General features: G+C 42.8%; 3 protein-coding genes across 6 annotated transcripts; all 3 read left to right on the top strand.

Annotated features, from left to right (window-relative positions):
• The first annotated feature begins 1,208 nt into the window (after positions 1–1,208).
• Positions 1,209–8,094, top strand: LOC118563785 (sterol 26-hydroxylase, mitochondrial-like). The gene is made up of 9 exons (XM_036139708.1): positions 1,209–1,427; positions 1,859–2,040; positions 3,621–3,820; positions 3,901–4,098; positions 5,708–5,871; positions 6,037–6,203; positions 6,282–6,363; positions 6,520–6,720; positions 7,939–8,094. Exons 1-9 carry the CDS (start codon positions 1,209–1,211, stop codon positions 8,053–8,055), a joined length of 1,530 nt encoding a protein of 509 aa, XP_035995601.1. The 3' UTR covers positions 8,056–8,094.
• A 4,817-nt stretch (positions 8,095–12,911) lies between these two features.
• LOC118563784 (sterol 26-hydroxylase, mitochondrial-like) lies at positions 12,912–22,883 on the top strand. The gene is made up of 9 exons (XM_036139707.1): positions 12,912–13,231; positions 13,663–13,844; positions 15,942–16,141; positions 16,213–16,410; positions 17,104–17,267; positions 19,755–19,921; positions 20,021–20,102; positions 20,270–20,470; positions 21,319–22,883. Exons 1-9 carry the CDS (start codon positions 12,989–12,991, stop codon positions 21,433–21,435), a joined length of 1,554 nt encoding a protein of 517 aa, XP_035995600.1. The 5' UTR covers positions 12,912–12,988; the 3' UTR covers positions 21,436–22,883.
• A 1,217-nt stretch (positions 22,884–24,100) lies between these two features.
• Positions 24,101–101,496, top strand: LOC118563783 (tensin-2-like). 4 transcript variants are annotated; one of them, XM_036139703.1, is made up of 3 exons: positions 24,101–24,378; positions 87,703–87,817; positions 101,349–101,495. In XM_036139703.1, the coding sequence occupies exons 1-3, from the start codon at positions 24,268–24,270 to the stop codon at positions 101,453–101,455; spliced, it is 333 nt and encodes a 110-aa protein (XP_035995596.1). In that variant the 5' UTR covers positions 24,101–24,267; the 3' UTR covers positions 101,456–101,495. The 4 variants fall into 4 exon arrangements, with proteins under 4 accessions (XP_035995596.1, XP_035995599.1, XP_035995597.1 ...); XM_036139706.1 differs by lacking the exon at positions 24,101–24,378 and adding an exon at positions 46,894–47,137 and having other exon boundaries at positions 101,349–101,496; XM_036139704.1 differs by lacking the exon at positions 24,101–24,378 and adding an exon at positions 50,192–50,421 and having other exon boundaries at positions 101,349–101,496.
• Positions 101,497–118,638: the final 17,142 nt, after the last annotated feature.

The raw sequence follows: 118,638 nt of genomic DNA, 5'->3' as shown, positions 1-118,638 counted from the left end.
TATATTCCATAAAGAGTTTGGGCATTTTAAATAATGTTTTATTCAATTTATTTTAAAAGTGTAAGAACAACTGCTAGGTGGCATTTCACTGATGATGTTCAGAAAACCAGGACACGTCTGTAAAATGTTCAGAATATGTGAAGCCCAGGAGGGCAATAAAACGTTTTAAATTAAAGGAAGGCAAAACAGACCTGTTTAATTTTTAGATCTTGCTATGTTTGAGACCTTTTAGCAGTTCTCTGAGGTCCGTTGTTAGAAGAAACCTGGAAGATATTCTGGACAACAGTTCAAACTTCTGCGGCTTTTTGTTAGGCAATGATAGTAAAGATGAAACAAGGTCTTTGGTTTCATCGTCAACCTTCATCAGTGACTTCTTGTCATCACACGTCCGAGTGTGACGGGTCGGCTGCAGCTGGACTTTAACTGCACGTTTCTTCTAGACCCGGAGTTTAACCTTTACCACCCAAAGCCACTCTGTCTCGTCTGTCATTCTGTCCAGAGCCACAAAGTTATGCTTTAGAACATTTTTAAATTTGTTCTTAATACTTTCCTTTGAACAATGCTTTGTTTTATGATTAAATAATAATAAAAAAAACTATTTCTAGATTTTAGAAGAAAGAAAGCTAACTTTTTTTATTATCTTGAAATTTAAATTGAATCTATGGAAAATATCCACAGTTTTTCTCCAAATTAAAAAGATGCTGATTGCACCACTAGATGTATAAATACAGAGCAGGTAGTTTTCTGTTTAAAAATGTTGCTCCATTAGTTATTTATCATTGAGACCAGTGAGGTCTGCTGAACAAACACTCTTTGTTGTTGTCAGGTCCAAACATAAAGGAGACCGGTCCTTTTCGGAACCTCAGAACCTGCCTAGACCCGTTTCATTCCCTGGCTTTTAAGTCTAAGTAAATGTCTCCATGAGGTCTAGTCTTTTATTCATGATGAAATACATTTGACTTGATGTCAGATGTTGCTTTGGTGGTTTGTGGAAACTGCTTTCAGTGAACATTTGGAGGAAAGTTAGAGAAACACATTAATATACATAAAGCTCAGTTTCTCTGAGCCTCCATAGAGGGTTCCTATTGTAGTTGCTTCTCCTGGTTGTTAGTGGAGAGCTGAGCCAGATGGTTGAGCAGCGTGGCTCCTCCCCCTCCACCCCCATGGATGTAGTTAGAGCAGTCTGTGTTTACCACTGAGCAGCTGTCATGGCTGCCTGGCTGTCACGGAGAGCCCTGTCTGGCAGCCGGCAGCTGCTGCGGTTCCCCGTTTCTGAAGGCCACGTCTGCTCCAGAGGGGTGGCAAGGACCTCCTCTCTCCTGCAGGACAAGCAGAGGACAGTGGAGGACCTCCCTCGTGTCAGCGCCCTGGAGATGCTTTACAGGATCCTATTCCAGGGTTACTACCATTGTCTGCATGAGCTGCAGGTAGGTCAGAGCGAGATGCACGGCTCTATCAGCAGCTCTATCACAACATGAGCCGTGCAGTTTTCTGGTAGCTTTAAGATCATCACGCTTTCAATAAATCTTTATATTTAGTAAAAACTGACAGTCCTGTAGACAAATGTGACTGTTTATGTAATGGCCAGGGTGTGTTTTATGGTTGTACTTTACTTGCACTGAAAATGCATCATAAAATAAATGTTAGACTGAAAACACAACCTTTGATCCCACAGATAAGCGTTAGTGAGAACCGAGTTTCAGGGAAGCTTGGCTGCAAATCTGCATTTCTTTCCTTCCCACTGCAAAGAGGATTTTTCTTCGTTCACATTACAGCTGCAGCAGTTTGCAGTTTTCATTGCCGAAGTGTTAAAAGCTGCATAGGAACAGGTTTCTTTCACATTCTGTCCTCTGTTAAGGTCTATGAGAAGCAGCTGTATGGACCCATCTACATAAATGGACGTAAGGCGGTGTCTGTGACCACCGCTCAGCTGCTGGAGGAGCTGGTGAGGCAGGATGACAAGTTTCCCACCAGAGGAGACGTGTCTCTGTGGACGGAGTACCGCGAGATGAGAGGATTAGGCTACGGCCCGTTGACAGAGTAAAGCAGAAAAACACAGATGCACACAGCAACGCTTCACCTCCATGTGTTTGCAGAGAGTTTGACAACAATCCTTGTTCTAATCGCGTAACGGTTTCATGGAAATGAGTAGATTTTGACCTCCTGGCAGCATTTCATGCACACTGATTTATTTGTTTTTGCTTTTTTTTTGTTTGTTTTTTTAATGACAACTGGATGAAAAAGTTTACATTTGTCGTAGGTTTTCTGTAATCCATACAGGGTCCCAATCACACATACTGACTTAAATATACAAACACTCCCACACTTTGGATAGTCCAGTTGTACCGTCATGCTTTACAGCTGGGTCAGGTCGAACAGAGTTAAAATAAAACAGCCCAATCTCTGTCTTGTCCAACCAGATAACCTTTCTCCTGAAGGCATCTGGCTTGTCCATGCAGGCAGCTGTTATTTAAGATGTTTCTTTTGCAGCAGAGGCTTATTCTTCTTCATCTTGTTCAACATGTTCTCAGTCTGTGGTAATGGAAAAAAAATACCTCACTCTGAACAGTGATATTGGTGTTGTAGTAGTTTCCAGTTCAACTTCCAAACCAATTTCTTTTGTAGTGGAAGTGACCCCCCAAGAGGTGAGGTCTGAGTTTATGTTAAACAGAGTTTCTGTTCATGTGGAGCCTTGTGTGGAAAAACATATTCTACTTGGAAAAGGTTCAGATGAGGTGTCACTAAATCTTAACCATCCTCTACGGAGACTCTGGCTGAAACACGTCTTCCCCTAGTTGGATGATTACCAAAGCGGAGATAGTACTGCTTGAACTGTATGCTGCATGTGTTTTAATCAACCTGCAGTCGTCAAAGTAATGGCAAAAAGAGAACGGGCCCCAAGATACGGCCCTGAGGTACCCCACATCCAAGTGGAAACAGGTAGCAAATGAGAAAAACAGACAATTTAATTAGATTAGATAAGATTCAACTTTATTGTCATTACACAGGTACAGGTACAAGGAAACAAAATGAAGTTTAGGTCTAACCAGAAGTGCAATAGCAGCAAGTGCAGGATAAACAACGGTTCCATAAGTACAGCACATGGGTTTTTACTGAATAAATATAGAGATGAATACTATTATAAACAGAATTTTACTGATAGATTTGTCCTATGAGTATAATATATAGATAACTAGTATTGTGAACTAAATTTACAGCTGGATATGTACCGAATATAGTATACAGGTGGATATTACTATGAGTAGAGGTTTACAAATATGTAAAACAGAGATTTAATGACAGAAAAGATGGGAAGTACTATCGACTTCAGAAAAAAAACACGTATCAGACGAAGGAAAAACAATCAGAAGCAAGGGAAGTGCAATTTCAAACCATAACCAAATGCAAGGTGATAAAAAACAGAATATAAATTGCTAAACAGTATAGAAAAGGAACTCTGCAGCAAAAGGATAAAATCTAAACTAACTGTAGATTGTTTTCAGAACAGGAGGATATCAATCCAAAAGCCTAAGTGAGCTTTAAACCAAACATTTTCTCACCTTCCTGAAAGCCTTTTAAACATTTTCTCACAAAACCTCAACATGGATTTTTGTTCTCAGGGAAGGAGAACGCTGGTACAACCTCAGGGCGGTTCTCAACAAGCGGATGCTCCATCCCAGGGATTCTGCTCAGTACTCAGGGGTGATCAACGATGTGGTTTCAGACTTCGTAAAAAGGATCAAACATCTACGTGGAGCCAGTCCAACAGGGGATCTCGTCACTGACGTTTCCAATAAGTTTTACCTATTTTCATTGGAAGGTGTGTGCTAGAGGTATTCCCAAGGAATGAAACTCTGAGAACAGATTTTCGTTGTTCTTGATGTAGTTTTTGCCTCGCAGGCATTGCGTCCATACTGTTTGAGACGAGGCTCGGCTGTCTGACAGGGGAGATTCCTGCTGGGACCCAGAAATTCATTAACTCCATCTCTCAGATGTTCTCCAGCAACATAGCTGTGGCTATATTTCCGAAATGGAGCCGCAATCTGCTCCCCTACTGGAAGCGCTACATCACCAGCTGGGATGGCATCTTCGGTTTTGGTGAGTTGCTGAAGCTTTTTTACCCCAAAGTGCCTTTGGGTGATTTCGTGCTTTGTGAAAACACCAAAACCTGAGGCTGCTGTTGCATCAAAAACTAACATTAAACTGGACTGTAACTTATTTAGACATGCCAATACTTCTTAAAAGAATCCCCTGATCTTCAGCTTGGTTTTACAACATTCTCCAAAATGCAGCTATTTGGAAAAGCCTCTCATTCTTTAAAACCTCTATGGTTGACCCTCCATGTGTGTTAAGTTTTTGGGTGCTATCCATTATTGGAAGGCCCTGTAACTGAACATGATACAAAATGTTATGCTTCACACAAATATGTCTTCAAAGTTGTGTTCCAGTTTATTTTTACCTGACAAATAAACTGTAAAAGTATGTCAGCTGTAAGTCAAAGAGCTTTGGAATTAATGAACACAGCTGGAGTGTTTATAATAAGACCATGTCTGAAGCCATATATCACAGCAGATCTCATTGCCCCCCCCATCCACTTTAACTGATTTTACTGCTTTCACCTTCACTGTTCCCCTCACTTCTCCTGACTTTTACATACCTCCATCTCTCTAAGCCAGGGGTCAGCAACCTTTACAGCCCACAGAGCCATTTTTGCCCTCGGTCCAGCTAAACAGGATTTGTTTAGAGCCACAAAAGTTACACATCTCTTTGAAACAAGAGCTTGTTTTTGTAGTATACTATAGGAAATTATTTTACATTTTTTAATTAAAGATCAACTTTTAAACCAACAGTATTTTTATATGTAGGTTTAATGCATTTTCTTATATTGGACATTTGATTTTTATAGCAAATAGCATCAAAATGATGAAAAAGAAAGTCGTTTGCAACGTATTGACAAAAAGATACTTAATTTAGCTATAGTAAAATATTCTATACAGCATTAGTTATTTTCTCTCTGGAAATATTGTGCATATATTGCAGAACTAAATGCATCCTAAAGCTAGCAATTTTTAAATTAACTTTACATTTATAAACTTTACCTTACTTTAACTGAACATCACAATGTCGTCTGCTAACATCATAATCCATAGAGACTCCTATAACACATATTATACAGCAACTAATCATCTCTGCTTTTGGATCTCTGACCTAATCTTGAACCCATCCTTTACTTGTACCACACACCTCACCGCTGTCTCACTGTACATGTGTGATCAGTGTGAACCTTTGCAATCTTTTAGCAATTTACTGCAGACCATGTGATCAGTCCTTTTACTAAAGTTTTGCACATTGATCTTTTCAAGCTATTTATAAAATTTTTCATTTTGAAATAGAGCCAAATCTTTCAACTGCCATTTTCAGTACTCCTAAGACTAGGATTTACCAAAAATACTAGTAATACTGTGACCCAATTGAACCCATTTTTGAAGAAAATTGTCACGCTACATGAGTTATGGAGAGCATTTTAAAACAGCAAGGCAGTCAAAACAGAACAAAACTGTTGGGTTGTGATAAATATCGACCAGGTTCTTTACCTTGAAACAAGACGTGTTCTCTAATTGTAGACTTCAGTAGTAACAAAAATACTCTTGAAACAGAAACTATACATATTTAATCTAACATTATCTGACTTCCGTTGTTTTTCAAGCTAAAACTTTGATCGACAATAAGCTGGAGGACATTGAGCAGCGAGTGGAAAACAGCCAGAATGTGGAGAGTGAATATCTAACATACCTCCTGTCAAACACCAAGATAAGCACCAAAGATGTCTACGCCAGCGTCACGGAGCTTCTCTTAGCCGGAGTGGACACGGTACTCAACCCATCCCTAAATAATTAAAGCTTTTACTTTGACAGACCCTTTTGTGTTCCAGTTAGATTCTGATTTATGTGCACAGTATCTGCAAACTGTGGTGGTATTAAAGCTTCTACTTATGTATGTTAACTATGTTGACTACTTTATGTCTTTAATTTAAAGACCTCCAACACCCTCACGTGGGCTTTGTACCAGCTGTCCAAAAACCCAGAAGTCCAGGACAGACTTTATGAAGAAGTTTCCACGCTGGTACCGGCAGACCGAATCCCCTCTGCTGCTGAAGTCACTCGAATGCCGTTTTTACGAGCTGTGATCAAGGAAACTCTTAGGTGAGACTGCCTGGAGATTCTGTGGTGTTAGCAGGGTAATCAAAAACAACCAGTTTATAATCTTTTTGACTTCAACAGGATGTACCCTGTGGTTTCTATAAATTCAAGGATCATCAATGAAAAGCCTATTTCTGTTGGTGGATATCATTTTCCAAAGAAGGTGGGTCTGATGTTTTATTTTATAATCCAATATAGTACATCTTTTACATATTTTCTGTGTACCTTTTGCATTCAGGTGCTAACAGCATAAAAGTTAAGTGAAGTTCAGAACAATAAAAAACTGAATTGTAATATTAATTTCTGTTGTTTTCTTCAGACTTGCTTCACACTCTGCCACTACGCCATCAGTCATGATGAGAACATCTTCCCAGAACCGTTCAGATTCAAGCCGGAGAGGTGGCTCCGTGACGGCCGCCAGAGGCCGAACCCCTTTGGCTCCATCCCGTTTGGCCACGGAGTTCGAGGCTGCGTTGGCCGCAGGATTGCAGAACTTGAGATGTATTTAGTTCTGTTCCGGGTAAGTGAAGAAAAACAAACAATACAACATGGAGATAATGAAGTTTATAAGGTGTTTACTCCAAAAGGAAAGGATTGAGATTTAGAATATGCATCATAACAAACAGTCTAGTCCTAACCTGACACCCTGTGGAACACCATAACTAACTCTGGTTTATGTGAATCATGCTTTAAGGGAAATGTTCTGAAGAATAAGACTTGCATCAGTCCAAATCTTGATTTCTTCTTCTCTACTTCTAAGTCTTTGTTATACATTGCTGTGGCTGATCACTCTGCAGATACTCAGTTAGTTAGTTGAGTAACTTTTTGAAACAAATGTAAGTAGTAAGTGGGAGTAGTAGTTTTACTTCACCGTACCTTTTACTTTTACGTAATATTAATATGGAGTATCCCTACTTTTACTTGAGTATCTTTTCTGGATAATCCAGCCAGTGCGACTTATTTCATTAAATGAAATAAGTCACACCTCCGATTTCTGTTAAAGTGAGACCTCTTGTTTCAACACCATCTTTCCTGTTCTAATGTTATTCTCCATCTAATGAGCCATTTGGGGGTATAGTGAACATACATTAAGCTGTAGATATTGTCACTGGAAGTACTTTACTCTGTTCTAACATATATATACACATTACCTACATAGTTTATCCCATGCCTTAATTTATTTTGTAATTGTTATATATTTCTATAAAGCTTTTCTGTTTTAGTCCTTAAAATACCAGAATTTGCACGTAGCTTCTGTCCTTTGTCTGATTACGCCATATTTAAATATTAAATCAGATGTTATACTTAAGGAGCCTTTTTGTGAGATCCTTTTTTCCTCTTACTTGGGTCCTCAGCCAGCAGGGAAGTCGGCAACAATATAAAAAATTTAGACGGTGCATCAAGCTGGACTCCCTGCTAATGTTTCTGAGTTTTACTGCTAGTCATATTGGTCTTTTCAGATCTGAAGGTAACTCCCTTCATTTTATTTTTACTGGGACATTTTAATGCATTAGTTAAAATTCTTAAACTTTTAATAAATTGTTTATGTCATTTGTATATCATTTTGTGGATCTTGGTTTGTTTTAAAGTGTTTTATAAATAAAGGTGATATGGTATAAAAAAAATGTAAATTAATAGAAACGAATGCTTGAAATATACCTGTCAATGTCTAAAGATTTTTAACCTTCTCTGATATTCTAATTTATCAAGATGTGTGTGTATTTTTGGTATTTTTCAGCTTATTCGGGAGTTTGAAATCAAACCCAACCCTCCCATGGACGAGCTAAAGATCCTCAGTCGGTCTGTTTTGGTTCCTAACAAGCAACTGGACCTGCACTTTGTGGACAGAGGATGAGGATGTCAAAATTAGGCCAATAAAGAACTGTTTGTGTGTTTTAATTTAAACTTCTTTATGGCAAAGTGTCTGAAAGCCATGGAAGAATGAGGCCTGTGAAACAAACTAAAAGCTAAATAAACCTTATAGAGAGGATAACCGAGACGCAGATAGATCTGAATACCTCAGTGATGCAGCTTAGCTGGGATGCATTTCCATCCTGTTATTTAGCATTTTCTAGTGCAGCAAGAAGGTCCTGGGTTCAAGTCCTACCTTTGCCCTGAGTCTCTCTGCATGGAGTTTGCATGTTCTCCCTGTGCAATACATGGGTTCTCTCCAGGTACTCCGGCTTCCTCCTACAGTCCAAAAATCCCCCCCATGCGACCCCAACAGGGATAGACGTGTTAGAAGATGGATGGCTGATTGCATCCTTGACCTCTTCCTGTCTAACGAGTCCGCCAACACACATAAAGACGTCTGCAGATGTTTGTCTGAACCTCCACCATGTTGATGTGTTTACGTCACATGAGTTGTCTGCGCATGCCCGGTGCTGTTTGTGTGTTTCTGTGGTTGTGTCACAGCGCCACCAATGGGCCCGGCATACCTACTACAGCGTTTTCAGTAGTGCTGCATCCTCTTGTGTGGATCAAAACTTTTTTCTTAATCGTTTATGAAAATTTACCGTATTCATCATCATGTGGACGTGGCCATAGATCCAATGGAAAAGATGATTCAGAGAGCCTGAGGAGATTTTTTTGGGGTCTTTTTAGAGCACTTTTAGAGTGTTTTTTTTTTATATATAACTTGTCACACCTTTTTGGAATTATACATTTTTTCTGATCTTTTGTATTTTTTTTCCTATATTTTTTAAATAAATATATACACAAAACCTCTATTCTAGTTTTTTATTTTTTATTTTATTTGTTAAGTGTCCTTCATTTAGATACATTTCGGGTCCCTGACTGGGATGATCAATAAAAGGCAAATTCTGAGATTTTATGGATGTTTAACTCCCTCCCAGAGTCAAAGAAAAATTAAGAATAAGCAATAGAAAATTAAGAAAGAAATAACAATCTAAGGAACACAACAAAAACATCCAAAATGAACACAAAAGAAAATCAACACCATAAGACCTGGAGGTGAGGGCACTTTTATTCTTAAATTTATGTACAACATTGCACATTTTGTTTTCTATGACAGACTAATATTACGCCAATATTTCATTGGAATTTATTGGTTGGATGTTCATGGATTTCTTTGGACAGGTCTGGTCCAAGATTTAGTAAGAAACTATTATATTTATTGTCTATTTCCTCTCTGTTGTAAGTTTTAGCATCATTATCAATAAAAGAAGATATTCTGCCTTGCTTTTGCTGTTCTTCATTTTGTGATTCAGGATATGTCAACTTGTGTTAATTTAATCTCATAGTTTCTTATAATTTTCCTTTGTGCAAAATGTTAAGATATCTATCGATCCATTTTCTGATCCGCTTAATCCCTATGTTAAGATATTTATTAACTTATTTTTATATATTTTATATTTAATTCCAGCTACTTTGGTTTGTTGTCTTAAAGTTTTTGTAGAGACCATTTTTATTTCATAATCCAAGGACAGCTGATGTAGTTGTTTCTTTTATGAGACATCTTTCTTGGACAATGTTTATCAAATGATTTCATTAATATTTTTTCAAATGCTTCATATAAACTATTTATATTGTTTTGCTGATAAATTGGGTACCAGTTAGATGACATTAAATTGCTCTTTAAGGTTTTTATTGGTTCTTCTTTTTTGACTATCTCTCTCTCTCTCTCTCTCTCTCTCTCTCTCTCTCTCTCTCTCTCTCTCTCTATATATATATATATATATATATATATATATATATATATATATATATATATATATATATATATATATATATATAAACAGGCTGATGGCAAGTGATATCAGTGATCCTATCGTTTGTGAGGATATTGTCCCATTGCACCGTTGAGTGAATCGGTCTAAAACTAGATCATGGTCCACCTCCTTGTCCAGCAAGAGGCTAACAATTAGAATCGTCTGCAAATTTAATTATAAAAATCATTTGTATTTGTTCAGCTCCTCCAAATTCTCAATAAATAGCATCTTAGCTTCTTCTGGTGTTTCATTCAGTTTATAAATACTTTACAGTCTGATGTCCAGGCGTTTTGGATTTTACTCACTGTTCTGGTAATGTCACCATTTTGTTTGGTGTTCGCTTAGACAGATGTTGGACCCTTTAAACATTTTTCCTTGTTGGAGCAGAGTGTTTATGTTCTTTCAACTGACGACCTCAGGATGAGGGCAAGTTTGTTCTTGTTGGGCAATCAGCCATAATAATAAACGTGAGACTGGAAGTAGTCTGTTTGCAATCTTTCCTCAGCTTGTGCAGGAGACAAGCTGACCTGAAAGACGCCACTCTGCAAGCCGTGCAGAGGCCCTCACAGAAAGCCTGAGGAAACCTTTTGATCCCAGGCCTGGATTCACAAGGAGTGAGACCAGCCGGTTGCTGCCGGCCCTGGCCTGGAGAGCTAGCTTCACCCTGGAGTCTTTAATCCCAGCCGGATACACCAAAGCCAACTGAACGGAGACATAAGCAGAGGTTTGGCAGAAATACCGGGGACAGTTAAAATGGTTAAATGGTTTACTTTTATTGCGCTTTTACTGTTTTTTTTAAAGGTTTGATTGAGGTTAAGACCTGGAGCTTACAGGTTAACTCTACTCGCTAGTGACCTTTGAAATAATGCTATGCTGATGTGTTTTGGTTTGTGTTTTACGGTAATGACAAACTTTATTTCCATAAGGGTTTTCAACACTGATTGGACATTAATGTTTGTGTTTTCCGGACTGCTAATTACACCAAGATATAGCTTATAAAATCCATCATGATTTCATTAGCCTTTATAAGCCTCCCTAATGACTTACTACTAACCCTGGTAAACGTAATTTCGGTTTGTTTAAACATAATGTTTAATTGTCAGACAGTGCAATGCACATTAGAACAATATTAATAGGGAACATTAATGCTGATTTGTTGTATATGTATGTGTCTGGCTAGAAAAATTATCAGACAGCATGGGATTAATTTCCACTGTTATGCTGAAGACACTCAGCTATATTTATCCATAAATCCTGATGAATACAATCAATTACTTCGACTGCAGTCATGTCTTGATGACATTAAAACCTGGATGACTTTAAATTTCCTGCTTTTAAATTATGACAAGACAGAAGTTGTCATCTTTGGACCAGAGTCCTCAAATAATAAACCTTATAATCAATCACTTAATCTGAATACCATTAAATTGGCCTCTTCTAATAAAATAAAAAACCTTGGTGTTATTTTCAACCAAGACATGTCATTTAAATCTCATATTAAACAGGTTTCCAGGATTTTCTTTTTTTCACCTCAAGAATATCGTCAAAATTAGAAATATTGTGTCTAGGAGTGATGCTGAAAAACTAGTCCATGCATTTGTTACTTCAAGGCTGGACCATTGTAATTCTTTATGGACCCAGACGTGAACCTCCAAAAGCATCTAAAGACAATACAAAGTCGACCTTCTATCACCTGAAGAACATTTCCAGGATTAAAGGACTGATGTCTCAGCAGGATTTTGAAAAACTAATCAATGCGTTTATCTTTTGTCGAACTGATTACTACAACGGTGTTTTCACAGGTCTGCTTAAAAAGTGGATCAGACAGCTGTAGCTGATCCAGAACGCTGCTGCCCGCGTCCTCACCAAGACTAAGAAAGTAGAGAACATGGACCCGGTTCTGAAGTCCTTCCATGGCTCCCTGTATCTCAGAGAATAGACTTTAAAATACTTCTGGTTGTTTATAAATCCCTGAATGGTTTAGCACCTAAATACACCACAGACTTATTATCAGTGCATCAACCCTCCAGACCACTAAGGTCTTCTGGCTCTAAGGAGCGATGCTAAAAAACTAGTCCATGCATTTGTTACTTCAAGGCTGGACTATCGCACTTCTTTACTATCAGGAAGTCCACAAAATGCAGTTTAAAGCCTTCAGCTGATCCAGAATGCTCCAGCATTTTCCTTAGAAAGGAAACTTTTGGATCAATCTGTCTGGATGATATGAGATGACGTGTTGCTAATTGGCACCATATAAATAAAATTAAAATGAACTGAACAGAAGTTTGTCTCCAGTATTCCTCCTGGGCGACAGGTGGCATGCCTCAATGTCACTGGTATCTGGGATGATTCCCTTTGACTGCAGGAAAGCAGCAACCTGTTGCTCAGGTTGAAGTTCCAGGGGACTCTGATCATACAAAAGAACATACAAGGAATATCAAATATTCTCTAATATTAATTTTATAGGCAAAGATTGAAGTTTACGCTGAAACATTTCTGAGCTCAGGAAATGTAAGATTTGACCCAAAGTTGATTTCTAAGCTCTAAACAAGCTAACCTAAGGCTAATTTAGACCTGATAGAAATCGCTGCATGTCATCAATGGTCTGTTTTTGTGATCAGAATGTTTGGTATTTCATGTGCAGCCGCAGAAGTTATGTAATTCAGCCTGAGGGAGGAAAAACTCACAGGCTTTCACATGGTGGGCTGTTCCCAAAAATGGCAAAACAAGCTTCTTTGTTTGGAGCAGATCAGCTTATAAGGATTTTTCACAATCATTCGTGTTGGACTGGTTGCGTACCCACTTATTTATTTTCCTCTATATGTGAACATATTAATCAAAGGGCAGCTGCTTGTTAAACTTTCCTTTTACTAACAGAAAACAAAGGATTTTCTGAAAGCTTACAACCACAAACCTCTTTCTTTGTTGCTCTGTGTCCTTGTTGTTTCTTCACATCTGGGCTGGATGGGTTAAATAATCTGCACGGCTTGGCCCCTCCCTGCTCCCTGAGCAACTTGGATGTAACAGGAGCCGTGTGTTTTCCATTCGGCTCCTGCAATGGCTGCGTGCTTGTCGCGAAGATCGCTGTCAGGGAAATCCATCTGGCTGTCGCCCTCGAGCCCCACTTTAAAAAGCCATGTGTGCAGCAGGAAGGTGGGCAGGGGCCCCTCTGCTCCCGGGGCCCTCTCCGCCCTGCAGGACAAGCCTCGGACGGTGGAGGACCTCCCTCGCGTCAGCTTCTTGGAGATGGTGTACAGGATGGTGTTTCAGGGTTACCACAACCGTCTGCACGAGCTGCAGGTACGTCAGGCTGTGATCACCTGATCCGTCTTGAGTGTTCAGCAGCTCCAAAACATGCAATGTTTTCCAGTCAGGTTGCAGGCAAATCTAACCCTAAAAGCACGGTTCTGAGCGTTTCTTTTCTTGCCTTCTGTCTCCAGTCACCATGAATGCAAAAACTGTTGCACAGGTAACGTCACCTTTGTTTCCAGCTAGAGGACGGACCAGTTTGTGTGAGGTGAACTGAGTGCTAAAAGCTGAGGTACCGGTTCACCGGCTAAACAAACGTGTAATGTCCGTCAATCTCACAGCAACGTGAGCCTGACTGAAGCAGTTCTGCTTTTACTGACGTGCCGTTGCAAGAGAGAAAGTTGCAAACTTTACTTTTTTTTTTTTTTTTTTATAATCGTTGCATGTGATCAGGTTTCCCTTTCATTTTTATCCCCTGTCAGCTCTATGAGAAGCAGCTGTATGGACCCATCTACCGAAGCGGACTCCAGTCGGTGTCGGTGAACTCCCCTCAGCTGCTGGAGGAACTCATGAGGAAGGATGAGAAGTTTCCCTCCAGAGGAGACATGACTCTGTGGACCGAGTACCGCGATATGAGAGGATTTGGCTACGGGCCCTTCACAGAGTAAAGAAACTAAATCCTGATCCACGCAGCAATGCTTCACTTTTATTTTCCTGTCACTAGTTGGGGAAAAAAGCTAAAACACTAATACTTAGAGAAGAGCTTTCCAGAAATAAAGGTCATATGTGTGTATTGATTGAAATAGGCTGATAAAACATGTTGCTGCCATTGTAAACAAGGTTCAGGCCTGTTGGTGTAGTCTGACGCTCTAAGCCCACAAGCATGGATGTTTATGCAAATCTAGGATTTCTTGCCTTTCCTGTCCACATGCAAACTGAGATTTCTGTAACACAACCTGAATTTAACAAAAAAAAATAATTCAGAGTTGATCTTTTTTAAAACTCAGCTGGTAGTGTACATGTGGACTACAGTATATATCCTGATATTATTCAAATTGATGATACTTAGGCCCATTTTGCACGTCTACTCTGGCTTTTTATGATGATAATCTGTGTCGCAGATGTTTTTTTTTCCAGTTATTTCATAATATTTTAATCTAGTCCCAGAGGTAGGTAGAGCAACCCCAGAGTAGCACTTCTTCAACATATCTTTACTGAAAAAATAAATAAATAGCCATCCAAGAAATGACTCAAGCAGAAGTAAAAAGTATTTTGTCAGTAAATTCTAACATCTGATCTAATATTTAAAAAAATATATAATCATTATGTAGTCAGACAAAAATCTACAGTTATGTGCCATTCTGGTCTTATAAAGACAAACTAAATGCTGCAGTTAGTGGCTCTGTTGCCTTGCACACAAAGGTCCTGGGTTAAAATCCTGGGGTCATTTTGCATGCAGTTTGAACGTTCTCCTACTCCGACCAGCCAGACTGAGTTTACATTCAACACACAGCTTGTCAGTCTGGGCAGGCCTAGACTCTCCGGGCTAAACTTCCCATACCAATCACAGCAAAGGAGTTAATAACGAATCACTCTTAGTACCAGAATTACCCAAAATGTAGCGGTAAGATGGCGGCTGCAATGGAGCGATGTTTTGATAGTACTCATGAATACTCCTTGTATCCTCAGATTTTCTTTGACTAAAATCCTTTGAATACTCCAGCTTTCCCCAACAGTCCAGAACATCACTGTTTCTCTAGTTGACTCGACATACTCTTAGGCGTATGTTTTTTTTTTTCTTTAAAAAAGTTGTTCAACTAACTTTAACTGAGTAAATGAGAACTTTTTGGTTGGGAAGGAAAGGAGAAGCGTGTCAAAAACTCAACAAACCACAAACACTGGAACATTGGGGAAACCTTTAGGCTAGCCTTGCTCAGGACCTTCTTTTAAATGCTGGTGTAGTCAGTGTTGACATTATCGCCACCTGCAGGTAGAGGACAGGAAATACCGCATTTTTTATTTAAATTTCACAGATTGCATGATTTGAAAACAAAATCAAACAACCATTTAAACTTAAAAATCCCAACCCACTGGTTATCATAGTTATTGCTGCCTTTTCTTGGACACAGGGGGGAGGTGGATTTAACAGGATCCTCCAAAGCTACATGTTAGAGTGAAAATATGTCAAACTGTGCAAATGTTAATGTGTTTATGGCATTTTATCTGGAACACATGACATTACAATTAACAGCATTTCTACTTTGAAAGAAAAGTATGTTTAAAGTTTGTGCACACTGCAGTCACAGGGGTTTTGACTGAAGACAGGAAGTCTTGGGAGAGTGGCAAACAAACTGGTTGAAAGACAAAAATGCTGTATAACTGATTTATACATTATATGTGTGGAGAACAAGTGGCAAACAATTTTTTAGAGTTTCAAAATCTGTGGCGTGCAGAAATCGTCACAATTTAAGCTGAACAATCTGTGAAAAAGTCTCCAAAACTTACAAGACATAAACTGAAATTCTGTAAAAACTAATGGCTATTAATACATCAGTTTGACCAGATAAAAGTCTTCTTTCACTGAGATGTCTGCTTTAAATCGGGTTCTGCTGTGAAATGCAGAACCCCCAGTCAGGGTTGTTTTTTTTACCTTGAGATGTATTGCAACCATTTTGATCCACACCAACCAATAAACCATGACTTTATCAGCGTCAGACTAAATTTTCTCCCCTTTCTTCTCAACTTGTGTTTCTGCTCTCAGGGAAGGAGAACGCTGGTACAAACTGAGGGCGGTTCTCAACAAGCGGATGCTCCATCCCAGGGATTCTGCTCAGTACTCTGGAGTGATCAACGACGTGGTTTCAGACTTCGTAAAAAGGATCAACCATCTACGTGAAGCCAGCCCAACAGGGGATCTCGTCACTGACATTTCCAACAAGCTGTATCTGTTTTCACTGGAAGGTATGCAGAAAGCATCGTTCCTAGGAACCAAAACTCAGAGGATGGTTTGTTGAATTATTTTCGTCATCCAGGTATTGCCTCCATACTGTTTGAGACAAGGCTGGGCTGTCTGGAAGAGGAGATCCCTGCTGGCACCCAAGAATTCATCAACTCCATCGCTCAGATGTTCTCCTACAGCATGGCTGTGGTGATGAGTCCCAAGTGGAGCCGCAGCCTGCTGCCGTTCTGGGGACGCTACATCGCCGGCTGGGAAGGCATCTTTGGCTTTGGTGAGTTGGAGATACCTTAAAGCAGTGCTCTCAAACTCCGGTCCCCAAGCGCCAGTGTCCTGCAGCCTTTAGATGCATTTCTGACTCCAACATTAGCTTTATTAGCAGAGATCTGCAGAGCTTCCCTGTATGCTAGTGAGGTGCTATAGCCAATTGATTCAGGCGTGCAGGATAGGGGACACAGTTGCAGGACCCTGTCCCTAAACAATTTGAGTTGGAGACCACTGACTTAAAGAAGCAAACCTTGCTGGTACACACTGTTTTGGTGAAAACACAATCAACGGAGGTTTGGTGTAATATCAAGAAGCAGTAAAATCCAACAGGGCCGTTAGCTAAGTTGAATCTGACATATGGGAGATGACGAACCTCGATCAATCAGAACTAACAAATGACCTGTGGATCGTTATTATTTATTGCAGACAAACGTCATATTTCCGTTCATAGATCCACAGAGGGGAAATCTGTTTCTGCGTTTAACCCATCCTTTAGTGAGCTCTGTGCTGCCGACACCGAGTGGTGCCAGGAGAGCAATCGGTGGTCAAGGGTCTTGCTCAGGGGCCCAGAGTGACAGACTGAGTTTCGAACTGGCAACCATTGGGGCCTCTCCAAAGTGCCTGGCTCTCTAACTACTAGGCTACCACTCCCATGCTGGTTAAATGAATAATACCAAATTTTATTTTGTGCCTACTCTAGCTAAAACGTTAATCGACAAGAAGATGGAGGACATTCAGCAGCGGGTGGACAATAACCAGGATGTGGAGGGTGAATATCTAACGTACCTCCTGTCAAACACCCAGATGAGCACTAAAGACGTCTACGGCAGCATCGCTGAGCTTCTCTTAGCCGGAGTGGACACGGTAATCAACTCATTCTATAGTTAACAACAGAAAAAGTAATAAAGACCTCAGAAATGTTCTCAGTGTAAATTAACATAAAGTTCTCCCCAGATGTTGGCAACAACCCAAGTAATTCACACATATTAAGAAATTAGATCACAGATGAAGCTCTGGTTGTGAAGTTTAAACAACACGGGGAGATACTAGTGAAGACAGAGAGATGTATTATATGGGATAGGGCTGGACGGTAATTAAATTCAATCAATAATTCAATAACAATATATATTGATCGATAGACGTATATCGATGCTAGAAAAAAGGGTCAATAAAAAGTTCAATAGAATAACAGTTTTCCTTCCTTATGCATTCTAGCCTATCATGTAGGTCAATATTACAGTCATTACATCCTCCCCACCAATCAGAACTCAGACCCAGGAACGCTCCGTCACCAAGCTACGCCCCTTCAAAGAGCACATGTTCTTTTTTCTTTTTTAAAACTTGCAGTTTTGGTAAAAAGTTGGTTGAATAAAGGGTTGAGTTTGAATTCAGTGTTTGTGTATTCTGTATCTAAAAATAGGTCACAGCATAAAATGGCCAGGGGTGCACTTAAAATATATGTTTTGAATTTGTTAATAATTATCAAAATCGATACAATATAATTTCTATTTTGTCAATATCTTTTTTTCTATATCGTCCAGCCCTAATATGGGAAAAGCTATCTGGAAAACAGACACAATCATGTCTCAGGTGTGATTTTCACCCGTTCTTTCACACAAACTCTCCTCAGATCATGAAGGTTCTGGAGGTAATTGTTATTCACTCTGAGCTTTATTCTTTCCACTAATTTCCAATTGAATACAAAGTCCAGTGATTGGCCCATTCTAGCAGTTTTACTTTCTTTGAAACCAGTTAAAAGTTTCCATGTCTGTGTGTTTGGGATCATCTTCTTGATAGGAAATCCAAACCTCCTTCCACCTTCAGATGAACCATCCTTAAAAAGAACATCCTGGCACATTTTTCCATTAATCCTTCCTTCAGTATGAAGTCTGTCAGCACCTTAAGACTTTTAACGGCAAGAAAGAAGACTTTTTAATCAATCCGGTTCAATTGAATTGACTTATGATGTTGTGCTGGAAACTGGTGCCGTGGTTTCTAAACTGAATTGACTTGTACAGATGTTCCCTCCTGCAGGCTTCATATCTTTGGATGCTGTTTCTTGGGTGATGAGCAGAACTGGCCTCCTCTAACCAAACTATTTTCTCCCAGTATTCCACTGACTTGTCTAAACCTTATTTAGCTAACTTTAAACAATCTTCAATATGCTTTTTCTTTAGCAGTTAGTCTGGGGGTGAGTGCATTATATGTTGTTTTCATGGGAAAGGTTGTAACTGTTTAGTTTATTAGGTTACACAACATAGAAACTGATGTTTGCAAGTCTTTATGAAGCTCTCTGCCAGTGCTCACGGGTGCTAGAACCACTCTTGTAAATATTCTGCAGACTTCTGTCAGACAACTCACTTGGGATACCTTTTAGATATTTCTGCGTCTGGATAATGATGCCAATGCCGCTTACTAGAAATGCAGCTGCAACTATTGCCATTAGTATGTTTTGCATCACTTTTTCTTTGTGAAAGTGTCTTTGCTTTTAATTCTCTGAGGAAACGTTAGTAAAGACAGTTTTTTTTGCAGGCCCTCTGTAAATATTTAACCTACTGATATAGATTTGCACATAGCAGCAGAAATGCTTCTTAAGTACTGACTCATCTCTGCTGGTTTCTTGGTCTTCTATGACTAGCTGCACATCATTTCCAGTTGAGTAACAGACCTGATTTCAGCTCCAGAGCTATATATATATATATATATATATATATATATATATATATATATATATATATATATATATATAAAAGCTCATTTAGACATGAGTAATTGATACGTCTATTCGTAGACATCAATTTGAACAATGTATCTGGTCTAGCTTTATACAAAGTTAAACTGGTCTAAAAACAGGCTAACCTTTGGGTTACAACTAAAAAAAGTTTGTAAATTCCACTGAAAAGTAGAAAAAGAAACTCAAAGCTTGATTTGATTTAGTATTTTAAACCATTAGCCATTTTGTTTTGTGTGTGTGATGTTGCAGGAAGCATCCCAAATAATATGTTGTACTGATGGAAACACGCATTTCAATTTAAAGTGTTGTTAACACCAACATGATGTGGACATTCAGACATTTTTCTGACATATTCTTAACATGAACTCATGCATTTGATGTTTTCTGTTTCAAATATTTACCCAGAACTTCACCAGTAGACCAATTTGTCTTGATTACTTGGGTTGCTGTTGAGATCTGATGTGAATCTTAATTAGAGAAATTTAATCGGAAAATGTTGACGTGTTCGATACGTATTCTACCCACTGCAGATGGTGGATTTGGATCCGTTTTGAATTTCATGGTATTTGGTTCTAAGGTCCTTCCTAATTGTAAATGTTTATGTCCTTATTTCAAAGACCTCCAACACCCTCACATGGGCTTTGTACCAGCTGTCAAGGAACCCAGACATCCAGGACAGACTTTATGAAGAAGTTTCCACGTTGGTACCAGCGGACCGAATCCCCTCCGCTGCTGAAGTCACTCGGATGCCGTTTTTACGAGCTGTGATCAAGGAAACTCTTAGGTGAGACTGCGTGGAGACGCTTTGGTGTTTGTGACAAAAATTAATCTTGATGATGATTGCACATTTATAATCTGTCTTATTTAAACTCTTTTTAAACAGGATGTACCCCGTGGTTCCTATGAATGCAAGGATTATATCAGAAAAACCCTTTTCTGTTGGTGGATATCAGTTTCCAAAGAAAGTGGGTCAGATTTATTGTGGTAATCCAATATAACATGTTTTGCAAGTATTTTCTGTGAACACCTTTAACACCGCGTTAGCAGCATCTCTGGTGTTTACTATTCTCTGGGAAGTTGAACCTGACCATGCTGACGTTATTTAACCTTTTAACTTTTATTTTGTGTCCAGACTGCATTCACGTTCTGCCACTATGCCATCAGTCATGATGAGAGCGTCTTTCCTGAGTCGTTCAGATTCAAGCCGGAGAGGTGGCTCCGTGACGGCCGCCCGAGGCCGAACCCCTTTGGCTCCATCCCGTTTGGCTACGGAGTTCGAGGCTGCGTTGGCCGCAGGATTGCAGAACTTGAGATGTATTTAGTTCTGTTCCGGGTAAGATAAGGAACATTTAATACCTTAACCCTGTGCTAAATTAAGAAACAATCCAAAGCTGGAACCCCAGTGATAAATAATATTTTAACACAAATCCCGAATAGAGCTGGGTGTCATTTGCATAGGATTAGATACTCGAGTTCTGATACTGCCTGATGGTCATAAGATCCTCTCAACCCAAAACATTGAGAATGAATCAGGATGACCTGCATGACAAACTTATATACTAAGGCTTTATCAAAATCTCTAGAAACTGCTGGAATTCAAGCAGGAAAAAACCCTCAGAAGTCAAAGGTTATGGCACTGTGAGTCACTAAAGCACCAAACCTCACAGAGACACAAGTAACAAACCCAAACGCCAAAGTCTCAGATCAGGACCCTGCAACTGTAAATAGGTCAACATAAATAGGTCATTATACATCATTCCTGATCTGAGTTCTGACTTTCAGTACCAAACTTAACATCTGGAGCTAATAATACTCTCCTGGATACTGTGAATCGCACTCTGTCTATTTCCCCTGCATTGTTTACATTGTTTTACATTGGTTACATGTCAATTGTTTACATAAATCGCTGCTGCATCTTTATCCTGAAATTTAGTGCAATTACTGTGATTTTTTTCAAGCTGTATGCAAATGAAATTTCGTTCTGTACGCACTTTGTGCATACAAATGACAAATAAAGCTGTCTAAGTCTAAGTCTAAGTCTAAGTCTACCACTGCCACCAGGACCCCTGAGACAAACAGCACCAGCCACCGCCCCCATCATCCAGTCCATGTCTAATGTTACATGACATAAATAAAATAGAGCTTTGTTGTCTTTACTGACTTTCTGCTTTTTGTCTTCAGCTTATTCAGCGGTTTGAAGTCAAACCGGACCCGACAACCGGGGAGCTGAAAAGCATCAATCGTACCGTTCTGGTTCCAGACAAACAGCTGGACCTGCATTTTGTGGACAGAGTATGAAGAAACTGGCACTTGACGGACTCTTACGCACCGGGTCGACTGAGCTACACGGACTCTGTCATCAGAAAAATGCAAAAGCTGCAGAACAAAACTGTTTTTTTTTTTCATTTAGTATTATAACGCACCTGAGCAGAACCGTCACATTTACTGGTTTTACTATCATCTGTTTCATGTAACGAGCTTCTGTGGACGACCAATCACGTAGGCTTTTATATGATTTATGAATAAAATGTTTTATTAATAATAGTTTTATTTAGCGGAATGCTAAATAAACAATGTTTAAAAGCCGCGTTTATGGTTTCCATCTTGCTACACAAGCTTCCTCACAGCTGCAGCTTGACAGCGATGGAAGCTGAGATAGAGGTGAAGCCACATCAGAGGAGATCTTTACGCTGATAGGAGCTCTGTTTTTATCCCAGTGAGCTCAGGAGACTAAAATATGTGGAACTGATTTTGAAGATTACTGCGGACCTGTCTGGTTTTACATAACCAGCCAGCTGTGCACCATCAGATCAGGAAGGAAATGGGACTCCTCACTATCACAGGTAGATCTCATGACGTCTTTCTAAGAGGCTGCAAGCCGGAAAGTGGGATTTCTTTGAATGGGTTATCTCATTCCCATACAGAAGCAGAATAAATGCTGCGGGTATGGAGGGGGTAGATCTCGATCCATAGATGCTAGCAGACTCAGACCTGAATTTAACCAATCACACCCATATCCAGTGAATGGCTCGTTACCAGGCCTCTGCAGAGCTAACTTACCTGCTGATGAGGGAAAGCTGCCATTGATTGATGCATCTAAAAGTTGCAGGATAGTTGCTCTCGAGGATTGGAGTTGGGTACCCCTGTTCTTGATCTTTCCCCTTTTCAACACACCTGACTGAAATGAACATGCGGTTAGCAGGCCCCTGTAGGACATGGTGACAGTCTGTGGAGATAATTCAACTATTTAATTCAGGTGTTATAGGAAGACTGGAACTGGACATCTCTGCGGGACTCTGGACCAAACCAACTGTGTTCAGCTGTCTGCAGGAGAAAATAGTCCGTTAGGGGGGAAGTCACACATGCAGATACGTCTTCAGGTAATACAGCAGACCTGAGAGATCCATCATCCAACCACTGATTAAACAGAGCGACTGCACCAAAATCCACTTCGAGGGCCGGCTTCCTGTAACATGAAGATGTATACCTGGTCCAGGACCCTTGAATCACCTCAGCAGCATTCGGTCATCTTCTGCAAAGTCAAACGTCTATAAGGACGGACACGTCTTAAAGCTGCAGGACATCAGCCAACAAGGACTGAAATATGAGGGCCCTAATCTGGTGTGTATCACGCTTGCAGCTAACAGTCTTCTGAGATTCACTCTGTTGTAGCTAAAAATCACATTTTCTGTCAAACTGTTTTATATTTCTTATCATTTTTTAATTAAATAAATGGGAACAAAATGTGTCTTTGTGAGAGGCTTTTAAAACCTGGTCTTTTTGGGTTGTCTTTTGAGCCGTGTGGAGTGAGTCAGAGTCAAGGAACTGAAAACCAGAACATCTTTTTCAAAGTTTCAGAACACCTGGAGAACTAGTCATCCATAAAAAATGTAAAATACTCCAAATAATATGCTGTTCGGGAAGAAAACGTGAAGAAATGAAGCGCGGCTCAAGGTTTAAAGAAGTAAAAAAGAAAAAAAAGGAGAAAGTGTTAAACGTAGCAGAAATAAAATTATCGTCACTTTATTAGGTAAATCTTGCCAGTACCGGGTTGGACCTTTTCACTTCAGAAGTACCTGAATTCTTCACGCCATGGATTCAGGTGTCAGAAATTTATACCGTATTCATATGATAGCTGCAGATTTTTGGACTAAACATCAATGCAGGAAGCAGCCATCAGAAGATGGTCCAAAGTGGTCATAAAGGGATGAGAAATTCTCAGGTAGGCTGTGTGATTAAAGCACTCCATCCTGTTGAGAGAAGGAAGGATGGATCCATGCTTTCATCTTGTTTCCACCAGATTCTGACCCACCTGAGTGTTGCAGCTGAAATCAAGTCTTATTGGACTAGAAGACATTTTTCCAAAGTCATTAGATACATGTGGTTGTATTTACTATGTAATTAAAGAAAATGTAAAACGTGTTTATTAAAATATAAATATTTTGTGTTGTTCCTAATATTTTACATTACAAGAAGATTTGAAATTGTCCATAATCATTTTGATTACGGCCCCCAGCCTCCATCTTTGATTGCAGCTGGGGGCCACACAAAATGAGTCCAGGGACCGGAAAGGGCCCGCGGACCGCACATTGGACAGCCCTGGTGTATTCTCTTGCTCTGCTTCAAAATAGACAGCAGGAGGCGGCATTGCTGCGTGAAACGCAGTTGAACTTCAGCGGTTCCGTTTTCGTCTGGAGTCCAAATGTTCGGACTGAACGTCCAGGAGTCCAAACAGATGCATTTGAAATTAAAAACAGGAGAAAACAAACAATAGTTTTCTTTTACAGCTGGCAGACAAAAAAAACCTGGAGCTTTCTGAGCCGACATGTAGTCACAGCGTCTCCAACATGTGCGCTTCACCTCTGACTGGCGGCACGGGGAGCCAATCAGAGCGCAGCATGCCAGGGGAGGCGTAAAGGTGAGTGTTGGTTGAAGCGTCAGACAGCAGACTACCTGCCGGATCTTCTCCCCAGCGGCCGGAGAAGAAACGTCCCAGCAGGAGCGATTGGGTTAAAGAGCGCAGGGATGCCGGGGAGGTTCTGCAGAGACGCGGAGGGTTGACCCGGAATGAAGTCCTGATTCCTGCGCCCGGAGCTGCAGCAGCAGGGAGCTGGGAGTGAGCCCTGGTGGATGGGTCTGTGGAACTGTGCTCGGATGGGATGCACGGTGAGCTTCATCTGCTGCGAAGAGGACTTTCTGCAAATGCCCCTTTACCGGCATGAGGATGAGGAGAAGAAAGAGGTGAGCAGAGAAAGATGGTCGATTGATCTCGGTTCTGCGCAAAAGTTTCTGGGAAAACTCGTTTCCTCCCAAGCTGCCAGACTGTCTTATTGTCTGTTAAGGTGTTTTCCATCAGTAGTTTCCTCTGAAGCTCTTTTAAAGTTCAGCGTTTCCGGTACCTGGCCCTTTAAAGGAGACAGAGCCGTGAGCCTTTAGGTCCACCATGCTTCAACACCACCTGACCTCAAATAGCTGAAAGATCTCCTCAGACTGTCAGCATGTTCTGCTCCAGCAGGGGAACATCTAAAACATGCAGAACTCTGGTCCCTAAGGACAGGAGTTACTCACCTGTGATCCAGACTGCGTCCATGTCTCTGGGTCTGGTTCTGTTGGGGAACCAGGTGAACCGTTCACCTTAACGAAGGCCTGGGGGGCAGCTAAAAGCATCCCACCTCCTTCATGTTCCTCAGCCTCTGAGGCAGATCATGAGGTCCACCTGTGCTGGAGTTTGGTGCTCAGCTGATCCCAGCCGACTGGTGGTGTAAAAGCAGACAAACATGGAGAACAGGGCTGTTTTTGTCCTCCCATCAGCGTAAATCTGGGATCCTCCACATGTTTTGCTCCTCTGAGGTCTGGCTGCTATCAGCACCTTCCGTCCTACGTAAAGACGGCGGTGCTTTGATGTTCCCTGTGATGTGGCTTCAGCTTGATCTCCGCTTACATCACTGTGGCTGTGATGAAAGTTTTACAGGGACGGGTGATGAAGAGGATTCATAACGACCCAATCACACCTTTTCCCCTTTAATCTGCAGTAAGTTTCAACAAACAAACTGTAGAATGAAAGTAAGTGAAGCCAAATTTAGTTCAGACTCGGTTAAATTATCTTTTTTTTTCCATGGACAGCTGCTTTCCTGTATCTGTTTGCTTTTTTTTTTGCCCATCGATGTTTCCACAGTTCAGATCTGCCCTGAACCAAACCATCGGGTCTCATCGGAGCCTCAAAATCCCTAAAAGAATCTGGTGTCTCATTATATTTGGTGGGAATGCTGTTCTAGCCCAGCGCTGCTGTGTTTCAGCTTGTTTCTTCTTGCTGAAATTCTTGTTTTGGTCTTTTTTTGATTTTAAGCATTTCCATGTTTAATGTGGAAACAGAAATATGTGCATGTTTGCGTGACAAATAAGATCCGGCTATATGAACAACCACAGATTTATACAAAAACACCATGAATAGAAGCTACAGAGTGAGGAAGATGAGCTCATCTTTAAAAACGTTAACTTTGATTAAAATGTCTGTGTTTTAAAAAAGTGTTTGAGAAGGCAAGAACACCACAGCCAGTAACTACTGGATTAATGCAAAGCACTATGCACACATTATCCCAATAAGAATTTTTATCTCCCATGGATTGTAAATAAGGTAATAATAATAATTTGCATGCATGTGTACGTCACATTAGATATGCTTCAGATAAAATCCTCAGATTTTTATTTCACAACTCCAACTTCATGCAGACACGCCGGCTTCAGGTTTATTTTAGGGAGCGATTTTAAGATTTTTACCAACTCCGAGAGCTCCTCATGGACAGGCGGCAGGTTTTCTTGGTGGGCCTCTGCGTCCATATGTCCCTGGCGGGTCCCTGGGGTCCAGGGATCGGGGCCGGCTGATGGTGAGCTGAACATGAAAGGAGACGGTGCGTTTTCAGTCCCTGACCCGGGTCTAGATCGCTCTGTCATTGGAGACGCAGAACTTATCTCTCTGTCTGCTTTTGATTGATTTATCGTTTTTAATGCATTGTTGGCTCTTTGGTTGTTATTGGCTCATTGTTAAGCTCTTTGTCTTTTAACAATATGTCTCTTAAAAGGCGTTAAAGTAAAAGTTTTACTTTAATTTACTCACTAATAGTTGCTGAAGACAGGATTTTTTATGTTTTTGTATAGATTACAGAATCTTACAAACGAGTGGGGTGGCGTAGGTGGGTTAGATGCAGAGGACACATTTCATTGGAATGTAAATGTTGCAATGACAATAAAACTTACTATTATTGTTATTAAAAACGAAATTTCCAACAATGTTCAGCTTTGAGGTTGTAATTTCTGCTCTGGTTCTGACTGGCATTGTTATCCTGATGCACCCTAAAAATGTCCCCATATTACTGTATATCAGGGAGCTGTGCAGTGGTGATGTAAAACATGGCAGCGGTGAAAGGAAGCAGCTGAAAGTCTCATTTTTCTCTGCACAGGCGGGTCTCGATTTCCTCCTGAGGGTTCAACTGCAGTACAGTCATGTTTAAAAATAGTTCTGCTCAAACTCTCTAATCCGGTCTGCAGTTTTCTGCAAAGTTCTGCTTATTTTTAGCCTTTAGAGCAGCGGTCACCAACCTTTTTGAAACTGAGAGCTACGTCATTGTTGTTTTGTCACACGAAGGGCTACCGGTACTGACCTTTGAACTAGGAGAGTCAGAGTTCACCCTAACTTTATGTAAAATAAACATATTTTTCATGCTTTGGTATAGATATTGTCACTTATTTAAATCTATATAAATACAAGTATGATTAAACAAGAAGCGTGACAGACTAAAATAAAGTTTTAGGTGCAGCTCTCTGGTGGATTGTGCTGTATTTAGAAAAGGCTTGTGGGCCCCACATGTGGTCCTGGTGGGGGGTGGGGGGGCTTCTTGGTGCCCGCGGGCCCCATGTTGGTGACCCCTACTTTAGATGAATGATGATGAGTTTGCAGAGACGTAACAGAGGATAACCTTTTTACTTCCAAATAAAATATTTGGACAAGGATGAAATCTCCCCAAACCTTGTTTGGTCTGATGACACCAAACCTGAATCTTTGGCCTACAGTTCCATAATGAGGTTTGTTTGGCTACATAAACGTCACTTAACATCCAAAAGACGTCGTACCCACGATGAAACGTGGTGGTGGCAGCATCATGCTTCAGACTGATCTGGGATTAAATTGTGAAAAGTTTAATCGGTTTTGACCCAAAATCTCAATCCTCAAACTTTTGAGGGATTTTTAAATGTTGAGCAACTTTAACACCTGATGATGAATTAAGTTTTATTCTATTCCATCTCTCCAAAGAAGATAAATCAATTAAAATGAAATATGAGTTTTAGAAAAAAACATTACTAGCAATTTTGTAAAAAAGAAAACCTCAGATCATTTCTATCCAATCACTGGAAAAATCCTTGTTGGCGTTAGATCAATTACTATTATTAGATCGATTACTATTACTATTAGATCAACCAAACCTCTTCTTCTGATTGCTCGGCAACTTTTTGCGTGTTTCTTTTGGTATTTTGATGATTTGTCTCCAAGTCCTTCAGGTCGGAACGCCTCTTTCCCATCACCCTAATCTGTAGCTTCCTCCACCGTTCAATATGACGTCAGATCAGAAGAAAAGTGGGAATGAAACTGAAAGACCTGAACCAGGGGCATATATAATTGGATTTAAATGCTGATCAGGAGAAATTGCTCTTACTTATTTAGCATTCAGCTTTTCCTCTCGTTTAGTAACACCCATGTTTCAATATTGCAAATATAACACGGTGCATTTTGCAGATGGACACAGTCTGATGTTTACAGCAATGCACAGTGTTTTTGTTGACTATTGCATTGGTCAGGGAGGCTCTTAGGGAGCCGGCGTGCCTTTGTCCCTGCCTGAGGTGTCTGGTGGCACAGACTAACAGCTGGCACTGAGGCCTGCAGCAGTCCTGACGCCACGCAGGGAGGAGCGAATGCCGGCAGAGCTGGACTTTAAGTGGCGCTGAAGTGTTGAAGCAGAACTCGGTCCTGGTGAATGTAAACTGCAGCAGGTTTAAGGTTATTTAGGTCAAACTGGGTTTGTAGTGGTTCCATATTAAAATGGAGGTAAAAGCTGTTTCCCTCTGCTTTACTGTGGACCCAACAGAAAGTCAGTTCCTGGGCTGTTGATAGATGCTCACACTGACATATTGTTTACCGTTTCCTCCTCCTTCCTGTCAGGCAGGCCTCCTCCGTATTAAACGTTAGCGGGCCGCTCCCGGCTGAAAATAGCAGATAGAAATCCTGGTGTCAGATGTTGAGCAGCTGAATAAAACCCAGCAGTCGATCAGAGGAGCTGCTGCTTTAAATCCACAAGTTTCTCTCAAGTCTGCTGAGAATTATTCTGGTTTTTATTGATTTATTTGTCTAAAAGTGGGTGTTGGCAGAATAACCTCTGCCGGTTTTGGAGTTTGTTGTTGATACTTTACTCCATATTCTAATATCTGGTTAAATTCTTTAAAATGTGATGATTAAAACACCTCCTGCTTAATATATTTTATTTCAGCAGCAGAAAAGTCAGAATTAACATAAAAAAGGCTGTCATTTTTATGACGCCTTTATTAAACATGCAGAACATATAAAATGCATATTTAAGTTGTTATAAATAAGGTGTTTTTGAGCCACCAAGGCCGGAATATAACAGTAAATTAAAATCACACCATCAGAGCTGATTTCCTCATCTATCTGTTTTCTAATAGATGTTTTCTTCTGCTGCAGTTTTGGTTGTTTTGTGTCAGAGTTTTTTATATTTTGGCTGTGAAAGTCAGTCATCTGTCACTTGAGTCTTTATGCCCACCGTGTATAAATTCCTGCCTGCTTCCACATGGTTTCTGTTTATTTTCTGTGATCTGCTGTAAATAACTGTGGTTCTGATCCATGACGGTATCTACCAGCACGCAGAGTTACTAAAACTAGGATCACAATCTCCACTAAAGCCTGTTTTAATACAAACTCATCAGAAAGTGATGTGCAGTTACAGTGAAGTTTGTGAAATCCTCAGTAATACCTGTGCTGCTCCTCCTCTGGGTGTAAATATGATGGTAAGGATGAGACGAGCTGGGGACATGGCGGAGAGGCGGACTCTGATCAGATTTCTTTCTGCTTTGGACTTCTTACAGATCAGGCAACTAAAAAAACTTGCAGGTTAATTTCACTTGTGCAGAAACCAAAACCAGCGTACAGCTCCTAAATGCAGCTTCTCTGAGGAATGCTGGATTTGCACATAACTGAGTTTTGTGCTGCGTGTAAAATCTGTGTCTCTGCTAGAAGATAAAATCCTCTGGCTTCTTCTCTTTATTTTCTGTCTCTTTATCATTCTCTCTGCTTTCACATCCTCCGCTCTCTTGTAGGCAGCGCTGCATGGATGCTGTGTACGGTTAACTAGGGATGTGCCGACATGGAAATTTGGGCCGGCGTCTAGTCACAGCTTGGTGCCGGTATTGGCTGGAAGTTATAGAGGTTGGCAAGATGTACGGTACCTCATCAATGTCTGCAGCTAACCCTCTGTTAAAGTCAAGTTGGAAGGCTTGTCTGGGAAAATGTGTACAATCCTGAACACGCAGGACTTTGCACCCAGTCTGCAGAAATCTGCCTCGTTGCAAAGCTCTGCTACAGACTGCAACAAGTGTCCGGCTGTAGGAGTCCAGACTATTAAACGACGTCCTGAAGCTCTGAATGAACTCGTTCCGTGACGTTGTTGACGTCCCTTCCCTTCTATTCTGCGTTCCCACATCCAGACAGACCTCTGAGCTAAATGGCTGCTAGAGATCCGTGAAATGCCAGAAAACAGAGTTTCACTCTCCTTTTTATTGTTGTGCTTTCCCCCTGAAGCCTCGCTGACACAATAAATGGTTTCCGCTTAAAAGCTGTTTTTTCCATGTTTCCTGGCCTGACGCGTGCCGCCGTCATTGCTGTTGTTCTTTTGGGCCTGCAGGTCAGTTTGGAGCAGCAAACGGGTCACACACACTGAGCTATATAATACACTGGAGTGCTGATTTTGCCGAAAAACTGAAGTCACTGGCCGCCATCTTGCTCCTCACTACTCTCACAGAATCCCATAGGATTTGGTTGCAACAACAAGCAGTTTTCTGGCTGTGTGAAAACGTTTCACAGGTAATTCTACAGTCAGTGGATGTACTAACACTATCAAGTACTAGGAAATTATGTGCTGAAATATTTTACATGTTATTCATATTAAATATATATATGTATATATAAGTATGTATTTATGTATATATATATGTATACACATATGTAAATATATGTTTTTGTATATTGTTATTTATATATTTATAAATGTTAAACATATATATTTAAATGAATAAAATGCAAAATATTTCAGCACATGACTTTCTCAGTACTTGATATTTTTAGAACATAACATAAAACTATATGGCATTTGACATTTTAAAAGTTTTAAGCTCCCCCTGAACATGAGAAAATCTTCGTTATTCGATGCTGTAGCGCACATATTCCCTAGTTACTGGGGGGAAATAGGGAGTACCAATATGGCGGCTGGTGGCTTCAAAGCGACTCGTTCAAACAGACGGTGATTAGCACTCCAGTGTATAATATAGCTCAGTGGTCACACAGAGGTCAAAAAGGGGCAGCATTTTAAAAGTAATGGGAACGATCACACAAAAAAGATCAGAATAGAGCTTCAAGACGTGCAGTAGTCTAAGAGCAACGAGCTTCTGCAGGAAGTGGAGCGGTTCCAACTGAGCATTAAATGCCCGGGGTGAGAATCTGCTCAACATCTGAGGCTGTGGTTCCAAGGACGGAAAACAACCGTCCAACTGGGATGTGGACAAGTCACCTCTGGTTCTGAGGTCTGGATCATGGTGGAAAAAAACAAGATGTTGCTCCTCCTCAATGTGGGGAATGAGCTGAGAAGGTGAACAGGAAAGCTTCTGGGAAGCTCTCTGTAGGTGTTACTGGGAGAAGACCATAGAGCAGATCTAGAACTTGTGTAGCGGTTCCTTCCTGCTCTCTGGATCCTCTCCTGGATCCGTTACCTCCGCAACCCAACCTCAGATGAGCTGAAGACAAAGGAGGGGTATTACTAAAAGCCTAAATGATGCACCCAGGGGTGGATAAAACTGGAATAACTCTGCAGAACAGCCAGAAAAAGCTGAAACAATGACGTTTTCCACACTTTTAAACATTTCGTCCTTCAGGTAAACGTGTTCATGGGTTCCAGTCAGGAACCGGGGTATTCGGACTAGGGCTGGACAATAATTCAATAACGATATATATCGATCGATAGACGTATGGTTCAATATAAAAAAACAGGTGTCAATAAAAAGTTCAATAAAAAAACAGTGCTTTTTAGCCTATCGTGTAGGTTAATTCTACAGTCATTGTATCCTCCTAACCAATCACAAACCCAGGAAACTCCATCAGCCTTCAGAGAGTTGAGAGAGCAACGTGTTCTTTTTCTCATTTTTAACACTTACAGATTTCGTAAAAAATTGGTTGAAAAAAGGGTTGTGTTTGAATCCATTTATTTAAAAATAGGTAAGCAAGCAACAGCAAAAATGGCCAGGGCAGCATTTAAAATGCATATATTTAATTTCTTAGATAATTATCGATATCGATCAATATGATTTCTAATTTATCAATATGCTTTTTTTGCATATCGTCCAGCCCTAATTCGGACCCTGACCCCAGTAATGCGGCTCGCTCTCCTCTCCTCTCCATTCACGCGGCTTTGACCGAGGCTTCTGTCGCTGCTGAACTCTCACCAAAGTGTGAGACGGCAGTCAGGTCTGGAGCGCCGGGGAGGGCGGGGGGGTCCCTGGACTTGAAGATTTTTGATAAAGGCGTGCCGCGGACTGGGCGCTGCATTCCAGCGGATGCTTTAACAGCTGGGACACAGTGCGTCCTCTGTGCAGCGGCCCTGGGGAAGGCCTATCGTTTGCCTCCGAGCTGCCGGCGCTGACCCGCACACGGGCCGCAGAACAACGCCGCCTCTGTGTGTCCGCCTGTGGAGAGGTGGGCCGTGTGTTGCCTCACCACGTTTAACCTCTGTCAGCTTCCCTTTTAATGGCCGCGCACGCAGGAATTTCCCCTCCTGTGGACATTGGTGCGGTTGTGTTTGAGAGCTGCAGGGTGGAAGGTGATGGAGAGACACGTCGCCTGCATGGAAACCTCCAGAAACGTTTCAGAGTCAAAGTTTTTACTGGTTGCTGAGGCGTAAAACGTTTACACTGCAAAAACAGAACTAAAAATAAGATAAAAGTATAAGATAATCTGCCAATGGAATAAGACTTTTGCACTTAAAATTGGAAGAACTTATCTCCATCAACTTATTTCAAGTGCATTATATCTAATTATCTTATTTTAGGGGTAAAAATACTCCTTCCATTGGCAGATAATCTTATTTACCTGCTTAAATCAAGGAGAAATACACTCATTTCAAGAAAATTGTACTTATTTCTAGATGTTTATGTTTTTTATTTATTTAAATTTTTTATTCTATTCATTGTGTTCAAACAAAACAAGCAAACATAAAAACAAACACTATAAAGTTCTAAATGAAAGGGAGCAGAAAGAGGAATAATCTTATGTTATCTGCCCTCTTTATTTACTATTAATATGTTTTTATATGCTTTAAACATTGTAAAATACTACAGTCTACTAATTCATTATATTTCAACAATTTTAAATGAAGAAATAGTGGATTTGTTGCCTCTCTATAGGGTTTTCCAGTTATTATTCTCTTTTTTGTAAAATGAAAGTTAATTGAATATGTGTTTTACATGCATTTCCCCAAACTTCTACATTATAGGTCAGATATGGAACCATTATATAAAATATGTAATGCTTTCTTATCTAGTGAATCCTTTACTTTGTGTAATATTGTATTTGCATTTGATAGTTTTATTTTGGTGTATTTTGTATGTGATTTCCAGATGTGAAAAGCAAATAAGTTTATTTATCCAAGGAGTCACAGTATTCCTAAAACTTTCAAATTTTTTTTATGATGAGCAGCCAGTTTATTGTTGAGCAGTCAGATTTAAGTCCAGACTTTGACTAGGCCGTAACAAACTCATCAACTGGTTCAGACCAAAGCAAACAAATTGCAGGAGTAAAAATTATATATATAAAAAAAGCCAAGATATTTGGCTTTTTTTAAAAACAGGAATACTTATTGTTTTTTTAGGTTTAGTCAAATGTTTTTCTTTATTTTTTGCTGTTGTTGTGGTTGTTGTTGCCTGTATTTGTATTTGAGATTCAATAAAGGAACAAGCTGAATTCATAAAAAAAATAAATTATATAACGGCAATTCACAGTTCCATCAGATCCTCCAGGTTGGTGAGAAAGTTTCCTCTCTAAGGAAACCCAGCAGGTTGCATCAAGTCTCTCCAAGCAGCATTCACTCCTCCTGAAAGAGCGTAGAGCCACAGTGGACAGTCGTCTGCATTGTTGATGGCTTTGCAGCAATCCCTCATACTGAGCATGCATGAAGCGACAGTGGAGAGGAAAACTCCCTTTTAACAGGGAGGAGAACCTCCAGCAGAACCAGAACCAGGCTCAGTGTGAACGCTCATCTGCCTCCACCCACTGGGGCTTAGAGAAGACAGAGCAGAGACACAGAAAGCTCAGAAGCTCACATTGACCCAGGAGTACTTTCTATGTTAGATGGTAATAGTGGATGATCTTTCTCTCCTGGATGATATCACAGCTAACAGAACGCCAGAGGTTTATGTAAAAATGTGATTTTTTTTTTTAAACTTTTTAAACATTTTACTTTTAAAATATTTCCTTTTTTTGACAGAGTTGGGACCTTTTTAAGGTCCGAACTGTTTTCTCTGCGAAGTAAAGGCCCCAAACGGCAGCTCAGGCTGGGAAGCCGCTCGTCGTTTTAGACGTGATGAATTTGTTAATCTCTGGCCAGCAGCAAAGCGTTGACTTGAAGGGTTTGTATTTGCTTTCAGGGTCCAGCTCTGCTTTGGCGTTCATCAGCTCTGAGAATCCGATGAACGGATATTTCTTTTGCTGAATCGTTGATGCATAACATCGTGCACAAAGCCGCTGGAATAAGAAGATAAAGGGAGAGAAAAGAGCTTCATTGAGCTGCTGAAAGTGACTCTAATTCAGTTGGCCGAGCACCACGGACAGGATGAGGGCCGGGATGATGGATTAAGGCACGGGGTGACTGTATTTTCCCTTCAGTCACAGTTATGGCTGCTTTTTAAAATGTAAATCAGAAGTTTCCATCAGCCTGGGACCTTGTAGCATCACTTCTACATAATGCGCTGTTTGGCCCTTCACCAGCCCGGCTTCCATGGCTTTGTGCTCCTCTGAAAGTGGCCTTTATTCCTCAGTTTTGTTGATTTTTCTCCATGTGTGGGAGGGATTTTCTTGTCTTCTCTCTGATACTTGGCAGGGCGATGAAGCATTTGCTCTTGGCAACGTTGAAAAGCCCCCGCTAAAGACTCTCTCTGGGGGCTTTTGTAGCCTTTCAGAGCACTTCCGAGTGATGGACAGGCAGCTCAGCTCTCCCAGATTTCATCCCTTTTTCCCCCCGAAAACATCCTTTTGTTGTTTTTTTTTCCCCCCCTGGCTCCCGTTTTTCTTCTTCCTGGAGGACTTTTTGAGAAAAAGCCGGACGCCACGGGGCTGTGAGGGTAATTGCTGTCACGGTGGAGCAGAAGTTAGGGCCGGGCTCCCACGTTGCCCAATCATGTTTTCATCATCGGGAGAAGCTTTTTTTTTTTTTTTTCGGGGACGTAATAAATCTCCCCGCTGACATGCCGCGTTTACCCTGAATGCACGCAGGAGAAAAGACCCCGGGATTTATTTTTTCCTGTCTTTAGCGCCGAGCCTTGTAACAAGCCGGGGCAGATCGCTGTTGCTGCTTCGCCCTCGCCGTTGTTCCCCCAGAGGACGGGTTTGCACACCGACACATTCCGATGCCGAGGAATCTCGGAGGTATTCCCGCAGGAATGTGGCTCTTTGGGTGGACTGTGAGGGACATAAGGAAATGGGTCCATGAAGGGGCTGAAGGTGCAGGATAACACGTGTCCAGCGTGACGGAGTCGCCTTCAGCGCTCCGCAGAAACTCCAGATGAATATAACCAGAGAAAAGGCGACGCATTTACCCCCCTCCTGATCCCCGACCCCACCCTGTGCGTCTTTAATTACATCATGCTCCTGGACACAATGCGACATGTGCTGCACGTGTCTTAAACTCCCATCATGCACATGGTTAGCTTGGCTTGCCGTGACCCCCGCGCGCGCGCTGCGGCTGAAAAAAAAAAACGGGTCTCAGATGATTGGAATCTGTACATAATTCTGCTGCATCTGTTTTTCATTCGTTAGCGGCTCCGTAATGTTCCTGGGGGGTTTAATGTTGCTCATAAATTCATGATGTTGTCGATCGACACTTTGCTGCGAATCAAAGTTGTGTCAGAAAATCTAAAGTTTTGGATCCATAAATTCTTAACGCCTCCCTTCAGGGGCCTCCACAGCAGATCCTCTGACTCCATCTCATCCTGTTCCTACCTTCCCTCCTCCAGTAGACAGACTATCTGGTGCAGCATCATCTGTCTGGCATCCATCCCTCCGACTATCTCATCCTTACCTCCCTGAATTAGTCTCAACCCGAGCTGTCCCTCAGATTCTGGCTCTTTCCTCTCCCTGTCCATGTTGCTTACTCTGAACATCTGAACATCTCCAGCTCTGCCTCCTGTTCTTCAGGTAGTTCCTCTGTCTGCAGACCCTCCAGGACTCAGCTCTCCTTCTCTTGCAGATCATCCCTGATGCTTCTCTCCATCCACTCCGCCCTGCCTGAACTCACTTCTTGGCCCATCTTCTCATCTTTGTTCTGGACGGTTGTCATCAGATTTATGAACTCATCCACTTTCCTCTACTTCTTGCAGCTTTGCTGTCCCACCGCACTCATTTTTTACGTGTTCATTTGAAATGTTCTTGAAAGATTGTGGTCAAAGGTCACGGTTATTTTTGATTAATGAGGTGATCACCATTTTTCCTTGAACCTCATAGACCAACGGTCAGAAACCTTTACAATCCTAAGAGCCATTTTTTACGTTCTGTACAGCTAAACAGAATTAATCTAGAACCACAAAAGTAAGATGACTCTTAAAAAATGACGTCATCTTCTCATCTTCTCAGTACTTTCAATGATTTCTTGTTGAGGTGACACAGTGTAGCTTTTCTCTACTTTGATTTTTGTTCCAAACCAACATTGGGTTTTCAATCGCTGGACATTTCGGATAACATAGAGACTTGAAACGGGTTTCATGGGCAAGCGCTGGTTCTGTTGAAAATAACCAAATGTTTTAGCATGCCGGGACATCAATCAATCAATCAATCAATCAATCAATCAATCAATCAATCAATCTTATTTGTACCTTTAAGTAAATTTGGTTAATCAGAATCAGAAATACTTTAATAATCCCAGAGGGAAATTGCTGAAAATCACCAACCTATGAAGCATCAACTCTAACTGCTTGGATCATTATGGATTTTTAATACAGAGCAGGTTTTCAGGTTTTCTGTTGGGTTTTTTCTGATGTGAGACAAAAAAAGGCCACACTCCAAAGGTTAGCAACCATTTTGGATGATTGTCTGACAGCTTAAGGTCCTTTTGGTTTAATTTAATGTAATCTAATCTGGATGTCACCCATTGATGAACATTTATATGTGAATTGGTCTCATTTTAGACTCATTTCCATCTGTTTTCTTATGGTGAGTTGATATTAAACATTACTGTAACACACCTGTAGGAACTCCTCATTGCACATTAAAATATTAACGAGCATAATGCAGCTTAAAACGGGTAATGATTGAAAGTTAGAAAGTGCAGAACACGGTGGATTGTGATTGTGGCTCTGTCGTGATTTTTCATATCGGATGAGCTAAACGTCTTCGTTTTTTTTAACTTTAATCAAACTTCATTGCACATCAGAGTAGCCTGAGAACATGATCCGCTGCCTCCTGCATGCCTTTCAGCCTTGGCAGCTGGCACGACTCTGAAAATAGCCTGAATGGCTCCGTGTCGCTCTATTGTGTGAGTATCGGCTCTCGCTGGAGGCTGTTTGGGTATGCGAGTAATATTGCAGTTGTTGACATGAGATGGCCTGATTCACTCATCGTTTCATAACCAAGTACAGTACGGTTCCACTTCAGAGCCAGAACCTGAGAAAGCATTCAGCAACCGCAGCTCGATCTTTGCTGTAAACAGTTCTTTTGCTCTCCTAATGACTCATTTTCATATTTCTAAGCATGAATAACTTTAATTTGGATTGTAAACGGTGTCTGATGCTGCAGGAAGCTTTGCCGATGGTCTGATCTCGCGTGTCGGATAAAAAACGGCGGACCCAGCAGTCGTATATTTAGCCAAGGTGTTGGAATGAGCAGAGCGAGTTGCTTTAATAGCCGCATTATCTCAGAGCGGCTTGTCACGCGCCATCACTGTTACACATGCCTTTCTCCCGCGTTTTCACTTTTCCTGCACATTCCTGAGATCTTTGTCATTCGGTGCAATTGTGTTTTACTGCCGCTAATCTGCGACCCAGCCGAGCCTTTAAGCACATGTGCAGTCTTAAAATTAGACACTGAGGTTGGTGCTTGGCCCGTTGCTGTTTTTTATGGAGTAATTGAGTGGCTGAGTGTGAGGGCAGCTCTATAAAAAGAGATCTCCAAATAGTTTTAATCAGGAAATAAAGAGCATTTTGAACTTTTTTTTTTGTATTAAATCCAAGATAAAGCTTGACTAATAGGAGTTTTGGCTTCTCCAGAAACCTCCGTATGCTAGGAATGACTGCATCCTTGGTGCTTCTTGGGTTTAAGATGAGAAATGTTGCAGCTCATCAGGTTAACTGATCATCAGGAATGTGAGCGTCTCCATGAGAGCAGGGAGGTTGACTGTTTTGCTCCTGGGTGCACAGCTGTGTGTGCATGACGACTTTTAAGAATGAGCCTGCACCGTTTTAGAAAATCCTACCGTATTTTCCGGATTATAAGGTGCATTTAAAATCCTTAAATTTTCTCAAAAATGTATGGTGTCCCTTATGGATGATTTCTGTACTTGTTGTGCTTACTGACTGATTTTATGTGGTACTATGCGCTCCAAAATCTGTCAAAATGTGTAAGTACGACTTTGGATATCAACGAAGCCGCTCTGCTCACTGGATATTCGGAGCATTACGGTACACCGTGTCACTACCTGATCGGACCCATAGACAGCGCCTACTTAACCTGCTGGTGGGCCCCGTGTCTAAGGGGTCTGACAGGCCCTCCCATAAAAACCTTTCCCATTTACTGCATCACAAACTGTGATGATGGCAGCAAACTATCAGTGTTATAATTTAAATCATTTAATAAACCAACCAATTAAACAGAAACTGCAAAGAAAACCATAAACAGTTTAAAGTAGAAGCTCTCCACATTCCCTGAGATCTATGTACGAGATTCAACGGTTGTGTAAAGACACACCATTTAAAACAAAACAGCTAAAATTATATCTTTTTTTTTTTTTTATGGCACTAGCGGTCCTTTTATCTAAAGTATGCTGATAGACTAGGGGGACAGAGAGGGGGAAGATAAGCGACAAATAATATATATATATATATATATATATATATATATATATATATATATATATATATATATATATATATATATATATAATGTCTATGGAACCCACCATCTTGTGAAAGGCATGTTGGGAATTCATCAGAAACCTGTTACTTTCAGTATCTCAGAGAAGTGAAAAATCATAGGTGCTATATAATGTCTATGATGGGCCCCGTAACAGAACCCCTGAGCTGTCTACCAAACTGCCTGACTGTAATGTCTAAACTAGTAGTGCATTCATGTAAGGCAGCCCACGCCCAGAGTACACACTACCAACAATAAACCTAGTAAGTTAATTCAATATAACATTGAAGTTTATTTTGGCTATATGTTAGAAACAGGGCAGTGTAGTCCAATTACTATGTCCTCCCGAAAGAGACTCTCCTGCGTGTACATGGAGGGGCGGAGTGATATTACACACTGGGGAAGAATATTTACTTATAATTCGGTGTGGCATATGGTACGAAAAATACTGTTTCCAGATCAGAAGTTCAGCTGAGAATGGAGTTTATGTACAGAGTCTCTCCTGCATTAAAAAAGTATGCAGACGTGTATCTTAGAGGGAGCTTATGGTTCTTGTTTCTTGGTTACATGGCGTTTAAAATGTAAGTAAAAACATTGATGGAAAGAAAATATTGCAAAGACAAAATCAGTAGTGATATTTGCATATTTTCGTCTTTCCTCTCCTCCTGCTGTTTTGGGCGAAATGTCATTAGTGTCCGGTGTGAGCATCTGCTGCCCTGAGGCATGATGGGGGATTATCATGAGAACATCTCCACATTTTAGCCATTTCAGCTCAACGTCAGACTATCAATCCTTAGAGAAATGACCAAAAACACAAGAGCTCCATCTGACTCTACAGGCATCAGCTAGCAGGTTTAAGGTTAAAGGTCATGACCTTGACCTAGCATGGCTGCTTGGAATGGTTGAAGGAGAAAACCTTTTCTTTCTTAAAACAAGATGGCAGCAGGACTTGATGTTAGGGTTGATTTTTACTATACCAAAATCCGATTAATCTCCTCCTTTTCATTTCACAAAAATAAATTATTTGCTAGTGGTTTTACACAATGAGCTTCAAGGACAGGCTTCACTTCACTTCCAACTAACTTAAAAAAAAATAAGTAAATGAGTAAATTAAAGTGTCCTATGGTTTAAAAAAAAGTTTCCTCTTTACAACATTATTGACAAAACATTTTCCTAACCATATATTCAGTATTACTGCTATTCTCTTCATGGAAGCCCATTGAGTGCATTTACACAATAAAATCCAGATTTTCCAAAAATTTAAAAAAAAGATGTATTTGAATTAATCGATTTATAGCCTAGTCCTACTTTATGTCATGATCTAAAGCTCCTTGTTTGGGGAAAAGCAAACTCAACATATCGACACAAACACCTCACACTAACTGCTAAACACAGTAGTGGAGGGCTGATGATTCTGGCTTGTTTTCTAGAGTCATGTGAGTCCATTGGTCCAACAGCTACAGCTTGGTCCATACTGGGTCCTCAGCAGAACCACGATCCCAAACAAAGCACCTGATCTACAACAGAGCTGGTAAAAAAGAAGTTGTTGTAATGGCCTAGTCAAAGTTCAGGGCTCAACCTGATAGAAATGCTTTGATCGGACCTTCAGAGAGGAAGTAAACGTCTACGAACCTCAATGAGCTGAGTCAGCGGTGGAGAGAGAACTGGATCAGAATCGCTGCTAAAGTTTGTTGTAAAAGTTGCTGGATCCAGGGGTGTACTTATTTTTTTATGGTGCTATGTGCAAAGTAATGCCGCTGTCTAAAGAGCGAGCAGCTCTGGGTTATAGCACGGTGAGAGGAAAATACTTCTGCATGCAAAGACCAGAAGAGTCCAGATAAATCTCAGGTTAAATATCCAGTCAACGAGCATCAGTCTGAGGATCCACGTCTTCAGCCTGAGCCGAACTTTGAGGTATTTTCTGACTCCTGATGGACGGATGCACAGAAAATGACCACATTTTCTTTATCTCTCTGTGAACTCCAGCTCTGTTCTCCCAGCAGCCTTTGCTTCAACACAAGTCCGGTCAGGTCTGGAAGTCCACATGTCACCTCTTTATGGCTCCTGCTGTCAGAGGCCGGCCCCACGTTTGAACTCCTTTGATCTGCTGGAGGAAAAAGAAAAAAAAACACGTGAGGCTGTTTGTTTGGTGTCTGGGTGGGACTCTGCTACTCGGTCCCCGGTCAGACTGAAACCCGGGAAAACATTCCTGCTTTCAGACAGCAGCCCAGACAACCACAGGCGGCTTTATCAGCGTTTCAAAGAGGCTTTAAGGTGGATTTTATTGATCCTGTACTTTTCAACCAGCAGATGGGGACATTGCTATTTTATCTTTGTCACATGGAAGCACAGCAGTGGTTATTTGTTTTGGGGAAAAATTAGTAACTGTGGAACCTTGGAAACGGCTTCGGTAGATCTGATTTCATTCACTAGGCCAGATGTGCAGCAATGCATCACATGTTCCAGCTAAGTAAAGACGGGACTAAAAACTGTGACGTCCAAGGAAAAAAAAAACACGTCTTCATATTTTATTACGCAATTATTGCCCCCTTTGAAAATGTCTTCTGATTTAGCTTTTCTAAATCACATTTATAACATTTCATGTCATTATTGGATGGAAAGAACCTGAAGAGATGCACAAAGCAGTTTTTAGATCATCACTTCATCTAATAATGGAAATAAGGTATCAAAGCCAACCTGTCGCCCCCACCACCTCCACCCAGTTAAATCATAAACGTAATTGGTCCCGGTTCTTGGTTCAGATCCACATGCAGACTAGATTGTTGCTGAAGTTTCTCCAGGAGCTCTTTAGCGATTCATCCAGGAGGTCCCAGAGGAGCCCAGAACGACATCTTAAGCTCTGCAGGTCTCCCTGTCTTGGTTAAAGTTAATAAGAAAGAGAGGCTGGGCAGAAGGAGAAGGTCCGAGGTCTCAGTTGGGTTCTGCTGCAAGGCAAAGATCCAAAGAATCAGGATATCCACTTCATAATGGCCTTAAAACCCATTAAAGCCAAAAAGTGAAGGTGTTGGAGTGGCCTAGTCAAAGTCTGGGCTTCACTGCAAAAACGGTCCTAAAAACAACTAAAATGTCCTTAAAGTTAGTGTATTTATCCTTGATTTGAGCAGGTAAATAAGATTATCTGCCAATTAAATTAGTATTTTGATCCCTAAAATAAGATAATTAGACATCCTGCACTTAAAATAAGATGATTGAGATGAGTTGTTCCTATTTTAAGTGCAAAAATCTTATTTCATTGGCAAATCATCTTATTTACCTGCTCAAATCTGGGGCAAATACACTAATTTTAAGAAGATTTGACTTATTTCTAGTTCCATTTTTGCAGTGTTGAATCTAATTGGGATGCTGTTGCGTGATGTTTTACAGGTCGTTCCTGCTGTAAAAACCCCCAATTTGTCTGAATGCATCCAGTTCTGCAAAGAGAAGGTCAAAGTTCCTGTACACTGATGTTAAAGACTCATCACCAATTATCAGAAACACTTGATGGCATCTGCTGCTGACAAGTGAGATTTCGAGAGTAGCCTAATTACTTTTTAAAGCATTTCTTCCCTTAATAAATTATTGTCTGATGATCTGTTCCGAAGTGATGAAGTCGGACCAAAGCCGAAGCAGAAGAACTCTGTAAGGGCGTGAATACTATGAAATAAATAGCCTTGAAATGTATTAGTTGGAGTGTGAAATGTCTGCACACAGAGCCTTTTTCCTTCGGTCTCAGTGATTGATTGAAACGCCTTAAACAGCTTCTGCACGGCGGCGGCGCAACAAGGTCCGGATGAGTTAATTCAATTAGAGCGGACAAAAGGCCAGCGGCAGCTGGAACATCCGGGTGAAACGTGAAGCCATGCCACGGACACACACACACACATACACACACACACACACACACACACACACACACACACACACACACACACAGTCTCGCGGCCAGTCGAGCGTGATTTACATGTGCATAGCTGCCGGCCATCGCCATGGGCTACGGTGGCTGCTGGGAAGAAATGCGGCTCTAGTGTTTGGTGGGTTTATCTTTTCTGAGGCAGGCGGGCGGGTTTCCTCAGCACCGCCACACACAGACAGACAACATGCACATGTTTATCCATCGCTACACCTGAAGGAAACCAATCATTAACTGCGCTCAGGTCTCCACGATCTTAATATTCATCTCTGTTTTCAACAGGAACCAGATGGTAAATAAAAGCAACGCTGAGACGGAGCGCTGCAGTGAAAGTTCTGCTCAAAGCAGCTCCCTGGGTTCATGTGCAGACTTCATGTGTGGGAAAAGTAGAGATTAAGAAAAGTTATTTATCTCCAGACTTTTTCCCCTGATCATTTAGGATTCTAGAAGAGATGGAAATTATATCAGAGTTCATCTGTCATCATCAAATGTAGCTATGATCCATCAAGAATCACGAGTCTTTATTGTCATCATGAAACTATAATGACATGTTTGGTGAGACACCGGCTCAGAATTCACACACGAGCCACAGACACAAACCAAGACCTAATGGTTAAGTTGAATGCACCGACACCTCCTGAGAAGCTAAAGAGGGCAAATAGTCCTCCGCGTCTGATAAGAATTAAACGTTTCAGTCAAAAAAGACAGACGATGTCAAATACTATGGAGTTACATGAATGTATCAGACAAACATTTAAGTCAGTTAGTTGTTAGGAGGGTCGGTGGGATCAGTGGCAATACGTCTGGCCCGTTTCTGGATTTATACAGCAATAAACCGTGTCTATATCTTGTAGACGGTATCCCACAATCCCCTGTGCTGTCCTCACCACCCGTGCTAAATCCTTCCTCTCCTGTACCGTGCAGCTCCCATACTTCACTGTCATGCTGAGGCACACAATGCTTTCCATCGTAGCTCCATAAAAGTTTAACAGCAGAGTAGAAAGTCCAGTCCATTTCACTTTTCTGAGAAAGAAGAGCCATTGTAGGGCCTTCTTCACCAGGTGGGAGGTGTTCTAAGTCCAGGAGAGATCGGAGGAGATGTGAATACCCAGGAACTTTATGTTGGAGAACCTCCTTCAGCATCTGGAGAACCTCCTTCAGCATCTGGAGAACCTCCTTCAGCAGTAGTAACGCTCAGTGGTTGTTTTCTGTATGTTGTTTAGGAGAAATCTTGGCCAACTTTCTTCCAAAGTTACTGCAGTTCATGAATTTTTGCAGACCTCACTTTCTCTCCAGCTCTGTGAAGGTCCGTCAGGTGGTTCAGTCAGGTTGTGATGTGGACTTTGACTAGGCCATTGCAGCTGGCTTTGTTTTTCAGCCGTTCTGCTGCAGATCAGCTGGCAGGTTTGGGATCACGATTCTGTTGATGACCAAGTTTGGACCAGGCTTCAGGTGTTGGACAGACGGAGCTCCTGGGTTTCTGGTCTTTTCCCTGAGCTTCCTGCTCCGAGCTTGGACTGAACCTGCTGGACGTCCTGAGAAGGTTGACAGCTGCTGAGATGTTCTCCTCCTGGGAATAATCTTCCTCTCTGCAGGATGATGGACTTCAGATGGTTTGGAGATGATTGTTGAACCCTTCCCAGGTTGATGGGCAGCAGCAGTTGCTTCGCTAAGATCATTGCTGTTGACTTTCTACCTGGCATTGTGGTGACACCTTCATTCAGAAATTGGAAGGTTCAGGGAAGATTGGCATCTGTACTAAATCTTTTCCACTTCGGTCTACACTGCAAAAACGGATCTAAAAATAAGTAAAATTTTCTTAAAGTTAGTGTATTTGTCCTTGATTTGAGCAGGTAAATAAGATTATCTGCCAGTGGAATGAGTATTTTGACCCCTAAAATAAGATAATTAGACATCCTGCACTTGAAATAAGATGACAGAGATGGATTGTTCCTATTTTAAGTGCACAAATCTTATTCCATTGGCAAATCATCTTATGTACCTGTTCAAATCAAGGACAAATACACTCATTTTAAGAACATTTTACTTATTTTTAGTTCCGTTTTTGCAGTGTACTGGATTTCTCGGCCAGAATTCCTACTTTCACACAGATGTTAATCCATCTAATGACGTTTGAACAACTCCTGGTTGATATCTCCTTTCTTAAATCTGCAGTTTTTCATGGGACTGTAGGGTTTGGATCTTATCGTGTGGTTCTCTGTGATAAATTAGCCCTGAGCTGTGAGAACCAGTGGGAGCGCAGCTTTAGATGTAATCATTTTATGCGTGTGATTCACAGACTTCAGGACTAATTTAGTCCACTTATCAGACTTGATAACAGCAGCTGTGGTCACAATGTGAACAGCCGTTTTAAATTTTAACCACAAAATCTCCCACATTTATAACATTTGCAGTAAATCTGGATTTTCACCTGCGAGTTAAAACACTCAGACGTTTACTGGTTGTGGTGAAATGACCAGCAGGGGGCAGTAGGAGCTCAAATCCTTCTGGTTCTGTAAAATCAAGATGACCTGCGTTAAAGTTTTGGTGATCTTTGTGCAGATGGTCACGTGTTTGAGGACAAGCGGGAGATCCGATCTGACCCCAACCCAAACCTCTGCTTGGTCTGGGACACACGCTGGGGTGAGGAGCAGTCAAAGATCTCACTCACAGGTTTGCACCCCCCCGGCCTCCGTGTAAAGCCTGTGCACACAATGCTGACTTTGATCTGTCAGAGGGGCTTTCTGCAGGCTTTCTGAGGAATGAGACCTATATGGTTTCAGTTGTTTACAGTACAGAGACGGTTAGGATCCGTTTCACATGCATGGGCAGAAACTCATCTATAGCCTGTTTTTTTTTCTTCTTGTTTAAAATCCTCATTAGTTTTCATGTCTGTCTGCTTTTTATCATCTCAGTGATTAGGGTATATTTAACACGTCAGACTGTGCTTAACCCCAATTTACCTTCAGATGTGTGCCGCTGGTGTGACTTGGAGAATGTGGCTCTGGTGTAAGGCGCTTTGAGCGGTCGGTATGACTAGAAAGGCGCTGTATAAACAGCGCGGTTGTATCCCACCTCCCCCCCTTATGTGAAGAAAACATGGCCAACTTGTACCGTTTTTCTCCAGCAGCAAAGTAAACATCTCCTTTGTGTTTTAAAAACCTTGTAAAAATCACATTGGGAGTAAAAAAAGCAAACTGTGGGGATGTTAATGTCCCGTGCAATCCTTGCAGCTCGACGTCTGCATGCTCGCCTTTTTAACCCCCCCCCACACACTCATGCATGGGTGGCAGTGGATCAGTCAGGTCTGACATGGTTTCCATTAAGGCTGTGTCCAACAGCCCTTGACTCAGAGAGGATGCCTTCGACCTCCTGACCTCCCTGTGCCGCATGTTGCTTCATCTGTCTGGAACAACCAGGCAGAGACTTTAGGTTATTAGTTTATTTGCATAAAATAAACTAAATCTAGATGCTTGATGGTTTGATGACAGAGTAAAAGTTTGTTTCTGTCATTGTTCTGTTGGAAAAGTTGCCACAAAGAAAATGTCGTTAAAAATAATTTGTTTTAGGACGAAAGTTGTTCTAAACTACGTTGGCCTGTTTCCACAACAATCATCCAGACTTCAATTAGTTGAGAAAACACAACAGGTGCTGCTAATTGCTAATTGCTAATTGACTCTCTTCCTGTTGGGTGCACCATTTAGCCAAAACATTATGACCACTGACAGGTGAAGTCAAACACATTTAGTTGGCTGGAAGCCTATAATGTTTATAACTAACACTGGTTAAAAAAGCTTCGACACTAGTTTACCACCTGCTTTTCACTTAGTTTTTAATGTTTTTTTGTTTTTTGGAGAATGTGGCTCTGGTTTAAGGCACCTTGAGTGGTCGGAAATTTTCAACCGCTATCTTTGAGACGATTCTCCATCTGATGAATCTTCAGAGATTCATATCCACTCAGAAAGCCGTCTCATTCTCTGGTTTCATAGTCGACTTTGTCCGCTGTTGAAGCTTTCGTTCTCTTTTTAACAACTGATGATGTTTGACCTGCTGCCGTCCAACCAGGTCATCATGAGCGGCTGGACGTTATTGGTTTTTACAGGTTTTATAAAAGCAGCAGCGTGATGGAGTGAAATAACCCAGAAGCGCTGAGAAAACAATCAGACCCTGGTAGTTCCCACTTTCCATGCGGTGATCTTTTGACACCGGCTTTCCACGGCGTTCACGTGTTTCCTCCTCGGCTGGCTAACAATGCAGCTCAGGAAGTGTGTCAGGATAAGAGCCAGACTGCTGGGCTCTCTTTGGTCAGTACGTCCCAACGCTTCCAGGGTCTGGAGGAGACCTGTTCTCTAAAGCAGCTTTGGGTCTGTGAAAGGGAAGAACTGCTGCCGGGGGTCTTCAGAGGAGCCTCAGCGATGTCCCGCTGGCTGGTGAGTCTGCTTCAACACGTCACTCAGAGGCTGTGAACCTCTCTGCTGGGTCAAACCCAACCCAACAACATCAAACGTGATGCTTTTGCCTGTTTTGAGCTCAGCAGATTTGTGAAACTATTACTTATCCTTCCTAACTCACTTCTTAGCGTTTTAAAAGAGTGAAGAGTTCATCTCTGGATGGTTCCCTTATGGTCTGAGGCTCAATCAGCTCCAGGTTGGCCCCCGTATGGATGTTGGATTGTGTCATTTTAGCGACTGAGATTGTTTTCCTCTCGGTTTGCCTCATAATGTGTGACGGGGGTTGAAATAAAAAAGAAGTGGTTATGTTGGCGACAGCTTTCTGTAGACGTCGTTCACAACGTTTTAAAGTTCTGGGATCAGCGGTTTTACACACAAAGTGATGGTGTAAACATCTCACTGGGTTCCCCGAGGATCACAGAACAAACAGGATATTGGGATGAATGCAGAAACCATGGAACATTTTTTTTTCATCTGCTGTTGAAAGAAAAAACAAACTTCTCCAGTTCACAGAATGAAAAACAACTTTGGATTGATGGCAGGAGAGACGGGACTGATGACTGGTGCTGATTCTGATGATTTATTGGGTTTTATTTCGCCTATTATGGCCGATGTGTTTAAAAATGGAGCAGCTGAGCCATTGCCCCCCTCCGGTTGGGCAGGATTTCTAACCACCTGCAGACAAATGTTCCTGTTTGCTCCGTCACTGAAAGCATGACTGGCCTCTACCCTCCTGATCTCCAGGGAACAATGACCCAAATCGTTATGACCTCTGGTCTAATGTCGCTGAACACACAGCAAACCTGGTGTGACCCGACTGAGACACACCCACTGTTGCTTTATTAAAGGCAGGAACACAACAGAGACGCCTCTTTGTCTCTGCCAGCATTGGATCAGTAAATATTGCAGATCTACTGTCCTGGTAGAAATGTTTTCCCCCGCCCCGATCTTTTCCTCCTTTCTTCATCTTTGGGCCATAAACCTTTAAATGTTTTGTTGGTATTTAACGTGGCAAAGCAACACAAAGTGGATAATTGTGAGGTAGAAGGAAAAGGATACAAAATTTATAACAATTCTTACAAATAGAAATCTGAAAAGTGTGTTGTACATTTAGTGAAATAAAATCCGTAATTTAGTCCGTAGTCTAGCTGTTCTGTTTCTGGCCTGAGATTATTTAGAGAACGTTGGAAAGCAATCAGCATAATGGAGACCAAGGAACCCAGCAGATGTGTCAGGGAGGAGGTTTTGGTCCAGTTTAAAGCAGGGCCAGGTTCTACAACAACATCCCACACTGCAAAAACGGATCTATAAATAACTAAAATGTTCTTAAAGTTAGTGTATTTGTCCTTGATTTGAGCAGGTAAATAAGATTATCTGCCAATAGAATGAGTATTTTCACCCATAAAATAAGATAATTAGACTGCATTTGAAATAAGATCATGGAGATGAATTGTTCCTATTTTAAGTGCAAAAATCTAACTCCATTGGCAAATCAGTTTATTTACCTGCTCAAATCAAGGACAAATACACTCATTTTAAGAACATTTTACTTATTTTTAGTTCCGTTTTTGCAGTGCAGGGTTTGAACATCTCCCAGAGCTCTGATCAGTCCATCATCTGGACCTGGAGAGAAAATGGACCACCTGGAGACTTACCAGAGACGCAGCCAGGAAGACCATGGTGGCTCTGAAAGAGCTGCGGAAATCCACACCTCAGGTGGGACCATCTATCAACAGGAAAAATATTATTTCTACACTCCACGCATCTGATCTTTTATGGAAAACTGATAACAAGAAAGCCAGAAGAAGTCCAGTTTACCACCTGCCACATTGAAGAAGATGTTCTGATCAGAGCCTTCATGAAAAACACTTTGTGTGGTGTAAAACCGACTTTGCCCAATTCCCTGCATGCACCATCCCCTTAGTGAGGCATGGTGGTGGCAGCATCATGCTGTGGGAGACTTTTCTTCAACAGATTCATGGAACCTGGTTGGAGTTGGTGGGAAGATGGATGGAGATAAGTCCAGGAGAATCCTGGAGGTAAAGCTGTTAGAGGCTGTAGAAGACCTGAAGCTAGGGTGGAGGTTCACCTTTCAGCAGGACAACCACCCTGAACATGCAGCCACAAATATTATGGGATGGTTGAGATTAGAGCTGTGTTAGAATGGCCTAGTCAAAGTCCAGACCTATACTGAACTGGAAATCTGTAGCAAGACTTAAACTCTGATGTCTCCAGATGTTCACCATCCTATCTGACTGAGTTTGACCTTCAGTCTGTAGATCTAAACCTGATGAGACCTCCAGCTGGACCTGCAGCCACTGGAGGTTCTACTGAGGTTCTACCGACTCAGGATGCGCTGGAGGGTCGGTTCTGTCAGACTTCAGTAAAACCAGCTCGCTTTGATCCGCCTGAAATGGGAGCCAGATTACATCTCTGCGTTGTTCTTTCAAACATGTTTGAGTTAATTTCCTGAAACGCATCAAAACATTAGCCAATCGGTCCTGGATTGGGCTAATGAGAAGTGACCCGGAGAGGTTCTGTGTTATTTGGGACGTCTGTTACTCTCTTATCTCTGATCCGGCTCAGACCGCCTCCATTCATGTCTGGTTTTACTCACATTTGGACCCAACTCGCCTCCTTTTTCTCCTCTGAAGCCCAGAGCCGCTCCCGGTTCATCAGACGTATTTATGGCTTTTAAGTAAAATGCTCCTCTGCCTCCCTGCATCCCCCCCCCCCCCCCCCATCTTGTCTTTATTAAACTGCAGACCCCCCCCCCCCCCACCTTTCCCCATCACTTTAAGTGCCTTGCTCCATATTAGACGGCTCTGCCCGACCCAACCCTCCCCGCCCACGTCTGTCCTTCCTCCCTCCTAATCTTGTTCCTCTCCATCCGTTGAAGACCCGGCAGCATCCAGAGGACGGAGGGACAGGTTGTTGGATGGAGGGATGCTGGAGGGGAAAACGTCTGCATGGATTGATGTGCCTTTACTTTAACCGGGGGGGGGGGGGGAAATAAAAAAGTCTTGATGGTTTTCTTTGCCAGTGCGACCGCTGGAGCGTTTGCGGGTCTGAAGACGAGCGTTGAAGGACGGGGACACTGAGGGAGGGATGAGATGGGGGGGGTGAGACGGTCACAGACGTGAGGAGGATTTGAGCAGAGGATGGGGGGACTTCACTGGTGCCTCGACGCGATCTTCAGTTGGGCTAAATTTTTCTTCTTCTGCATCTTCCCGTTTTGGAGACTCAGGGGAAGCAGGAACAAGGTACAGTTCTTCAAATCAGCGTGTGAGTGTCTGTCAGTGTGACAGAGATCATGGTGAGGTAGATGGACCGCTGCATCATAACCTGCTGGTGGGAAGAGCCTGCAGAGAGAGAGAGAGCTTTGCTGTTCAGCTTCTGGTGTTTTTTGTTCTTCAGTCTGAGCACAAGTGCATGAAGTAAATTGGAGAAACGTCTCTATTTCAGAGAGCTGAGACAACATTAAAGCAGAAAAATGTTCAGCAGCTTTTAAGAACATCACAGGGATTTCACATGTGTTTGTATCACTTCATTTTCTCTGTTCTGCTCGGGTTCTTGGTTGGACCATAAAACATCTGGTAGAAGCTCCTTCAGCAGCACCTCTGCAGCTTTTCTGTCTGACTTTCTGAGTCTCACATCGCCGTGGAGGACTTTTGGTACCATTCTTCTGAAGGTACTAACTCTCTGAAGGTCCCACCACAACATTTGAATCAGGTTGAGGTCTGGACTTTGACTAGGCCACCAAAGCACCATTTTCAGCCAGTCTGTTGTAGATCTGCTGCTGGATTTGGGTTCTTTGTTCTGCTAATGACCCAGTTTGGACCAAGCTGCAGCTGTAGGACAGAGGGACCCTACAATGCTTTGGTCTACAGAGGAGATCATGGTCCACTCACTGTCTGCTAGGTGTCCAGGTCCTGTGGGTGTAAAACAAGCCCGGATCATCAACCCTCCACCACTATGCTTGGTAGTTGGTACGGGGTGTTTGGGTTTCTCCACAGTTAACATTATGGTCCAGCATCTCTGCTTTGGTCCCATCTGTCTCAGAGGACATTGTCCCTGAAACTCAAGCTCTTCATCAAGGTCCCTTAACAACTAATAAAGACCTAAATATCTGAACAACCCAATTCATGTTGTCATAGTCCTTTTAGACAAAACAGGCTGTTTTTTTCGGTGTCCTGTTGTGACCCTGACCTTTAATCTGCTAACTGAGGGCTGTAGAGTCTGAGGTGGAGCTCCTAGGATTCTGGTCATTTTTTTGAGCTTCCCGCTCTGACCTTGGGCTGAACCTGCTGGGACGTCCACTCCTGGGAAGGTTGGCAGCGGCTGAGATGTTCTCCTCCTCCTACTGATATACATCCAATGTGTTCATGGACTCAGTTTACTTATACATAGCACCAGTTAACAAGCATGAGCTCTGCAGATGTTACTATAATAATAAAAAAAAAAAAATCCAAGATATATCAGACTGTAGCAGAATGCTAACATCTACATAAGAAAAGTATTTTACATGGTTTGATTTTGCATATTTCATCTGTGAAATGTCATCTCTGCCAGGATAAAGATGTAAGATAAGATAAGATAGGCTTTATTGATCTCACATTGGAGAAATTCACTTGTCACATCGGCTCATTAATCAATAATCAAAAGAAGGTGCCAAAAGCAGGAAAAAGTGCATCAGGTATATACAGTGTGTCCATATATATACAGTGGATCAAAAAAAAGAATAAAAATTACAAAAAGGAAATAAAGCAGAGATTTAGGATGTCTTATGTACATCCACGGTGACTATATACATATGTATTGACGTACATTAAAGTGGTAATAACAGCAGAAGTCACTTCTTTTCAGGGTTATTAAATAGAATTGCACGTTGGTTATAGAAATCATAAATCACAGTATAGACAGTTTTAAAAGTTTATGTGATGGTAATCTAACCAAAGACGGATTTATGAGAAGTCAGATCTTCATTTTAGAAATGTGCAATGTCCTCCATCCCGTTTCCGATGGAGACCCGTTTTCCCTCCTCGGCTGTTCAGATCCGATTAAAGGGCAAATTCTAAACTGTAGTCACATTGAGATTATCTATACATAAGAACCGATTTTACACGAAGGTCCCATTTATTTCAGGTGTCATAGTGTCTCTTAGATAGCTGGTTTCTGTTCCTCGGTTGTTTCATTGCCTCACCGCTGCAGGGATGAGATGTTCTGAACAGGAGCGGAACAGAAACAAAGTGGATTTAAGGCATTTAAGATTGGTTGTAGAGCTCAGGGAACGGTGTTGGTGGTCAGCTGATCCTTTTATCAGACCAACAGGCAGAAGAAGGTGTTAGGATTGAAAGGTTTAGGCCAGGAACCACAGCTGAGTGGCTTCTCTGTGGAGTATGGTGGTGGGGGTGTTATGGTTCTGCCACAGGACCAGAACCAACAATGCAGATTACCTGAAGGCAGCTATCAAAGCAACCTGGGCTTTCTGAACACCTCAGCAGAACCACAGGCTGATCTCCTCCATGCTACGCCGCATTGATGCTAAAGGAGCCCAGAGCCGGTACTGAGAGCAGCTCTTTTTTTGTTGTTTTGATATAATAATCTAATTTCCTGAGACTCTGAATGTTGGGGTGGCCAGAATCACCAGAACTACGTGACATATTTCAGTGTGTGTGTGACGGATCTATGCTGCTGCTGCTGCTTCCAGGGGGCGGCGTTGAGCTCTGGGCGGCCGGTCCGTGTTCGTCTGCGCTGCAGAACAGAGGAAAAAAACGTGCATGCACATGTGAGCGTCGTGCAGAGAGGGCGCGGGGTCGGCATTGTTTTCAGCAGATGGAGTCACAGAGCTGGGAATGGGTGTGTTCATGGAGGGGCGGACTGGATCTGTTCTTCCTCTTTATGTCAACAAGTGCCCCCCCCCCCCCCCACACACACACCTCCATGTGACGGCACACCTCTCTGCCGTTCCTCCTCTCCCTGTCTGTCTGCTTATCTACCAGCTCTACGTCTATCTTGCAGATCACTTTCATTAAACTCTATATTCTACTCCTTCCTCTCCTCATGTTTCTGCTCCTTTTGTCTGATAAACTCCCTCCTATCTGTTGCCGTCTTTGCTCGTCTTTGATGCCTTTCGTCTGTTTACTCGCGGTTTCTTGCTTCAAGGACTCTGTTCTGGCGCTGGCTGAGCTCCCTAATTGTTAAAGCGTCTTTCAGCGGGAGGGAGGACAGACGTGGTCAAGGTTAAAGACGCAGTGACACAATAGCTCTGAGGGGTCTGATTAGCCTTGGAAATACACCCACTCTTCCTTTTTTATAGATTACAACCTTCCTCTGCTCGCAGCTCTGCAGCCCCTCTTCAGGCCCTGGACTGATTGTAAACAGTCGCAGTTTGATGGGTGACCACCAGAGGGTGCTGCAGGCACAGCGGGATGCAGACGGTGTTTTCAGTCCACTTCTTGCACCTGGCTTCTTCTGAACAGGGAAGTCTCAGTGAGTCTGGCTTACAGCTGAGGGAAACCCCCGAATTCACTTTGTCGGGAAATCACAGCATCAAATCTGTGCCGTAAAAGGACCTACTGTTAAGGATTTCCTTGAACTGTAAAGGATATGAGGGCAGTACTTGGTCTGGGCTCCTTTTGCATGAGTTCCTGCATCTGGCATGGAGGCGATCAGCATGTGGTTCTGCTGAGGTGTTCAGGAAGCTCAGGTTGCTTTGATAGCTACCTTTAGGTCATTGGTTATGGTGTCTCTCATCTACCTGCTGACAGCAGCCCATAGGTGCTGTCACACAGACGCTACGGTGATTAAAGCAGCTTTTGGTATTGTAGGCAGTGTGGGATGGTGCCAAGTCCTGCTGGGAAAGGAAATCAGTGTCTCCATAAAGGTGGTCAGCAGAATGAGGCATGAAGGGCTCTAAAACTTCATGATAGACTTCTTCTTTCTTCCACTTCTTTTTTTTCTTCCACTGAACTTTCCGTAGAAATTGAGTGTCTTTGCTCTCTTTCATCCTCTCTACCTGAAGACGGGCTCAGAGTTTGGCTCCATTATAAAAACCCTTTATAATAGCTCCTAGCTCCTGTTCCTTAAAATTTTACTGGGTCACCAGTCAGAACTCTACCGTGGAGAGGAAAGGAGCTTCGAACTGCTGTGCCAAATTCAGACAGCCTTTAACTACGACGTCATTATGTTACGGAAACGCTCATGGATGATTCTAGTCAAATCCAGGCCTACAGCCTTCTGAAAATGAACTGCAAAGCGCACAATCTCTTCTCTTCTGACATTTTCGTTTATTTCTGTAAGAGTGAGACTTATATGTCATGTCACGCAAAGGATTGTGGGATATATTGAGGCTTCTTGGCGCCGGTAAGGGACGTTGCTGGGTTTTTAGGCAAAACTAGCTGCAAAAGGGAGTATTCCCGCTAATTTTCCTACCTCCTTCCTTACTGACTGCACTATTCGGACAGGACTTATCATGGCAACCGCTGACACATTTCCACCTTGGCTAAAGAGTCCTTGCTCTATAAAGGGTATCCTCTATCTGCCTAACTGTTTCTCTTTTAGATGAAGCCACGGAAGGTGCTACTGCTGCCATTACCTTTTTAGTTTTCTCTAACATAGAAAGTACTCCTGGCTCAATGTGAGCTTCTGTGCTTTCTGTGTCTCTGCTCTGTCTTCTCTAAGCCCCAGTGGGTGGAGGCAGATGAGCGTTCACACTGAGGCTGGTTCTGGTTCTGCTGGAGGTTCTCCTCCCTGTTAAAGGGGAGTTTTCCTCTCCACTGTCGCTTCATGCATGCTCAGTATGAGGGATTGCTGCAAAGCCATCAACAATGCAGACGACTGTCCACTGTGGCTCTACGCTCTTTCAGGAGGAGTGAATGCTGCAGGTCAACCACCCAGAAAACAAATCTGAATAAAAACTGAACTGCTTTGTTTAACCAGGATCAATAAGAATGGATGCGCTTGACTTAGAATCTGTCTGGATGATTGAATTGACTTCATATTTTGTAAAGTGCCGTGTTGTAAAGTGGTGCGTAATAAATGTACTGAATTGAATTAATAATCTTGGAGTCTGGGAACCTCCATCTTCTTCAGCAGGGAGTTTTTGGCCATCAGTGACCGTCAGCCCTTCACCATCACCGTGTAGATCATAACATGATCCTAGCATAACAATTCTCTTTAAATCTTTTGCTTCCTGTTTTCATTCTTATCAGCTGTAATCTGGAAAAAAACATCCCTCTGTGTGGATTCCTGACAGGAAATCTGTCCTCATACTCTGATGCACATCTGATATTCTGAAAGTCTGTCAAAGATTAAAACACTTTCTTGTTTTTACGCCTTTAAGATACACAGATAAAGATGAAAGTCAAACAAAATCAGATCTGTGGCCTCAGGACTTCTTGCTTTCGTCACAGCTCTATGTCCTGCCTTAAATCAGAATACTGCAATGTGATTGGAGATGAACTTTGAATCCTTCCCAGCAGTTGCTGCTCTGAGGTCATTGCTGATGTTCTTAAAACACACCTGTATGATTCAGAGCAGCAAACTGCCTAAACTCCTCACTCTGATGATCAGTGTGAAAAATGTGTGAAAAACCAGACGAGACAACGGACTATTAAGTTTTCATGGAGTTGATCACACTGCACTGCAAAAAGAGAACTGAAAATAAGTAAAATTTTCTTAGAATGAATGTATTTGCTCTTGATTTGAGCAGGTAAATAAGATTATTTGTCAATGGAATGAGTATTTTTACCCCTACAGTAAGAATTTTAGATATAAAGCATTTGAAATAAGATGATGGAGATGAACTGTTCCTATTTTAAGTGCAAAAATCTTATTTCATTGGCAAATAGTCCCATTTACCTGCTCAAATCAAGGAAAAATACTTTCATTTCAAGAAGAATTTTAGTTTTATTTTTATTTTTGGCAGTGTGAGGACTCTTTGACACCTGGATGCTACTTTTTCATTCTTGCTTCTAGTTAAAAAAACAACAACAAGCTGGAATTTTTTTGTTTTTGTTCACTGGAAGTTGAACTGCATTCAATACAGAATCTCGTATTGAAAGATACCAGGTTTGCAAAAGTGTATACTTTCTTTTTAAGACGGCCGGACTTAAGGTCGCATTTAAGAGCAGCTCCAGATGGAGTCCGGTGGTACAAATAATTACCAGGGCGATGGGTTTTCTGCAGAATCTTATAAGGAGATAAGGAAACATTGCATGATGGCTCAATAGACACTTATCTTGCAGGATGCATTTGTGAACTTTTCTATCTGTTGGCGGTTAGGATCAGTAGTAAACGCTTTCCCATTAACGGCCTCCTCCAGCGAGAGGGTGTCTCTGTCAGAGTGGCGTTCAGGAAATGCCAGCAGATTAATGCTGAGGGCCACCGGCTGCTGGTGTTTGTGTGTCCCTGGGTGCGGCTGGGTTTGTGTATTTGAACAGTGTGCGAGGAGGACGTAAAGCCGTACACAGCAGAGGGCGGTTTATTGAAATATGTGCTTGTAGTGAATCTGACGACTGAAATCGTGTGTTTGTTTGTTGGAAGATTTGGGGCGGACTACGGACTACTTGTTTTTGTTACGTCACTGGGAGCTTATTCCACATCTAAACACCTGGCTTGTTGGGACCGGTTCTGAACCACCGCCGGGTTCTCCGCTCGACCTCAGGTTGGATGGAGATCATCTGTGAACATCAGTTTTTAAGTCAGACCACAAAATCTGAGTTGGATTTAGGACTGGACTTTGACTAGGCCCATCTATCCCATGAATCTGCTTTGATCTAAACCACGTGTCAAACTTAAGGCCCGGGGGCCGAATCATGTCAGTTAAGGCAATTTATCCGGCCCTCAAGAGCCAAAAAAGGCACATCATGTCATAAAGTAGAGCCATATATCCTTATACATTGTATAAAATGGATAAAACTGTGCCTATAGGAACTTTTTTTTTAACTGTGTAGTAACAGCCTCCTGCCACTAGATGTCAGTTTTCCCAGTACACAATAAAAGAACCCAAAAATGTCCAAAAAGGGAAAAAGTGAGGCAGAATGATCAGTTTAAAGTGTAACTCACCCCAATATCAACTTTATTTGCAGATAAACGGTATATATTGGTCCTAAGGGTTCTACTTTTACTATTACTGTGCATTTTTTATATTTATATGTGAACTGAAAGAATCAAGAATAAAAATTCTTGATTTTTTTTAAATTAAATTTTGAAATCAAATGCATCATATATCCAAGTACAACCAGCCCTTGCAATGACTTCATGATGCCAAAGTGGCCCAATGTAGAAATGAGTTTGACACCCCTGATCTAAACCATCCTATAATATCTCAGGCTGCATGTTAAGGGAGGTTTTCCCGCTGAAAGAAGAACCTCCACCCCAGTTTCATGTATTCTGCAGCCTGCAGCAGGTTTTCCTCCAGGATTGTCCTGGATTTAGCTCCATCCATCCTCCCATCAGCTCCGACTATCTTCCCACAGCATGATTCTGTCACCACCATGTTTCATAATGAGGATGGGATTGTCTCCACTGATGCTTTTTGTATGTGGGACAGAAAATTGCATTATTGTTTCATCTGAGCAGAGCATCTTCCACATCTCTCCTACATGACTTCTTATGACTTTGGATCTTTGTCCTTTGCTTTGGGGGTCAGGTTGTTATGTAGACTGATTCTCCCACCTGAGCTCTTGTTATTGCTGTTGGTCCTCCAGAGTAACCATGGGTGTCTTACCTGCTTCTCTCATTAATGCTCTGCTTACTGTGCTTAGGTGGACATCCGTAGTTTGGTAGGTTTGTGCTGTGATGTGAAATAGCTCAAATACTTGTCAGGCAGTATTAACCAGTAGTGTTTTAGGAGGAACTGTTAAGGTAAACACACGTTCATCATCTCTATAATTATTTTTATTAACTAAATGCTGTATTTGAGCTGTTGCAGGTTTATTTTAGATTCATCGTTTAATCTTGCTTAAATAAGAGACAGAGACTGGGAAGTGATGGTCCTCTGTAAGTTCATCAAGGTGCCAAGTCTTTTTGGGGAGAACATGTTCAGTCCTTTGCTTCCTTTGTACATCAATGCATCTTTCCACCCCCCCCCCCCCAATTGTTATAGATGATGGATGAATGGAGAGTGAACAGAATCTGCTTCCAAAGTTTTGGGAAAGAACGGAAGACAAAAAGCCTTAAAAACTGTGACAACATAGTTTTGGGTTTTTATTGGCTGGCAACCAGAATAAAATAACAAAATAATATGGAGCTCTGCATGTCATGAGTTTTCCCCCCTCTATTTTCTATCGTACAAACAGTTGAAGGTGTTTCTACATAGTTAGGATATTCTGAGGGAGTGAAACACAACCTCCCTGATCACTCAACCAGAACCAATTCCACTTCCCCTCCTTACATTGCCCAGTTGCCTAAACAACTAGATAATTATAAAGAATAAAAACATAAATCAACATTTGTACCCATATACTTGGACCATATATGCTCATATACATGCCTACACATACAAATTCAGAAAATATTAGTTTAAATAAAATGGACTAATTTAGATTCTGGACCTGAATTGGACCAATTTGTCCTTTTGTTGAAGTTCCTGGAGATTAAATTTAACGTAACTTGGTGCAATATCACTAAAGTGAGATAAACTGCAAATGAAACTTCAATCTTTCTCTTGCAACAAATGTTATTACCCCCAAATCTGAAATATTGGTACCGGGTTTCTTCATCAGATTTCTGATTTTCATCAACAAAAACAAATTCAAGTATTTTCTTTTAATGTTATGAATATTTGCACTTCAAACCAGAATGGAGGGACAGAATGATGTATTTCCTGCTGTCGGGGGAAATGTGTGCATATTCATCTCAAGGGTAAAACGGAGGTGGAGTTTATGAAATATTAAAAAGGGCTCTGCAACACGGGGGGGGGCAGAGGAAGGGGTCGTGGATGCTGGGGGGGGGGGGGGTGAACATGGAGAGGAGGACGGATCCGGCAATGAATGAAATTAAAAGCGGTGAGACTTGGAGGGCTGAAGAGGGAGGGAGACACGGGATGGGAGACGGAGAGGAGGTGCAAGAGAGATGGATAATAAGTGGACTACCCCCTCCCCCCTGCTCCCGTGGAGAGGTAGGGGCAGCCTGAACCCCCCCCCCCAGATAGAAAAGAAAAGCTTTGTGAAACTTTCCCCCCTCAGAGGGAAGGAGAGGCTCAGAGGAGAGGCAGTCAGGATTTAATTTGGTGAGGAAGTCGGACCGAGCGGACCGGGGAGAAGAGCTCGGAGGACAGTTTGTGTCCAGCAGGGTCATGACTTCCCAGCGTCTGGCGGCTCGTCTCCTGCTCGGATTAGTCCTGAGGAAACTGTAGCAGCCGCAGCATCCCTCCGGTCCGCCACCATGCCCTCCGTCTCCCTCAGCCTGCCCACGGCTCTGGCAGGACCGGCTCGGACCTGGGTCTGCCTGTCCTGCATGTTCTGGGTGAGAACTTTTTTTTTTTTTTTTTTTTAAAAGATGTGCATCAGAGCGTTTTATCCACGACCTTCTGCGCGTCCCGAGCATCTCTGCCGAGTTTGTTGTGGCGGAATGGGAAGCATGCGGGGGGACGTGCGCTGGCTGACAGTCCTCCTCTGCTGCGCGTCGTGGAAGCCTGATCACAAGTGGAGGCGGTCAGGAAATGCGTTGGGTGGTCCGTGCTGTCGGGGGTTGGGTGGAGGGTTAGGACCCCGGCTGTGTGGGGCCTTGGCACGGTGACACATTTAAATGAGCTGCTGGAAGTTCCTCAGCGTCCCTAAACCTCAACGTGACGGGTGGAAAGTTTGTCAAAAGGGCAAAAAAAAAGGGTTTTGATTGAATTTTATGTGAAATGCAATCATCTCTGACATTGAGAATCTGCTCCTGGGATGTTTCTGATTAATTTTTCTAAGAATTTGTGAGGAAAAAAAATCAGATTTCTTCATGTTGGGGTATTTATCTGCCTGGAAAGGCTTTAAAGTTTGGACTAGTTGGTCCTTTTGAAGTTCCTGGAGATTAGATTTAACGTAAAGTGAGAGAAACTGCAAATAAAACCCCTCAATCTTTCTCTTTCAACAAATGTTTTTTACCCCAAACCTGAAATATTGGTACCGGGTTTCTTCATCAGATTTCTGATTTTCATCAACAAAAACAAATTCAAATTTTTGTTTTTATGAATATTTGCACTTCAAACCAGAACGGAGGGACTGAGTGATATATTTAAGGCTTTAAGGTTCTCCAGAACCAGGGTTCTTTAACAGGTAACTTGCATGTTCTCTGAAGTTTGCATGTGTGCTACCAACACGTCTGAGTTGATCCGGACACGCTCTTCCTCCCCTTCCTCCTCCTCCTCCATGCGTCCTGCTCTGGTTGGCACTCGGCTCTACTCCTGCCTCCTGCTGCATAATTCACTCTGCCGCCCGTTCCCGCTCACAGCCGGGGGGGGGAAGCTCTGATCCGGCCCGTGATGAGCTGTGTTTGGACTGCGGTTCTGACATTCTGTCTTTAAACATTAGGTCTGTGCTGATATGAAGCAACGTCCCTGCTGCACGCTAATCCCCCGCTTTCAGAGCCCGACAGAGGATGAAAGCGGCCGGTTCTGAATGGACCCTTCTCATCCGTCCTCCCTGATTGGGCCGCGCTCCCCCTGGGACACGGCAGCACCGCCGGCGCTCGGCGAGGAGGCTGGATAATCTTACTGAGCTCTTCATCAGTTAATTACCATTCTTCCTTTTGAGGGATGCTAGGCGAGGTGAGGGGAGGGGGGCCGGCTCGTAAAAGAAGCTGAAAGCCCCCCAGCTAAGCTGTGGGTCACTGATTGACTGGATCAGAGCGCTGCGTGACAAAGCGGGCTCACTTAAAGGGGCGAGGTTCAATCTGAGCCCCCCGTGTTAATGGCAGATCTTTGTTTGGTGCTAAAACCTCTTTAATTTGGGCTCACCTTCCGTCCTCCTTACAGACAGGATTTGGGGTGAAGAGAAACCACAAACGCTCCAACAACAAACTTTAAACGCCTCAGAATTTAAAATGACCGGCTTCTCTGTGGCTCTGGGATCATTTTATCTAATTTAAACAGAAAGTTTAAAAGTCTGTGGAAGCTCTCATGTCTTTAGCCTCTTCGCTTCCTTTCCAAACACTATTTAACACTTTAGCAGTGACTGATCTGGGTTGGGAGTTTACAAGTTGTTCTGGACCTGGAGGATTTGGATACAATTCAATTCATTTCAGTTTTATTTATATAGCACCAATTCATGAAACATGTCATCTCAAGGCACTTTTCAAAATCAAATTCAATCAGATTTTACAGATTGGTCAAAAAATATCCTATCTTAGGGAACAGTTTGGTGGATTTCGCGTGCTAAACATTTAGATTTAGAATAATTTTTTCAGGATTATAATTACTTCCTACCAGCTGCAAGACATCTTCAGCTCATATTTTCAGTTAGTTTTAACTACAATAGATTTTAAATCATTGACATCTGTGGAAAAAGGGAAGAAAATCTTTCATTTAAAATCATCTTTTAGGGTCTTAAACCTTTTATGTTCCGAGATGAGCTGCACTTTTATATCGAGTCACAATCTTCATGCCAATTTCCCTGACTCCTCCCCCCCTAACACCCCCAAAGGACCTCCCAAGGTTTCCTAAATCTTCATTAGGACCGTAAAACACTTAAAAAGGGCAATTAAACTTCCATGACCTCCTCAGCCAGTCTAACAGGACCGGGGGATCTGGTCCTCTGGTCCCTGTGATCCGGAGGGAGGCGTCCTCCCAGATCTGGTCCTCTGGATAGGTAAAACATATTCTAGAGCCCTGAAACCAACCTTTACATCAAGCATTTTAAAACGGAGGGTTCATTGTTGATCGTCTTTGCAGAAAAAAGCTCCGATGTTTCACCCTTTAGGAGTGCTTGGTGACTTGGCAGCTGGGAGGGCGAGCGCTGCGGCTGACGCCTTCATGAAGCGGCCGTATAACGGACAGATGGAGGTCATACCGGCAGGAAGGGCTTAGAACCCCATCCAGGAAACGGACCGCCTTAAAGAACCAGACAGGATCCGCTCCTTAACCGTGAGCTTCAGAAGACAGGATGGTCCTGGATAAAAGGAGATTCGTCCTTTTTTTAGCGGGAAGAAAATCCCGAGGGAAGTCCCGGGAAATGGCAGAAAACGTCTGGAAGGACGCAGGAAATGAACAGAAGATGCTTTAGGCAAAGATCAGAGTAAAGTAAACATGGAGGCGCTGCAAGTAAACCTTCAGGAGAGAGCCTCCCCCCCCCCTCCCCAAAACACGGTGAATAATTAATGAAAGGTTTACGGATATTTTATCCGGTTTCTCAGAGACGATCCCAAAATAAATCAAACCCACTTTTTGCTCAGGTGGAGTTTTTGAAGGCCGCGTTGACGCCGGTGACATTCAGGAGCGGCGGGTTATCGTTTCACCTCGACGTCAGCTCAGATTTGTGCCAAGGGACTAAAAAACGGTGGTGGTCAGGTGGATTTGATCTCACAAGGTGCTCTTGGTAACCAAAGGCATCCGTGTTAAAAAGCTAAAGGGTAAAAACTCCTGATGCCCACGTGGATCCGCTCCATCAGAGTTCAGACGCTGCTGAGGGTACGATTGAATTCATGCTGATGTTTGGGTCCAGGTGATTGTTTACTCAGAAACTAAAAACGCTGCAAAGATCAGGACTGTGATCTTTTGCATAAACATGACTAAAAATAAGTAAAGTTTTCTTGAAATTAGTGTATTTGTCCTTGATTTGAGCAGCAAGTTTCAATGATCTGCCAATAGAATAAGATTTCTGTGCTTAAAATAGGAGAAGCTCATCTCTATCATCTTATCTCAAGTGTAGTTTATCTAATTATCTTGTTTTAGGTGTAAAAATACTCATTCCATTGGCATATCATCTTATTTACCTGCTCAAATTAAGGACAAATGCACTAATTTCAAGACATTTTTACTTCTTTTTACATCAGTTTTTGCAGTGTGCCGTCCTAAACATGAACCGTAGCGATGTCCAGCCTTATCAGGACCTTTTTCTACCTGCCGCCTCATGGCTCCTTTCCCACACACTCTAATCTCCTTTTAATCCTCCTTCCTTTCTTTTCCTCTGGAGTTATTTTGATCCCAGTCTCTCTCACTGACCCGGGCTCCTATATAAGACGAGGGACGGCCCATTTGAAGCGTCAGTAGCTTCAGTATCTTGGTTCTCCTCTGTAGCAGACTTTCTCCGCGCGGTTCGTCCCTAAACGCCGATGGAGCGCTGGTGAACTGGGGTGTCGCTGTGATGCGTCGTCTCTGTGCCGCTGACTGCGTGCGTTCCCTCCCTGCTGTGTTTTGAGCTGTGTGAAGCAACAGAATAAGGGGAGGTTAACACTTGCTCCGTTGATTTATGCAACTTGTTGAGCTTTGTCTGGTACTCCCACCCACCACTCTCTCTCCTGAGCAGACTCCAGGCCTTGTGCACGCTCCGCTGGCCACATTTGCCTCAGCCCTCCCACGGCCCGAGGGTTTAGTAATTCAGAATTAGACTGTGCGTCAGTTCCACCTTTATTCTGTCAGAAAATGTCACTTTTAGTCATCTTAGCCCTGTTCTTAATGTAATATTGACGTTTTCTTGCTCTTGGCTGAGCAGATTTGAAGGTTGTGTCTCATTGTTCACCGGAAGATGAAGAAAACTGATTTAATGTTCAATTGATCATATTAAGTCGGGTAGTGTTGTCATTTTATAGTTTGTTGTGTAAGAAGAGCCTTTGGAGCCTGATGGACCCTATTCCCACAACTCAACGTTGTTGTTTTATTGTCCTCTGAAAACCAGATCCCGTACTTGACCCTTTGACCTCCTCCAAGGTCCATTGACTATATTTCTTTGTCCTGAACATACTTGACTGACCCTTAAACCTCCATATATGAATGCCGCTGGAAGGCCCGATGTGCTCAGAGAGTAACGTTGCCTGTCTACCCATTTATCACTGTGGCCTACATGATAAAATCACTAGATAAGCCAGATTTCACAAATGCATGGCAGAAAATTCTGTAGCTGGAGCATTGCTGCTCTCACATAGCATGCAAACTGCACACTTGCTGCAGAAAAGACTCGCCTGCAAGGACCCAGTCACAGCATTTCCTAATTAAATCCTGTTCCTGGATGTTCAGTTGATCATTAAATGTGAATAATTACACATTTAATGACATCACAGAAAGTAAGGCAGCGGGTGTCGACGTATTGGAATGCTGTGAATCCCACGCTGGTGATGTTTACACACAAACTATTCAGAATGAGAGGAATACTTTAAACTGTGAAAAGACTTGATGTTTCTCAAGATGCACTTTATGTTCTCATGATCAAACTCACAAAATTCTTGTTTTTTAATACGCTAACGTCCGTGGCAAGAAAAGACGCTGTGTGGCAACCGGGTGTGTGTATATTCAGGTGGTTTATTTTTACAATTGAAACCAAAAATGAAAAAAACAAAACATCATTTATTGAACCAAAATGAGAAATCTGATATTAAACTGCTAAATGAAAATGGAAAACATGGATAAAGAGCGCTCACTTTGGATTTATTTTATCTCTTGTTTTTTGAGACAAGTGCGTACGCGTTGTGGTGAGGCGTTTGTGCATATACTTTTCATTTTTACTCACAGAAAATGATGTATACACAAACCCTGCAGTTTTACATTTTATATTTCTAAAACATTTTTTCTTAAACTACAAAATCCAGCACCTAAAGCACAAATAAGTCATTTTTACCCAGAAATAATAATCTTAAAAGTGTGGCATGCATTTGTATGCAGCCCCGCTGGATCAGTACTTTTTAGAACCACCGGCTCTTTTGGGTTTTGTCTCTAATAGCTTTTTAACATCTATAGGCTGTAACTTCTGCTCATTAATCTTCACAAAGCAGCTCAACCTCAGTCAGATGGAATAGAGAACATATGCAGCTTTCAAGCTGACACTTGGACTTTGACTAGGCCATTCTAACACATGGCCTAACACATTCTGGCTGAATGTTTAGGGTTGTTGTCCTGCTGAAGAACAACCTCTACCCCAGATTTCTCAACTCTGACCGTCTTCACTGTCACTGCTGAAGAAAATCGTCCCCACAGCAACATGCTGCCACCACCGTACTTTTTAATGGGATAGTTTGTTCAGGACAATGTATACACAGCAGTCTGCATGTAGGCCAAAAAGTTAAAGTTTGCTATTCTCTGACCAGAGCAGCTTCTTCCACGTGTTTCCTATGACTCGAGGCAAACTGCAAACAGGACTCCTTCTGGCTTTCTTTAAACTTTGTCTTTCATCAGATCATTCTTCTCATAACCCAGCCAGAAAAATAACTATTTCCAGCATAATTTGACAAAGATAATCTCATTTAAATCAGTGATAAAGAGTCTTGTTTACAAAGAAGCTAAACAGTGTTTCTTTTGGAGAATTTAGCTGCCTGTGTGTACTGGCTGCTTTGGAAATGTTTTCACCTGGTAATAATTACGAGACAAACAGCAGGAAACTCACGGTGGGGTCTGGTGGGGGCCCAGACATCAAACACATGGAATACAATCTTTCACTGAGCCTTTTAAAGGATAGTGAAGCAGGAATCGTAACCATGTTGGAATAGCAGTGTCTGTTTTATTGTGGACTTTATATTTGAATTACATACTTGTGATTTATGAGGTTCCCTTTGGGAAATCGTTAAGGAGAGATTTACTTTTAGCATATTTAAAGCCCTGATCAAGTCTATCAAGGATTAGGACAGGTCCACAATCTGCCAAGGCAGAGAGCTCATAGGATTGTCTGTTCTGTGCATCACAGATCTATGCTATTGCTCAGACACGTCAGCTTTGTTTGGTTTCTTGTCCTTCAGCCCAATATATTAAAAATGGAATAAAAACATCCCTTATTGTCCCTCAGTAGGGAAATTCACGTGTTTCAGCTGCAAAGTGAAGTGGAAGCATGCAAGATCACACAAAGGTAAAAAAAAATATATATGCAAACAAAAAACGAGGCCGTACAGTAAGGGCAAATTTCCAACATAAGAAAAAAAATACTGTACAGTTAAAGTAGCATCCTCAAGGAATTAAAACATGCTTTAAGTGTGATTCAAAGAAAACGTGCATGTCTGTTTGTCTATACAAGAATAATGAAAATACAAAAACAGCAGGGATGTCAACACTTATTGGGTTTGTTGGGAGTGTAGTTGGTTGTAACGTCTATTAGGGAGGAAGGATCTGTGAAAACGCTCCTTTGTGCACCTTGGATGTCTGTCACTGTAGGATAAATTAACTTATATGCTGAAAAGACGACATGATTAGTGGTAAGCCATGCAAAATGTGTTAATATTTTGTTATTATTGACAATTTAAAATAGAATTAACATTAAAACTGTATTCAGTTACTGGTCTATTAAAAAGCTAGAATTTTTTTAAAGTTTATTTATCATATTTTCTCTGCAGAAGGCAGTTGAAGTACTGTAGGGATATTTCCGTAACCAAAGAGCATAAACCTTTAAATGTTGTTGGACCTTGGACTTTACAACTGTGCAAGGTATGCTGTTTTAAAGCTTTTTATATTCGCTGCACACAGAAGGAAACTCTGCTCCAGCAGCTGTAAGCGTCCCAGCGGCTAATGCTATGTAAGTAAACATACTGGAGCCTGCAGAATGACCCGGTTAGACTGTTTAAACTGTTTAACCTGCTTTTTAGGTTTATTAGACTGCCGCTGTCTGAGAGTCTGTTTACTTCCTGATTGATAATCAGTTGTTTGTTTCCTCTGCTTTATAGTGCAATATGCCAGACTATCACAATAAGAGCCTTAACAACGCTAAAATGCAGACGTTCAGAATGTGTTGGTGAGACCGCGGTGAAGTGAAGGTACTTTAAGTCTTAAATATGCAGATCCATTTATTAAACTCAGCTCTACTTCAAGAACGTTGGCAAACTGGGATTAAATTATTATTTTTTGTGCAGCTAAAAATATCAGGATATGAAATATTGACTCTACCGGCCACCTGAAGCTGACAGTTTATGTGAATTACGTTTTTTTACAGACTTCCTGCAAACCTTCACCTCAGGTTTAGCTTATGTTTGTGTATATACGCTCGTCTTTTTGGTACATTGTAATGATTTAAAGTTGTGTTCAAAATACAAAAACAGCAGATTACACCTGACATTTTCATAGTCTGCTGAAAAAGATGAACCATTTATACTCAGTGAATATACTGTAATAAATGTTTTAACCACAGCAAAGGCAGTATTCTTTTTAAATATTCCTCTCGACCAGAAAGGTTGTTTCTGGTTGGAAATGAAATGGGCATCCCAAAAAAAAGACAATATAGTGCAGGTATTGATGAAAAAATAATTATTTACAGTTTAACACAATTGTCAGACTGAACATCATTTATACCCTTCTCAATTTTCATTTGAAAATATTTCAAAGGTTTTACAGCAAACGTGGCTTTCCTCTAAGAGCTGGGCATCTTTGTAGATGTTTCCTCTGGTTATTTGATGATTAATCTTTGGTCTTTGAGGTTGGAAGGACACCTTGTCATCACCCTCATCTTTAGCAGCACGTTAAAGTCTCTATCAGATTGATCTCAGGACTCTGACTGGGCCGCTGCACAGCGTTAATAGTACTTCCAGTCTAAAGAAACATGTTGGACAAATCAACCATCACTTTAAACCAAAGGCGGTCTAATATAATAATAATAATAATAATATGATAATATCATTTTGAGCTTTAACTATTTTTATGGGACCAGTTTGCTGTGTCTTTGTGGCTCCAGTTTTTCTAGTAAAGAAAATGCTTTTGGACTTTCCCTTGTAGTTTGGTACTTGGGGAAATAATCCGTCTGTATAACTGCTGCCACCAAAATGAAAATATATTTCTAAGCTTTAAATGAATGTTGTTCACTGCTCTGTTTTGCCTTAACCCTATTATGTATCATAATTTTTCTTACAACTTTTATTAGTTTTGAGTCTTTTTTCCCCCCAAAATAGTTATATTTCTATCCATGTCCAACAAAAACAGTTTTTCTATGATGATTTACCCAGTGAGGAGGAGGAACACAGGAAAAAGGTTGTGTGAGTGTGCTGTAGCTTGGAGACCTAAAGAACAGGCACCCTGCAGAGGGATTTAAAAGCTTAAGCTCAGTCTGCCTGTAAGGACAAAAAGTGTAATTTGACTCACTACAATTCATGCAGTGTTCAGGTATAAGTAACTTCTGCTCCTGTTCTGACCAGCATTGAGACAACCACCGTTCTCCCTATTTCTCCAAACACCCATGTCAGCACAATACTTGGTTTTAGTGTCTGAAGAGTCAAATGTTGCATCAATCAATCTCTAAGTTCATCTGCAGTGATTTTTTAACACATGTTTGAACCCTGTCTCTATGAACTCCTTCTAACATATGTGGAAGAGGTTGATATTCTTGGACAGCATCTGCGGTCAAATTATATCGTCTTCATTTAGCTCAGACACTGAGGAAAAGGACTCTGCTGCAGCTAATTATTGGTAGGAGAGAGAATATTTCTACCAGGTAAACTTTGCTCACCTCGATGGTCTGGCTGTTGACTCTGTTCGAGCCCACGCTCTTACCTGTAGAAAGAACGCTGAGCCATGAGTCGCTCCTTCCCTTAAATTTAAGGTTCCTGTTTTTTGTTTTCATAAAATTGAGGCAAATTGTGTTTCAAACAGAAGTTTTTTTTCCAGTGTTTGAGTAATGAACTTATCCTCCTCAGAGCTCATCTACATTTCCTGCAGAGATGATCTTTGTTGCAAAGGTCTTCTCGGTGTCCAATTTCAGTCACGAAGTAGCAGCAGCTCTTCCATTTCCCAAATTCCTGGCACAATTTCTTTTAGTAAAAGAACGTCATCTTCCATATATGATAGTGCCTTCATGTTTTAGTAAAAAATATATAATAATAGACTTTTTTTGCTTTGAAAGCCAATGGTGAGGCCCATTTTGATGTATTTGCTTCATACTTCAAAGATTTTACAGTTTTCTATCCCTAAAATATGATGATCTGGGCTAGAACGCTGACTGAAGGAGCCGGTTAGTTACTGCTGGGTAGGTCAAGACCAGTGGTCACCAATATTCTGTCTGAGATTCACACAGCCATTTTTTTATGTGGTTACACATGGACTTACACAACATAATTCATTTAAAGGTCTTTAAAAACATACTTTAACTGTTGGTAATTGAACGCCTCGATGCCAAAATATTGAAGGTGTTGGTTCCATTAAAGAAGAAGCCAAAACTTACTCATCGCTCACCTCTGAAACAAGCTGTAGGGTTTAAAAAACATTTATTGTTGAAGTTTTGCCTTATATGGACATGCTTAAACTTGTCATGTGTCCAGCAGAGCTGTTATAAGGATAGAAAAGCCTTACATGTACTTGTGGAGTCAGATTATTGAGGCTCTTTGCTGCCAAAGCAGAATTTTAGTGGCCAAGTTAAACTCCTGCAAACTGTAGTGAGACATGATCAGAGATGGAGCTTGTGTTTTTGCTCAGATAAAGACTAAGAGGTGGGAGTTTTCGTCCCAAAAGCTCACTTTGTTAGCCGGCCAATCTGGGTTGTTTGAGGAAGCGGAGCTCGTCTTGGCCCGGTTGGTCGGATCTGTCAGCAGACGGGCCTCCACTGACGAAGGCGACAGAAATCGTGATTGGCACGACAAACCTGACCTCTGGATGTGATTGTGGACCTCCTGCAGTCACGCATTTATTCAGCTGCGGAACCAAAGAGTCCAAAGAGGTTGTGTTAAGGGCATCATGCTGTGCTGCCGCTGCATTCCTCCGTGTGAAAGAGAGAGGATTTTAAAATTATTCTAATTCACGTCCTGAGCTGATTGATGCTGTTGTCAACGCCGCGCGGAAACCGTCTGGTTTCCTTTGGCTGGTGAACTTTAAGTATCACAGATTAAACCCTTTTTTTTATCCTTTTAAATCAACATTTTTTGGCACAGCTGTCCGTTTTTATTTGGAGCTTGTATCATTTATTTTCCTTGGGTGCTTATTACAGTACTTGGCTTTCTGTTTTCTTTAAACAGAAAGCTTATCTCGGGTGATTTGGGGGATTTTCTCTGAAAACAAATGAAACCGAAGTTTAATATCCTGCTTTATGGGGATTTATCATAAGACTTTTAAACACATAGCTGATTCCAGGCCAGGAGTTAATAATGCCTTCATGTTACATGAGTACTAGGAGGAAAACAAGAGGGGGAAACTAGTTTGTGTTAAAAATATGAATAAGCAGGAGGCTAAATAACGGCCGCTGCTGTTAATTATTTCTCTCAATCGGCTCATTTATCTGCAGGTTTCTGAGCTACATGTGTCGCCCCATAAAGGCACAATAACAGCAGATATTTCTGAAGACGTGTGATGTGCAGATATTATAAAGTCCAAGGTCTGGATGATGGACTAAATCAGAGAGGGGACTTTCTGCATTATGTTGTTGTATTTAACAGTTTTTCCAACCCCCTGAAGCGAGTGGTTCTGTCAGCAACCCTAAAGGCACAATGTGGGCAACTGAAATGATTGACCAACTGAAAAAAATCACAGCGAGAAAAGTGCTCGTCTGATCTGGAATCAGTGAACTATTCCCCAAGTTGACTTTGAGCCCCAACCGGGACACACGAGCAAGTAGGCGGCCTCTGTATCTTAGAGAGGAACACGCCTGAGAAGGGGCGCAAAGAAGCGAGTCGTCGAGTTATGGCAGAACCCTGACGCCTGCAGTGGAGAGAGTTAGCACCATCAGGGAAAGGGAGAAAGGGAACTGCCCTGGTAGGAAAACCTGAGAAATGGAGATGGACCGCTGCAATCGGCACATGAAATCAGCCGTCCATCTGATCTATGGACTTAAACCAGGACCCTGTGGTAATAGCCTGAAGAACCCCTGATGTTGTCAGCATGTGAAAGGGCAGCACCTTCAGGTACTGATGAAGTCCCCTAAAATCAAAAAACGGGATGAAACCAGCCTTTCTTCTTTGGTGCAACAAAGTACCTGGAATAGTGGACCTCGGGTTGCTGCAGAGGATCCACTGCCTGGATTGCACCTTTGGCCAGGAGGGCAGAACGCTCCTGCTCTGGTGCTCGGGCTTTCATTGGGTCAATGATTACAGTCATGTTGACCTGGTATAAGATGTGAGGCCGCCGGAGGAGCTGTAGTCTGTAACCATGAATCAAAGGGGCAATTACAGCGTGAGCAGCCCAGTAGCTGAGCTAACGATGGGAAAAATATCCCACCTTTGGCCAGGTGACATCACCTTCTATAGTGGGGGCGCCGACCAGAGTCTGCAGCCCGGGTCTGACTGGCTGGGGGGGCGGGGGGCAGACTGACTGAAAGTCCCTACTTGGTACACCCAGGTTATAGACGACACCAGACCTACCAAAACCCTGAGGCGGCGGCTCTGTGGTGGCATCAGCCATCGTCTGTGGTTTGGTCTGTTGGAGCAGCAGCTGGATAAACTTGTTAGGAAGATTCTGCAGATATTTACGTATTCAAGCTTACTTTATGAGCGATAGAAATTTATACGAAAAAGAAAATGCTGCCACTGCTGCAGTAGATATTTTCTTCTCGCGTTGCATCGAGGACGCGGCATCACAGGATGCTAATTAAGCTAAGCAGAACGGACATTGCAGTGTTTTTTACTGTTACCGGTAAATTAAACGTGATCCCACACTTTTAAAACTTTCTTTTCTCCCCTCACGTCTCCCTCCACAGTTAACAACTGCACTCTGCGCCCACGTATCAACAGTGTAGGCTGTCATCAGCGGACATGAGAGCGACGGGCAACGCAGATAAGCAGCTGGCTGAAACGGAGCGCTAAACGGCTAAAGAGACGCAGAGGCGTTTGGCTGGAGGAGTTTTAGTAATCGAGTCGAATCTTTCGAGGAATCGTTTCAGCCATTGTTATAATTGCGTTGAATTTCCTTTTTTATTAAATTAGACTAAATTGGATTGTAATTAGAAGGACTTGGCTTTAAGATTGATCTAATTTTATTATTCTAATGAAACGGACTCTCCCCATTTTGAAGGAATTAAGTTGAAATGAATTACAGCCTAGTTGATTTGAACTGTACATAACTTGAGTGAACAGGACAGAATCGACTTCAGTGTGGTGGTAATTTTTTTTTAATAAAACATGTTGGTTAGAATTGACCCTGCAATGTGGATTCTCGTCGCCTTGCAGTAAAAGTGTGACGCCATCATTGTTTGGTGGCCCGATGCTCTGGGGAAGCTGCCTGACTCTGGTCTGAGTGAGTAATTTCCTCCTGGGATCCACCTCCTCTGCCATGAAGTGCAGCGGGGGCAGGAGGAGGGCAGGAAGGAGGGACTTGAACGCCCCCCCCCCCCCACCCCTGAAATGAAAAGCAGGTGACTTTTCAATGTGGGGAAATCTGGTTAGTAACTGGAGAGCAGCAGAGAAGGGAGGAAGGAGAAGCCTGAAAGAAGCAGCGGCTCTCTGGTTTCTTGTGTTTAGCTCTAATTGTTCCTTGGTGCTCTTGTTCTGCCTACAGAACCGGCTTCACAGAGACTTCATTCTTTACTCCGTGGATGTTCTGAAAGCTTCAGGGAAGAGTTGGCTAATTGGAGCAGGCTTTCTCCCTGAGCTGAAAGGTCGAGGAAGAGTTCACTGTGAAGACGTTTTGTTTCACCTAAATTTACCAAACAAGCCTGTCGGTGTTCAGCAGCTTTAGGTCTGAGTCCAGTCAGATATTAAGAGTAGGGGTTCATCTTTAAAGAATGTCAGAATTAAGACTGAAACATTTGAAACATATCAGATGTTTTTGAGATTCAGGCGTCTCACTGCCTCAGATGCAAAGGAGTCTCTGGTTTGCTTTGTAGCTACTTTTCTTTTTTTAATCCGGAGACGGTTAGAGGAAAACTCTCTGGAGACGTCTGTGATGGAATCAGGGGAAGATGGGTTCAGGGTGGAGGTGTTTTTAGGAAATGGAGTCCAGAGAGTAGCAGAGGGGTAGACACTGGCGTAGGTTTTCAGCTGCAGTGAAGCAGAGTTTGAGGTTTCCGAAAGGTCAAAGCTGAGTTAGATGTTTGTGAAAAGTAAAACATGGTTTCTGGAAAGGAAGTCTAGAAACCGAGATTTTGAGAATTTCTTTATGATTTTGATTGTTTTTATAGATTGCCCTGAGCTCGTCATCTCTCAGGTGTTTCTGCTCCAACACACCTGAATAAAGTTCTGCAGGAGGCCTTGAACCGTGTTCACCTGATTCAGGTGTGTTGAACGAGGAAAATATTTCTTTGAACGGCACCAAAGACTCGATAAAGTAATGCTTGTAGACTCACTGGTGGATCCCGTGTCGTTTCGACTGATGATGGGCATCTCTGCAAATAAACACAAATCAGGATTTTAGCCTCAATAAGAAGATTAGCAGTAGGCTGAAAACTTGGCACGCCATTCTGGTATCCAGTAATTTAAAATCCTAAAGAACCTAGACATGAAGCGTCAGACCTTAAAAGCAGCACATTGTAAAGCACACAGAGATTAACTGCTTGAACTGGCCCTGAGAAAAATGTCCGTCAAAGATGTGACACAGAACCAGAGGCACGCTGCCCTCTTTAAAACCAAACATTCAGCTAATCGCTAAAAACCCATTTAAAAGCCCCAGTTTATACCATCTGGTGACATCAGCACCATCCATATTCCCATTTCATCCCCATGTCTGCAGTTATTGCTCATTAGTTTAAATCTTTATTTTGTATTTCTGAGAAATTCCAGAGGTGATCATCAAAAAAATGCTCAAATCTAATTTAAAAAAATCATACTGAATTGAATTTATCTTCTACAGGTTTGATCCTCGTTTGGGCCGCCAGACTCATGAAAAGTTTATCAACTTTGGCTCCTGTTCTGCTGTTTGATACAGTTGTCCGAAACTTTACACAATCCTATTTCTGTACGCTCGACCGGTTAGATTCATAAAAAATTACTTTTAGTCAATTAATGTTAAAGTGGACGTGAAATGTGGATTGATGCTTGTTCAGAATGACTCAGAGCAAGAATATAAAGAAAACTGCTGGACGGAGACCTTTACTCCATCCTGTTGGACGTCCAATCGCCTTCACAGATGGAGCCGTGCAGCCTCGGCCTCACTCAGTCCGTCCTTGCACATGGTGTCCCATATGAGAGATGGCAGTATGCTAACTGATTAAGCCACATGACTGGAGGGGTCCCGTTGGGTCTCCTGGCTGCACCAGTAAGAACAATAGCGTCTGATTGGTGGGGGTCGATCGTGAGGGGCTGCCTTCCCTCTCAGGGTCCAGATGCTGTTTTTCTGACTTCACTCAGTCTACAGGAAACCCCGCAGCATGTGGGACCAGCTCCTTGTGGCGGTTCGACCCGTTGGTGAAGACATAATGGCTCTTTCCAAGCTTCAGGTCAGAAGGCTTCCCAGAACTGACATCATTCCAGCTGGAAGTGGCTCCATTTTCTGGCCAGTGGATCAGTGAAACCAGAACCAGTGTGTGTTGGGTTTAAATGGGATTTGGTCATGGTTCTGGATCTGAAGCTTGGCTGTTCACACCTGGCAGTGAAATCCGAGGTAGCTGCTCTGCATGCAAACTAACATGCAGTAGCAGCACAAAGTGGACGGACCATCAGTGGTTCTACTAATGAAACGGGCCTTTACTGCTGGCATAACTAAACATTCTCTGCTTTGAACCGTTGTTTGATCCCAGGGACAAATCTGTTCCATATTTAGCGTTAGATTTAGTTAATGCTTCCCAGAATACAAGATAAAAGGTTAAGGAGCTCCCTCTTGTGTCTGGAGCGGTGGCGGCTCGTCAATAGGGGGCGCTGTCTCGTTAAAATTGCAGTAAAAAAGCGTAGACTCTGTAAACAGAAAAAAAAGTAGTTATCACATCTGTTCTCTCATAAAATGCATCTAATGAAAGTATCAACATTTCTATTCCATGTTGATTCCTGGTTTTAATGTTTTAGAAGCTAGGGATGCTAGACAAATGAGTTTGTGTGTGTACGTCTTTACACTGCACTGCAAAAACAAACTAAACTAAACTAAAAATAAGTTAAAATTCTCTTGAAATGAGTGAAATGAGTGTATTTGTAATTTATTTGAGTAGATAAATAAGATAATCTGCCAATGGAATAAGATTTTGGCACTTAAAATAGGAACAACTCATCTCCATCAATTTATTTAAGTGCATCATATCTAATTATCTTATTTTAGGGGTAAAATTACTACTTCCATTGGGAGATAATCTTATTTACCTGCTCAAATCAAGGACAAATACACAAATTTCAAGAAAATCTTACTTATTTTTAGTTTAGTTCAATATGTTTTGCAGTATGTTGGCTTCCATGTGATTTGATGCTGCTCTCTAATTTTATTCAAAGATTGTCATTGTGGCCAATCGGGGCTTTTTGTGTCATTCTTCATCCAATCAGATTAATTCATCATATCAGTCAAACAAAGTCACCACTCTGGCAGCTTAAATGTGTGAATATCTCTCAAACACGATACTTTCTGCTTGAGTTATTTCACTTTGAAGTATCACCAAGTATCGTTACCTGAGTACAGTTTCTGGCTGCTTTACCCACATATGGTTTCTTTAGTGAACAAAAAACAAATGTTTTAACCAAAAATACAAAAATAACAGATTTACTGCATTTGAGTCGTTGACTTGCAGCAATTCCTCATACGGATAATGCATGTAGCAACAGTGGGGAGGAAAACTCCCCTTTAACAGGATGAAACCAGCAAAGTGAGACTTCTTCTTTTACACACCTGCTGATTCTGCTGTACCACTACAAAGTCAAACAAGCATTTAATAAACACTGATCTAACATTTTTACATTACATTCTGGTTTCAAAAGTTTACCTTCTGTGAATAAGAGCGATTTGGAATGCGTTTCTTTTTTTTTTAGATAATTTTTTTTAGTTATTTGTTTGACTCATTTTGTTTTTCATCCTTTTAAGCAGAGGAATTTGCACATAACTTTATATTTTTGTCCGTCTGATTTAATAATTAAATTAGATGTAATGACCATTATCTTTTTACCAAATACTTTTTTCCATTCACTTATAACATATTGTCTATGGTTTTTCCGTGAATACACTGGCCACTCCAACCACTGCTGTATTTTACAATCAAAAACATGTTTGCTTGCAGATGATTAATCTGTGTAAATTCAACCCAAACCTGGTCATGCCAGTGTTGGTAAACATTTCTCTGCAGGATCACCTGAGTTTCCCAGTAGTTGACCAAAATAAGGGAAACTTGGCTTAAATTGGAGCGGAAACCCAGTTAGGCATTATATACATAAAAAACAAAACACGATAGTTACTATTAATCAGTTATTTATCAGTATTTTAACGTCTAGTTTATGTTTGCTGGTGTTTTCTTTAATCTTTCACCACCATGTGGTGTGATGTCCATTATTGGTACGATTTGCAGCTATCTGAAATGTTTTCCACTTTATAACCAAAGATACGCCGTCGTTATCGGTGTTGTTTCTCTGTGCGCATGAAGTAATGAAATGGAGCGTTGGTTTCCTTTCTAAATGAGGTAATGCATGAAGCGCTGGAGGTGAATGTCAGAGTAATCAGAGGAGAGATCGGTGCACGTGTGGACGGATCTCTGCAGTCAGGGAGAAAAACAGCCTTTTTGGTGACGTTATTCAGCTGGAATGTTACCAGTCGGAGTCTGGAAGGGTTTATCTCCATGTTCTAACATTACCTAACCCGGGCTGGTGCTGGCCCATGTGGACGGGTCCATGTTAAAACAGAGCATCCATTAAAGGACAGCTGACTGGAAGTAGACAGAAGGGGAGATGTTATTCCTTATCACAGCGCTACAGTTCATTAATGAATAACTTTCCTTCCAGCGGGGTACGTGCTCAGACCTGCTTTTATCACTGGGTACAATCCGTTGTTTGGTAAAAATTTTGTTCCTGCTTCTGTGTCTTTGTGTTTTTTTTTGTTGTCGCCGATGTCCACCTCCGTTACCTCCATACAGCCCAGGGCTAAAGCATCCTTCTCTCCATTCGGGTGTATCAGGACATGGTAAAAAGTTACCTGGTCTTTACCATGGAGCCAAAATGGAAAAGTTTGTGAGTAAAACTGAGTCCATCCTGTGATCCAATGCCCCAGCAGCTTGTAAGGAAACATCTCTGTTTGGTGATTTTCTGCATTTCCTCTTTGTCGGAGTGGTACCCGTCTGTTTTCATGTGTTGCTTCAGATCATTGAGGTTTCTGCACAGCTCTCTGCTGGGTACCACACCAACCTGTCAGTTAGTTTGACGTCTGTTCTTTGACTAGACCACTGGCAGACCTGCTGCTGTATTGTCCTGTTAATGACCCAGTTTGGACCAAACGTCAGCCCTAGAATATTCTGGTATCCAGAGGAGCTCTTGGTCCACTTAATGGCTGTAACGTGCCAAAAGAAGCCCAGATCATTCCTCCATCACAGTGCTTGATAGTTGGTATGAGGTGTTTGTTCTGATCTGCTGCACTTTGTTTCCTCAATCATGGTTCTGTGCTTTAAGGTGGCATAGAGGTTCAACATCTCTACTCTGGTCTCTGCTGTCCAGAGGACTTTGTCCCAAAAGTCTTGTCTTTAATCTGATGCAGCTCTGGATGAGGGACAAGACTTTGCTTGGACACTGCTGCCATCTGGTTTCTAGAGAGAAGATGGCTCCATCTGAAAAGGGTCTAAATGGTAAGGACCCTTTTATAGTTGGACTCACTTTGTAGTTCATTTTCAGAAGACTGTAGGCCTGTGTTTGACTTGCATCATCCATGAGAGTTTCCGTCACGTAATGACGTCGGAGTTACAGACTGTCTGAAATCGGCAAAGTGGTTTGAAGCTCCTTTCCTTCCCATTATTGAGTTCTTACTGATGACCTCATGAGAGGTCAAGGAACAGGGACTAGGGGCTATAGTTAGAACATTTTGGATGCAGACGAGGCTTTCTCCTTCAACCTTTCCAAGCAACAAGGCTAACCTTTAGCCTGCTAACTGAGGCCTGTTGAGTCTGAGGTGGAGCTCCTGGGTTTTTGGTCATTTCTCTGAGTTTCCCGCTTTGACCTTGGGCTGAACCTGCTGGGACATCCTGGGAAGGTTGGTAGCTGTCTGAGATGCTCTCCTCCTGGGAATAATCTTCCTCTCTGTAGGAGGATGGATTTTAGATGGTCTGGAGATGACCTTTGAACCCTTCACAGGTTGAAGGGCAGCAGCAATTGTTGCTCTAAGGTCATTGCTGATTATTTTCTGCCTTCATGTTCTTAAAACACACCTATATGCTCTGGAGCAGCAAACTGCTAAATTAATGCTCACACCGATGAAGATTGGAATCGATTATTGAACTATATTGTGTAAAAAAGCAGCCAAAGTCCAAAGAAAATCCTTCATAAAGCATTAAGAACTGATCAGAACCACTGTTAATCTGGCTCTTTAGGATGAAAATATATATTTTTTAGGAGTAAGTTTTGAGGTCGATGTTGAGTAAAGGTTTTGTGTCTAACAGCTAGAAAACGCTCAGCGAAACCTTCAATTAAAGGCTTCTAGAAGTCTTTTATTATTAGAGGCGAAGATAGAATAGCTCAGATTTCTGAGTCAACCACGTCATTCTCCTGAAGCGCTCAGATTTGATTTTATTAAGCACCGAAGAATCTTTCTGCAAGAATAAATCAGAGGTGGAGCGGCTTTTTCCCTTCTTTAAGCTTCTTTAAACAGTGGGAAACGTTTAGAAGTAGGGTGGGAGTGATTGCTGGTGCATGAGCGTGCGCGCAGTCGTCTCATTTATGTGTGTGCATCTGCACATTTTAATACACAAGAGTGCCTGTTTTGCCCATGTGTGCTAATGAGTGTTAGGCAGGAGATTATGCGTGCGTCTCTAAGGGAACAGGAGTCTGTTCCCAGGAGCTGCAGGGCCCATCCTGAGGGGGGGTATGTGCACACCCTGACCCCAGCTCTCGGGGTCCTCTCTGCCTGTCTGAAATCATTTCCTCCCTTTGTGGCCCAGGTTAGTCCCAACGTGAGACACGAATGTGAGGGACAGGGGTTATTGGGAGGTTCTACAAAGTGCTGAAACAGAAAGTAATCGGCGGTGGCTGCCATTAATACTGAAGCCCCGAGCTCCCAACCCCCCATAGCTGTCCTCTTCACCCATGTCTCGCCAATCAACTGCTGCAGCCCCCCTCCAGCCCACCCAAACAATAAACAAGTTCTGAGAGCGACTGGTGCATTGCTAATGATCGGAAACAATTAAGCCCGCACAAAAGGGAGCGTCCTACTATACCGCCTGGTATTGACTTAGTATCTGGAGGTTAAATGGCTGCAGCACTGATTTCTGGTGAGGCCAGCGGGGCTAAAATGAGCTGGTCTGATGAGAGCCATCTTTTGTTTGGCTTTTTAGGAAGAACAAGTCGGGCTACCGGCTCCTCGAGTGATACAGGGAATTAGTCCACGGGTGTGAAAGGGTTTGCAGAACCGTGTGTCAAAAGAGACCGCCACATTATTTTCTATTCAGCGACGCACACCAGCAGCGTCTGGGTGGCGTCCAACACTTGAAAGCCAAGAGCCAGTCAGTCCATTTCAAAGCGCTGCTGTCCAGATCCTTCAGGACTTCTGCTAAAATTATCCACAGCAGAGTTCTAGATGTCTCCTAAAGCCGGTATAATGTTCTGTAGTAATGGATCGGACAATCTGAACACAGAGATTAACAGGTGCTAATCAAGGCAGCACCAATACAGTGGTGGTTCTGTTTTTTTCAAATCAAGTTTGTATAAGATAAATGTACTTTATTAATTTGCAGGACAATTCACAGTAGCTAATCTTTTTTCTTTTTTGAATTAAGGTTTCTGAGAAAGTTAAATGTTGATCTGTGTGAACATAAAGACGATAACCTGCAGCGAAGCAGGGTTACAGGCAGCATAGATGATATGTTTGACGCGGAAATGTTAATTTCAGTCACTAAAGACTCAAAAATGACCCAGAATCTGCTTGAACAAAATGATGTGTGAACATATCGAAATATATTTATTCAGATGCTCCTAGCATTTCATAGCCACAGGTAAAGTTACCCAACCTTGGCCTTCTTGTCCAACATTAGTGTCTGACCTCAGAAATGCTCTTTGGAAGAAGGGCCAAAATTCTCACAAATACTCCTAAATCTTGTGGTAAAGTCTTCCTAGAAGAGTTGATTGGATGTGTTTTGAAAGGCTAATGACCCAATACTTTTGACAACATTGTGTGATTTTTAAGAAATAGTGAAATAGTCTTCATCTAGCTGTTATCTCTTTATAATTTTCTTTCAATTAACTAAACAGGATGAGCCTCTTTTAAAAGGGCTGGACTGTAAGTCTCCCAGACATTGGGTCTTTCAAAGTTTTTCTGATTCTTAATAGGAATATTGGATGCAGTCTCTCGGGCCTCAAACCTGCATTAATTTAGGCCTTTGACCAATTTTCTTAGGTTACACAGGGACACACAAACTGTTTGCTCCAAGCGCTGAACATAAACCCAAAGAACAATTGATCGATTTCACTCACAAATATTCCAAGTAAGTTTGATGGCTTGGGAAGAAAGAAATGTAAAGAAATGAGAGCTGAAGACATTTTATTGGTTAATAATTTAAGCATAAACAGAACAAGTGGGATACAAGTGGAGGTCCTGATCCCCCACCTTACTCTCCCAGTGGCCCTGTGACTGGTTGAGTCTGAGAATTTGCATGGGCAGCGGCTGGGAGAGTTGGAGAAGAAGCCAATAGACTGAATAGACTCCTGAAGCTGAGACTCTGCGGTTGTTTCATTGATGTAGTGTGGAGGTTTGTGCTTGTGAGGGAAATCTGGGTAGGAATTAAAAGGTCTGCCTTTCTTTAACCACTCTTTACTGCCAGGGATTCATGTTAAACTGCCCAAGCCGCTTTACGCAGCTTCTCATACTTGAGCGTTAGGTTTGCAAACAACCTAAATTTAGAACCACTTTCAGATGTGAGAGCATAAACCAAAGACCTGAAAGGTGCTTGAAGTATGAACGCTGTCTGGGAGAGGGACTGTGTACTGGGAGGAAGGAGAAAGGATATATGCTGGTGAAGATTCTCAGTCATCCAGCTCATGGTAATTCCAAAAAAGTAAAAAACAAAGCAACTGGACTTCCTCTCCAGGAAGCTTTCTCAATTCAAAAAGTCTGGAGTAATGTGGAGTAACAGGCTTTATACTACTGCCCAACAAAGGCCTTGTAATGGCTTAGATAATATGCAAATTCAACCGAAACAGCTCCACCCCTTAGAGAGGAAGCGAAAAGTCTTCAGCTACGAAAAACAAGTCCAGTTGCTTTTTTTTAAACTTTTTTTTGGGAGGAAGGATATAATATTCCCACCCAAAGTGACCAAATGATTCCTAAATACATTAATCAGACAATAGAAAATAGGTTGTGCTTACCTGCTGTAGAAGCATTCGGCATGTAGAGGTGAGTGAATCTTCAAAAGTACAGACCGAGTGTCCGCATAGAGTTGGATGGTGTAATGTTGTTATTAGATTATTAGACTGTTACTGAGATATTTGAGCAGCCCTTCCATACCTTTCATTGCAATCAATCATATTGGATGGAGAACATCTGTCAACATCACTCTTAAAGTCCTGCCACAGATTCTCAGTTATGTTAAGGTCTGGACTTTGACTAGGCCATTCAGGTTTGATCTAAACCATCCCATAATGTCTGTGGCTGTGTGTTCAGGGTGGTTGTCCTGCTGGAATGTGAACCTCCATCCCTGTCTCAGGTCTCCGGCATCATGCTGCCACCTTCATGTTTCATCAATATGATGCAGTGTTAACTTTCCACCCCTACACATGGGGTTTTAATCTCCTCTGCAGTTCGTCCACTAATGTTTCTTGATGGAGCTCTGAGGAACAGCTGGGTAAACACTGAGATTAAATTGCACACATCTGGACTCTACTTTGTGTTGGTTTATCTCATAAAAATCATTGTCGTCGTTTAACGAGTAAGAGGGAAAGTGTGCGAGCGCTATTAGTACTGATGCAATGCCGTGTTTGTGTTACTTAATTGACACTAAAACACTCTGAAGTTTCCATGAATAACAAAGTTGCTGGAGAGCCCGAAGGATCCGGCTGGTGTTTGGCGTCCTGATTATAATCTTACCCCCCATGTTTCAGTTCATTTTATCAGGAATCTGGAAAATGTCCTTCATGCATAAATCTTTCCTAATGACAGAACTTTGAAACGGGCCAAACACCCCCCGCATGGCAACGGCATTCCTGTACAGTATTCTGCAGAAGCTTCCTGGAAATGGCCCAGAAAGCATGCCAAAGGGTTAAGAGACCGTTCTGTTGGCGTCCGGGGGAAGCAGGATGGTTTTGAAAGACTCCATCATGAACCCAGACGGTTCAGAAGATCTGGTTTTATCCTTTAGTCCTGACCCTGACTCTTCAGAGGAGCTTTTTTAGGATTAGTGGATCTGTACATTACAGGGTTAGAAGAGATTTGGTTAAAGAGTTTCATAGCTTTATCTGTCAAACAGTCTAGAATAGAGTCTGAGGATAATGACCATTTTATGATCCCACATTATCATTTTATACCGAATATATTAAAGTATTCCACTTATCGGCCTTCTCCAGTCTCCCTAAACCCAAATCCTGATCATCACCCCTGCAGATGCCAGGGCTTTGGGTAAGAGTCTGCAGCCATGCAGGGACCTCCATCCTTCTCCTGCCAACATGGCGCATCCTGCACAGCCACGGCCATTATTTCAGTCTAAACAGATTAAGCTAATCCCGTTATGTCGTAGTAAGGCGTAGCCGCGAGATGGAGAGAAGGGTTGGCTGTTCTGCTGTTGCCATGTGGCTCTGAATCAAACAAACAGTGAGCTGTCACACGGATGAACAGCAGCAGGAACATGAACATGACGCAGGAGATAGAAACACATAGCAAGGGGGGAAAAAAGCAGACTTTCTGAATGTTTAAAAAGAATTGTTCTTAATGATGACAACAGGAAAGCTTAATGCTCCTCTTTCAGGCCTGCAGCCAAAAGATAGATTGCAGTGATGAAACGTAACTTTGTCTAAAACTGGGGGTTTATGACCAAAAACCTGCAGATCTGATGACATTCAGCCTCATCTGGGGTGCAGAAATTCAATTAGGAGGAAGAAAACTGCAGGAATGTCATAAATAACGTTGATGAAAACAACCTTTCATTGGTTTATTTTGAAATTAGTGTTTAATTTTATTATCTCGCCAGCCCACAGTGCTGCGGCGATCAATACGAGTCCTTATGTGACCGGCTGAGCTGCGCTCGCTGTATAATGACCTCGTCACTTTGCTCTCATGATAAAATGCGTTTTATTCACTGCGTGAACTGATGAAAGCTTGTTTCTTGGAAACCATCAGGAGAAAAAAAAGAGCAGAATTCAAATCAGCTCCCAACAAAGTTTCTTATATTCAAACTTTAAGCTTTTGGATTCAACACGTCGCTTTAGTGTGAGATTATTGTGCAGAAGGGAAAAGAGTTACGTCTGTTCTGCTTGATCTTCTATATTATCTAAGGCATGATCCCTCCATGAAGCCCCTCGATATGCCGGAGATATGGTCGGTTTTCTAAGCCTGCCCAGCTGTGGAACAGAGGCTGCGTCAGCGAGAGCTTCCTGCCCTGAAAGCGCATCCATTATGTGTCTTTCATCTGAGCACAGAAGCCAGCTGATGCATCTAAAGGCCAGCAGGCATGCATACAGGCCCAAGGAAACGGATCCAGGAGCAACTTTATTATTTCAACTGGGTTGTGAGAAAAATCAGTAGAAGGGCATAAAATCTACTTTTATGCATTCTGTTCATTTTTCTGAAGTTTTTTTTTTGTTTGTGGCTGAGAGAGAAGGGGAAGACATGCAGGACCTCGGCCTCTGCATACAGGTACAGCTCAAAAATGGCAATATTGCATAAAGGTTTGCCTGTTAGAAAGTTAAACGGTTATTTTATAGAAATTCATCACAGTGAAATATTTCAAGCTTTTATTTCTGTTCATTTTGATGATTATGGCTTACAGGTAAAAAAAAACAAAAACATCTGTCTCAGAAAAATCACATTAGACTCATCATAAAAGGATGTTTTAAGCACAAATGTCAAGCTTGTGAAACTTGTGTCAAATTCTGTGCATCAATACTTGGTTGGGCCTCTTGCATGAATTCCTGCATCAGTGCATCGAGGCATGGAGGCCATCAGCCTGTGGTTCTGCTAAGATGTTCTGGAAGCCCAGATTGCTGCCTTCAGGTCCTCTGCCTTGTTGGCTCTCACGTCTTCCTCTTGACAACAGAGAATTTTCTACAGGGTGGGCCCTGTGCCAAGTCCTGCTAGAAAATTAAACCAGCATCTCCATAAAGCTGGTCAGCAGAGGGAAACGTGAAGAGCTCTAAAATGTCCTCGTAGATGGCTGCTTTGGACTTCAGAAAACCCAGTGGACCAGAACCAGCAGATGACACGGCACCACAAACATCACTGACTGTGGAAACTTCACTCTGGACTTCAAGCAACCTGGATTCTCTGCCTCTCCTCTCTTCGTCCCGACTCTGCGACCTTGATTTCCAAATTAAATGCAGAATTTACTTTCATCTGAAAACAGGACTTTGGACCAAGGAGCAACAGTCCAGTTCCTGTTTTTACAGGAAATTTCTGGTAAAATGCTTCTTGCTCATGTCTAGGATTCGCCTGTGAGTCGTAGCTCTTGATTCACCGACTCCAGCCTCAGTCCACTCCTTGAGAAACTCTCCACAATCTTGAATGGATCTTACTTGACAATCTTCTCAAGGCTGCGGTTCTCCCTGCTGCTGATCCACCTTCTCCTACCACACTTCTTCCCTCCACTAAGTTTTCTGTTATCATGCTTGGATCCAGAGCTCTGTGAACAACCAGCTGATTAGACACCATTAGTTTCCAATAATGATTTTATTTCACAATATTCTAATCTGTTTTCATTATGTGTAGCCAGAGTCATTAAAATTACAAGAAATAACAGCTTGGAATGAATCACTGTGTGCAATGATTCTCTGAGTTTCACTTTCTGAGATGACAGGCTAAAAATATTGCACTTTTTTGTGATATTAATTTTTTGAGACGTCCCTGTATGATGCTCCTTCTCCTCCGCTGAGGCACCAGGTGCCACCTAATTTGTTCATTCTAATGTCTGTCTGTTGTTCACCTTTCTTGTCCACCCGGACATTTTTTCATCGTAGGTTCTCTTCAATTAAATAAAATGAGAAAACAGGAAATCACATTGTAACATTTTTTTTAAAGAATTTATTTGTCAGTTATGGTGGAAAATAAGTATTTGGTCAATAACAAAAGTTCAACTCAATACTTAGTAGCATGATCTGTGCGGGCAGTGTCAGAAGTCAAACCTTGACCCGGTTTGAACACTGTAGCTGGTTTTCTATGCAGATCTCCTCTGGAGCAGAGATGTTTGGGCTGTCACTGGACAACACAGGGTTTCAACTCCCTCCACAGATTTTATATGGGGTTGAGGTCTGGAGACCGGCTACGTCACTCCAGGACCTAAAAATGCTTTTTATGGAGCCCTTCCTTTGTGTTTGGGGTCATTGTCGTGCTTTAAGACCCAGCCATGTTCCATCCTCAATGCTCACAGTGATGGAAGGAGGTTTGGCTTCAAATCTCATGATAAATGGCCTCGTTCATTCTTCCCTTAACACGGATCAGTCGTCCTGTCAGCGTTGAAGAAAAACAGCCCCAAAGCATGATGGTTCTTCCCCCATGCTTCACAGCTGCTATGGTGTTCTTGGAATGCAACGCAGCATTCTTCTTCCTCCAAAAACGACAAGTTGCATTTGTGACAGAAAGTTCTACTTTGGTTTCATCCGACCACAAGATATTCTCCCAGTCCTCTTCTGGATCATCCATGTTCTCTCTGGCAAACCTAAAGTCGAAGGAGATTATCAGAGGTCCTCGTACGTCTTCCGTTTTCTTACAATTGCTCCCACATTTGATCTATTCACACCAACCTGCTGCCTATTGTAGCTCCACTCTCCCCAGCCTGGTGCAGGTCTACAGAGTCTTTTTCACAGATGAGTTCAAACAGGTGCCGTTAATACAGGTAACTAGTGGAGAACAGAGAAGCTTCTTAAAGAAGTTACAGGTCTGTGACGGACAGAAATCTTGCCTGTTTTCCACCATAATTTACAAATAAATTCTTTAAAAATCCTACAATCTGATTTCCTGTTTTTATTCATTTTTGTCTCTCATAGTTGAAGTGAACCTATGATGAAAATAACTTGTTTCCCCCCGGGTAGGATGAGGGTGCAGCGTAAGGTTCTGTTGGTGCTGACCTCGCCTCTGTTAGCTTTACTGTAGCTTAAATGAATCAATGTGACGCTCCATGATGTTCTTGGTGTTCCTGTTGGTAGTTAATTTGCTTCCCCTGGCAGCAGAAATGCTTCATTAACAAAACTTGGCCTTAAAATTCTTCTTAGCATAAATGTTAGTTTTTTCCACGGATTTGCTAAACCTTAGTTATTTCTGATTAAACCTCCTCAGGTTTTTCATTTGTTTGATCCGTCACTCGATCGCTCAGATGACCTCCACCACGAAATGACTCTGTTTGCTTGTTTTGGTGAAATTCGACAGAAGTAAAGGTGGCTTAACTGCACCGTCACTCCCAGGGTGCTCGGCTTCCAGGGAAAATTGGGACCAGCTGAAGAATCGCTGACGTCTCCTGCCTCTGAGGGGCAGCCTGCAGGTCGGGGTTATGAAAACACGGCGCAGCTTCTTTGGAAAGAGGCTGCAGGAAAATGGTCACACTCTGGAGTTGGGTTTACAAAGCAGGCAGGAATTGGTTCTGGTGGAGATGGTGCATGGGATCCGTGGGGAGAACAGTTAGAGTCTCTTATGTCAAACTCTAAATTATGTCGCTTCATAGCCTTTTATTTGGGCTTTTAGCTTCAATAGAAAAATATAAGTAAAGAAATCTAAAATAGTCTCAATGAAAAGAGAATAATTAGTCTCACTGCAAAAATGGAATTAAATATAAGCAATGTTTTCCTAAAATGAGTGTATTTGTCCTGAATGTGAGCAGGTAAATAAGATTATCTGCTGCTGGAATAAGATTTTTCCAATTAGAATAGGAACAACTCATCTCAAGTGCAGCTTGTCTAATTATCTTATTTTAGGGGTCAAAATACCCATTCCACTGGCAGATAATCTTATTTACCTGCTCACATCATGGATAAATACACTGATTTCAAGAAAAGTTTAAGTTTTTTTAGTTCCCTTTTTGCAGCGCTGACTGCTGCGTACGAAGACGTTTCAAGTGGAGGGAGTTGAAGCTTTCTGTGCATCGTCTCGTCTGTTCATCATTCATCGCAGCAATCAGTAACGATTCTGTCGCCGTTCAGGTAGATGCAATGATTTCTGCTGTGTTTCTGACCAGTGTGGTCCAGAGTCTTTAAAAACCCGTAGGCAGGGATGATGGCAGGAAAACGGGTCTCTGCTTTGATATAAACCTCCTGATCTGTCGGTCTCATTAAGACTTCTCTTGTTTCTCCTCCTGCAGCCGGAGGAGTTGGAGGCGCTCCATTCTCACACGTTCCGGGTGAAGACCTTCAAGAAGACCAAGCACTGCAGCGCCTGCAAACAGACCATCGTCCAGGACGGCCTCGTCTGCAGAGGCGAGTGAAATCTGTGTTTTTGCCCACCTGTAACGCTTTAACGTCTCACTTTCCAGCTGCAACAGAACCTGTACCAGACCGGCCTTTCAGTATCAAACCTGCCTTTAGATGCTGCTGTCAGCTCAGACGGAGGCTGGAGGCAGCAGAACCACCTTAGTACTGGTACCAGGCTGCAGAAACGGAACACGTTCAGTGGTTGCTCAGAGCAGACAGCAGTTTCACAAAGACCGCTGGGACAATGATGGAGACGTCTGTCCCAGGCAGCGTCCCCCTGAGGTCATCTGAGGCGGCGCGGGGGTCAGACCCGCAGATCCGCTCACTGACAGCAGAGGGCAGAATAAACTCCAGGGAGGCTGAAGGTCAACAGCTTTCAATTTCCTTAATGGAGTTTATCCACCAGGCTTTGTTGTCGACCACAGAGAGCGTCACGCAGCACGTTTTTCCTTCCAGGCACTCCCTCCTCCTCCTAAATCTGCTCTGATTTGGACTTTTGCTGCTTTTTTCATTTATTTTTTGTCACGTTTTCATTTAAGGCTCTCAGCCAACGTGAGCCATGAAACCTTTAGCTGTTTAAAGTCTGTGACGGCCATTTTGGCTCTGATTGCTGGATGATTCCATTCTTAAGTGAACTGAATCACCCGGTTATATTTTCCAGTATCTAGAGACCAAGAATCAGCTTATCTGGTGCACAAATGCATCTTTTTTTTTTTTTTACACCGAGCAGAATCCAATCTCTATACAACAGTTTAGATGTTTATTAATTTTCTGAACCGAGCTAAAACGTTTTCTCTAAAAAAAGAGTAGAACCTGAGAGCAGTTTTGCTTCATGGGACAATGTTCCGTCACCGTTTTTAATGGATAAAATATGGATTTCTAAAGAATAATAAGCCAATTACATTACAGAAAAACAAGGAGCATTCATCAAAGAAAATTCGCAGAAGGTTTTATGATGTTTAAAAAATTAACTTTGGTCACAAGATTTGTGACCAAACATGTTTGGTCACAAATTTTTACATTTAAATGGAACTTGATGGATTTTAATTTCCCCAGAAATGTATTTTTACTTTCTAAAGATAATGTTTATGATTATTGAACGGTCTGTTAATGCTGTTTTAGCTTAAGTTGAATAAACTAAAAATTTAATGGCTGCAAAACTAAAGGGCTGAACCAGTTCTTTAGTTATTAAAGAAGACTAATAACTAAAGTGAGAGAGACAGAAAACCAGAGTTTGGCTCCAACAAGGTGATTCCCTCCAGGGGACGATCTGCTGAAGAATGATGCATCTTTGCTGGATCTTTGTCCAGACACCACCTCTGAACTGGACTCTTCATCTTGTTTTTCATGCACAATATTTTATCGTTCTGCAACAAAAGATGAAAATTAGTTTAACAAAGAAGCCAAAGTCCAAATCAATAGTCTTTAAGAGATCCAGGAGCTGCTGATCAAGACCCCTTTCTAACATTACAGGAAGGTCAGGCTTCACTGATGGGACGATGGAGGTCTGAGGCGCTTGCTCAGTTCTTTATCTTTGTCAGTTCATTTGAGCTGAAGGTTTCCTAAAGTGGGTCCGTGCTCCATGCAGGACTTCAGGCTTTCTGTTGTCCCTGCCGCCTGCAGGAAACGTCCCACAGCGTGCAGCAGCAGCCGTGTCTGTGCATTAAAGCTGCTGCTGCCTTCTTCTCCACACAGACTGACACTAAAGGGGAGAACGTACGGCCTCGGCCTTCTCTGCTCATCGTGTTGTTGTGGAAACGTCTGTTTTCACACCGATAGCATCAAACCCAAGCTTGCGGAAATGAGTGGATGTGTGCTTTGGCACAATGGCACGGTGGTGCTGCTGGTGGTGGGTGCAGGATTGCAGCTCTTGTTCCAAACCGGACTCAGGGTCGGCCCGGGTATGTAGCTCTAAGAACCCCAGTGGGTTAATTTTCCACAGACTGACAGAAGCTTTAATGATGGAAAATAGTCTATTTTTCTTTAGATGTTACAGATGATCCTGCAGAACCACGCTGAGGTTCTCCATTAGCTGGATGACGCTCATAAAATCCTCCTGATGTCGCTGAACCTCTCCGTGTCCAGCCGTGTTCTGACCTCAGGTGATGAGGGACGGTCCAGTTAAAGTCTGACGACGATCGTCCCGTTCTAAAAATAAACCCGATCCATCCTGCCAGCTCGTCTCGGCTAAACGATCCCCGCTCACGTCTGCAGGGACGGTCGCCGTAGTGTTCCCATAAAGTGCCGCAGAACGCCATCGTCTGTTGGAAGTGATTAATGGGAGAAGAAGAGCGCCATGACGAGGCTGCGCCGAGCGCTACGCTGATTTAATTTAGCCCTGATATTCTCCAGCTGCATCTGGGTCCGTCCATTAGGCCGGGTAAACCCGGGGCTGGTGTGTGTGTGTGTGTGTGTGTGTGTGTGTGTGTGTGTGTGTGTGTGTGTGTCACCAAAAAGTGAGCAGGACTCTCTGCAGAGGCAGCAGACGTCCACTGCTCTGGTTTCCTGTCTTCCCTGCTTCCCGTTAGCAGGGAGAAAACGACGCGGCGCTGCATCGCTTATCTTCCCAGAACCGCGGGTCAGGCGGAAACCAGGAGTTTTAAAAAGGTACTGGTGCAGACGGTGCCTGAAGAGATGCTGAGTCACTGGTTGCTGTGGTGATGTGCATGTGGGAAACGTTTTTATCTAAATATTCAGGATCCCAGAACAAATACCAGAAAAAAGGAAACGTGAGTAAAAGGCGGTTGCTCCACCCTCGGCACGGTGCCGTCTGTGGTTCCTAACGTCACCGTGGGCGAGTGCTGACCCGCTCTGCTGTGCAGAACCGCTTTCATTCAGACAGCTTTCCCGTTTCTGGTCCTGCTGCAGCGTTTCTGTCCGACTATTCCAGACTTTGACTAGGCCAGTCCCAAAGAGGTGGACTTGCTGGAGTGGTTTGGATCATTGTTCTGATTCAGGACCCAGGTGAGCTGCAGTTTACGTCAGAAACTGATGGTAGAACATTTTCCCTCGTGGTTTTCTGCAGGAGAGCAGATTTCTTGGTTCCATCAGCGACAGCAAGTCTGTGGACTGGCGAAACAAAAGTCTCCTCAGTCCACAGAATATTTCCCCAGAACTCTTGAGGATCGTCACGATGCTTTGTGGTGAATGTGAGACAGGCCTTCGTGTTCTTTTGGGTCAGCAGTGGTTCTGGCCTTACAGCTTTCCCATTTATTCCCAGTCTCTCTTTTTCTTCTTGTTGAATCCTGACCTCTGACCCTATCTGAGGCAGTGAGACCTGCAGAGATGTTCAGATGTTCTGGGTTCTTCTGGTACCTCCTGGATGAGCCGTTGATGAGCTCCTGGAGTGATTCTGGTGGGTCAGTCTCTCCTGGGAAGGTTCTCCGTTGTTCCATGTGTTCTCCATGTGTGGGTCATGGTTCTCTAGAAAGCCAAACCCTTGGAAAAGACTTTGTAATCCATTCTGGACCGACAGTCAGTGGTTTTGGTTTTCAGCAGTTCTTGAATTTAGAACCGGACCCGATATGCGGCTGTTTGGGATCCTTTGGCCTTCTTCATGCAGTCAGACTGGTTCTTTTTTACAGATCTCCTGAATCTGCTGGTCCAGTCTGGATGTGATTAATGTGTTTTAATCCGTGATAATTCACGGTTCTATTAGGAGGTGATAACTTTCTTACACGGTACCGGTTTTGTTTGGATTTTTTCCTTTTAAATTGAAGAAATAATTTTTAAAACGGGTTTTTGTATTTTCCTCAGGTTCTCTTTCTCTAAAATCAACTTTCGTTTCAGTGTGAAACACTACAGTGTGACAAAGAAAGCAACTTTTTCACTCGGTGCTGCTGCAGAAACGCCGGACGGTTCTTGACGGTTAAAAGTTCTGCTGCGGTTCTGTTCCCGCTCTTAAGGAAACGTCGTCTCTTGACGTTCTGGTTCTGCAGAGATCAGAGACCCTGACCCTCCCTCAGCCTGCGTGGATGAACTTTGTGAAACCCTTCTGTAGTTTTCCATCACCTCCCCTGCCGTGATCCGACTGGACTTTGTTTGTCCCGGTCCAGCTGCTTCCTGCCTTTCTTCCCAGATCAGCAGAAATAAAATGGTGTTGATGTTCCCGTCGCCACTCTGAGCCCGGTGGTGAAGGAGCCGACGGTTCTCCCTGAGCGTGTTCAGTTTCTTCCTGCGATGACCCGACGACCCGGTCACATGGTCTGGAGAACCAGGATCACTTCCTGTTTCTCTCTCTCTGTCTCTCTGCACCTGTCGCCAGGAGACCAGGTGCTGCGTGGCTTAACGCAGGTTCGCACCGCTGGTGTGTTTCCAGAGACCGGGCCCCGCGGCAGGAACTGGCATTTACAATCCGCCTCCGTGGCGCCAGACATTCGAGCCCAAAACGATCCGCTGTTCCGTTTTTTTTTTAAAGGTGAAGCTAAAGGTCAGAGAGACTGGAGAGTGAGGTCCTGATGTTTCCTCTTCAGAACCACATAGACACCCAGCTGGTACCCAGGAGAACTGACCCGGGGTGGTCCAAACGTCACGATGCAGCACCGCAGTGACTCCACCATGGAGGAGGCGAATGGACGGACGTCGTCACTGGGCTTCTGCAGATGATGCTGATCAGGATCTGGCTCCCAGTCGGATGTGATTACGCGCTGATCCAGAAACGAACCAGCTTTCCCTGCTGCAGCCGAACGGACCCGGTGGCAGGAGAACACGGTCCGTTTGCTCCTCTGAATCCTCTCATAATAACCCGCTCAGATCTCATGGAAGGTGAACAGCTGGGTAGCAGGTAACTCGGCCCAATGAAGGAGGAGCTAGGGCGACACCTGCTGGGCGGTTAGAGATATTACACCTGGACGACCGTTAGAATAAATCCAGTCAAAGCAGATTTATTCAGTTATTCACATCTTTTTAGTTTGGAAATGAATCTTTTTATTCTACTATCTGAAGCTGTTCTTTCTTACTATAACCCATGTCTTTGGGTTCTGAGATGGAAAAAGGTGGAATCTTCTTGCTGGGTCTGTAGAGATCCTCCTGATCGCAGAATGAAGCAGGAGATGGATCAGAGGGTTTCCTGTTGCATCTGTGTCCCAGTCCTCACCTTGTGGTGCTGAGAGATCCGCCCCGACTGGAGATCATGGATAACTTGGAGATGATCCGTGAGGAGCTCCACCATCTGGAGGAGTTTGGACTTCTCCGGTGTCGGTATTTGATCAGGATGCTTCCTTTGGAGGTTTGTTACACCCGGAAAGACCCAGAGCTCACTGGAGGGACAGTAAGACGCTCAGATGTAACATTATGACTGGTGACTGTGGTGCTGGGTAACAGGTCGCCTCTTCATCACAACACCTGTTGGGGGGGAATACAGCAGAATTAGATGACTGGGTCAGGCCATCTTCTGGACTGCAGCTCCAGTTGGATTCTCCATGTCTGCAGTTCACAGCTGGTCCAGTGGGAGCTTAACCAGCTCGAGACAGTGGAGGTGATGGTTGACTTCCATATCTTCCCCCACGCTGCCTCCTTTCCACCGTGTCTGCTGTGGATCTCTTGCGGTTCCTAGGAACCTCCGTTTCTCTGGACCTGAATATTGACACTCCTCTGAGACTGGACCTCCTGCAGTAAATCCAGCAGTCCAACCTTCTCCAGGAGCTGCTGGTCATCTTCTCCACAGCCACCATCCAGTCTGTCCTGTGTTTGTCCATCACTGGGTGGTTCGGCTCATCCACAGAACAGGACCGGTCCAGACCATCAGCAACGCACCATCAGGTCTGCAGAGAGGATAATCAGGGCTGACCTCCCCTCCGTCCAGGACCTGTCCGGGTCTCTGGTCAGGAGGAGGGAAGCAAACATCTCTGCAGACCCCGCACCTCCTGGACACAACCTGTTTAGACTTTTACCTCCAGGTGGCGCTACAGAGCGCTGTCTGCTAAAACCAGCTGCCACAGAGACATGTTCTCCCCCCAGGCTGGTTCTCTGATGAACCCTGAACAGTCAGACCAGTCAGATCCAGACCAGGCTGATTGGTACCGATCCAATCATTTCTTCCTCTTTTGAAAAATACTACTTATTTACAAAGAATATTTTAATTTTTATTTTCAGATATTTGTAAAATGTCTTCATTGACAGCAAAGTAGACTCAAAATCAAATTCCTTGTTTGTGTCACAAACTTGGCGATAAAGGCTGATTCTCCTCCTCAGACCGTTTTTGCTCTACATCTCTGGCTTCCATCACATCTCATTTATTTCCATTTTAAGGAAGAAACAACCTGCATATTGTTTCTCCAGCCCTGTTCTCCGCCACCCGCTGCCTGCATGCTTCACATGTTTCTGCTCCAGCACGCCTGATTTAACCTGACGGTTCACTAACGGGCTGCGGCAGAACCCGATGACAAGCTGCAGGAACCGCGTGAAAACATGCAGCGCAGAACTCCTGCAGGACAACTAGGAGTATTCAACCGCTTCCAGGTCTAAATCTACCTGGAAGAAGAGAGAAATTCATGAACGCTACTGCAAGCTGATTGGCTTGTGTTACATTCCCTGTAGATCCATTTAGGAGTCTGATGGAAAACCAGCACAGATTTCACAGAACATGCAGTGAAAAACATCAGGGAAAAAAAAAACAGCAAAAAGCTTTTAGTCAAAGACTTGATGCAGAAAGTTCCAGTTCTGCAGTTTAACATCATGTAAAGCGGATTCATTTATTATTTTTGGCTCAGTGGGACGTCTGTGTTGATGGATCATGAAGGAGAAATCAATCTATGTGAAGCTTCTTTTTATTAATACATATCCGTGAGTCCATCCATCCACTGAGCTGTCAGTCCGTCCATCCAGACATCCTTACCTCAGAGGAAGTGACGTTCAGCTGCTTGTGTCCAGGATCTAATGAAACCGTGAGCTTCACCTGTCAGCTCTGCTCCTTTTCTCCTTACAACAGGAAGGAACATAACCTGGAGACCAGGTCCTGATCTTCCTGTGTCCGGGCATCGATGCTGTGTTTTTACCTCAGTGTAGAAAACAGAGAGAAATGTGATCGGGGTCAGCAGAGAGTAAACCCGCCTCTGTTTTCCTGTAGGATTTAAGATGCCTCTTTGTCTACCCCAGATAAAGATCCTCGTCTTGCAACTTTTCTCCCCGTCACCTGATTTTCCTGGAAACGGCACATAATGACGTGAATCTAACGGTTACCATGCGCGTTTTATTTATTCGTTTGTGGAAACATTTGATCGGATCTCTGCTGTTATGAAGCGTTTTGTCTTTAAGTCATGGGACCGGCTTTAAAGGGTCACCACGGGTCAGAAGAGGACGGACGACCGTGCCGACCACCAGGGGGCAGCAGTGATGCACGTTTGACTGAACCTCCTCCTTCCTCCTGTAGATTTCCCACAGCCCCCTTCCTGAGCTCCTGCAGCTTGTTTAATCAGTCTGTCAGGTTTGTTGTATTGAAACATGAGGTGTGTGTGTGAGCAGCTGTTTAAACAGACACACACACACACGCTGTAAGCAAACAGCCGTTGTCCGTTTCGTCAGCAGGGTGTAAACATGACGAATCCTCGGCAGTGATTCCATGAGTCCTCTCTTGTCTCGGGGATCTGCCGTGTTGGGAAAGCTGCAGCAGCTGGATGAAGGTGGGGCGTTTTCCGCCCGGGATCAGAGCCGGGGGACCCGTGGGCTGGGAGCTGACAGCCCCTTATATGACTCAGAGGCTGATATTTACTGACATTAATACCAACAAACAGAAACCGAAGCAACCAGAAGACCTGCTGTTGGACAAAGTGAAGAAACACGCCGTGAAGCGAAGGTTTCTGGGTCTCGGGCGGGAAATGGTGAAACGGACCACAGCTGTTTATCCTTTAATTCGCTATTTCACTTCTTACATGGGCTTAAACATTCTTGTCTGGACCCTGGATCACACGTCTGCTCTTCTGTTCAGTGTTTTAGCCACTTAATGATTTGATTGTTCATGACGTGGCGATCCAGTCACAGCAGAAATAAACTAAGTACACCCCTGTTGCTACCATAGGATTTAAGGGGGAAAGCGTCACCCAGGGGTTCCTAATTAACTGATGCTGATCAGTCTGAGCATGTCTGTAAGAGGAGCACAGGTGGGTGTTTGCTCAAAACCAGGATGCAATGACCTGAAGGCAGAGAGGAAGATTTTTCCCAGGAGGAGAACATCCCAGCAGTTGCCAACCTTCCCAGGACATCCAGCAGGTTCAGCCCAAGGTCAGAGCGAGAAGCTCAGAGAAATGACCAGAACCCCAGGAGCTCCACCTCATACTCTGCAGGCCTCCGTCTGTTTGACAGCTGAAGCTCGGCCCAGATTGGGTCGTTAGTGGGACAGAGAGCAGATCTACAAAAGAATGATTGAGTGGGAAAACGATCAAAGTGCTGCGATGGCCTAGTCAAAGTCCAGACCTCTGTCTGCAAAAACGGATCTAAAAACAAGTAAAATGTTCTTAAAATTAGTCTATTCGTCCTTGATTTGAGACAGTAAATAAGATTATCTGCCAATGGAATGAGTATCTTTGCCCCTAAAATAAGATAATTAGACATCCTGCGCTTGAAATAAGATGATGGAGATGAATTGTTCCAATTTTAAGTGGAAAAATCTTATTCTATTGGCAAATCATCTTATTTACCTGCTCAAATCAAGGACAAATACACTCATTTGCCCGGTTTGATAGAGATGCAGACAATGGATTCTTCTGGATTCTTCTACAGTCACTAAGAGATGAAAACCTGGCCCATCTTAACATTTATGTATTTATTTTTCTCCCTTTCAGAATAATTTCATAAACAGGAAGTTAAAACCTGTTTCCTGTCCAGTTTCTGTTAACCCGCCCAGGGCATAGAAAACATTTTGTGTCGACATCCATCAGACGACGTCCAGAACCAGTTTTAACTTGGACTTGGTGGCGCTGTCTCTGCTCTCTGAGCTCTGGTTTTTGTGTGAAACAGCGGAGCCCCCGCCTGGTCGTGCGTCCACGTCGAGGTGTTTACACCGTGTGTGCTCACGTGTCGGACCGTCTGTGCAGAACGAAGACGGAGGAAACGGGACCGGAGGAAGCGGAAGCGGTGCAGCCCCGCCCTCTGATTGTGTTCGGTGGTCCGAGGTGGTCCAGCCCAGCCCTGAGGGATAAAATGCTCCTTCTAAGAGAACATGGGAAGGAAATCCATCCCCACCCCTTTTATTCCACCCGATCCGAGCCACTAAAGTCACCTTCAGACCAACTCCAGGTTCCTGAAACACTCTTCCTCCCCCCAGATGTCTCCTGTCCAACATCTTCCTCCTCATCTTCTCCTCATTCCTGCATCCCGTTCTCCCAGCCCGCTGTTTGTTCTCCAAAGCTCGGACTTCCTAAGAAGGTAAAGTCCAACACGAGCCCGGCGCCGCTCTCCAAACACCCAATATGGAAGTCCTGACTTTTTTCCTCCCATGTGGCTCTGCAGTGATGTTTACCAGGGACCCCGGAGCCGGGAGCGGTCCGGTCGGGGAGAGAGACGCACGCCTTCTGGTGCTTATCAGGCAGATAGACAAGTCTGCTGCGGTCTCGCACACATTAGAGCGCTCCATGTGACTTATGTCACAGCGAGGGTGTCAGCGGACCGTGAACAGCCCTCAGAAGAGGCCAGCGTGTCTGCTGGTCAGACGGAAAACAAATCCCGCTGAAGGAAACCAGACGGCGGTGGAAAGACGCTGTTGCTGAAGCGTTTTATGGATCCACGTCTTTATCAGAGACTCCTACCGGGTTCTAGAGGAGGACAAGGTCCAGAAGTCCTCATTAGGTTCTGCAGTTTGGTGGCTTAGATATGATCCATTCTCAGCAGCAGACGTGCTGGGTTTCCAGATGTTTGCAGCTGTACAGGAGAGGCTGTGCTCCAACTCTGTGCCTTGGATGCAAAAAGTACCATAATAATACTGCTTTAGTAATATTATGGATTAAAATGTTATTAACTTCAGTCAAAGTAAAAAAAAATAGTCATGAATTTTCTTTTTTTTCTCTTTTTCCTAAATGCCAGATTTAGCAAAAAAAACAATTTTAAGAAACATAATAGCGAATAGAAATTTTTTTAAGGGCATTAATCCAAGCCTGTGAGTTAGAAAGTGGCACTGGTGTTGGTTCTAATTGTTTTTTATATTCTTGTTCAGTGATTAAAAATTCTACCTAAAACTTTTCCGTCCAATACATGGAAATTATTGCATCTACAGAACAAGCAATGCCGTTGTTTTTCTAATAAAGACGGGAAATTATGAAGGGATTTCAGTTCCAGGTGGTGAAAGGTAAAAGCAGAATGGACCGCCACTGTTGTTCTGTTTTAAAAGGTATTTAAATGAGAGTCAGTGGCCTTAATACGGCTCTGTTTTATCTAAAAGTCTTATCACAGGCTCAAAGGAAAAAAATAATAATTTAGAAATGACAACTGACTTTTTTTTTTTTTTAAACAATGTGCATCGATACATCAGACATTCTGCAAAGATAAAATCAAAAGAAAATGTCCAGAGACTCTGGAGGCCTAAAATATGTAGAAATGAATTTAAGAATGAATGAAGCTGGAGGAGAACGAGACAAAGAGAATTGAAGAGGAAGAAAAATTCATGTAAAGTTTCACTCATTGGTCTTATATTTCTCTTTTCCTGTTAATTATTCTGAATGATTTACAATTTATTTACTTTTGTAATTGAATGATTCGTAAAAGGTTTCCTGCTGTAACCAGTGAGGGTGAGAATCATTTCTAACATAATCATATTTTCAGCCTGAAGCCTTGGCAGTGAAAGCCGCCGGAGCGTTTTGATCTTCACGGAGCTGACGGAGCTGATGGAGCTGGGAACCCTCTCACACTCGGTGTGCCTCGGTGCTGAGTCACGGTGCCACCCACATCCAGAGGCCTCTAATTAGGGAGCAGTAAAGTCCACCATGACCCAGCACACACAGAAATAGACCCGAAACGGGCCGTGATGTAAATTACACATCAGCGAGAGGAGCTTCCCACTGTCTCCAGTTTGCACGCTGAAATTCAGGTTAAATCCAGTTTGCTTAAAGTTTTCACACCGCTTTAACTTTTTCACATGTCATCATGTTCCAGCCACTAAATCATCGTAAACTGTTTTGGATTTTATGGGGCAGAACAACTCAAAGTGGATGAAGATATATGTGGTGAGCCTTACATTAATAAGGTAAAATAAAATGTGACGCCGCCAGCTGCCTTCAGGAATCTCAGAATCAGGAGCCCAACCAGCATCATGGAGACCAAGAAGACCCAGCAGACGGGTCATGGAGGAAGTTCTGGTCCAGTTTATAGCAGGACCAGGTTCTAGAACAACATCCCAAGCTTTAAACATCTCCCAGAGCTCCGATCAATCCTTCATCTGGATCTGGAGAGAGGATGGACCACCTGCTGACCTACCAGGACATGGACCTCCACCTGGACTGACAGGAGAGCTTTAATCAGAGAAGCAGCCAGGAAGACCATGGTAGCTCTGGAGGAGCTGCAGAGATCCACAGCTGTTAGATGTGCACTCCACACATCTGGTCTTTATGGAAGAAGGCCAGAAGAAGTCCTGCTTGCGGGGCTACATAGGAGACTGAGCAAACATGTGGAAGAACTTCAAACTTACATCAACAAGACGACCTTCAGGATCACGATTTCGATTCCTAGAAACCTGACCAGTAGCCAGAGATGTTATGGGACGGTTTAGATCAAAGCTGAACCATGTTAGAATGGCCTAGTCAAAGTCTAGACCTGAACACAGCTGAGAATCTGTGGCAAGACTGATGTTGCCAGATATTTTCCATCCGATCTGAGCTGGTCTAAACCTGATGAGACCTCCAGCTGGACCTGCAGCCACAGGAGGTTTCTACTGGGTACCGACACAGCAGGCGGCTCAGATTTTCCTCCATTTATAATTGTAAAAAATTTTGAAAACCGGAAATAAATGTGTCACAGTTTTGTTTCGTTCTGTCACAGAAATTCCGAATTAATTACGTTGAAGTTTTTGGTTTTAATGTGACAACAGGAAAAAAAATGGTTTCATACTTTTGCAATGGAGCGTTTTTATTTCTGCATTTCTGATTTACCCCAAGTTCTGAAATATTGCACTATATAATTATCAGTTAGCTAAAGTATCTGAGCGTCTGGATGTATTCACACAGAACCGTTCTGCATCGTTTCTGCCGATTTTCCTTTAGAAGGACCTGTTTTTGCTGCAGATTGCAGGTAATTTAGCATTCCCGCTGACATCAGAACCGGCCAGTGTGCACGTTTATGTCACATTTATCAGCTACTCAAAGATATTACAGATGGACGGAAGAATGCGGCTCGGCTCAGGAAGAATAACTCATTACATAAGGACTGAAGCCTTCCAGGAAAAGCACACAGCGTTCCCCTTTATTCGGAAAGCCGACACCTCGGCATGCTGAGCCGTGTTTTGGTTCGCAGTCCTTCCAGAGGATCTGACCGTTCAGGAGCTGTTGGGCCCGCTTGGCTCCTCTGCCGACCCCAAGTCTTACACCCAATGGGAGTCCGTGAAGGGGGGACGGGAAGAAAGAGGGGAAACGGCAGAAAAATCTGATCAAATTGATTAAAAACATCACATTTAATCTAGATTCTTTAGGTATTGTAGATTTTAACTCTCTTGCTTCAATACTTTAAGGGGCATCATTTCATCGCCGTTTTTCTCCCGTGGACAACCTGCTGTACGGAAAGCCAAGAACTTCATGAACAAACCAGTGATTTTAAAACGAGACGCGTCTTTGTCCCAGGCTGTGGAGCCTGAATGAGTTCGGCCATCAAGGATTTTGGAAAAGACTTCCTCTCAATTTGAGAGGATTTGGAGAACCTTTGCAAGACAAAGATCGACTGAGTCTAAAAGTCTTTTAGTAACTTATTTGAGGATGTGAGCATTAATGCATCACAGTAATGGCAGCTTTTTGTAGTTTGTTGTCCTTCTAACAGGTTATTTATCAGTTGAATTTACAGGTTAAATGTTTTATTAAAGGTGGAAATAAACGGTGGAAATAATTGATCTTGGTTTCGTTTCTGAAGTTTTTCTTGACCCATTCAACCCAACGTTGGCAGGCCTCACAGCTCTGATTGAGAACCAATCAAAATGTAGACTGTCTCGTTTTGCGGGACGATCAGAAAGAGGCTAAAAGGCTGCAGAGTCCTGCACAACGTGGGGCACCGGGCCCCCCCGGCAGAGACAGAGTCCCAGTTTTCATCTGTTTTCTTCACGTTTTAAACCTTCAGCTCTTGGTGTGTGATGTGCATCAGAGAGATTTGAGTGCAAAGCTCGCCCCGTGTTAACTAAACCGTATCTGGTCTGGTCCTGGTTCCTTCTTCAGAGCAGAGACGTTGGGCAGCGCCAGCCGACTTTGACCACAGAACAAACACCCTGGGCCTGTTTGGAGCCGGTTGCTGCCACCTTAACAGCCCCTCGCTGTCGTGATTCATGCTGCACCCCCCCAGTCTGCACAACGTGGGGGAGATGTTTCCTCAACTGTGGATTAATTTTGCTTTCTCTCTCTCTCTGTGTTTTCAACAGTGTGCCGAATAGCGTGCCACAAGAAATGTGAAGCCAAGGTAAGAGTCAGAACAATCCTCACCAGCTCACGCTTCTCCGTCCCAAAGGGAAGCAAATGTCTTGTTTAAAAGCTGATTTTACGTTTGTTTAATTGTTTTATGGTTCTTCACGTCGGAGCTGTTGTTAAGCTACAGTCAGCTTCCTTTTAGGGAATGTAGATGCAGAGATGTAAGGGGGGGGGGGGGTCTTTGGGGAGTTTATGGTTCAGGGGGAGAAAGAAAATGTTAAGAATGTCTAAACAAGTGCTCAATTTACCAGAATATGTTTACATTGGATGAGCTTCTGCATCTCTGAGATCGCCCCGGGTCTAAAAATAAAGATGAAGCCGTTTCATCCTCTGAATCATCTTCCTGTTAAAAAGCAGAAACACAAGCAAGGGGGGGGGGGGCGAGGGCTCGCTGTATGTGAGCGTATAGTTTCCACTTCTGCCTCAGAGCTGGGATCTCACCCAAAGGCGTCCTGCTCGTACACACCTCCGCACACACCCTTCATCTGGGATCCATTAGAGGAGCGGCTGCTTGTTGCCAGCTTTGCCCACTTTCTGTTTCACTCACAGGAAATGCCAGGCAGACGGGCTCGGCTGAATGCGGCGATCAGCCGATCTTTATCGGGTTCTAAGATTATTTAAATGTTACCTCGAGTGTGCTAAAACACCAACAAACGAAACAGTGTCAGTGTTTATTAAAACTAAACCAAAATGGAAAAGCTGTGTGTTTAAAAAAAAAAAAACTGAGTAGATCCTTTCTGCTTCTAAGGGAATTAATCAGGAAGGCGGCAGCCAGATGCTGCTGATCAGATATATGGATTAACTGATCATCACCAGTGGGATCACCTCTAGAAAACCTGCGTACAGCTGGAATTAAACACAATGTCAGGCTATAAAGCCATCAGCAATAGTCTCAAAGCAGCAACTGTACCTCTTAATCAACCTGGGAAGGGTTCAAAGGTCATTTTCAAACCATCTGAGGTCCATAATCCTGCAGAGAGGAAGATTTTTTCCCAAGAGGAGAACATCTCAGCAGCTGCCAACCTTTCCAGGACGTCCAGCAGGTTCAGCCCAAGGTCAGAGCGGGAAGCTCACACCTAAAGAGAGACAATTACCCTAATAGCCATGATTTTGGTCTGTGGGAGGAAGCTGGAGTACCTGGAGAGAACCCACGCTCACACATGGAGAACATGCAAACGCCATGTAGAGCTACCAGAGCTCCCAACTTTTTTTTTTTTTTTTTAAATGCTATAAACCAACTGACCAAATCTGTTATAAACCAAAAAGGAATCGGCCAGTTTGTCATTTTATCCACAACCGACCGGCATTACGCACCAGAAAATGACCAAATATGGTCATTTCTATTAAAAAAATGCATATATATTTTTAGCTTTTAACTTGTACTTGGGTTTGAGTTGAGTTTACGTAAACCTGGCTGCAGCTGAACAGAGAAGATGGCATTTAATGATTAGTTATGACTTCTGTCCTGCCCTCCCAGAGTTTTGTGCAACAGAGATTAAGATCAACGTGTGATGAATGGTCGAGTCCAGCGCACACTCGCTGATAACGTTCAAGTTTCAGGAAGCCAGAGGTTGCATTCACAGGAGGAGCCGATGCCGATGTCCAGAACGCACAAATCAGCGACTTTCCATCTCCAAAAACTCTCAGCGTTTCCTTTCCTAAACATTTCAGCTGATATTTGTCAAAGCTTTGGCAGGAAGTAATTTGCTAACAAGCCTGAGATGAAAAACAAGGGAGTGACTGCGGCAGGGTCAGGCGTGATCGCTATCGTCTCTCAGTCCAGACCGAAGGCAGGATGGCGTTCTGAAAAAAACAAAACGTTTTATTTTAGAAACTATCAGTTTACATAGAACCCAAAGCTGGGACATGTTTCTATTAATCATCTTCTGCAGGACGATGTTTGCTTCATATTTAACCCGAGGTCTCTAAACAAATGGTCACCCTGACCTCTGCTTGTTCACAGATGGATGTAAAAAATGTGTTAAATCTTGTTTGTAAAACTTCTCATCCAGGTGACGACAGGAATGAGCCAAAAGCTGCAGCAAAGGGAAGCTGAGCATGATTAGAAACTAAAACTTTGTTGGAGTGTCTTTACTTTTAGTTTTTTATAAACATTTTGAATGTTTTTCCTCCATCTTCCTTGGGAAATGTTTTCAAATAACTTCATTCTTCTTAAAGCAAATTGTCAGAGGTGCAGTTATACATAAAAAATGCAAGATAAAGATATGAATTCCCACAGTAAATGAAAGTAAAATAACAGGCTTATTTAGTAGTGAACATACAAGATGGTTATAGGACAGACAGGTCATGTCAGAATAGTTGCAAACACATATTCGCAAGATTTAAATCAAATGCTTTGTAGGCTTTAATAAACACAAGCGTCATAGAGCTCAGACAGATGGTATTCAAGAAACTACAGGTTCAGCTGTAGATCTATAAGCCAGAATTTGACTTGGATAGTTCATAAGCCAGGTACGAAGGGAGGGCCAGCCCACCAGTTTAGAGATCATAATGATGTGTGGAAGGGTTTGGTTGCGGCTGAATAATGAAGGATGTCCAGTTTTCTCTAAGCCCCAGTGGGTCGAGGCAGATTAGCGTTCACACTGAGCCTGGTTCTGGTTCTGCTGGAGGTTCTCCTCCCTGTTAAAGGGGAGTTTTCCTCTCCACTGTCGCTTCATGCATGCTCAGTATGAGGGATTGCTGCAAAGCCATCAACAATACAGACGACTGTCCCTGTGGCTCTACGCTCTTTCAGGAGGAGTGAATGCTGCTTGGAGAGACTTGATGCAACCTGCTGGGTTTCCTTAGAGAGGAAACTTTCTGACTAACCTGGAGGATCTGATGGAGTCTGACTTTGTAATAAGCCTTGAGATGACATGTGCTGTGAATTGGCGCTATATGAATAAAATTTAATTGAATTTTCTGAGAGCAGTGCTTGATGCCATTTTGTCGATAATGTCACTAAAGTCCTGACCTAGAGTTATTACCATCTCAACAGTGTGCTTGGGAGCTGAGTTAAGGAAGCTTTATACTGAACAACGAAAGCCAAGGTTGTCTATCTGTGTAGTGAAACATGGAAATTAATATGGCCTGATACTTGTGAGTCATCGACACGGCTGATCTTCAGGGTTATCCAATCAGAAACAATGTGTGGTCTTGTTGGCCATAAGGAGATGGAGATTACAAATGAAATGGTCTAGAGTTGAGGCTCAGTGGAGAGTAGATATTGCTGCGAGAAGAGCCAGCTCGGTATAGCATAATGTCATTGGCATACAGCTAGATATGAGAATTGCCAGCAGCTGAGGCTACATCATTAATGTAGAGACAGAATAAGATTGGGCCCAAGATGGAGCCCTGAGGCATACCTTCAGAGATGTTGAAGGGTTCTGACTAGATGCCAACCAGCCAACTGGTGCGATGAGCTGACATAAACAGACGTGGTACCATCTACTGGCAGTACTGCAACTATTAGAAAGCCAAATGGTCACCATTGATGCACCATTGACTACTAAATAAGTCCTGACCAAGCTGCTCGTGCTGTGATGCGTCGTGGAAAGCTGAAAGCTCAGCGCGGTCGAAGCCCAACCCTAACTACTCCCGTTTTAAGTTCCAGTGAGTCCTCACCTGAGCTTGTTTTGCTTGTTGACCAATTGTACGCTTGTGCAGTGACGTAACCCCGGGAACCTGATGTCATAACGGTATATATACACAGAAAAGGCTGTATTTACTTACAAATTGAGCAAAAACAAAGCTTAAAAAAAACTAAAAGTACACCAGCAGGACATGATAATCGTTTAGAAAATTGTTGTATGCAACCAGAGTGAGTTACTGAGTTATAAATAAATATATCAAATAACATGAATATGTATCTTTAAGGAGGACAAATGTCCAAAAAAAAGCTAAGTGCGGGTACACGCCCACCTGCTTCCTGATGTTTTACATTCCTTCAGGATAATGAATCACTTGTTTTCAATTTTCCAGCTCTTTAAATTCTCCAAATGAATGTTTTGACAAAGTGGTGAAAACATTTTTTTTCTTTGCTCTGGCCGACCTCCAGATCTGACTTTGTTATTTCAGATTTGTTGTTTGTGACCCCTTCGGTTCTTCACCGAGTTCAGGGTCCCGTTGAAGGCCCCTTGCTCCCTGATGAATGTGTTCCCTTTCATTCCCTCCTGTTTGCCAAAGAAAACGCTCATATCTCTTTCTGAGTAGCTAATTATGAAAACATTTCCAGTAATAGTTGAAGTTTTTCTTCATGCTTAACAGGTGTGAGACTCGCTACTGGAACTTTTCGAGGACAAATCAATTTATATGGTGATAAATAACAAAGTGATTGGCTGAGTCACTGTACTGTCCTGCGGAAAGTTTTATGGTTATTCTGGTAATGTGCAAATGAGTAGATAATATTTCTCCGTTATTTGATTGGTCTGCAGTGGACAAACATTTGGTGGCACTTTTTCTAAGTTCTTATCTAAACTAGATATCCAATCCAAGCCTTTAAAAGCTAAAAAATACTATTTTCGCCTTCCACTGGCAAAGAGAAAATGTCTATGTTGGACTTCAGGTGCTGAAGATGGACAAGTTAGACGTTTTTGAAACATTTTCCACATACTTGAACGATCTTCTGAGGAGATAAATTCCCCGGTAAAGCCAGGAATACAACACACTGCCTTTCTTGTGTTATTTATTACCTCCCGACCGTTCAAACACCTGCGAGCACATATGTGGGGAGTTTTTTTTCTTTAATATATCATCACATAACTATTTGTTAGCTCAGCTTGAATCAGAACAAATCAAGTTTCTGATCAGTATCCACCTGTTCCCAGTGGGGTTCAGAGAGATAATTAGTCTATTAAAATGCTCCATTACAAAAGCTTTGCCTAAGTGTTTGTTTATAAGTATTAAATCATTGGAAATACACACACACACAAACCAAACAACAAAAAACACAAATGGGTCCTGGGGAAGTAGCGTGTCGTTGTTATGCTAGCCTCAATGCTACAACCAGAGAAATAATAAAACTGTTATATAAAAGCATAAATTATTAGTCTCATTTAAATGTTTTAGATGTTCTGGTTTAAATATAACTCCACAATAAATACGGTTTTAAAGCTGGATCGGTAATGTGAGGTAGTTTTCAGGTGTTAAGCTAGCGAGCTAAATTGCGGTTACCCCTGCAAGCTAATAGTAGAGAGCAAGTCTGGACGCCCTGTAAAGGAAACAGGCTGCATGTATCATGTTATTTTGGGCTTTTTCTTTCAGACATGATCCATATCTCTTACCTGACTCCGCCAGATAGATTTGCTCCGCATATCCATCTGGAAACCTTCCGTTGAAGTAATTTTGGGAAGTGGCGAATATACTGGTTAGCTGATTGGCCTATGTTGGTGATAGACGGGCCAAATAAACCAATCAGATTCGTCGTCGCTCTGTTACGAGCGACGACGAAAACACAACCACAAGCCAAGCTACTCTTGCTGCTGCAGGTAAAGGCTCGTTAGCTCAGCAAAGAAATATTCTGTAATTCCGATAAAACTTGCTCGATAGCCACGCTGACGCTAGTTTCATCGGCTGAAGCCGCCACGTTCTTTAGACTGAACTGTCGCGCTTCTCGTTGCGTCACACCTCAACCCGCCTCAAAGCCAACGCTGATTGGACGTTCGTTTGGTGAACGGCTCCAAATTTTCTTTAACGGAAAGTAGCCAGACTGATCTGCGAGTGAAACCTTGAAAGCTCGCGAGATCAGGATGGTCTCACGAGGCTACCATATCTCATCCAGGACCCCAAAACTCTTGTGGGACCCCCTAATAATACCCAGAAAGACAAGGTCATAAGCCCTCTGTAGATCCACAAAACACAGGTGGACGAGACACGAGCTCCTCAACAAATCCTAAAGAACCTGGTCCACTGTTCCACCGCGGGGATGATATCCAGATTGCTCCTTTGTGATCCAAAGTTAAACAAAAACTCCAAGCCTAATTCCCTAAACTTTAAAGTAAGTCTTTCTGAGAAATCTGTCCTTTTTCAAAAAAATGTTGACCATCTGCACCAAAAATGGTCCGTCACTCAAACCGGTTTTGTCCCATCTTCCCATGCAACAGGTGTGGCAACAATGCCTAAACCAAGTGCTGCAGCTTTTAGATACTTCGCCAACACTCCTGAATCGAATGGCTGCATTTCCTCCTCAATAGTCGTTCAGCTCTGCAGAGCCCAGAGCTGCAGGACGGTATCTCTCCAGGACTGGACTTGCCCCCTCTGGTCTGGAGCCTTCAGCATCTCAGCCCAGGGAGCTTTTTATTAACCTCTGGGACCTCTTCTATTGTTACTTGACCCGATCTTTGTCTTCAAACTCTTCCTGCTCCCTGAGAAGAACTGGTCAATGGATTGAGGAGATCTTCAAAGTGCTGCTTCTAATGGCCAGCACCGTCCTCTATCTGGGTCCGAACTTACTCTCCCAAACCATACACAGCTTGAGATGGTCCCTGTTTCCCCGTTCTGGCAACTCTGGAGTAGAAAAGAGTCCAAGCGGTGTATGTATCTTAACCTCACACACCACCTCCTTACCTGTCAGTAAAAGCAGATTATGCTGCTGGGAATCGGCACGTTTAGATCTACTCCTTCATCTGCCACCCAGCTTGCATGGCAGCCGAGCCAGACATTCCCTTTACTGCAGGTCCTGGCCCAAGTGGAGGGAGCGTGCTGTAGCTTCTTCAGGCTAAGGCTGGCCGAGCATCAGGAGCCAAGTCTGTATCAGCAGAAAGTCCGTTTTGAAAAAAAAAAAGACAGACCAGCACTGCATGCATTCACTTCCATATTGCTTTCATATATATCTGTGAAAACAGAAAACACGAAGAGGCATTAAATCCAGAGAGACGAAAAAGATTTCTCTGTGGTATTAGCTCGGCGTCACATTAACGGCTTTTCTTTTCCATGTCCTGGTGTCCCTGCAGACCCATAAAGCTGTAAGGTAAAACATTTCTGCGACCAGATGTGTAAAAGCGAGTATGGGGATGTGTGGGGAGCGAACTAAAGTCTTCAGGCTCTGTTCTGAGCGAGTGAGCGCCACAGTAGCTGCCTGTGGTGTTTTGAAGGAAGCAGCTCTGAGCCTGATTAAAGACGGGCGCGCAGGCTAATTGAATTAGCCGTCACCAGACCCAACACATGCTCAGTGCTCTCCCCTCCATAAGACATCAAACATTTCCCAAAACATACCCAGAGATTTTAAAACACAGGCGTAATCTTCGGTCCTCCAGGAGAAACGAGAATTGCAGCAGCTTCAGCTGTAAAATCCAATATCTGGAAGGACGCACTTAGTGCATCTTGATGCATCCATTGGTTTCTCTCTTGGCTCACTGGATGACAGCAGAGAACATTTTAAACGTCACATCTGCCAAGACGTGACAGGAAAAAATGTAACACTACCGTATTTATTGTATTTAAACCAATTAGTTCAACTCTGGTCCTTTCAAACAAGCTGTTCCTGCTCAGGTATGATAATAACAGGGCAGCTAGCTGCTCCGATACACGGCAAAAACAACCATCTGTCGTCTGCTTTCAGCTGCGTGGGCTTTCACAACGAGCGGTGGCTCCCGGCCATGTGTTTGGTAAGAGTACAGTAGTGAAACGTGCTTAGATACAGCGGAGAAAACAAACAGGAACGCCCAGCTCTCGACATGATGGAGTAATCAGGAGTTTAAGGAAAGAATGTCAACAATGGGCCGAGTGTTCACGGCAGACGGTGATGGAGGAGCGAGGATTTAAAAAGCCACTCCCATACGCTACCAACAAAATCATCTCATTCTGTCTTTTCCTATTCACAATTGTGCAAATTTTAAGTCATTACTACAAAAAAAAAACAACTCTGATTTTTTTTAAATGGCAGAGACTGTTGCCAGATTCCCACCCCAAAAAAAAATCTCCAACATATTCATCGGTTCCAGGCGCAGGATTTTCCGTCCGCTGCCTCCGTCCGTCACATCGGACCTAAAGCTGCCAGAGTCCTGATCGTGCGCTAATAAAACCGGGGCGTACGCAGCCTGGGTGTTGCTGTAATGCTCCACTGATCGCCCAGCCTTGAGGTTGTCTGGGAAAGCCTGAGTCAGCCCCATGAAACCGGACCTCATCCAGACAGCTCTCTCTCTCCATGTTCCCCGTTTTATTTTTGACCTTAGATTATATGCTGGATGTTGACAAGCTAAATATGGATCTTACATTTTGTTTCAGGGCAAAAACGGCTGCATGGGAACGTCTTACGGCCCCAAAGCCTCGAGGCTGAACGAAAGTTTCTGTGTTTTGTACCGAAGATTTTATACTTTTTAAGAGTTTTTATGGAGAAATGTATGAAATAAAAAGTTGTCAGTGGATCCATTAGCCCAACATGTCCCCGTTATGACTGACGGTGCTCCATCAGGCCTGAAAATCAAGATTCAGCCCCAGACCATAATGCCTGAGCCTCCGTGCTGCACAGTTAAATTCAGTTTTTAGGATAATCTGAAAACTCTGGAACTGCTTTCATCAGTCCAGAACATCTTGCTCCATTTGTCATTGGGTCAGTCGGCTTCACACTTCTGATTGTTGAAGGACTCACAGGAATCTGTCAGCACCCATCCTTGGCTGACTGTCTTTTTTTTTTGGCTTTTTTTGGCTCTTATTTCACCCATTTGAAGTTGTTCTTTCTCGTTTTTCTTCTTCTGGTTTCAATTTTCTAACATCTAAAAATCATTTTAGCTCCTTGGCCTCATTTTCTGCACATCATGTCATCATCTGTTTTCCCCCTCTTCCTTCAACTGTTTAGTCAAAACACTGTAGAGCGAGCTATTTGCTCAGAGTTACAGGCAGAATGGAGCTTCACTGATGGAGCTTCACACTCTTCTCACTTTGAGCGCGACGTTTTCAGTTCATGATTCAGTTACACTGAATCAGCACCTTCCCGCTCAGGACTGTTGGATCTGTTGGTTTCCTATTACTCTAATACACCTGATAGTAAATTAGTTTCCATGTCGGAACATTTGTTTTGCCACAAACAGGTTAGTGATTGTGGGACTGCTGGGAATTTCAACACATCTGTGTGTTTCTGGGCCAAATTAGTGCAAATATAAGTCGTCCTTGAGCATCCATGGACGTCCAGTGTTTGGAAGGAAGAGGAACTATATTTATCTGGTCAGAAAAGTCAAAGTGAAGCACTAATAAAGCTATTTAATTCAATTTAGATCAGTCAGAGGTGTGTGTTGTTTAGTAGGGACAATCTGGGCTGGAGTAGGAACAATAAACCCAGCATGGCTTTTTCTTATCGCTGCCTTTAGCAGTGTAGGTGTACAACCAACAGGAAGTAGACCAGACGTGGCCAAACATATTAGACATGAAGACAGCATGGAGAACTTTCCCATGCTTTATAGCTCCTAAGATGTTGGGGAGAAGCTGATGGTTCTGCAGAAAGATCCTTGAGGAATCAGGGATTTCCCACCGTTCAGCCTCGCAGTAAAGATGTCTGTCGGAGGTAAACAAGCGCGCTGCTTTGTTCCCATAAACCACACGTCGCCGCCCGGGCCTTCCTTCCTGGCCCTTGTCATTAATAGCGGATGAAATGGCGCTCGTAGCCCCAACATCTGGGAACAAGGCTCCAGTTAAAGGCGCTGCTTTCAGAGCCGCCTTGCATGTAATTACCTGCTGGCAGCATCAAAGCGAGGGACCACGCTCTCCATGTTGAGTTGTAATTTTTAATGCGCAACAAACTTCTTGCAAACATTCCTCTGTGGCCTTGTCTGCTACTGGATAACAGGTTTGGAGGCTTTAAACCAAAGTCCAAACTGAGACTGCTGGTATGGTCGCTGCTCGTTGGTTCAAAAAAGTTTTTTTTCTGCTGTGCATCTCGGAGCAGCCAGCTGCAGGGCAGTGTGTGGCCCTCATTCGTAGAGGCAGGTGTTCTGGTTGCAGGGTTTTGGTTTCGGCGGTTTGTTGCAGCCTCACAGCTCATTTCCAGATGCAGCAACTGGAAACCCAAATGATGGAGGAGGCGGGCGTGTAATCAGCATGTTTTCAGTTTCTGATTGCCGTAATTACTGCACCTCTTTATGCTCCACATTTAGCTGGTTCTCATCCGACGCGTTTCCCGGTGTTGGTTGGTAGGAGTGAATCCCCACTTCAAAGCTAAACTCTGAGCAATTTCCATGTTTTAGTTTCTGTCAGACTAATTGTGAGGAGATTTTGTGCTTTTTTTTCCCCCCGTCTTTGATGACAAAAAAACTATTAGTTTTACAGACCTGCTCGCCTTTCTGATACAGGACAGAGTAGCTGTAGCATGCAGTTGAAATCTGGAACAGATTTATAAAAACTAAAATAAGGCATTTTTCAAAACGTGAGAGACTGAGTGCTTCATTCTTCTTCTGCTTTGGGCTTTTCTCTTTCAGGGGTCGCCACAGTTTCCACCGGTACTGGTCACCAGCACCAGCGGTGGTCGTTGTTAACCTGAGACTCGACCAGTCGGCCAAGAGATCATGTTATTGACTCAGATTGGTAATTTGGCAAATGTTTTATGCCTGTTGCCCATCCTGATGCAACCCTCTGCATTTATCTGGGCTTGATACCAGCCCATCGCAGTGCCCCCTTTGAGGCCATGCTAGTCTGAGTCCTTCATTACTGCCAGGAAAAGCTGGCCGTGCAGCAGCGGGATGTTTTCACACTAAAGCTGATGCTTTTAGGGGGCGTTGCCTAGAGAGTTTTGTCTGAATCCGGTACAGAGTTGGTTAACTTTGAGCTTTTTTCCTATGGTTCGGTTTCTTTTCACACACAGAGCATTCCAAGTCAACCAGAACGTGTCACTACAAACCAAATGTTTGTGTTTTCAGGCAGTTTATGGGTCCGATGTGCCCCGAGCAGGAGAACCAAATGTAAATTCAGGAAGCAGATGTTGTCCTGAACCGGTAGAAAACATAGAGGATTTGTTCATATCAGCGTTTTTCTCTGAGAAGTACAAGGAACGATTCTGAGAAGACGATTTGAAAGTTGCACACGGCTTTATTCTTCCAGAAAAAGACGTGTCGCCGTTGTTTATTGGTATCTTTACTACGTCCCACAATGCAACACAAACCTGGCTACGGGAAGCCGTTTGGCTCAATCTTGCAGCGTAATGAACCGCTGTATGGTTTGTTTGGAACCGTATCAAGACTGCCTGCAGGAGGTGGTCTCGGTACCTGAGTTGGTTTAAACACATCTGAACTGTTTAGTTAAACAAATTAAACGGTTCAGGTAGGGAGAAAAACATCAACCCACTTTTGATTAATTGGGGAATTTAGAAATCAGGACCAGATCAACATATATTTATCAGGCTCTAAAGATCTGAAGGGTTCACAAACACGCCATAAAGTCATCATGGTTATTATATTAAAAACAGAAACAAACCCATAATGGAAACGCAGAGTAGAAAATATGAATTAGTTGTTGTTTTCTGTCCAACTTCCTTCTGCGGGACTTTTGGGCCACTTTTCTTTCCATAGTTCAGTTCATCAAGGTCTCTGCTCAACGTCTCTTAAGATCCCACAACAGCATCTCATTTAGGTTCATTCCCGGACTTTAACTAGGCCTATTAGTCTGTCGTAGGTCAGCATCTGTGTTTGGGATCATTGTTCTGTTGACAATGCAGTTTGGCCCAGGCTTCAGCTTCTAGACCGATGGACTCACATCTGAATCTACAACACTTTGGTCCACAGATGACAGAGAGACTCCAAGGAACCCAGGTCCTGTGGTGGCAGAACAAGCCCAAATGATTATCCCTCCGCCACAGTGCTGGACAGCTGGTGTGAAGTGTTTCTGCTGATCTGCTGTGTTTGATTTCCTCCACCATGTTCTGTCCACCATGGTTCAACATCTTCAGTCTGGTCTCCTCTGTCCAGACGACATTGTCCCAGAAGTCTGGTCCTTCATCCAGCTGCAGCTCTGCTAACCTCAGTCCTGCTGCCATCTTGTTTCTAGAGAGAAGAGGCTTTCTCCTTCAGCCCTTCCAAGCAGCCAGACTGGGTCATTATCATGACCTTTAACCTTTAGCTTACTAACTGAGGCCTGTAGAGTGAGACATGGAGCTCTTGGGTTTCTGGTCATTTCTCTGAGCTTCCCGTTCTGACCTTGGGCTGAACCTGTTGGGATGTCCCTTCCTGGGAAGGTTGGCAGCTGCTGAGATGTTCTCTTGGGGATAATCTTCTTCTCTGCAGGATGATGGTCTTCAGGTGGTTTGGAAATGACCTTTTGACCCTTCCCGGGTTGAACATTTGCTGCTCTGAGGTCACTGCTGATGGCTTTGCACCTTGGCATTGTATTAACATGCACCCATGAGCTCCAGAGCCACAAACAGATGAAACTCCTGAGAATGAAAACTTAATCTGGATCCTTCTTTCTCTCTTAAATCTCTGGGAAGCTGCAGTTTTTATTCACAAACTTTCAGATTTTCTGTGGTTTTTACTCCACCCAAACAGTGAATTACTCGAGGAAGATCAATGGATTCATGACATTAGCAGATGAATTGGCCAAACCTCTATGAAAATATCCCAAACTTGTGTTTTCTGTAAATCAGAAACCCTTTTCCAGCCTAATTAAACTCTTCTAAAGTTCTCCAAACTGCTTTGCTTAGCCCCGTTTTGAGCAGAAAAACATTGATAACGTGTGTCTGATAACTCGGTGCCCCTCGCAGCCCTCTACCCTGACTCTATGTTTTCGTCAATAGCCCCTTTCATGGGAGTTTCTCTCCTGTGGCAGCTGCGCAGAAAGTGAGAGTAATGGTCTTTATGCTGCAGAAGGGGGTGCTGAGGGTACTCGTATTTAACATGTAACCCGAGAAGCCGCTAACAAGCTGAGAATGAGGAACGGGCGTTTGGGAAAGGAGTGCGTCAGACTCGGAGAAAGCTTTTATTTCTCCGGTTCTCGTCTCGTTGCAGTCGGAAACTCCGTATTTCTTTCCCTAGTTTCGTGTCTCCGTTTGAGAGAAGGGTGAAAACGGTCTTGAACAAGAGGGAGGAGAAAGCCTTGGCAGCGAAGGAGAAGGGGAGCAGCCAGACTTTGCCTGCTTATTCAGCTCTGAGTGCTGCACTGCGCCGCCTCCAGTTGTGGGATGTTCTCATTCTCCCTTGGCTGCACTCCTGCTCCACTCGCACATTAGGACTCCTGAGGAATTTTTATGCTCATTTTTCGTGGAGGAGGGCTGAGGGTGGGAGAGACTCTCCAGCCCCGATAGCCGAGCACACACACACATACACACACACTCCGAAACACGCGCACACCAGGCTGCTCCGGCTCCGCGCTGCACCAAGGTAACAGTGGATCTAGCTTTGCCATCTGGTTGGAGCTCACAGGAAACCTGCTCGGAGGAGGAGGAGGAGGAGGTGGTGGTGGTGGGGAGGGAGGCGAAGGACGATGCAACACTGAAACGCAGAACGGGAAAGAATAGAGCGACCCACAGACGGGCAGTGAACCGGACAGGATGGCCACGGCAGTGTTCCAGGTGAGGAGGGTGGAGGAGAAGCCGTCCCTGTGCGGCGATGGAGCTGAGGTTCACTTTGATTCGGTCAGAGGAACCAAAGCTTCATGTGGCGCTGATCCAACACGCGTAGCTGTGCATGAGCCCAGTGCTTCAGAGGTGCGTTTCCAGTGGATTTGCAGCGTTTGGCGTGCGCACGTAAAGAAAGACTGCTGACACAAAGTTGCTGCATGTTTGCACGGCAGAGTGCAGCAGGGACGGCCTGGGTGTAAGTTCGTGTGACGGGCCGGTTCGGATGTGTGAGCGTGCACTTAGGAGTTGGACGGCGTATTAATGTAATCTTTGTGTTTATGTAACTTAAAGCTCTGCTTGTTTCTCGCTGTGTGTGGTCTCCGTGGCTTCCCATGAGGTCGGTGGCTCACAGTCGCAACTGGAAGGACTTTTTCTTTTGTGTTTTTTTAAATCTCTGCTTGTTTCCCCGATAATCCCCTGAAGCCTGCGTGTTAGAGAGCAGTCGGCTGTTCATTAAAGCGGATGCGTTTCTTGGGCTGATTTCAGCTGATTTCGATGAGCCTGCAGCTTTTCTCACGACGGGAACCTGCAGAATTTGTTCCAGAGAAAGAACCGCCCCGAGGTGTGAGGGACCCTGGCAGCACTCGGGGAAGTCTTTGCACAGGCAGGGACGTACAGTTGCCTCTTTTTTTTATCTCATTAAGGGGAAAAAGAAGGATGCAGGCTGAGAGTGAAAGCTTAACTTTTATTCCTGCAGAGATTTGCAAGGCCAGCTGTTCAGAGACAGCTGGAGGGCTAGATTTGTATCATCAGATTGCAGCAGCTTCATAATATATCTCTAAATAGGATGTTATGCATCAGTTCTGTTTTTTTTTGACTGCTCATTATGCAGAAACCTTTGCGCAGAGAAAGATTACACACTGAGGTGAATGCGTTTCAGTCAGTTCATGTGTTTTATGGTCCTGCAGTATAAAACTAATCAGGCATAGAGTCTGGTTGTTTTCTGTTACACCGACTTATATTAGAAAAACAGAACTGAATGCTGGGTGGATGGTTGAATTCCTAGAACATGATTGCTTTGCTCTGTATCATTACTAATTCTGAAAATGTCCAGTGTCGTTTTTCTCCACTGTAATTTATATAGAATTTATTTTATCCTGTGATTCACTGAATGGAAACAAAGACTTGGTGTCTAAAAGTTAAACTGGTGTTTAGTTCGTCAGATGAGCAGATCTCTAAAGACTAGGCCAAAAACTTTCCCAATATTGATTTCTGATCCTAATATTGTCGTTTTGGCCAGTAACCGATATTTACTGAGGTTATATGTATGATTTAAATGTCCCTACTGTCTCAACTGTGTCAAAAAAGGACCATAGATGTGCGCTGGTCAGAAACCTGACCAAATAGTGGACAGCGGCTCAGATGGACGTCCACCTGGACAGAACAGGCGTCCAACTAAAGCTTGATTAGAGCAGAACTGGATTTGCTACAATATTTCTCATCAAAGTGACATCGGCCACGGAAAAAGCTGTACAGCTGTCTGTATTAATGAGGCTCTTATTTTGTAGTAAGAAAGGAAGTGGTTCTGGTGTTGATGACATCGAATAATTGAAAACTTATTGGGGTGATTTGAAAGGAGCCTCCATCACATTTAAATTGTTTATTTCGTAGCGTTTCTACAGACTCGATGGATTTCACTGTGGGATTAACTAGAGAGGTTAGCGGCTAGCCGTTAGCCGCTAACATTTCTAAAGCTGGCGTCTGAGCTGGAGCGTCCTATCATCACTAAAATAAACGTCCATTTCTTAGTGTTTAAAGGATTCTGGGCTAAGTTTGATCATCACTTGTTCAAAATGTAAAACATTTAGACAAACCAAAGCTGAACTGGATAATCTATAAAGCAATTACAGATTATTAAAAAAAAACTTTATTGGTGAGTTGTGAAATAATCAATAGATCCAAAAGTTTCTGGCACAACTTCACTGACTCCCAAGGTGAATAGAGAGGGTCAAAGATCTGGTAAAGACTGCTGCAACGCTTGAAGTGCTGGGAAACAACTTTATTTGCTGATCAACGTGTTTTGGCTCGACCTTGATCGAGGCCACAAGCCGAAATGCGTTGGTCAGCAAATAAAGTTGTTTCCCAGCAACTCAAGCGTTACAGGAGTCTGCACAGACCAAAAAAAATAATCAATTGAATAAAATAATCCATAATTTTCTTCAATTTCATTATAATCTTGTTTGGTCCGCTGGATGTATCGTTACACTCAAGATTTTACAGGCAAAGTCCAGTTACTGCCACCCACTGGTTAACACAAGTATTGCAAAATGACGCTTTTTAGGTGAAACCAGGTAAAAAAAACAGTTATTTTTATCATATATGTGAAAATAATAACCTAATCCAATGATGCAAAATGTATGAAATTATTGAACTTTTTGCTACCCCATATTTTAAAGTAAACACTAGAAAGTAGATCCCTATGAAAAACTCAAACTAAGTTGTTTTTTTATTATTATTATGGGTTAGAATCCATATTGCATTCCTGCGTTGAAATAATGTTTATGTAAAACAAGAAATAAAAACTTCCAGCATGTGATTTGGGCAATCTTCTGAAATAAGACAAGTCAGATACGGCAGGATGGCACTGTCTATACTCTTCATCGGGCCTTGCTGGTGAGAAGGGTGGAGGAAGACGAGGAGCTAGGCAGTTTAGGAAGGTGTGAGTGGATTGGCTGTCTGTCGGACATTTGGGATAAGGCAGCGGTTCGTGGACCATTTAAAAACAAAAAAACCCCACACCAGCATGGATTTTCATGCTCTTCTGCTGATGTAATGTGTCTGCGCTGTGCGTGCGTGTGTGTTGCAGTCCTTGCAGACACAGATTAACTGCTTGCATCACTGTCTGTAAAACTAATCTTTTTGTTTTTCTGTACCAATGTCTCATCCTGACAGCTTCTTTTTTATTTAATAATCGTGTAAAAAAAAAAAAAAAAAAATGCACGTTTTGAATCAGACACGTTGCCATTTATGCCCAGTAATTGCTCTGCAAGACTGCTTTGCAGAGCCGTAATGTGTGCACAGCAGTTCCTTTTATACCCTTTGTCCTCAGGGATCCGTGCTCCACCTGCACACATAAATAATCTGTAGCAGTGGCGGAGCTTTGTGCCGTCCACTCCTACTTTTAGTGTAATTAATAGCCTCCAGTCAGCACTGAGTAAAAGCTTTAGTTATGAACGAGTCACGTGTAGCAGTTCCTCGGCAGGTTAAGAAGCTACTGTCCCAGAATATGGCTCCACACAAAATATCACAAATCTATCATCGCAATATCACCGTACACAAAATGCATATCACAAATAGCTGCCTGGACTGCATTAATTCTTAGCTTGTTATTGAATAAGTATGCATCCAGGCTCTCTGTGGCTGCAGTACATTTGAGACTTTTTTGTTTTAATGCAGCAAAAAAAGTCTTATCGTTATTGTAACATTCAACTTTGATATTGCATATTAATATTGTACTGCAGGAAGGAGTTCTCAGAGAACATGAAGGAACATATCTGAATACAGAAGTTAAAAGGAATAGTGGACCACCTGATAAATGGGTCTCAGAGTTTTAAAAAAGGAGCCAGAAGGAAACCAAATCAAAGCAGTTTTTGATGTCTGCTCTCAACGGTCAAACATTCCTGAATAAATCTTCAATGTTTTGCTCTCAAACCCATTTCTTCAATCTGGTTTCCGTGGGATCTTCTCCAAAACCCAACAGGTGCAGAACC

Source organism: Fundulus heteroclitus, chromosome 7 (genome assembly GCF_011125445.2).
Source record: "Fundulus heteroclitus isolate FHET01 chromosome 7, MU-UCD_Fhet_4.1, whole genome shotgun sequence".
In the NCBI taxonomy this organism is placed as follows: Eukaryota; Metazoa; Chordata; class Actinopteri; order Cyprinodontiformes; family Fundulidae; genus Fundulus; species Fundulus heteroclitus.
Note: the sequence above shows the minus strand (reverse complement) of the source record. Positions and strands in the feature narration are given on the sequence as shown.

Coding starts and splice junctions, on each gene's coding strand:
- LOC118563785 (XM_036139708.1), top strand. CDS start 1,209: ATGGCTGCCTGGCTGTCACGGAGAGCCCTGTCTGGCAGCCGGCAGCTG. Junction 3,821..3,900: donor TTACCTATTTTCATTGGAAG/GTGTGTGCTAGA, acceptor TTTGCCTCGCAG/GCATTGCGTCCATACTGTTT. Junction 6,721..7,938: donor TGTATTTAGTTCTGTTCCGG/GTAAGTGAAGAA, acceptor GGTATTTTTCAG/CTTATTCGGGAGTTTGAAAT.
- LOC118563784 (XM_036139707.1), top strand. CDS start 12,989: ATGGCTGCGTGCTTGTCGCGAAGATCGCTGTCAGGGAAATCCATCTGG. Junction 13,232..13,662: donor ACCGTCTGCACGAGCTGCAG/GTACGTCAGGCT, acceptor ATCCCCTGTCAG/CTCTATGAGAAGCAGCTGTA. Junction 20,471..21,318: donor TGTATTTAGTTCTGTTCCGG/GTAAGATAAGGA, acceptor TTTTGTCTTCAG/CTTATTCAGCGGTTTGAAGT.
- LOC118563783 (XM_036139703.1), top strand. CDS start 24,268: ATGGGTCTGTGGAACTGTGCTCGGATGGGATGCACGGTGAGCTTCATC. Junction 24,379..87,702: donor AGGATGAGGAGAAGAAAGAG/GTGAGCAGAGAA, acceptor CTCCTCCTGCAG/CCGGAGGAGTTGGAGGCGCT. Junction 87,818..101,348: donor GGACGGCCTCGTCTGCAGAG/GCGAGTGAAATC, acceptor TGTTTTCAACAG/TGTGCCGAATAGCGTGCCAC.